The 144,179-nt window shown below is 41.3% G+C and overlaps 4 protein-coding genes across 6 annotated transcripts; 1 reads left to right on the top strand and 3 right to left on the bottom strand.

The window, feature by feature from the left end:
* Positions 1-1,190: 1,190 nt before the first annotated feature.
* Fam110c (family with sequence similarity 110 member C) lies at positions 1,191-6,704 on the bottom strand. The gene is made up of 2 exons (XM_041630389.1): positions 4,452-6,704; positions 1,191-1,325 (listed from the first exon to the last, which is right to left on the bottom strand). Exon 1 carries the CDS (start codon positions 5,446-5,448, stop codon positions 4,468-4,470), a length of 981 nt encoding a protein of 326 aa, XP_041486323.1. The 5' UTR covers positions 5,449-6,704; the 3' UTR covers positions 1,191-1,325; positions 4,452-4,467.
* A 40,481-nt stretch (positions 6,705-47,185) lies between these two features.
* Positions 47,186-85,019, bottom strand: Sh3yl1 (SH3 and SYLF domain containing 1). Of its 2 annotated transcripts, none has more exons than XM_041630332.1 (10): positions 84,568-85,019; positions 75,246-75,356; positions 74,071-74,184; positions 71,992-72,056; positions 65,843-65,955; positions 63,413-63,541; positions 61,659-61,821; positions 60,933-61,008; positions 48,405-48,461; positions 47,186-47,534 (listed from the first exon to the last, which is right to left on the bottom strand). In XM_041630332.1, coding segments are annotated over exons 1-10 (1,020 nt in total). In that variant the 5' UTR covers positions 84,569-85,019; the 3' UTR covers positions 47,186-47,343. The 2 variants fall into 2 exon arrangements, with proteins under 2 accessions (XP_041486266.1, XP_041486265.1); XM_041630331.1 differs by lacking the exon at positions 84,568-85,019 and adding an exon at positions 76,402-76,501.
* Positions 85,020-85,214: 195 nt separating this feature from the next.
* On the top strand, positions 85,215-98,671 carry Acp1 (acid phosphatase 1). 2 transcript variants are annotated; one of them, XM_041630326.1, is made up of 6 exons: positions 85,215-85,321; positions 90,445-90,518; positions 90,756-90,869; positions 96,180-96,241; positions 97,465-97,570; positions 97,706-98,671. In XM_041630326.1, exons 1-6 carry the CDS (start codon positions 85,279-85,281, stop codon positions 97,781-97,783), a joined length of 477 nt encoding a protein of 158 aa, XP_041486260.1. In that variant the 5' UTR covers positions 85,215-85,278; the 3' UTR covers positions 97,784-98,671. The 2 variants fall into 2 exon arrangements, with proteins under 2 accessions (XP_041486260.1, XP_041486259.1); XM_041630325.1 differs by lacking the exon at positions 90,756-90,869 and adding an exon at positions 90,604-90,717.
* Positions 98,672-99,823: 1,152 nt separating this feature from the next.
* On the bottom strand, positions 99,824-109,168 carry Alkal2 (ALK and LTK ligand 2). Its single transcript, XM_041630327.1, has 5 exons — positions 108,452-109,168; positions 106,517-106,570; positions 106,355-106,435; positions 103,433-103,498; positions 99,824-100,308 (listed from the first exon to the last, which is right to left on the bottom strand). The coding sequence occupies exons 1-4, from the start codon at positions 108,702-108,704 to the stop codon at positions 103,434-103,436; spliced, it is 453 nt and encodes a 150-aa protein (XP_041486261.1). The 5' UTR covers positions 108,705-109,168; the 3' UTR covers positions 99,824-100,308; position 103,433.
* Between the last annotated feature and the right edge of the window lie 35,011 nt (positions 109,169-144,179).

Genomic DNA, 144,179 nt, shown 5'->3' with positions numbered 1-144,179 from the left:
GGTCTTAGCCAAATTTGGTTGCCCCAAAATTACAAATGAGACTTTGGATGATTGTCCAGGTAGCCAGCTGTATCTGTCATTTCTCACACCTTTTGGAAGTTGTTTGCTTACACCATTGCTTACTCAGGTATACTATTTTCCTTCTCATGTCTTTGATGGAGTAGAAGACTAAATAGTCATAGCTACTTTCCTTTCATAACTTGGCTAAGACATTTTAGTACAAGATTTAGACTCATCAGGATAGGACAGCTATTGAAATAATATCTGTCATTTGCTCATTACCTTAGACTGAACATGTAGCTTGTGTTTCTTGCTTGAGGCTGTTCATGTGGGTTGTAGTTCTATTTTTGTGTATATATTTTAGCCTTTTCTTTTTTCTGAACAATACTTGATATTTGTTCTTATTGTATATAGTTTTGTATTGGGTTTAGAACTCTCTTATTTAGACAAAAGGGGGAGGTGTTGTGGAAATTAATTCAGCCAATAGCCTCTTGGGTATTGGCCCATTAGGGTATGGTCTGAGGTACCATAAACACAGACAGGAAACATGCTTGCTTTCCCTTGGTTGGTGGTGAGAGTTTGGCTCATAGCTTCCAGTGTCCACAGAGGCTCTCTATCTTTATTGTGAGTTTTTTTTCCAAATAAGTAAATACTTGTTATCTTATATTCCAGGCTCTTATGGGCCTCCCTAATTACACATACATTGAACAAGTGCAAAGAGGAACCCCACTTTTTTTTTTTTTGCATGCTCTCTAGTCTTATGAATCTCCCAATGGGTGTTTTTATATATTTATGGCCAAGAAGAAAGTGGCATTAACAAAATGAACCATGAAGCCTTAAAGTGATTTTAAATGTGCTCTTCAAATCATTACAAAAGACTGTCGGTTTTATAGTATAGGAAACCAATGTAAGTGCCAAGTGATTGTGTCAGCCACAGCACTTAATTGAATGCCTCTTTGTGCTTACATAACTTTAAGTAGCATAAATTAGTTGAAAGGAGTATACTACCGCATCCATGCTTGATTTCATACTTTCTTCTTTTCTTTGAAAGCATCTATTTACATATTATCAAAACACATTGCAGAAACTGTCAGTACATCAGACAAAAAAAAAGTCTTGAAAATATTCTCCAACAGCTATCATTTCTTCAGCTGCCTTTTGGGATGTACAAGGAGGCTGCCTCTCACAGCTACTAATATCTTCCAGCCCATCTTCACCGCAGCACTTCACCATAGCTAATATACAAGCCTGGTCAACAGAACCAAACACATGGCTCAGGAGTCCATTCAATCTAAGGGTCCCTTCATCATAGAAAAGTTTGCTTCCTGTGGAGAAAACAGAAATGAACCATGAGTCACATCTCATCTGCTATAAAACATACGACAGAATATGGCCTCTCCTTTCTTTGGTTTTATAATAGTTCTATTATTTCAATACATCTTTCTTGTGCTTTAAATTTTGAAAAAAAAATAGGTATGTTAAAGGGAGCTTTGATCTGGGTTCTTTGATAGAAAACTATCTCTCTCTACAAGCCTTTTCCTGGAATTTTGAAATTTCTCTTTTCTTTCAACAACTCATACAGTGGAATACTGACAAAACCTTCCACCTAGGAATACTGGCCTAGGGCTAGGCAACAAAACCAAAAACAAGGTAGGCTGTCTGATAGAACACTTGAGGCAAACAGATTCCATCTTTTCCAAAGACTAGCATCTCCACTAGGACCAGGTGCTGACCAGGAAGCAGAGAAGGATGGCCTTAGCATCTTTTGGTCACTTGTTTGCTTACCCTCTGTTCCTGGAGACACTGTCGAGCTCCCAGTGCACACCAAGAAGGGAACTGTGTACCTGTCTTCCAAATTTCAGATACAGTTAGGACTTCTACAGGTACTCTTTCTTTCCAAGAAGAAATGGGAAGGTAGCTGTCAATATCTGATTTTTTTAATCCAAAAATCAAGCCATGTTTATCCCTAGCTACCCAAGGACAAATTATTTCTTTTATTTGAATATTAAAACCAGCAATTTGTGTATTTTATTTTTTAAGAAGTCAGAAAAACCTACATTTCTTCAGGTAATAACTTGATTAATTGATGCATAGGATTATAATTGAAAATTGAAGGTGTAAAGTCAATTCTCGTGATTTATACTCTGGGAAACATTACGAAAATTGTCCATGTGTGACCGTCCGTCTACTCACATGTCCCTAGGGGTGGTGTGAAAATTCTATGATTTGTATGCAGTTATGCTATTTTTAATTTTGACCAGCAAATGTTTTTATTCCGCTGGGTAAGAAACTTATAAACTTATGCTTTAATTCCTAGAAGGATATTTTATTACAAATTATAGGTCTCTGTCTACTAAGTGAACAAAACACTCATTAACATAAGTGGTTCTCGACCTTCCTATTGCTTCGACCCTTTAATGCAGTTCTTCAGGTGTGGTGACCCCCAACCACAAAAGTATTTTCCTTGCTACTTCAGAACTCTTAATTTTTCTGTTATGAATAGTAATATAAATATCTGTGTTTTCCGATGGTCTTTGTTGACATCTGTGCTAGGGTTGTTAGAGCTCCAAGGGGTCTACAACCCTTGGGTTGAGAACCACTGTTATAAATGGCATTTAGTCTTTTACTTCTAAATCCCACCTTTGATCATCTCAGATACTCTGTAATTTTCCTGCAATCCTATTTCAACACAAAAGTAAGCTAGAAGAAAAACTAGAACCACAGATGCATACTTTGCTCTCAGCTTTGGTGTTAGCCACCTGGTCGGAGTAGGTGAATGGAGCTGTGGGCTCAAACAAACACCAGCTCAAGGAGCTAGAGAAGGCCCAGCAATGTCATTTCACCATCCCAAGGTACCAGATATCTCTGCAGTGCTTATATAGCACAGGCTGCTTTGCGCTAATCTTTTAATAGATGAAGTTAATGGAGCAAATTTAATGTGATGATGCCAAAACCATCCGGAAGTCTTGAGAAAATAGGGGTGAGTATCCTCTAGGTTTTACTTTAGCTTATTGGTATGGCATCTTGTTACCCCAATATTATTTACACCCTAAGTTTATCTTATGGCAATTTATGTTTTCTTATGTCTCCTTCAAATAGGCAATTTTTTCTCCCCTGTGCACCACTCTCAGAACAACACCAACAACAAATGTAGATTATTGGCTACACAGAAAATATAACACCAAAGAGGAACAACCTTTCTCTGTCTCCTTTCCTTTTGTAGATGAATATAAGTCAGCTCTAGCGTGTGTGCCAGTGAGATGGGCTGAGCCCTTCGCTGTTTCTTCTCTCTCCATATCTACTCATCCACTACCCCCTCTATGTCTCAGTGCTCAGAGCTGCACCATGGTACCCTTGCCACCGCCCACACGGCTCAGATTCAAAGACAATTTCGTGAAAATACAAACGGATGCAACATTTTCTGTTATTTTATTGTTATTCTTTGAATACCTTCCTTGGGGACTTGAACTAGTGTAATATGCAAATCTTCAATAAATTATAATGAAGAACTTAAGTTTGAGTCTTCTGAAATCAAGAAAAAATAATTCACATTTCCATACGATCTATCTGTATAAAGACCACTCAACAGCTGGTTCATAAACACAGGTTGGCTGAATATAAGCATCTAAGTGTCTGCCCCCGTGGAATTTCATATTCTAATAAGGTGTCTTTAGTTAGTATTCATCTCAGGGACAGAAAATGTGATTTTTAAAAATTTTCACAGTAACTTGCTCTCAAAGGCAGAATGAAAAAAAAACCTGCTGAAATGTTTAAATGCCTTGTTCGCAACAATACTCCTTTAAAGGTGTCTTTTCCTTCCTACTCCCAAGGTATATTCGAAACAAATGAAAAGAAGGAGGTGTGCAACCTTAGCGCCTTTGCATAGGCCGAGGACAGAGAAGTGTGTGGTTACTTCCTAGACTGGGAGGTGCTTACTGTCTGTATTATCATCTCTGGCAAAACAAGCAAGCAAGCAAACAAAAAACAACACAACAGAAACCAAAACAAAACATAGTTTTCTTGCTAAAGGAGTACCAAGATCTCAAAACCTCAAAGCCTAGGATGGGGGTGGGGGATCCCCAGCGGCTTGCTGGAAGTGGGATATCTGGGCTTAAGAGGAGCTGAGAATGCCCCTTAGACACCAGAAAGGCCCACCAGGAGTTTGGCTGGGTGCAGAACTACCTAAGCCTCAGAGTTTACTTTCAAAACAGGAGTTAATGGGAGCGTGAGACTGCCGGTTGGACCATTTAGTACTTCTGCCTTCTACCATCTACACTGCAATAAACCAGCAGGGAGAGCGTTAACTGAGTGACCTTTCCAGATACTCAAATTCAACACCAGAAGGGCAAATGCAAGCCTTCTTACTGTAGGCTCTGTTTTCTAACCAGGAGCTGTGATTGGCCGGCACCCAGTTTAGTCAACACATATAAACACACCCCCCACCCTCTAACCTGGATCAAACGTCAATCAGGCAGGTCCCTGCAACCTCTGACTGGGGGTTTCTTTGGCCTTCTTGCAGGTAAACAGCCACTTTATGATACGGGCGTTCCTTTCTACTACAGAGGTGGTGCTGGGCATCTGCTCCATGAGCTCCTCTTCTTGCAGCCCGTCCTCGCTGTGCCTGGAGAAGCTACTATCAGAAGTAGCCATGCTCACGCTCCGCACTTTGAATGTAACACAGTCGGACCCAGCAGAGAAGTTCTCTCTCCCAAGAGCCTCCACCACTTCAGGTTCCAGGCCGCAATAAAGGAAGAAGTTGTCGGGTTCGGCCCTGGCTATCGAGTAGCGGGAGCTGAGATCTGACTGAGAGCGCTGCAATCCTCTACGACGCGACACCCGTAGCTCCCCTGCGGAGGGTGCAACTGGAACCTCGGAAGCCACCTTCAAAGGCACACCTGGGGACTCCATGGCCACTACAGGGATGGGAGGTGATAACGGAGAGGCTGGACTAGTGGCTACCGCCTGATCGGACTTGGTCCAAGTGGCCTCTGATTCCTTCGTCTTGGCCTCACCTGACACCACGGTCGTCTCAGGGGCCACTGGTATTTTGTCCTTGGGAGACCCCTGGGAAAACTTCTTCACCGTCCCAACTCTGGAACCGTCTGTTCCTGGCCCTCGGACGAATTCGCATTTCTGTCGGTAGATGACCAACGAATCAGGTCTCAGCGGCTTCCGAGGGATAACCCTGCGGGCTACGGGAGCTGGAGGAACAGCCGAAGGAACTGGGTTGCGGTGCTGCACCCCTGCGGCCTCAGGGACCCTGCCCTCGGAGACAGAAGCCTGGCTGGATCCCGGCGTGCTCCGAATGTACTTGGCGCGGTCGGCCGCCAGTCTCTCCACCGCGCTCTTGCGCGCTGGCAAAGCCGTGTGAGTGTCCTCCGCCGCCCTGGGGTCCCGGAGAGGGGGTCGCATTCTGGCAAGTGCGTCCACGGCCGACAGGGCTCGCATTCTTGCAGGACCCGAACCCACCAAGCTGCCGTCCAGTAGAGACCACTCCTGTTCCGGCGCCAGTCTGTCCGAGTCAGTTCCGAAGTCCGCAAGGGGTGGGGAAACACGCCCCAAGGCCCCTCCGCCCAGATCCGGAGTTGGGGCGAGCCGAGCCAGAAGGGCCGGGAAAGGTGAATCACTCCCGGCTCCAGATCGCTCCTCCCACGCAGACGCCGGGCCTCCTACACCTGGCGTCCCCGCCCCGTGACCCGCTGCAAGGTGTCCCCGCCCCCTCACCTTTCTGTTTCCTGAGTCCCATCCCTGCTACCTTATCCCTAGGTTCTTCTGTCAGGTGTCCCCTCTCTTCTCTTGTTCTCCTACCTATTGTTCCCCCATCTTCCCTAATTCCAGGAATACCCCAACTCCTTATCTCCCACCACTGCTTCCAAACATTCTCCTCTGTCCCTTCCCCCGCCTTTCTCTTGGAGAGTGGAACAGAGAATGACCGCTAGCGACTGCTCAGTGCCAGGTAACTGAGGTTTCCTTCCAGTTCCAAAGTCCTTGAGGTCTTTCCTTGTTGGGAGTTCTCAATTCCAGAGATTAAGGTGAGGGGGAAAAAAAGCCCATCCCCACTCCCCATCCCTCCCCCAATACAGAAACCATCCATATCCTTGTATAGCCTCGGCTTTCCCTGGAACTTGCTCTGTAGACCATGCTCTCCTCGAACTTATATAAACCCACCTGCCTCTGCTTCCCAAGTCCTAGGATTAAAGGTGTACTCCACCATCTGTCCTTTTAATTTTTAAAATGATCTCATCATGTTTGGAAATTTTCTGATTTCTATAACTTCAGTACACTATTTGAAATAAATAGGATACGAAAGAAAAAAAAAACACTTTCCAGGTCAAAATTAGTAGGTGCTGGAAAAAAAATCAAGAGTCACCTTAGACTTGGCTTCAATCCAGAAGTCATTGTCTCGTACTTCAAGTCTCGTTGCTTTTTGAGAAAACCCCTAACACCTTCAAGAATCAGTCCTGCTTGTGCTAATCCAGGCAGTGAGAAAACACCGGGTTCCCTGGGCAAGGAAGATCAAAATAAGAATGCTGAGAGCTTAAGAAAATAGTTTCAAAATTCCATCTTTCAAAAAGTTGGACAGAAGACAAAAACTATCTGCCAGACAAGTGAAGGGTACGTTATCTCCTGTGTGGAGGCCAGTTTCAGGTCTTGCTGAAACTGTCTCAAATTGCAGCTAAACGCTCTGGACATACAATTGCAGGATTTAGTCCAGCTCTTGCTGGATTTAGTCCAGCTGAGCTGTGCGTCACTGCAGCAGGGGGGCACAGACACCTTCCTAAAGAAGAGAGGATGGCTGCAAGTATGTTTAGTGAGCCCGAGAGAAGAGCCACATGGAGACCCAAGTCGGCTGACAATCAGGTTGTCTACATAGCCTAGATGGAAACGCAATCCTTTTCTTCTTGGCTGGAAAAAAAAAAGGGAGGGTACTCAGTAACTTATGGAGGTGGGTAGAGAGAAATAGAGAAACTGTGAGACAGAACACAGAGAGAGTGTGAGAAAGGTCATGCTTTCTCCAACAGAATCAAGGAAGCCCAATATCTAGCTTTTTTTTCTGCCCACATGGCCAGATACTACACAGCAAGTCTAGTGTCTGTGTCAGAGGAAGCAGCCCTCACGTTTGAGGGGAGTGAATCCTTCTTGCTCACAGCAGCAGCAGTTATGACGAACTATAAACACGTGTGCCTTCGATATGTCTGAACTTGACCTCACCGTCACTAATCATTTAGTTTGGGGAAGGCAGCCAACTTCTTCTCTTGGGTTTTTGTTTTTTAATCTGCTGATTCTGTTCTCGTAATTTGCAGTGTCCATTCTGATTCAGAATGAGAAGTACGATATAGCAGGTCACGGCTTGGTCTCTACTCCTTAAGAAACTGTAACAAAGGACCCTGTGCCTCTGGTTGTGTAAGTAAAGCTCACTGTGTTTACCTGATAGCTTTCCAATTAGTAAGATGGCTTACATAAAATTCTTTGCATTGGGCACAGAGCAAGTTTTCAATCAATGTTAAAATAGTTTTTATTGTTTCTATAATAATGGTTATGAGTTAGTCAGCTATTTTCCTTTCCAATATTGTTACTGAATTTACGTAAACTTGAACACATTCAAAATAGTAACCCTTCCTAGACTATTCTTTTGGTTTTTTTGTTTGTTTGTTTTGTTTTTTTGAGACAGAGTTTCTCTATAGCGTTGGAGCCTGTCCTGGAACTAGCTCTTGTAGACCAGGCTGGCCTCAAACTCACAGAGATCCGCCTGCCTCTGTCTCCCAAGTGCTGGAATTAAAGGCATGCACCACCACCACCTGGCACTCTAGCATTGTTTTTAATATATTGTTATTAGACAAAAAATATATCTTAATATAATTTACTGGAAAATTGGATCTTGGGTTATCCTTCACGAATTGTCTAAGCAGACTCTTATTGCTCAGCTGGGAGTATCAACTTTGAACCCATTTCTTTCCTGGTATCCACCTCAAAAGACCTGGTTCAAAGAAAACAAGGGTTAATGCTCTCATAACTGCTTTCATGGCTTATCCTAGAGTGGCGTGGAGGACAGGTGTGTAGTCACTGTAGACAAAATGCTAGATCGGCCATGCATGCAGCTTCAGGAGGCAGGCCAGATAAGGCATGACACATCATTAGTGGGAGATTTTGCAACCATTTACTGTTAGCTTCCTCCAACCCTAAGTTTTTGGAAATTCCCATGGTATAAGAAAAATTTAAATATTACAGATTTAGAAGCATGCTTAATCATGTGTCTTAGCACTCTCGGGGCACGGCTGCCTGTAAGCCATTAGAATAAGTCGCATGTATAAGTCTGTAAGTTATGTTCCTCTAGAGAACCCTGGCTAACACACCGGGTCTCAAGAAATTAAGAATAAAAGTGAGACAGGAAATAACTGAACAAACAAAAAGACAGAAGTGAATTAAGAAACTGAGGACATTGGAGATAATATAAATCAAATAGACCTCCACAGAACATGATGCTCAAACACTGAGTACACATTCTTCTCTGCAGGTCATAGAATTTTATCTAAAAATCTAAAAATTATCATATTTTAGGACTCAAAGCAAGTCTCAACTTAGAAATAATATCTTATACTTCATTTGACCACAATGAAATAAAGCTAGATGTCAGAGACAAGGGTGCCCACTGGATGTATGTGTGTGGACTTGAATAAATCTGGTAAATCATTACTCAGTTAAAAGTTAAAGCACAGAGTATTTTGTTTTTGATGTTTAAAGGCATTTAAAATAATACCAATGGGTGTAAGTGCGCATATACAAATGTGAGGAGCTGTATAAAACTATGACGTAGCACTGCAAATGAACCAGAGTTACGCTGTCTCGGGAGAAGAAGAATGAAGTGAAAGCTTCAATTTCACTTGCCCTGTTTACTTCCAGGAAACGACATGTTAGGGAAAGGAGGGAAACAAGTCACCGACCCCATAACAAGACTTTCATGCAAAATAATTTATTAGTTTCCTTTTCCTGTGAAAATGGAAGTTGATTCAGTACTGCCATTGTGAAACTATGAGGCATGAAACAGAATGTTACGTACGAAAATCAACTGGGGCTGAGGCTGCAAGCAGTGTTTCATCTTGAAAAGACTGGAGATGGAGTCACCCTGGTACAGAATACACCAGAGACAGGGGCGCCCATGGGAAACAGACTGGTAGATGAACAGGAAGTTGGCTACAGAAAAGATAAAATAGAAACTGTTTGAAAATTTAAAGCTTAAAATTAATTGGCTCCATACTAAGAGGAGCCTTGAATACCATGATTAGGAATTAATTTGTAATTTGACAAAACAGTGCTCACTTTTAAAGATTCTAAAAATATGAATTACAGGGATTCCTAATTTCATAAAACAAATACTAACAGGTGTAAAAGAACAGATTATTTTCAACACAGTGAAAGTAAATGATAGTGGGCAACTTCAATATTCCACTTCCACAACTGACAGGTTATTTGGACAAAAAATAAATTATCATATTTTAGGACACAAAGCAAGTCTCTACTTACACTTCACTTGACCACAATGAAATAAAGCTAGATGTCAACAGCCATAGGAAATACAGAATGCCTAAACTCATGGAGAATAACACACTATTGAATGACTGTGGGTCAGATTAAGCCCAGAAAAAAATGAAAAAAAAGAACAATGTTATATAAATGAAGACAAAGCATATTATAATCTGTGCAATGTAATGAAGGTTGTCCTAAGAGGAACATTTATAGCACTAAATGCCTTACAAAAAAAACCCTACAGGATTTCAAATAAATGAATTAATGATATATCCTAAGTCAGTTCTCAGCCTGCAGGTAGCAAACCTTTTTTTTGGGGGGGGGGTCACATATCAGATATTCTAAATATTGGATATTTACATTATGATTAATAACAGTAACAAAATTACAGTTAAGATGTAACAATGAAGTAATTTTATGGTCTGGAGTCACCACAAGATGAAGAACTCTATTAAAGTGTCACAGCATTAGGAAGGTTGCATTGTTGGTTTGACAATTCTTGGTTTACCTCTTAAAAGGTTGGTTGATCTGAGTGCCAAGAAATGGGCCTTAGAAAAACTTATTAAAATAGATCATAGAGATATTCAGATCCAGACAGAGGAATTTGATAGAGAACCAATTTCAGCATTGCATTAGAAGGTTAGAGAGAAACAGCCTAAGGTTTTCAAACAAGTAACTTTAATATATCCAGTCTTCGTACAGGAACAACTGCCAAATGATAGATATCCCCAAAGCTGTGCAAGAGTTAAATGGACTTCTGTGGAAATGTGAAAATGTTAGATTTAAGGAGATTCAAGGAAGTGGTAGTCTCATGTGACATGCATTTACCCTTTGTGAAGCAGATGTTAAACTTGTGGTCAACTTGTAATAGAATTACCCTAAAGACTGGAGAGAGATGGTTACAGCAGTTTTGGAGCCTGTTTCTCAATTACAATGGAGGACCTGGTGGAAAGATGAGGCAAAGACATTGAACAATGAAGTAGAGCTAGAGGTATAGAAATACCCCACGACCAACTTCTTGGAGAAAGAGATTATGCTGATATACAAAGGCAGTCTCAATATGATGACCATGCCCTGGATTTATGCCACGCAGAAGCTTTCAATGCATGGGACAGAACTGGAAATGTAGGAAAGAAAATTGAGGCATTTACTAAATTTATACAGGAACCAAGAAAACCTTCACAGATTTCTTACAAAAATTGACTTCAGCAGTAAAGAGAATGATGCCAGATTCAGAAGGTAGACAAATAATATTTGAATCTCTGACTTTTGAAAATGCTAATGAACATTGCAAATGGTTAATTAGGCATCTAAAGGAAAGATCAACACTCCTGAAGGATTGGATCAGAGATACAATTAATATTGAATCTCATGACCATGGTGATGCTTGGATAGGAGAGGTGATTTCCAGAGGTTTCAAGGAAAATCGAAATGTCAGGTTGTAAGTGGAGGTTTCTCTCCTGCCCACTAGTTTTCAAATAACCACTCTGAGCTTAATATTAATTACAGACTGTTGTGTAATATGATGTGGGGAGGTAATTTGTCAATCTGTTGTTTCATTGGTTAATCAATAAAGAAAACTGCTTGGCTTGATAGGTCAGAAAAGTAGGTAGGTGAAATAGACATAACAGAATGCTGGGAAGAAGGGAAGTCAGCCAGATGCCATGCCGCTCCTCTCCAGGGCAGACGCGATGAAGCTCTGATCCAAGATGGACGTAGGCTCGAATTTTCCCGGTAAGGTGCTACAGGCATTAATAGATATGGGTTAATTAAGATGTGAGAGTTAGTCAGTAAGAGGCTAGAGCTAATGGGCCAAGCATTGTTTAAATGAATACAATTTGTGTGTTGTTATTTAGGGGCATAAGCTAGCCAGGCAGCTGGGAGCCGGGTGGCAGAATGCAGCCCACAGCTCCTTCTACAGTGATGTTTTACTCTTTGTTTCTTTGAGGGTCGCACCACCCAGCTCCCAAATAAATCACACACATGGAAGCTTGTTATTACTTATGAATGCCTTCCTTGGTTTAAAGTGTTGCTAGCCAGCATTTCTTAACTTAAATTATCCCATTTGCCCTTTGCCTCTGGGATTTTTCCTTTCCTTCTTCCTCCATGGCTGGCTAAGTGATTAGGTGGCTGGCTCCCGAGGTCCTCCCCTCCTTGTTCTCTTGCTGCTCCTCTTTCTCATTTCTCCTTCTATTTATATCCTCTGCTCACCAGCCCCACCCATCCTTGCTCCTGCCTCACTATTGGCCGTTGAGCTCTTTATTAGGACTATCAGGTGTTTTAGATAGAGAAAGAATCACAGCTTTGTGGAGGTAAACAAATGCAGCATCAACAAAAGTCACTCACGTTAAAATCATATTCCCCAACATTAAGCATTTCAATTGTAGTAAACAAGGTCACCTAAAAAGGGATTGTAGACAGGGCATTTCTAGAAAGAATATTTTTTTCTAAGCATAATCCAAACAGAATACAAATCAACAACAAATATCCCAAAGCAAGAGAATTCAATTTATAGAGAAAACTAACTGGATCTATTCTCATATTGTATGGGAAACACCAATATCTGGAGCCCACATTCTATACTGGTACAAATAAATCAGGAAAAGCAGCAATTTTAATTTTACAATTTAATTTTACAAATCAGAAAATTTAAGTAAAATGCCTCAAAGTCCGTATGACTTTGTCTAAAAGTCAGATTTATACGCTATATATGGTATTAATGGATCTTCATGGAACCTGCAATATGCAAAAATAGTTGTTTTGCATATTGAAACTGCTGAATTTGTATCCATTTGATGTATGATGTCATTTAATCCTGCTGTTTCTCTGCCAATGCTCTATCAGACAGCTTTCATTAGGAAACCAAGCTTCCATTGAGAAACGAGCTGCTATTCTTATGAGTTTTCCTTTATATGTGGTTTGTGTGTGCTCTCTTGTAGCTTTATACTTTCTTTGTTCTCTATACTTAAGTGTTTTAACTATTGTATGCTGTGTGGAATTTCTTTCCTGGTCTTGTCTATTTGGTATTCTGTGTACTTTTTGTATCTGTGTGGTTATGTCTTTCCTTAGTTTGAAGGAAATTCCTCTATGATATTGTTGAAGACCTGGTCCATGCCATCGACCTGGGATTCTTCTCCCTAGTCTATTTCTATACCTGGAAGATTTGGTCTTTACATGCTGACCCACATTTTCTCTATGTTTCTTTCCTGCACTTTAAAATGTTTCTACATTCTTTGCTTATTTCATCTCTTTCCTCTACTTTACCTTGGAGTTTGATAGTCCATATTCTGCTTGATTTATTCTACTTGTAAGGCTTTCCCTTGAGTTTTCTAGTTGTATTATTGGTTTTTTTAGTTCTGCCTTTATTTCCACTTGAGTCCTATTCAACACTTGCAGTTTTTTTTTAATTGAATTCCATGTTGAAATGCTGGATTGCCATTCTCATTTCCATCAGTCTTATGTTCATGTTCTTGGCCATCATCAATGTATTTTTTAAATTAATTCTCTTTAAATTTCTTTGTGTCTTCTTCAAACTCTTTGAATTCTTTGATGAAGCTTCATCTGAAGTTTGTGGTTATTCTCTTAAATTCTGTGTGCTGTGGTGCATTGAGGTCAGTGGTTCTTAATCTGTGGGCCATGACCCCTTGGGGTTGAATGATGAATGACCCTTCCACAGGAGTTACCTAAGACCGTTGGAAAACACAGCTGTTTACATTACAATTCATAACAGCAGCAAAAATACAGTTATAAGGCAGTAACAAAAATAATTTTATGCTTAGGGATCACTACAACATGAGGAACTGTATTAAAGGCTCGCAGCATTAGGAAGGTTGAGGATCACTGGTCTCATTGGTGAACATTTCTGTAGGATTGATAAATGTGGGAATCGCTAAGCATCCTGCCATCTTTCCTGGCATTTCTAATGAGCAGGTCCATCCGTTCTCCTGTTACTAGTATTTCAAAAAATCTAAAGTGCAAAATCATTATGTACTCATCAAACAAAATAATGTATTAGGAGTTTTCAGCCTTAGCACCTTGAAAATATCCATACACTCTAAGGCAGCTTGGAACGCAAACACAAAGCAGTGTGGCTTTTCCTTTCTTTCTGAGTAAGTGAAAATGTGCACTGACAGGTAGCTTCTAAGTGGGAGTACCAAAACAAAATAGAAGGTAACAAGATTTGTGACACTGCAATTTAGAAACAAGGAGAAATATGGTCAAAGACCAAAGTGACTAGGCTTTATCGACTTCTGAATGAACACAGGACTTCACAGGTATTGCAGACAAAGGACAAAGTTGGTACAACTGCAACACTCGATGCTCAGTCCCGTTCTTAATCTCCAGTGCTCCCTTTGCTTAACATGGTGAGTTTGGGGTTTTCTCTACCAACTCTCCCACATTTAACTATTATCAACTTTCGTGGAGGCTCCTTTAACCTTTAAATTAGGGAAAAACTTAATCTGCCAAAGAAAAGGGTTATTTAAATTTTTTCCAGATTTTTTTTTTAAAATGTAAAACTGAAAACAGTATGCCTTTTTGTTTCCTTGACTCTCTGAGTAGATAGGCCATGTCACACGGTACAAGATAAACTAACCAAGTGTGGCATTCCCAGCCCAACAAGGAGGGCCAGCTTGTTCATCCCGGTCATTCAGCTAGCTTAGCCCCAAAATAACCACACAGAAACTGTATTAATTAAATCACACTGCTTGGCCCATTATCTCTAGTTTCTTATTGGCTAATTCTTACATCTTAATTTAACCCATTTCTATTAATCTGTGTATCGCCACACGGCAGTGGCTTACTGTCTAAGTTTTGGCAGCATGTCTTACTCTGGCGTCAGATCCATGGCATCTCTGACTCTGCTTTCTTCCTCCCAGAATTCAGTTCTGTTTTTTCCGCCTACCTATATTCTGCCCTATCAACAGGCCAGGGCAGTTTCTTTATTCATTAACCAATGAAAGCTGCACATGAACAGATGTACCTTCCACACCACTTGTCCACAGCATCAAGGTCAACACTTCTCCTTGTTCATAAGACATGCTCCTGCTCCAAGAATACTTGGTGAAGAGTTAGCACATATAATCTGTCAAATTCCTATCAGCACCTTCTACATGTCAAATAATAACTGGTAAGTATTCCATATCCACAAATGAAGAAACAGGCTGAGCAGAATGAGATTAGAGATAGTTACATTGCCCAGGTTAAAACAGATTTCTCTTTTCCAGACTGTGCTGGCTGTTCACTGCTTTCCTCCTGCTTTTCTGGGACCCTGTTTGAGAAAGGAGTTTTATTTTCTAAATTCTTGGTTCTTTGTAAATAAAATGAAAAACTGTATTGTCCTCCGTCCCCACCTCAATTTAAGCCCCCATCTCCACTTTTACCATTTCCCATGTTATGAACTCTTCATTCTAAATTGAAATGTTTAGACAGATATTTTCCATGAAATTTAGATTCCATGGGAATGGATTGCTGGATTTATCTCCTGCCCTGACTCTATTTATACTGGAATCATTGTTCCACTTTAGCAGAGAGCTTGGATGCTTTAAAACTAACCCCATGAACTGCAATTTTATAGGTGCCAAGGACACTTTAATCCTTCCCCTGAAAAGGGCTAAACAGAGAAAGTTTAGGCCTCCAAAGAAGCGAGCATTACTTTGTCCACACACAGATCTGGAGTGTTTATAGCTCATGTTTAGTCTTTTGGCATTGCGCAAGTGGTCCTGAGTCCCAGTTCTGCCATTTGATCTTCAGCCCTCTCCACCTTTTTTCTTTTTTTCTTTCTCTCTCTCCTTTCCTCTCTCTCTTTCCCCTCCTTTTCTCCTCCTTCCTCCCTCCCTTTCTTTCTTCTTTTTTTTTGAGACAGAGTATCCCAAGCTACTCAATGTAGGCCAAGATAATCATCTGATCCTCCTGTCTCCACACAGTTTAATGATGCCAGGGATGGAACCTAGGACTACGTGTGTGATAGGCAAGCATTCTACCAATGTAGAAGGGTCCCTAGTCCATGTTTTTCCTCCTCAATTTTATGTTTCAGATACTAAGGTAATACTATTGCCCATGAAATGGGGTTTCTAAGAGGATGTACCAGATGAGTTGTAGCCATTGAATGAGCAATGCCTTTGTACTGATTTTGGTCTTTTGTCAAAATATTTCTATAGTAAATAAAAATAGACAACTGAAAACTTACAAACACTGTAAGATCATATCTCATTTAGTACTGAAAGTAAAGTGCCCCCCAAAATTAAACTATCAAATTCATATTTGCCATGTAGGTTATTCTTGACCACTGCAGGAAATTTTATAGAAAAGTTGTTCATCTTGTTTAATCTGTGTTTGGGCCTATGGGTAGTTCTTGCTCTTTCTCATCAACTATTAAAGCTTCGAATAAACATTGGTCAATGAGACAAAAGAGAAACAAACGGATGAAAAATGAATAAAATGAAGAAGGAAAAAAGGGGGGGAAGAATGAGAGAAGGGAACAAGTGAGAGGTAAGAAATACTTAATTTAATTAACCTAACATTTTAGTTCTGGGAACATATTTCTTTCACAGTCATTTGTTTTTGTTAGCACAGTTTGTAGTACAAGCTGGAAATCTGTACACTCACCATAAGCTGCATATTGTTTAATTTTCTTAGCCAGGCATTTTCATGATACTGACATTTTTATGGTCTTATATAGTTAGTGATCTTAACCATCTGGTTATCATTTCTAGAATACCTGTGAACTTTGTGCTTGGTTACATGATAGGTCATATGACATTTTGAGTTTTGTTTTCTTTGCTTTTGATGAACACTCACAGAAAGATAGTGTAAACTTTTCACAGTGAAGGTTACTTATGAACAGACAAAAACCAAAGTTAGCTGTGCCAAGATAAAACACTAACAGGAGTTCTAATGATTCTGGAAAAGGATAGAGGGGATGTGTGTTTGAAAGTTGGTTCTGCACAAGTGTAAGGGCCCACACTTTAAGGTAATGACCTACAGACTGATGTCTGACTTACCTAAATATTAAGATTTTCCGTTTTAATTCATCTTGACTTTAGGATTAGTTTGACACTTTTAAAGAAGCAAAATCTGTCATTTTTATTATTCCCTGAAATCAAATCTAATATGCTATAAAAACCATGACTACCTAGTATACTGGGCCCAATCCCTTTTCATTTCTATGTTAAAACCCCCAGCTGGGCTAAACATTAAAAACATAGAATTAAGAGATAATTAAAATGAATTCCTCTAATTATGAACATTTTCATATTGTTGACTGTTATAGTTTAGAGGGATATAGGGATAAAACATCTACCTATATAGTTTTTAAAGATTTTCAACTTGTGTTTAATAAATAGCATTTTGTGAGCATAGGAATATGATGTATTTATGAGATAGTATTGTTGAAAGAGATGTTGTGTTAAAATGCAGAAATAAATATAAAATTTAGTTGATGCTAACATTTTGGAAAATGCTGTTTTTGTTTTAAAAACATGTTCATAGCAAAGTGTTGAGTCAAATAAACAATATATAAGATATCATGTCATCTCATTTTCAGTTTATTCACGAAATTTGGAACAAATATGTCAGAATATGGGAGGGCATAGGCATGTAATGGTGCTTTGTGTATTTTTATATTTTATGAGATATTTTATCTTTAAAATAGAAGAATCAAATTCATTCTCAGTTTGAAGTGTTTATGGTTGGGGCCACTATGTATGCTTCATGCCCAACATGGATGCCCTCTGGGGCTTCCAGTGCAGTGTTCATCTGCTTATTATCTTTTATAAATAAACATACAATCTTGATTGCTCTGAGTGTAATGTCATATATTTGTATAAATTACTCTAATTTGGCTCAATACCTATTTTTAAGCTAATCATCATACTTTAGTCTTGACAAAATGCAGACAAATAGGGTTTATGCATACTCCTGAGGTAGAAACAATGAAACCAGCCAAAGATGTTATTTTAGATAGATGAGATATCATGTACATTAAACAGAATAAAAATAAAGTATACCAACATCAATGACAATTAATATTCTACTTGCTGAATTCTTACTGGATGCCAAATAGTTAAATGACCCAAACAAAATAATATCTAAATGAAAATGGCTTGCCTTTTGTCTTGGCCTATTTTTGGGAGCTCGACCTGGATGAAAAAAGATCATGACCACTCAGTACAATCCTACCCAGAGTTTGCTTAACTAAGAAATTGTAAGAAATAAATAAGGAAGAAACACAAACAACCACAGTCTGAAACAAAAATAGTGACTCCCTATTTGATAACATTTCTAAAGCATCAATAAAATTACTTCCTGAAGCCTGCAGCCAACCTTACACAAATCCTACACTTTCTGCCTTATAGCTCAATTTCCATATGAACCCTAGTCCTTAATAAAAGTGTGTTAGTGCTGTTCTTAGTGCTTAGTTTTCTCTGCCTAGAGAGGGTGAACAAATCCTTAGCCATACTGGTAAAAGTATTTGCTTCCTGTGACCATGGCCTCAGTTTCTACCTACCATATTTGGTGACCTATATTATCAACTCACATCACTGGAGGCCATGGCCACTGCCAGGTGCTCATCAAGACAACAGTAAGTTAAAATCTTGTGGGTATCTCTTGGGTGAAGAGAAAGCTTCTCTTGGTTGCAGACAGTCTGTGTTTACCTTTTCACTTGGCAAAAATTAGGTCTGCCTACTTACCCAATTACTCTACAGATTATACTTTTCAAAACCTCCTGTGGTTAAGTGTTGAAATAAGGAGCGGCGGGCTGCATCCCCGGCACCCAGCCGCCCCCACGGCTAGCTTTACCCGAAATAATTACACGGAAACTGTATTCTTTTAAACACCGCTTGGCCCATTTCTATCTAGCCTCTTCTAGGCTAGCTCTCGCACCTGGACTAGCCCATTTCTAATAATCTGCTGTAGCCCACGAGCTGGCTTACCAGGAATGATCTTAACCTGCCTCTGTCTGGAGTGTGAGAATCATGGCGACTCTTGATTCAGCTTCTTTCTCCCAGCCTTCTGTCCTGTTTACTCCTCCCACCTATGTTTTAACCTATGGGGGCCAAGCAGTTTCTTTATTGCTTAACCAATGAAATCAACAGATTGATATATGACACTCCCACATCAGTTAAGGCTCTTGCACCCCCTCTCCCTTCCAGTAGATATCCCAAAGAGTGGGGACGCCCCTCTTTGGTCTGCTTTCATTAGCTATGGCTCACATCTTTCTTCTGGTTGTTCCCTCTTTTACTTATTTTCATCTGGCCTTTCTTTCCTCCGAATTGTCTTTTTCCTTCTTATAGATTCAGATTATGGGCAACACTCAACCAACTGACACCTCCCTAGGACTTCCCTTTGTGATGTTTCCTAAATGACCTCAAGTCTGTCTTACTGGAGAGAGAGAGAGAGAGAGAGAGAGAGAGAGAGAGAGAGAGAGAACACACTTGGTGCTCTATGACAACATGACCTAGCTCTTATATACATTAGACAGGTCTGTCTTATTGGAGAGAGAAAGAGAGAGGTTCACTCCAAATGCCTGGTGCTCTATAACAACATGACCTAGCCCTCACATGCATTAGACAAACAGCAGGTTTAGAAATGACCCTCATTCACAATAGTCTCTTCAAACTTGATCTCTATCTCTATGTCTTGGCAGATGTTCTAAAGTTCCTTATATTTTACCTGTCACTTAGACATCCTTGATTTCTGTTCAGTGTGTCCTCCCTCCCCTTCGGCTGCATCTGACTCCAACTCTGACATTGATAGTGATGATCAAGTGGATTCTTACCATTCCACGCTTGATCCCCCTCTTCAGCCTCCTCTATATTTCCTCTCCACTCTCCATCTCCTCAGCCACAAGATGCAAGCTCCTTCAACACACATATCCACTCTGGAAGACCCTTCTAAGCAACCGATTCTGTTAATCAACGGTCTTTCTGATAAATAGCTGTAACAGAGATCATTGTCCACATTGGATTCTTTCTTTAAAATGAAACAAAATTGGATTCCTTCTTTACCCAAAGTCTACAAATTACAAACAAATCTGAATTACTAGCCTTACCTTGACAACCTGAAGACATATTCATGACCTGTCTTTCTCCACAGAATGGTCTTGAGTATGACTTAAAGCAAGAGAATATTGACGGGAAGCAAAATTTGCACCAGTATAGTAAAGGATCAATTCACTCTCTCTGGCAATGGGTACATTATGGCATTGGAGATACTGCTGTCCCTAAGGTAGATCCACAATGGAACTACCACCCACTTTTCTGTGACTGAAATAAAAGATATTATATACTGTCTTCTCTTATAGAAGGAATAAAAAAGCTGTCTCTAAAATTATCAATAAGATACATCACTTGCAGACTCTAACAAAACTTTGCTCTTAGAGACTTTTCAGAAATGTACAGGACTCCACTAACGGCAAATCCATCTTGGCCATGTTCTTTACTTCCCAGGCTCCTCCTGATATCAGATATAAATGAGAGCAACTACACAAGGCCCGTACACATCACAGAAGACTTAGAAGACTTTAGTCTTCTAAACAGACTTAGCCTTTAATTGAAAGAAAAAATGTTTTGTATGTGACAGCTACTATCAGCAAGATATATCTATTTTCCTTTTATTCTTCTTTCTTCATCTACTACAAAGTTTGTTTTTACTGACTCTTAGTTAATGACATTAAATACTTAGCACTAAAAATAAAGAGAAAAAGAAATTTTGTAGCTGGGCACTGGTGGCCCACACCTTTAATCCCAGCACTCAGGAGGTAGAGGCAAGATGATCTCTGTGAGTTCGAGGACAGCCTGGTCTATAGAGTAAGTTCCAGGACAGCCAGGACTGTTTCACAGAGAAACCCTTTCTTGAAAAACCGAGAGAGAGAGAGAGAGAGAGAGAGAGAGAGAGAGAGAAGAAGAAGAAGAAGAAGAAGAAGAAGAAGAAGAAGAAGAAGAGGAGGAGAAGGAGGAGAAGGAGAGGAGAGAGGAGGGAAAGGTGGGGAGAGAGAGGAGAGAGGAGAGGGAGAGAGAGGAGAGAGAAAGAAAGAAAAAGAGCGAGAGGAGAGCAGAGAGATTTTTGTGAAACAGTTACTCAAATGTGTAACAATGCAATGAGAAAACTTAATGTGAGAGTCTCTTAGACCGTCATCTCTGAACAGAGACTGGAATTGGTTAAGTCACGTGAATGATCTAGAATTGCTAGATTGAAGAGTTTTTGGGGAAAGTACTTACTAAAACATGTGAGACAACTCAAAGGAATGTGTGGGTGTAAACAGCACAATGCTGACCTCGCTGACCACTAGCGTCTCTGAATGGTACAATGTTGACCTAGCTGACCGCTAGCGTCTCTGAATGGTACAATGCTGACCTAGCTGACTGCTAGCCTCTATGAATCGTACAGCATTTTTCACATTGTTGAGAGAAAAAGAAAGGTTTATTCCTGTATGGCCTTCTGATACCACAGATCTTGTCATCTAAATAATAAAGTTTGGTGTTGTGGTGTTTTTATTTAGCATTCGTATTCTCCTTATTTCCAAAATCTAATGTCAAGATTGTTATATCATCTCAGAGCAAATCTTTCCTGAAGACAAAGCTATTAAAATTCACCGCTCAGCAAAGCTGACTTTAAAATAAATATCTTTTTAAAATTTAAAATTGATTTTTTTTAAATATACAGTATATGCTGACCATGGTTTCTTCTTCTGCATATCCTTCCAGGTCCTCCCTACCTCTCTACCATCCAACTTCAAATATTCTTATTATCCTTCTTTAGAAAACAAATAAAAATTAAAAACAAAAAAAACCATAAGGTACATACACATCTACACTTTAAAAACACAGACCTGGAAACCATAATATAGAAGCAAAGGGCCAGTAAGATTTAGAAAAAATGCCCAAGCCAAGCAATAGGATACAAAAACAAACAAACAAAAAATACTATTGTGTTTATTTTGTGTTGGCCATCTACAGTTGGGCATGGGGCCTACTCTTAAGTATGGGTTGTATATCTAGTGAGACTCTATTGGAGAAAAAGAAATTTTTCCTCTCAAGCAGTAGTCAATTAGAGATAGCTTCTCCATTAGGAAGAGGAGATTGAGTCCATTCCCCTGTCTCAGCACTGGGACTCCATCTGGCTTTGGCCTGTGCAGGCCCTGTGCATGCTCCCATAGTTTCTGTGAATTCGTCTGTATGTCGTTCCTGATGTATCTGGAAGATACCTTGCTGTTATTCATCCCCTCTGGATCTTACAGCCTTACTGCCTCCTCTTCTGCATAGAGCCTGGGGTCCCCAGGAGGAGGGTTTGCTGAAGATGCTCTATTTAGGACTGAGCTTTCCAAAGCCTCTCACTCTCTGTATATTCTCCTGTTGTGGGTCTCTGTACCAGTTCTCATCTACTGTGGGAGGAAGCTTCTCTGATGGCTCAATGGGACACTGGCCTACGGGTATAACAATGTAATTGTGAGTGCTTTTATTGCTGTGTGCCTTTAGCAGAGCAATGGAATTTAGTGTTTTTTTAGGCATGTGGCCTATCTGATCTTAAATTCTTGGCCACCTGAACAGTGTTACACATGGAACTCTGAGGCTAACTTTAGGAAGACTATGGAGACTAAAGTCAGGTGAGACCTGGAGGAAACATCTATCATATTGCTTGATGATAGTGTGTGACTTCTGCCTGCTCCTGATGGCTGTGGCTAATGTTCTATGATGGCACTATTCTAAATCTTAGTATCCAATTTTTTGGAATTCCCGAATATCTAGAATCCAGTAAATGATGTCACTTTTCTCTCATGGTAATCTAGGGGCTTGGGAAAGCCTAAAAGATATGTGGATCCTGCCATTAATCGCCCCTTCCCAGGCTCTAAAAATAGGAAACTGGGCTAAACCATGACAAGAAATTCGGGATGAGGAGAACTTGAGGGAATGGAATAGTCGAGAAGGAGGAAGGAAAGAGATGAGAGCAAGGAAAGAGTTATGTTGGTCGAGGGAGCCTTTATAGGGTATAGCAAGAAACATGACTAGAGAAATTCCCAGGAATCCACAAGGATGGCCCCAGCTATGACCCTAAGCAATAGAGGAGAGGAGGCCTGATCTTGACTTGCCCTGCAGTCAGATTGATGATTATGTTAAATATCACCAAGACCATAATGGCTACACCCACTGAAACAGTTTACCTGAGCTAATGGGAGCTCACCAACTCCAGCTGGACTGGGAAGGAACATGCATAGAACCAAACTAGTCCCTTGGAATGTGGTTGACATTTGCATGACTGGGGCAGACTGTCAGTGTCACCAGAATTTATCCCTACTGCATGTACTGGCTTTTGAGGAACATATTCTCTTTAGACGGATACCTTGCTCAGCCTAGATATAGTAGAAAGGGCCTTGGACCTTCCACAAGGCAATGTGCTTTACCCTCTCTGAGGATTGGATGGGGGTGAGGCAGGAGGGTGTGTGGAGGGGATGGTAGGAGGAGAGAGAGTAGGAACTTGGATTGGTACATATAATGAAAAAAAGATGGTTTGTTTTCTTTTTAAAAAACAATAAAAAGAGTCCGGTAATGAGGGCAGATGAGACACCAAGGACAATGGCACGGGGTTTTGATCCTACTTAATGTGCTGGCTTTGTGGGAGCCTAGCCAGTTTGGATGTTCACCTTCCTAGATATGGACGGAGGGGGGAGGACCTAGGACTTACCACAGGGCAGGGAACCAGGACTGCTCTGTGGACTGGAGAGGGAGGGGGAGAGGAGTGAGGGGAGGGGGAGAAGGGTGGGAGGAGGGGGAGGGAAATGGGAGGCTGGGAGGAGGTGGAAACTTGTTTTTTGTTTATGTTTTTTTCTTCTTTCCTCAATAAAAAAATATTTAAAAAAAAAATAAAAAAAGGAAAAAGAAAAGAAATTCTTTTAAGAACTTACACCAGGGTAATGGCTTTCAACGACCCAAGTTTTAGCAATTGGTTCTAATAAAAACAGAATTACTACTAAAATAAGATTAATATTCTTGCAGTTTATCTTTTGGAGTTCAGTGCAGAAAGCTCCAAGAATGCAGGGTTTGAGTAAACAGAATTGATAGTAGGTCAAATAAATTGTATGATAATCTGGGTGGTTCTGCAGCTTTATTCTGCCATCATGTGGCCCCAAGTGGAATATTCTCTGAAGAACTACATTTTTTAACAAAAGTAGCATTCTAGTACTCCTATGACGATCTGCCTGTGTGCAGTAGATGCCAGACAGCACCATCAACCTCGAGAAAGCATCACAACTTTTAACATGTGTATCTGTGAAATGCGCCTGTGACCAAGACTGCCTGATGGCATCAGAACACTTGCCAAAATAGACAGACATCTATGAAAGTGGAAACAGTATCTTTTTCGACGCACCATAAGCAGTTCCCTAGAAGGAAGATGAAAACATGTGAGCACAAAACTGTGCCTCTATTCGGTCTCCGTTTAGAGTTCTTCCATTAGCAGCATTTGGCAAATCATCTCACTTCCTTCCCCACTGCTGTGAAGAGGGCTGGGGCCTACACGCCACTTCCCTGCTTGTATTTCAAATTTCTTTACAACTCTGTGTCTTGCTCGGTACCCTGGACTTGATCTTTAACAAGTATCTGAACCTTAGGAGACTAGTTAGGTGTCTGCGAAAGAACCCTGTAGTCATTTCCCACTCCTGCTGAAGGCAGGAGTTAGACCCACACCAGGAAGTCAGCATGGGGTCCTGACAACGCCACAGGTTTCTGCTATTGCATTGACTGTTGCTTGGTGATAACCACTTGAAACCGTAGTTGAAGACATTCTGGTTTCTAGAGAACGCACAGAAGTCATCAGCCAACAATGCGCTCTGCCTATACTTCCTGCCTGGCTACTGGCCAATCAGCATTTTATTAAACCAATACAAGTGACAAATCTTTACAGTGTACAAAAGCATTATCTTACAGCATAAGATGCAATTGTAGAATGCCTAGGTCTCCTTAAGCAATTGTCTGATACTTACAAACCATAAAATATACCATCAAATTTTGAGTGTGCCATGCAGAAGAGACTGGATGACCTTGGTGTGAGATGGTTGTTCAGCTGTAACATCAGAAGCAAGCGTTACTCATGGGTGGGGGAGGTAAGATTGTAGTTCTTTAAAACTATTAACTGCTTTTCAAAAGGCAGTATTAAGAGAATGAAAATAAGATACAGACTGTGAGAAAATATTTTGAAGGTATGTCAGATTAAGGATGCTGTCCTAGGTAGGGTTACAATTGCTATGATAAAGCACCATGACCAAAAACAATTTGGAAAGGGAAGGATGGATTTAGCTAACCCTTTCATATCACTGTTTATCACTGGAGGAAGTTAGGACAGGAACCTGGAGGGAGGAGCTGATGGATAGGCTATGAAGGGGTGTTCCTTACTGTCTTGCTCCTTATGGCTTGCTCAGCTTGCTTTTGTAAAGAACCAGGACCACTACCCACCATAGGCTGTATCTTCCCTAACAATCATTGATTAAGAAAATACTCTAACGTTTGCCTACAGCACAATAGTATGGAGGCATGACTTACATCAAGTTGACATAAAATTAGCCTTATCAAATGCATATAGAATAAAATCAAAATACAATGAATGAAAGAATTAATAAAATATTTTAAATAGAGAAAGAAAGAGAGACAGACACCTCCAGTGTTCTGCATTAAAGTGAGAGGAACTTCTGTGACCTTCAGGACTTTTTAAGATTCAAATATGCCTACAGAAAGAAGTCACTATGACATTCTTATCTATTAACATCATGGTGCAGATAATGATTATACACATTATTAAACAAAAGCTCACCCCCACCAAGCCAATGCCTTTTTAGAGATGAGTGAGCTTACTATATTAAGGACCCCAATAATGTATTCAAGAGTAGAAAAAGACCACAGTCATATGTATTTAACATCTATACTGAAATTGTCTCAAATAATTTTGTAACCTCCTCTCTCAATAACCACAGAAGTGTGCAACATAGCTAATTTATTAATTTCCTGCCTTGAGTCTGCATACAAGCTCACCTAAAAAGCAGCTTGGGATTCTGCCACCAGAGGGTGCTGGGAGAATGTTGGGGAAACATGAAACTAACAAGATATGTGAGATCTTTTGAGCTTTTCAGATAAAATATAATAAAACATGTCCTATGCTTTTCTAGTGTGAAAAATAACATTAAAACAGCACAATGTGTTTGGGACAAGCTGAAGATATTTTTTTCTCCCGTCACTGCAGGAAACCCAGGGTTCTGATGCCTTAACGTGCTTAGTGGGACTGCTTTGGCTGAATCATTAGTGTTTACTTAGCATGTTCAAGGTCCTAGCCCCATTCCAAGAACTGTGAAATGAGAATGATGATTATTATGATAATGACAATAGTATTGTGAACATGAATGATCCCAAAAGTTCGACGTACTATTTATTTCTAAATTCTTAAGCTTATGATTCTACTTTTAGTTAAAAAAACAAACAAACCGTGACTACAACAAAAAGAAACCCCAAACTTTCTAAGTCAAAGAGAAAATACTGAAGTCTCACTCAGGCTATTTCTTTCCTTTCCCAACAACCTTTCTATTTTATGGTTGTTAGCAGGTAAATGATTGACAGCAGTGGAAGGTGTCTTGGTATTCAGACAACATCAAGGGACTTCCCACAGCCTACAAAGATGCAGCACAAGATTGTGCCTGTAGGACTTGACTTGCCATTCAGAAAGCTTTGGACAGGTATCTGAAACCGAGGAATACATCAAAATCTGCTTGTGGGATTTTGAATTCTCATGCCCTATCTTGCCTACCACATAACCTGCCCCACTCATTAGATGAGTCGATAGGAGATTCATAGTCAGAGCTTGCCTCTGGATAAATGAAATGTTCCAGAACAAGGTATAACTAATTAGTATCCGAGAAACTGACCTTCAGTGCAAGACCACTAGAGGACCCTTACTATGAGCTTCACATCTGCTCGCCTTATTAGATCACTCAACTACTGGCAAGAACGACAAGCTTGGAAGAGAGCTGCCACCAAATGAAAGACCAATACAGAAAAGCAGATACAATTAGACATCAAATCTAACACACTATCCACATGAGAAACAAGTAAACCTTATATCGTCACTCAGAGTACTGCCTGGTGTTTCAAACTTACAAATACATCACCTTGATATGTTCTTAATCATTAGGATTAACTATCAGATAGTCACATATTCAAATATCAGTGATTTGCATGTTTAACCTTTTATTTTAGTGAAAATAGAACAGAGTTGATTCAAAACCTGGCCAACACCCAAGGAAGAAACAAGGAGTGAAACAGTTTACAGAAACATACTAATGGAAGATAAATCATTTTGCTGAAGTTTGACAGTTACGAAACACAATCTCCATTGCCTAAGAGAATCTGGAGATGGAGCTTTGGGGGAGACTCAAGACAGAAGTAAGGGGACAAGAGCAGAACAAAGGATGACATATGAACAAATGAAAGAAGGGACAAGTTAAATAGAAAGCCAGATGCCATGGGGTTAGCACTGTGTGAACTAATGGAATCACAGAGCATCACGTCAAGAGACTCTCAAGCTGACCAAGGGAATGTCCATGACATCGATTCCAAGAAGGATAAACTTGAAATCTACACGTGAGCAATCAAACCCAGTCTTGGAAGCAGCATCCCAGGAATCTATACAAAGGTCCATGCTAAGACACTGAAACTTATTTATACTCACATATAGGTAGGAATGGGTTTGCCTGAAATTTATTTATAGTCACATGAAGAGGGGAAGGAACTGGTTTTTCTTTTCTCATTTATTTCTGGGGACTAAATGTGTAATTTTTCTCCCGAATGTACACATGGACACATGTGCATGTACACAGCCACACATTCACATACACACTTTGCTGTACATTCATTCATACACACAAGTGATGGACAAAGAGGCAGTCTGCTAGCCGGAGGAATGTGGAACATGGGTGGTCATGGGCTCTGGCATCTGTACTTGTTATCTGAGACTCACCATATGCTGTGGACTCTCCTCGATCTTCTGAGGATGAAAGGACACTTTGGACTCAAGTTCAAATGGTTTCTTGTTTGTTTGTTTGTTTGTTTGTACACGGCTCCCAGGAAATGAGAGAACAGTCGTGTGACAGAAAGGGTGGGCATGATAGGGTAGGTGCCTGAAAGAAGCGTTCATGTATTCCAATTTCCACAACAAATAAATATGCATACGGGGATTAAGGTCACTGAAAACCAGAAAATGCAACTGAGGCATAACTCCCCTTAATAAGCGTTTACTGCATCTGGAGAAGCCTATACCAGACATCCTCTTTTGAAAACATCAAAGAAACACAAATCACCTTTGCCCTGTTCATGCAGCTTCATTTAAACATCCATGAAGTCCTCACTCCCTCCTCCTTTCCAGTCAGTCTTCTGTTCAAACAGTAGTTACCTCCTGCAGAGAGCCAACCTGGGGTTGTCTTCCAGTACCGTCTTGTCTAATTCTGGTTGACTGCAGGACTTTTCTTGATGGTCTCTTCTATCTCCCAAACATGTTAATTCTTCCTTCTCATGGCCAATATTGACGCCTCAAGAGGCTAGGCTCTGGGCCACCGGCTAGGGTAAAGCTCCTATTTTTGTGTGTCCCATGCTTGCCACTATGGTGCCCCATGTCCTAGCTACAAGAACTGTGATCTGACTTTCAGCCAGTAGCCTAATAGCTTCAGCTTGTCACTCAGAATTCCAGGAGCTCTTCTGCCTTTCAAGTTATCTGTTTTGGTATATATAAAAAAAGAAGTCCAAACACAATGGCCCCTGCTGAGAAAGAACTCTGAAGAATTCTTGAACATTGTGATACTAGGGATCACTAATGTTGGTTTGAATATAAACTCCTTTGTAGCTAATGCTTCTGCAAGGCTAGAAACACATGGCAGCAACCCTACCTGGAAAGACTGTGAATATAATATCTTGTGTTCTTAGCTGTCTATGTCTCTCTTTGGAAATGACCCAAGCCCTTTCTGCATGGCCTGAAGCTAGGGGAACAAGAAGGTTCCAAGGACAGCTGAGAGACGCACCAATCAGTACCTGAAAGGTATAGAAATACCAGTACCAGGAATGAGGTTTGCTACATGAAGTTGACTTTATCAACACCTCACACTAAGCAGATCTCAGCCTACGCCACAGTTGATACTGCTTCGAAATTTCTGGTTTTGGAGTTCTTTGAGGAAACAGGAACGAGTAACTTGCCTGCAGGTGTGATCACCGGAAAGCCAGTCTTACAAATCTCTGTGTCACCGCTACACGCTTAAAACTGTGTTTAGAGTTTATAGATTTTTGCTAGATTTTGTTTTATGAGAACTATATACCGAAAATTTTTAATTAAAGATTTTTAATGTTGAGTGAAAGTTCACTAGCTTGATCTGTAACATATATACATACAAAATTTTGTTTGTCATAAAATTTATTCTCTTTATAAACAAGCTTCTTATATAAATTCAAAATTGTTATCTGTATTGTCTCTTATAACAAGAGTCACATCATCAATTTTGAGAGGACATCCTGTGCCATGTCTTAGAGTTTCTATTGCTGTGAAGAGACACCAAGACCACTGCAACTCTTATAAAGGGAAACATTTAATCAGGGTGGCTTGCGTACAGTTCGGAGGTTTAGTCCATTATCACCAAGGTGGAAAGCAAGGTAGCCACAGGCAGATATGATGCTGGAAAAGTAGCTGAGAGTTCTACATCTTGACTTGCTTGCTACAGAAAGTGGTCTGAGACACTGCACGTGACTTGAACATATATGAGACCTCCAAGCCGGTCCCCACAGTGGCACACTTCCTCCAACAAGGCCACACCCACTCCAACCAGGCCACACCTCCTAATAGCGCCACTCCCTTTGGGGGCCTTTTTTTCCAAACCACCACAGGCCATAAATGGTTATTTAGTTACTTTCTGATTATTTAGAGGAAATAGGGTGGTGGCATGTGGTGTACCTGTGAAGTGCTGAGGAGCTCCCACTCCTGAAAGATCTTTCTAGAGAGGATGGTGCACTTGTTCTTACTTGTGGTAAATGTAACATTGCAAGAGTGGCTGTCACAAACTGGCCTGGGCTTGTTCCTGCCTGCTTATTTAATAGAGGCAACTGTCTTGTTGCCCACAGAGGAGCCCTTAAATTTGTCAGTCTACAGATGCTGAGTCCTGCCTCCAGTCATGCTACGTACGGAGCCTTGACAGCGTTTTCAGAAAACAGCTCTGTAAAGAGTCCAATGTTAGTTTAGTCTTGAGGTCGAAGCACCTAGCTGAGCTCTACATGGGTTCCCAAAGTCAGAAACTGTTCCAACTGACTAAGCCTCAGGGCAACTTTCTGTCCCATTTGGAAAAAAAAAATGCATACTATTCCCCAGGTTCTTGTTTTTAAACAAGGGAAGTGCCAAGGGAAGAGGTGACCTGTACTCTCAATGGATGTGTTAATGGTTCAGGAGAAATAGTATGTGCACACATAAAGATGTCTAGAGACAAAGAATGAAAGCTTTCAACAACTGGTAGGAAGGGGGAGTTCTCTGAGCATGTATTTTTTTTTCCAAGACAGGGTTTCTCTGTGTAGCTTTGGAGCCTGTCCTGGAACTAGCTCTTTCACACCAGGCTGGCCTTGAACTCACAGAGATCTGCCTGCCTCTGCCTCCCACGTGCTGGGATTAAAGGTGTGCACCACCACCACCCAGCTCTATGAGCAAGCATTTAAATTTACATCTGGGTTATAAGGACAAATGAAAGGGGAATGATTAAAGCTGATAAAGTTGAGATTACTACATATACATAAACCAAGAAAGATATGAAAACAAAGTCACATTTTTCTTGATTAAATGTGACCGTGTGACCACATGTAGCATTTTGGAATAGGCCTGAAGTGCCGAGTTGGAAAGTGCACTGCCATTGTCTCCCCCTGTGTAGTACCCATCAAGGGTCGTGCTTGAGTTAAACACAAAAGCGAAATCACAGAAGCCTAAAGCAATGAGCAAACTTATTTTGCTGAATACATCTAGCAATTTTAGTTTGAAAAAAATCTGAAAAATCCCTCAGCCTTGATGAGGTATTAGGGTGTGGCCAGGGCACTTGCCTCCTCCTGACAAACAGATCCGTGCACTCTCAGTCCTGAACATGGCCACAGTGTCTTCCCTACCCACGGTCTCATCCTCAGCCCCCACCAGCCATAGATCTACAATGTTTCATATAAAACTGCACCTGTTACCATTCCCGAAATGCACAGGAACTGTTTACATCATACTAGGTATAATAAAGAACACAGAGATTCAATTGTTTGGGGAGATGTATACAGGTCTGTGTAAAGGCTTCTATATCCTCCCAGGGGCTGAAATACCTGAGGGCTTTGAAATTAATGGGCTATACATGTCATGTGGCAAATATTTATTCCTACTGGTGTTGGACAAATGTGCACAAATTGTTAAAAGAGCAAGTTGGTAGGTTTTGTATAACAAGATTTATGTAACTTTGACTTAATGTATCAGAAACTTTCCTTGGAAAAGCATGCTTTGAGGAAGACATAAGCACAGAGGTGCAGATGATAGTGCCCCGCATTCAAAGGCAAGGATGGCATTCAGCTACAGCCTGAAGTGAATTAGGACATGGAGAGGAATACTTTTTAAGACATTCATAAATTACTGCAGTTCAAAAGGGAATACATGTAGATGGTAAGGCAGTATGATAGCTCCCTCGGCAGACCCTGAACCACTAATTGCAGAAAAGAGTGTATGAGTTGGAGGGTAGCTGGTCTTGCTGCAGACAGCACATCTGCAGACAGAACCAGTGTGCCCGGTATGGCCCCTGTCTGTATCTTGTTCTCCACTATATTGAGAACTGCGCTGAAGCCCCTGTACCTTCCAGGGCTTTCTGCCTGGTGTCCAGCTTCCGCAGAGCTCTGTGAAGACTTGGGATCCATGATGAGTTGACTGGTGCTCAAGACTCCCAGCCACTTCTTCAGTTCTTCTCACCTTCCCAGGCTCAGGACAACTATAAATAGACCATGGTATTCACGAACTATAAATTCCTCTCGGAGACTTTATTTCTCTTCCCAAAACATCTGACTTCTAATGTTTTCTAGCTTTGGGGGAACGCGGAGAAAGAGAGATGTTTATTTTAGATTTTTTAAACCTTCTAATTTTACATGCTCTTGGCCCTTCTCTTGTGTGTACAGACATTTTCCCCATAACCAATAATACCCATGAGCTGAAGGGGAAAGTTGATTTGAAAAAAAAAATCAGGAAATCTAGAAGATACTTTGTTTCTTTCTAGATGATAGCCTCTGTTACAGAAAGCAAGATAGAAATTATTTCTATTGACTGTCCCTGTGGATGTTTGCATAGGCTTCATTGGCGTGGGGGGAGAAGGAAGGGTTCATGGATAGAACATGCCAGAGTCTGTTCCTGTCATGGTACGGTATCAGCAAGTTACTCATGGGTAAGGAGATAGCTAACAACAGGAGGAGCTGGAAGGAGAATCCAGGTCCTATGGAGAGGTACATGGTAAAGGTGTGAACAGCATTCCTAACCCGTGTTTTCACTCCGTGTAATACCTATTCTGAATGTATAGATATTGTATAGAACTTTAAAGATACTCTGATGGAATGATATTAATGTTGAAATAACTCTGAATAATTATATATATATATATATTTTTTTTTTTTTCGGTGTGGTCAACCCTTTACTTCATAGCTGTGAGGTCCTGCAACCAAACACAAGTCACATTCAAACATCATCAGGGAAATTTTATATATTTTACTAACATTCTGTGCCTTGTAAAAACATTTCTGTGTATTTCCTACACATCTCTTTATTCTGCATTTATATATGTATAAATGTATATATATAGTTTTCCCTTATTTAATCAATATTTAAGAAAATATACCAAGACATTTATTTCACATCTATTGCATGCATTTTAGTGCATGTCATATAATTAGCATTTTATTTTCTATTACACTACATAATAAAGTGTGACTATACATGACAAACTCATGTCTATTATTATATATTTGACTTATTGTTACTGAAACTACCAAGCTTTTATTGCTTTTCTCCTTAGGTTACTTTCTTGCGGTACATTTCCATGGGTCCATGGCACAGATTTTCCTAAGGCTGACTCAAAACATTCATTTCCACAGCACAAGAGCTGCCTGGTGCTGGCACTTGGTACCGGGCGTCCCAAGTAGACTCTGCCTGGTGCTCTTACGACTGGTTCCTCCACTTCTCCCTTACTCAGAGGGCTGTTGTCAGGACGGATGACTCTGAATCATATTCTAGAGATCTCTCCCCTTGCATGATACCAGACACAAGGGTGTTCACCAACTCTTATTTTATTACACTCTGTTTTTCCCCAACCCTTCTGTTCAACCCATTGTACAACCCAGGCCAGGACCCGGGTCTTTTGTCTTCTCTTCATTAAGGCTATCAATTATGTGTGTATATATTTTCTAAACCTGCTTTCCTGGGCTATTGACCAGGGTCTTGGGACAAATATGGCAGAATGAGAACATTGCAGAACAGCACCAGAAGAAGCTCCCATAGTTGAAACCAAGCATTCGGTAATCACTCTGTTCAGTCCTTTGTGACAGGGAATTTCCACAGCACTCAGCCTGGTCTTTTCCCAGGGTCAGTCTTCCTCGTCTGTCCTGCCCTCTCAGCTCTCAGTCCCTCAGAGCTTCACATTCCCAAGAGAAACATTGTAAGACTTGAAACCGCCTTTTGATCAACAAGGCAGTGCTCAGTCCAAACCCATCTCCAAAATCATCCCCAAGGATGGTTTGCATCTGCTTTCGCCTTTGCACACCTAACATTACTGACCAAGTGTTGGCTAGCCACAGAGATCTTGGGTTTGGGAAGTTTCTAGGAGTGATTTTCTAGTCTGTTTCCCCAGAATTCAGAGAGAGCGATAGTCTGAAGAGGCCTGCATACATCTCTGGTATTGTCACCATCCTCTTCTGGACAGAGTAGATGTTCTAGCAGCTAAGAATGCTTGTTAGATAAGTAATGGAACCTGAATTCAAGTCCCCATTGTCCATGTAAAAAGCTGTGTATGGCTACACAAGAAGACTTTAACCCCAGTGCTGTTGGGACTCGGGTATCTGGGGTTTACTGGCAGTCAGCCTAGCTCCAGCTTCAGTGAGAGACCTTACCTTGAGAGAATAAACAGTGATGTAACGTTGGTGTTCTTCCCTGGCCTCCACGTGTACACAGGTGGGGACATACCATGCACTTATGCACATCCCACACACATACACTACACATGCATAAATCCTTCTGAGGGAATAGATTTACAAAAGGCATTTCATTTCCTGCCAGGAACACCAAGGCCACAAGAAAGAGACAGCGCCCTCAGATAGTAAAATGCCTTCCTCATTCACACTAAAAGACCACTATATTCTTTCTACTTATATAATTACAAACTTTATAATGTTTTTATTTCTACAGTGGATGCCACATTGAGCTATACTGTAGTGTACTCTCATTGAACAAGGCTCTTAGGTACAACCTTCCAGTACTGTCTTTTTTATACTGTTTTTCAAGCTCTTCACCATAATTATAACCTTCTTAGAGGCACAGAAGAGAGATCTCTGCTACTTTGGGAAAGATAATGAATAAAGCAGAGTGGATGAAAACACTACTCATACCTACTTTTACACTTTACAAGTATTTTTTACTTATGCTCATTTGCTGTGCTGTAGCTGTGATAAAAATATGACTAAAACAGCTTGGGTGAAAATAATTTATTTAATCATACAGTTTATAGTACATTGTCAAGAAAAGCCAAGAACCTGGAGGCAAGAACTGGAGGAAAAATTGCAGAGAAACGTGGCACACTGCATTGCTTTCCATGGCTCACTTGGCTTGTCATTTTTTTCTTGTCTTTCTTTTTTTGAGACAGAGTTCCTCTGTGTAGCCCTAACTGTCCTGGAACTTGCTTTGTAGAACAGGCTAGCCTCAAACTAGTGATCCACCTGTCCTTGACTCCCAAGTTCTGGAATTAAAAGAGCGTGCCAACCTGCCTGACTCAGCTTACTCTCTTAAACACCTCAGGACTACCTGCCAAAGGATGACACAGTTCAAGTAGTCTGGGCCCTTCCACATCAAGGATTAATTTAAAAAGATGCCCAACAGACTTGTCCACGTGCCCATCTGATAGAGAAAATTCCTTAACTGAGGGTCCTTTATTCCAAGTTACTCCAGTCTGTGTCAAGTTGACAAGGCCTAACCACACATGATATCAGTATCAATGAAATAAAACATGATATAGAATTTCACATAAAGAAAAGTCTTACTATGCAAACCAGTGCTTTGTCACCATGTCACTTGTACTTTCTCTGCTGGTCTCTGTGCACAGTTTCACACGGTTCTCTCAGGCTGTAACGGAGTTCATGTGGTACACTATGAGTTTTTCTAAACATTTGTCATAAGTAGGGTTCTTCTTCCATTATTACAGTCATGGTTTCTGTCATATTTTCAGAGATTTTGAACACTGCTAAACCTGCTAACATGTTTGGTGAAGACTGTTGTACCTTGATGGGGGACAGAAATTCTGTGTTATTGTGGGGGTTCATGCTGTCACCCTCGTGGGAAAAAGTTGCTGATATTTCTGTTTTATATACTTTGATATTAATTAGATTATTAAAATGATTCCTACTATCCTGAGTCTTGAACGTCTGCTGTGGTCACAAACTCTTGACGCTCACATGGGTCAGTGCTCCTGAACTCACCCCAAGCTCTGTGTCCCCACAGGGTAAAATCTACCTTGAGCTTATCCTGTGTCACTTTCAGGTAACACATGGAATTAAGAAAATAAATTCAAGTGAACTCTGCTTTCTTGGAAGAATGAGTCGCAGTAGAACACCCGGGGTCTGCTGAGGGTAATATTTGTCTCCATTTGCGCTCATTATGGGGGAGGCAGATGACACAATCACTTTAGAATAACTAGGGGAAAGGCAGAAATCAATAGGGACGAATTTATGCTGTCAGTCAAGCGATCCTTTCTGAGTTCCTCAGACAGGCACCTAGATCCATTCCTATCATTCTGATGCACTAATTTGGCTCTCAATTTCTCTGCATGAATGCAAGCTAGAGACTTGCTTCCCCTGGGTTGAGCAATGTGGACTCATTTAGTGAGTAGTGTGGCACCTTCAGGGGAGCAAGACATACTTGGTACCCTTTTATCACTAAAATATATTCTTGAAGAGATAGAAAGGATGAAAGATTGTATTTCTGAAAACTTAGGGATAATAGAGGCACACTGAATACCTCAGAGATGGGCAGAAACGTACAACAAAGAGACTTGAAGAAGCACTGAGGAATGACAGAAATCAGATGACCTTCAATCGGATTCCTTAGTAAGTCATCCCAGAATACCAATACCAAATGCTTCATCTTGCATCACCTTCCTAAGCTCAGAAAAGGGACAGCATGTGGGTGGCTTGCTTCACACTAACACTATCAGAATCAGATATGGTTCCACTCGGCTCCTCAGTAAATCTGCACAATGTTGTAAGGAGAGGCCACTTGTTTGTCCTGGCTGCCCGGCTAGTTTACACCCAAAATAACCACACAGAAACTGTATTAATTAAAACACTGCTTGGCCATTAGCTCTAACTTCTTATTTGCTAACTCTTACATATTAGTTTAACCCATCTCCATTAATCTGTGTATTGCCACAAGCTGTGGCTTACTGGAGATTCTAACCGGCGTCTGTCTCAGGCAGATCCATGGCTTCTCTCTCTCTGCCCTTCTTTCCAGCATTTAGTTCTGTCTTCTCCACCTACCTAAGTTCTGCCCTATCAGGTCCAAAGAGTTTCTTTATTCATTAACCAATGAAAGCAACACATGAACAGAAGAACTCCCTACACCAGCACATGAACACGATGTTGGCCTTTTTAATTCTCTGCGGTGTTTACAGATCCTTGAATGACATTTAACATACAGTAGCTCCTCAACCAACATTTGTGATGGAATGCGTAGATAGTGGAGTATCTACGTTTCTATCTACATAGATAGTCATGGAACCTAATAAGCTCTTGAATTAAACTCTAGTGGTATCACTAAATATATGGATATAGCACTTTAGCACAGGCATTATCAAACTTTCATTTGCCAACTTGGCATGCATTCAGTCAAATGCCACTGATGTACTTATAACCTCTCAGTTAGCAGGTCAAGCCCTGAGAATATAAGGATACTGCTTGCCTTTCAAGAAGCCCATTGCTAGCCGGGCGGTGGTGGGGCACACCTTTAATCCCAGCACTCTGGAGGCAGAGGCAGGCGGATCTCTGTGAGTTTGAGGCCAGCCTGGTCTACAGAGCTAGTTCCAGGACAGGCTCCAAAGCCACAGAGAAACCCTGTCTTGAAAAAAACCAAAAAAAAAAAAAAAACAAAAACAAAAAAGAAGAAGCCCATTGCTGCAGTGGCTGCTGCTGGTGGTGAGATACACAGACAGGACTGGAGACAGAAGATACAGTATTCATTAGACACAGGTCTATAGCAGAGCAGCTCTAAAGGGCAAAGCTCATGATCAGAGACTTACATGAGACCCAAAAGGTGTCCAGAGATCACTGAGATGTCAGGCCCTAGACAAAGAGTCCTCCTGTAGGGCACTCTGTGTCACATGATGTAGACATCTGGGATTTACACTCTAGAAAGTTCCAGAGAAATAGATAGTGTTGGCTTCGCTTTTAGGTAGAGCCTTAGCTATTAGCTTTATTTGGCAACAGGCAGTAAAGGGAAGATGGCTTATTCTCCACCTCCTCGGAGGTCCATAACGTTTCCAAATAGTGCCACCAGCTGGGGACCAAGTGTGCAAATGCAACGCCTATGGGGGCATTTCATATTCAAAACATGACACAGATGAAATTTGGGATCCAGGTTTGCAGAAATTTCTGGTCATGAAGTAGTGTGAGTGCATTGTGTCTTTGTCCACTCAGGAAAAAGGGTCACTTAAGATGGATTTCTTTTTATTTACAGGTTGTGTTGAAGTGTGGAAGCTTTCTAGGGAGAAACATTCAACATTGGAGCACACAAGTATGAAAATTGCAAAGATCACTCCAAGAGTTCAGCAAACCTCCTTATAGTCTCCCTCCCTCCTTCCTCTCTACCCTCTGTTGAGTTTGTTGGCCCCAATAGAATTTATGCTGAAGACAGTCTGGTTTCACACTGTGGTATTTGGATCATTGTATAATAATATAAATAAACATATCAAAACATGTGGAAGAGCCACACACCACACTGGGTAGTGGCCTAGTCAAAGATTAACCAAGCATCGCCATAAAACCCAGGGTCTGCCAAAGCTCAGGTTGGATACCGTTGAATGGCATTGGCTGAGTATCTTGAGAGGGCACAAGAAGGGGCCTTCAAGGAGTACAGGAATCCTGGGGAGGATACTGGCTGGGAAACTTGGAAGATACACTTGGCTGCCTTGGAGGGTGTTATGGCTAGCTTAAAAGAGCACTGGTCAGTACCTTTGAAAGGTAATGGTCAGATATCTGAGAATAGCACTGGTCAGAAGTCTCTGGAGGGTATTATTGGGTACCATGGAAGAGTACTGGCTAGAAACTTACCAGAGTATTACTGGTCCGTGGGTCTGATAGTAATTTTTTACTTCTTGTCAGTGCCAAATTGTTGACAAAAATGACTCTTATAGCCAGCCAGGCTAGCATAAGGACTCTTACAGAGTTTGAATTAGAGTGGTCCAGATAGGCTCATATGCTTGAATGTCTGGTCCTCAGGTAATGGGACCGTGTGAGAAGGATTGGAGTATGAACTTGATGGGGTATGTATGACCTTGTAGGAGAAGGAGTGTCACTAGGAGTGGGCTTTGAGGTTTCAAAAGTCCACACCACAGTCAATCTCTCTCTCTCTCTCTCTCTCTCTCTCTCTCTCTCTCTCTCTCTGCCTGAAGTCAGGATATAAAGCTCTCACCTCCCATGCTCCCTGCTATGATGTTAATCTAGCCCTCTAAAATTGTAAGCAAGTTCTCAATTAAATGTTTGCTTTTATAAGGCATGCCTTAGTCATATTGTCTCTTCACAGCAATAGAACAGCACTAAGACAGGGTATTTTTATGTATTTTAAAACATAATCATATCATATCCTTCCATTCTCTTTCCTTTCTCCAACTCCTTTCATGGGCAAACTCCTCAAATTCCTGGTCTCCTTGTCTTTGTTATGTAGGTACATATAAATGTATAAATACAACCTGATGAAACCATTAAGTGTTGCTTGCATGTACATGTTTTTCAGGGATGATCCCTTGGTATTGAATAGCCAATTAGGGGCTGCTCCCTGGAAGATTACCCCTGCTCTTGTTATCTGCATGGGGAAATTCTTAAATCTGTGTATTAACCCATTTTCAATTACTCTTCTGAACACCTAGAGAATTTTACCTACAATGCTTATTTACTATTGTGATGTCTTGGTGGTCTAATAGTGCTTTATCTGCCTGATTATTTTTATACTAAACAACTTGAACCCTCTCTCAGGAGCTCCCGTGCGTTCTATTGTTTACTTGCTAATGTAATGTAACAGTAATGCACGTCTCTTCTACATTACAATAGGATATTTTCATTATTTGTTTTCTCATTCTGGCATGGTCAGTTCACTTTCTGTCTTTAAACATCTTTCATATTTATCGTCTGTTTACTTACACAGAATAATTTCTTTTTTTTTTATTTTGATTTTCGAGACAGGGTTTCTCTGGAACTAGCTCTTGTAGACCAGGCTGGCCTCAAACTCACAGAGAACCACCTGCCTCTGCCTCCTGAGTGCTGGGATTAAAGGCGGCTACACAGAATAATTTCTTCAGACCTACGTCTGACATGAGTTTAAGGGACACACCAAATTTTGATCTTAAGTATTGTAGCATTCACTTATGAGTGTCCCATTTAGAGATGATCAGTTTTAAACATGCTTTTCTTTTTTATGGTTTATAACTTTGTTTAATCATAATCCTTTTGCAAGTTATTTCAACTTAAATTTCCCCCTGTTCAACTCAACTGAAAGCATGAAAAAAATTAAGTTTAGAAGTAAGTAAGTAAGAAAGGGAATTTGGGGAGGATGGAAAAAGGAGGATGGGAACTTGCTATATCAGGACGGGAATGCTTGGCATGTAGTAGAATTTTCATCATTTCAGAAGGATTTTCTATCAAGAGTGTGTCTGGGAAGGTTATGAGTAATAACTCAGTGGTACAAAGATAACAGGATCAAAAATAGGCAGCAGCTCCCGAAGACTCCCTGAAAAATGAGACTGTGAGTAAAAGAGCAGGCTTCTCCTTTATCTCTCTGCTACAAACCTAATGTTGTTCAAATGTGGTATTTGGCATGAGAACCTTGGTTAGAAAATAATGCTCACAGGGTGTCTTAGTTAGGATTTCTGTTACTGGGAAGAGACATTATGACCAAAGCAACCTTAAAAATAAAAAAAAAAAAACATTAAATTACAGTGGCTTACATTTTCAGAGGTTTAGTCCATTATCATTATGGTATGACATGGTGGTGTGCAGGCAGATATGATATTGGAGAAGTAGCTGAGTGTCCTACATCTTGGCTTGCAGACAAAAAGGAAGCAATTCCAGTGTCACACAGAGGTAAGCTTGAGCAAAAGAGACTTCAGAACATGCACCCACAATGACACACTTCCTCCAACAAGGCCACACCTCCTAATAGTGCCACTCATTTTGGAGGTCATTTTCTTTCAAACCACCACACAGGGTATCTTCGCTTCTTTTCTATTGTTGTGGTAAGACACAATGACCTCTGTGAATACCATTAAAAACAACAATAACACTGAATTTTACAGTGAAAACCAGTTTATTTAAGTTGGATGTGAGCCAAGAGGACAGTATAGACTAAAGGAATACATCCACAGATTATTTCTGAAGTAGAACATAAGAAGACTTCTCCTAACTCAGTAACGTGACAAACAATTCAACCATAAAATGGGTCAAATTTGAGCATACATTCCTCAAAGAAGGTGTTTGAAGAAGAGTTAATTTGGCAGCCCAACAGGAGATGCCTCAGCAGCATAGTGGGTCATGATGACAGCAGTGCCCTCCAGAAATTATCTGACCACTGGCACTTCATCCTCATCCATGTCTGCACCTGGAGGAACAACCATCTGAGCTTTGGGACCAAAGGCACCTGGAGGAACGATCACTGAAGGCTCTGCCCTGCTTACACTTGGAGGAGTGCTGGATGGAGCCACATTTTCCAGCTACATCAGCTGGAGGAAATGTGACCCCCCTGAAACACAGGTTCCACCTGTTCCTATTGGAGGAAGAGATGGGTAGACCACAGGGCAAGAACACACTCAACAACATAAAGAGCAAAATGACACCACCACAAACTAGTGGTTTGGCAACAGCAAGACCTAAACATTCTAATGCAGATGAAGCAGAAGAAAATGACCTTAAAAATAAATATATGAAGATGATTGAGGCCCTTAAAAAGAAATGAAAAATTCTCTTAAAGAAGTGGAGAAAAAGAAAAACAAAAAATTCAAAGAAGGGGCTGGAGAGATGGCTCATAGACTGCTCTTCCAGAGGTCGTGAGTTCAATTCCCAGCAACCACATGGTGGCTCACAGCCATCTATAATGAGACTTGGTGCCCCCCTTCTGGCTTGCAAGCACACATGGAAGGAATGTTGTACATATAATAAATAAATAAATATTTTTAAAAAATTTAAAGAAACAGAGAAATCTAAAATGGCTGAAAGACACTTTAGGAAATGTTCAACATCCTTATTCATCTGAGAAATGCAAACCAAAACAACTCTGAGATTCCATCTTATACCTGTAAGAATGGCCAAGATCAAAAACACTGATGACAACTTATGCTGGAGAGGTTGTGGGGAAAAGGGAACACTCCTGCATTGCTGGTGCGAATGGAAGCTGGTACAGCCCCTTTAGATGTCAATGTGGCGATTTCTCAGAAAATTAGGAAAGAACCTTCCTCAAGACCCAGCAATACCACTTTGGGGTATATATCCAAAGGATGCTCAATCGTGCCACAAGGATCCGTGTTCAACTATGTTCATAGCCACATTGTTCGTCATAGCCAGAACCTGGAAACAACCTAAATGCCCTTGACCGAAGAATGGATATGGAAGATGTAGTACATTTACACAATGGAGTACAACACAGCAGAAAAAATAATGACATCTTGAATTTTGCAGGCAAATGGATGGAGCTAGAAAAAACATCATTTTGAGTTAGGTAACCCAAACACTGAAAGACAAATATCACATGTACTCACTCATAAGTAGTTTTTAAACATAAAGCAAAGAAAACCAGCCAAGAAATCACAATCCCAGAGAACCTAGACAACAAAGATGACCCTAAGAGAGACATACATAATCTAATCTACATGGGTAGTAGAAAAAGACAAGATCTTCGGAGTAAATTGGGAGAGGGTTGAAGGAGAGGGGAAAGGCAGGGAGGGGAGCAGAGAAAAATGTACATAAAAATCAATAAAAAAAAAACAAGAAAATTTGCAGGCAAACAGCTGGAACTAGAAGAAAAGCATACTGAGTGAGGTAACCCAGACCCAGAAAGACAAATATAATATGTACTCAGTCATAAGTGGTTATTAGACATAAAGCAAAGGATAACTAGCCTATAACTCCAGAAACCTAGACAACAAGAAGGACCCTAAGAGAGATATACAGGGATTTGCCACGCAAGGAGAAAAAAATAAGCTCACTTGAGTAAACTGGGAGTTTGAAGGGGCAGTGGGGAAGGTAGACGGGGAGAGGAGAGGAAGGTAGAGAATGGGGAAAATGTATAGCTCAATAAAAAATTATATAAAAAAACCCACAATGACTGGAAGCAGCTTAGGGGGAAAAAGGTTTATTTTAATTTACAGCTCATATTATGAAGGGAAGTAAGGACAGAAACTCAAAGCAGGAACCTGGAAGCAGGAACTGAAGCAGAAACCATGGAAGAATGCCACTTACTGGTTCGTTCTCCATTGCTGGCTCAGCCTGCTTTCTTATACCATCTAAGACCACTTGCCCAGTGGTAACACAACACAGAGTGGTAGGCTGGAGCCTCCCACATCAATCATTAATGAAGAAAAAGTCTCCAGAGTCTTGCTTACTGGTAAGCCTGGTGGGGGCGCAATTTCTCAGCAGAAGTTTCCTCTTCTCAAATGGCTAGCGTGTGTCAAGTGGTCAAAAACCAAAGCAAAACACACTGCAAAATAAAACTAATCAGAGCACGGGATCTTCACCTTTTATCTTGTTCTTATTTTACCAACAATTCTACTTTCCGTATGCCTTTTTGAGCACTACATCTAAAATTATGACCTCCTCTGAAGGAAACGCTAAGACATTTTCCAGACTACTAGGCTTTAGGTCTGAAGCCAGGGCCTTTCTCTTAGAAACCCAAGGACTCCAGAATTCCAGTCTGGTAGATCAGGTTTCATTTCAGTGACAGCTGTCCTGCCTGACACTCTTGCACGAGACCACCATGAGGTGTTTATGCTCTGCACTGAAAAGCAGGGCTAATTCTGCACAGACCAAGAGAAATGTCTGTAGGATGTGTACTTGATGACACACAGGTGTCCAGACTAAGAGAAATATCTGTAGGACATGTAATTGATGCCACACAGGTGGCCATAGGAGCTGAGCCCTGGGTCCTAAGTCTGGCCTCTGTTTCCATTTGTGTCTGCTGGGAGAAGGGGCAGCACCTTAGAGGATAAGGCTATAACCATTTCTAGGGAGCTCTAACACCCTTCTAGACAGCAACGACTTGGGACCCGCAGACCTAATAAAGGATCTATGTGTCTCCTTAGTATGATAGATTCATGTCCTGTGGGTTGACAGAGCTACAGCTGCTGTGACTCTCTGGTGCTCTGGCCTTCGCCAGCATGTATGTCCTTATCAGGAAGGCAATGGGTACCACACTGCCCATCACCCTTGGCTAGCTATGTAGCTGAAGTTGGTGCTCCCTGGACAGTGGCTTTGTCTCCTCTCTCCCTCTCCCGGGATCACAGCAGTAAAAACAGATCTATATTTGTTTGCTAGGGCTTATTAAACATATTTCTAAGTGTAAAGAACTTTTCTTATTAAAAAGTGTACATTTACAGCTGATGTCTCCTGTACAGACTGGACAGATGCAGCCCTGTTATCAGTTGAATGTATGGTTTCTTTTTAAATATATACTTTTAAAGTGTGATTAAATGACCTATTTCTACTGTTTCACTCTCTGACTTTTCTTTATTTCAGTAATATGTAATATATTTGCAAATTATTAATTAACCCCCAAATTTAACAGATATGCTTTGGTATGTTTATCACTGAGCGGATAACTGTACCAACTTCACTGAGCTCATTTAGTAACCAGGTTCCTAAGGTAAATCCCAGAGCTACTATCTAAGCTTGGGAGAGTCTGTCTGGTTGGCATTCATTAGCTAATTCTTGGCAGAAGACTGTATAAATTAAAGTCAACAGTTTGAAACATAACATAAGCTATTTTAAATTATTTGGTGGCATACAGTTGGGGAATGAATACCCTTTGGCACTAAAATGAATAGTCGGCACAGTTCCTAAAGTTATAGGCCAATTAGAGTTCTTTCACACTTTTCAAGGACCAAGCATAAAAATCAAACAAGCGTTCATGAGATTATAGCAAAAGCTTTAACAATTGCATAGTTCCACTTGCTGATTCTGCCAGCAGGATTTAGCCTAAGAATCTTTTCATTCCTTCCTATGAGCATAAGCATGGAAGTTGGCCCCAGACTCTGTACCTGCCTCAGAGCCTCTGCCAGTGCCAACTCAGGCGATTGCCCACTGGGGCTCTGCTTGGGTTGCCCATGGTGACTCAGGAAACTGCTGAGTCACCCACATCATGGCCTCATGCATTCAGAACTCTGAGCCAACGTTATACCTTTTTCCTAAATAAGTACTTTGTCTTCTATTCCTTTCTATTTCTGACAAACGTTGAGCACAGGTGTAGCCTCAACAAATCTCCCTGTTTTTAATCATGAGCTACATAGGAAATGTTTCCAGATTCTAGTACTGACTTCAGATCTTTCCACGTCATTACAAACCCACAACTCTCCTTGGATGTGTCTGGTGGGATCCCTAAAATAACATGGGAAAAAAGAAAAACCTCATCTTCCTTTGGCCTCTTTTCTAGTTTTACCAAGCTTACCCCTCTTCTCCCTGTGATGACTTACTCTGTATGGAGCACAAACCTTATTTGCTGGGTAGATCCTGCTTTCTTGACTTCCATCTGTTTATGACCACAGCCAACTTATTGATGGCCTTTTTTTAAAAAAAATATTTATTTATTATGTATACAATATTCTGTCTGTGTGTATGCCCGAAGGCCAGAAGAGGGCACCAGACCCCATTACGGATGGTTGTGAGCCACCATGTGGTTGCTGGGAATTGAACTCAGGACCTTTGGAAGAGCAGGCAACACTCTTAACCTCTGAGCCATCTCTCCAGCCCCTATTGATGGCCTTTTATCCTGCAAACCATTCTGTTAACATACAAACCTCTAAACCATCTATCTGGACCATGTTCACAGGCTTTGTTTCTCATTGCCCATCTATAGTTGTAGGACGAAGGCATTCCCCTGTCATAAAAATACAGATATACAGAATGAAAACCCCCTCCATGGGTCTCTGCACTCCTAGGTGCAACAATCCTTCCTTCCGCTTTCACAGTCTCTCTAGCTAAAATACTCTGTTTCTTCTGCTTAGAAAATCTTTTCAGAGATCCAGTATATTCTAATTTTACCTAAACGTTCTTTCTAAACATCTATTTTAGTTGAAAAGTAAAGTTGATGTCTTAATATCATGTCTGAGAAAATGTAAACATTGTGGCATAATTAAATCTACTTACAGTATACATCATGGGGTGAAAAGACTTAAAATCGACTGCCTGTGACAGGACACATCATCACCAAGTACAGTCAGTCACCACGTTGTACAAGACATCTGAATCCTTTAGAGTTCGCTCACTCCTTGAGTCTTTAGGCCACATACTCCATGCATGGGCCTCCCAAGCCACCTTTGATGGAGCTACACCTGCTTCTATGTGCTACCAATAACCTTCTTTATAGTATTTCTCAGTGTCTAAGCATACTGCAGCTCCTTAGCTTTGACTTAGGACTTCATTGTTCTTTTTCTTTAGTAGGTTAGCTTCATTCAGTTTTTCTTCAACAAAATAGGTGGTCTGAAAATACCTGTGGACCAGCCCTCGGGTTTATCTGTCCATATGTTCACTTGACCTGTTAGAGAGAGTACAAACACCCCTGTAGCTTTGAGAGACCGCTCCCCAGACAACACAAATCTTTCGGGATCTGGGTTTCTCAGACAGGGCTCAGCAGATGGGACAGTGGTCTGGCACTCTGCACCCTGAGAGGGTTGGGCAGGTGTCTGAGAAGAACGCACTCAGAGGATGAACTCTAGGAGGAAGACAGGGCTGAGAGAATCAGCATTAGAAGGCATCCTGAACACTGTGCTGTGTCTGTGCCAGGGAGCTGCCTCAGCATCTGAACACACAGGAAGCGCAAAATAAGGCTTCTTTGCATGTAGTGTGTCTTAGTTATATGGACATTCCATAGGAAAGTAGAAAAGGCAGAGCTCTTTGTCATATAAGGGAATGAAACATTAGTTGCTAAGGTTTAATGATTTCTTTACACGATCAACACTGTTCTAAGCATTTTATGTAATCATGAAAAGTGGGGAAACTGAGGCATAGAGGTTGGGTAAATTGTTTAAGATCAGTCATGAGGCTTACAAGTTAACCACAATATGTAAGTCCTTGTACAGGGCAAATGCTTCCAGCGCTATGCAAGGTGATTTGGTCTTGCTCACTTCAGAGGAGAAAAGGAAGTGATCCATTTTCTGCCAGCTATACAACATCATGATGATACTCATCCTCTAAAGACAGGTTAACAGGGGAGGAGTAAATGAAACATATTTGATTATCATTTTACTGGACATCTTTTATGGGAATCTCCAGACTGATTTATACTTAGGTTCCGTGAAGAATGGTCAGCTGTGCATAACTGCGCTGGCAAAGGGCCACCACCTGATGACATTCCTCGCCTGTGCCTCGTGTGGGTCTTATGATTTAGTAGGCAAAGCACATTAGAGAATTTCTTTATAGTTAGTTCCAAGACGGAAAGACAGAGGACTAGGGGATGGTTATGGTTTCTAAGCATGAAGATCTGCTTGGAGAAAAAGAAGTTCTAGTTTCTAAGATATTTCGTGGGGCACAGAAAGCCAAGTTTCTATGGTTTGTCTTGGAAGACAATGGAAAGCAAAACATTGGCAGGGTGGGAAACAGATACAGACTTTCTTCCCGAGGCTCTGAGGCCCCTCTACTCCATGGGAGCCTCCTATTCTTTAAGTTCACAAGCTTGTTTAATTACTAAAACCTTGTTAAATGAAAAGAACAAACCTCTACCCTACCTAGATGTCCAGAGGTTGACCCATGTTCATAGAAAGGTGAGCAGTGCTCCCCAGCCATGCTTGGTTTGCACTAAAACCGTGGTAGTGAGGAATTAGAATACTCAAGGGTAAGCAGGCTCTGATGAGCATGAAAGACATGACCATAAAAATCGCTGATGACAACTGTAGAATGGTTTATGTGATTTATACAAAGAGCTTAGCGACAAGTTAATTTAACCATTTATTTATATGTAGAGAAAAATCTTCTATAACTGGATAAAACATTGGCAGAGCAAAGAAGTGTTTAAAGATTAATGCAAATAAATGAATCCTGTCCATGTAGAAATATTTCTGAGCAATTATCAAATAACAAAATAGCATGAACCTTAATTCATAGTTACATAGTTGGCTGGAAAAATTCCAGTTTGGCCTCGAAGTTTTCCTTCCCACCAGTCAAAATGTGAGTCAGTCTTTGATATAACTGTGATTCTGTCTCCGGCTTGAAAATTCAAATCTCCTGGCTGTTGCCCCTCAAAAGAGTAGAGTGCTGTCACCTCTATTGGCTGATTTAAATTGCCTAGAACAAGAAAATGACGTTGGGCTGTAAGTATGTTAGGAAAGCAGCTGAAGTATGGGTTGTAAAGATAGAAACTGAGCAGTTAGGATTTAATTTTGGGTTTTCTAACGGGTGTCAGAACCCACACTGCAGAATCTCAGTGAGGTTCACATAACAGACTTAGAATCTTCTCCTTTCTAAGATGGAAGACAGAGATAGAGCCCAAGGATCTACATGATAGAAGGAGATTGACTACTGCAAGCTGTCTGCTGGCTTCCATGAGTGCGTTGCTTATGTGCACTGACTTAGACCAGAACCATGGCCATGGGGATCACAGCAGGAAGCATGAGCCAGGAAGAGCTAAAAGGTTCACCAAAAAAGACACTGAAAATACTTTCATGTATATGATAATATTTAACATTTTGATTACCTGCTTTTTTGACAATATTACTTATCCTCACACAAAATGGCCAATTCGTCAATAGTTTATAAACTCAGTAACACATAATTTGATGACTTGAGTGGCAAAAGTTTAGGGCACTAAATTAATGACTGTTTCATCTTTGGCCTCAATGTGTGTTCGATTCATTTTTTTTTAAGTGCTTAATCCTTTCAAGAAAAAATTTCTAGGGAGTATTTAAGAAAAACAAGTTGAGAAATATTTTTACTAGAAAATCATGGGTTGCAAATGGCAATGCTGGTTCCTGCAGTCTCCACTGGCCTCTCAAGGCCTTCCAGAGAACAAAGACATATGACTTGTCACTAAAGAATATCTACAATTTAGAGTCTTGAACATTTTCCTAGAATTTTCCATAACCCATCAAATTAACTGGAAATTTTGTGATTGTAGGGTGCTTACAAACCATTTTTAAGCAATACAGTTTTACTTACCAGTTTTCTCACGATAGCTAGAAAGCTCAGGATATAGTTTATATTCATTTCTATTACCTGTTAAAATAAAAATAAATAGGGGAAGATTTAAAAGCTTATTATAGTATATAAAACACACAAAGCCATCAAATCCTGACCTTGCTAAAGGTTTAAACGATTGGGCCAGGCAGTAAGCTGAGGGATGCCTAAACACCCCCACAAAAGGCTATGGACAAGGCAAAGTAGCTGAAGGGCCTGATACTGACCCATACACATCTCTTCCAGAAGCAACCATAGAACACTTTAGCAAGAAAGGTTGTAGCCCCACAGAGGATGTCCAAACATTTGTTTTTGTTTAACCCTTAAGATAATTTCAGACATCCCTCAGACGAGCCACTGTACAGCTTCTCCTAGATATCTGAAGATTAGGATGGATGTAAACAGTCACATGAGGTATGCTGACAACACATTATAATACCAATTATTTAAATTAAATAATCGCATTAATCCTTTTGAATTACAGACTATAAACCACAGTGATCTGAATCTCACTATGGTTGATTAAAGAGAATCAATCGGCCTTTCCTAGTAGAGGGAATGTACAGCACCCGCTTTCAACCTTTAAACAATATTTCCATGCTCTCAGCTGGGCTGGCTCTGAGGAATTCCTCCATGAACTAGAGGCCTGGAAACTGTGTCTCATAAACCACTTCTCTTCATAGGCTCCTGAAGCCTCATGCACTCTGAGGACACAGGCACACCGTGGAGTTCATAGAAAAGGAAGGTGATATAGGTATCCCAGGAGAACCTACTTGAAGAAACTGACTAGAAAAAACTTTGGGTAGATTACCACATATTAGGTAAACATATACCAACTAAGGTTTCCTCAACTCTGAAATGGAAACCATGATTCTACTGTATCAGGACAGAAATCTAAATGAGAAGACAAACCCAAAATTTTACTGAATGACATGAAATAACATCTGTACAAATAGAAAGCATAGACAGGGGCAGAAAAAAAAAAAGTCCCACAGCGTATTCTAGCTAAACACTAAGTATAAAGAACAAAAAAGGTACTGAAAGCTGCAAGAGACAAACCATAAGTCACATATACAGGAAACCCCATGAAAATAACAGTTAATTTTTCAAACTTTAAGATTTTAAAAGCCAGAACCTGGCTAAAAGACTGTGGATCCCAACCTAGACTACTATATCCTGCAAAACTATTTACCACACTTCAAAAGAGAAAGAAAATCATTTCATGATATAAACAGACTAAAAGAATTAATGTCCACCAGAGAATATAAAATGGGAAGCAATATCTTGGGTTAAGAGAAGAATAAGTATAGCCAGGACACTAGAGAAAGAAAACAAATGAAGCTAAAATTCCTGAGATACAAAACAGGGCTAAGTAGACAAACAGGGAAAATCAGAAACAGTAACATGAGAGCAACAAACACACACCTTTCAACAGTAACTTTACACACTAACTGCCTCAACTTCCCAATCAAAAGACACAAGTTAGTGAATAGATTAAGGGAGAAAACCCATTGGTCTGTGTATAAGAAACTCATCTTACCTTCAAAGATAGGTACTGCCTTAAAGAGAAAAGATTGAAGACACAATGCCAAGCAAATGGGGTCAGGAAGCAAGTAGGGGGCCACTATCCTAATCTCTGACAGAATAAACTCTAAACAAATTAATTAGAAGAGAAAAACTACACTTCATTCTAATCTGGGCATAATTAACTCAGAAGACATTGCCATCCTAAAATAAACAAGTAAACACACACACACACACACGCACACTTAAATTCTGGCATATCCAGTTTCATAAAGCATAAATGGTGGAATTAAAAACACAGATTAACTCCAACTCATTAATAGTAGCTGATAGCAATACCAAATTTTTTTAAAAAACAAAACAAAACAAGCCATCTGGACAAACAATAAGCAGAGAAACATCAGAATTAATATTACCAAATATCAAACGGACTTAACAGAGATGTACAGGATATTCAACCTAAACACCAAAAAATATACTTTCTGTTTAGCAGTGCATGAAGGCTTCTTTAAAGTAGACAGTTACTGGGACATAAAACAAATCTTAAATTAAAAAAAAAATAAAATAACACCCTATATCCTACCTGACCACTAGACAATAAACCTTAAAAACAACAGCAAACAAACATTCAATAAATACACAAACTAATGGGAATTAAATTGCACATTACTTAATGATAAATGCAGTCAAAGACAAAAATAAGAAAGAAAATTTAAAAATCCTGGAACTAAATAAAAATGAAAACACAACACAAAAAAATGCCTCCAGAACACATTAAAAGCAGTTCCAAGCCTATGAACTTCAATACCGATCAGTGTGGCAAGATAAATGTCTTAGTGGTAACAACAGCTGTCTAATTGGACTTGAGATCTACTGAATAAGAAGAAATTCATGGCTGGCATTGTAAACCAAGTAGCTCGTGAGGATATAGACCTCAGGGGAGAACCTACTACTGTCACTTTACTAAATGAGTATAATCCCTAACTGCATTCTAAATACTTATCCTTATGCCCACAGACAAGTATCGTTCTCATTCTTCATCAAAGAAGCTTGTTTTCACTGTAGAAGACCACAATAGAAATCCATAATTTGTCCAAATGCAGAGAAAAAGGAACTGTGGTATGCTTAGCACTTAATGACATATTTACAATACATCTCCTGCCCCTAAGACTCAGACAGCACTGTGGAAGAGGTGGAAAGATTGCAAGAGCCAGGATACCAAGATATCTGCTGCAAGATTGCCTTCTAAATATTATAGGGAAGCCATACCCACAAAATCTCAAAAATATGGCTGTTTAAAAAAAAAAAAGACCAGAAAAATGATAACACCAGTAGAAATGCCAATTTAGATGGGGAAAATGACATGGGGCTCCACCTCTATCTAAAGAGCTATAGACAATTAGTGGGTGTTGAAGGAGAATTAGTCTTCCACAGAGATAAGCAGCCTAAGCAGGTTTCATTTCCATATTCATTTGCATATATAAAAATAATGATGAAAGAATAAGGACTCATAAACTTGAAAGGGATTGGGGCAAGGAGGAAATAAAGAGGGGGTAATTATGTGATTATATCTTAATTAAAATTTTAAGACAATAAACAATAAAAAACAAAAGCAGCTCTAAGAGGAAAATTTATAGCTCTACGCACCTACATTAAAGTATCAGAAAAAATTAAAATAGATTATTCAAGAATTTGGAGAAGCAAGAATAAACCAAACCCAAACACAACAGATAACAAGAAATTGCTATGAAATAATCCTCTTTTACACTGTAAAGATTTGTCACTAAAATTTGGCTTAATAAAATGCAGATTGGCCAGTAGCAAAGCAGGAAGTATAGATGGGATAATGAAACTAAAGATGATAGGAAGGAGAAGGGTAGAATCAGAGGAGTTGCCAGTCATACACAGAAGGAGCAGAAGATGAACATGCCATGCTAATAATGGTACCACCACATGGCAGAGCTTCAATAAAGAATATGGGCTAACTGAAAATATAAGAGCTAGTTAGTAATAAGCCTGAGATATTGGCTGAGCATTTATAAATGATATTAAGCCTTTGTGTCAGTTATTTGGGAGCAAGTGGTCAGGACAGAAAGCCTCTTGTCCCAACGTGGGACAAGAATTTCCACAAAGAACCTGAGAAAGCTTTAAAAAATAAAAAAGGATGTTAGACACACAAGAATGGAATCAAGCAAAGCTTGTTAGCAGCAGAATTTTCTTGGGTGAGCTTTGTTTGCTGGTGGCAAGCAGAGGCATGGCTCCTTTAAGAGACACCTTCCTGACTCAGTGTTGGTAGCAAAAACCATGAGGGTCTTTTAAGAGGGCATGTTACAAACTTGAATGAAGTTTATGAGCAGTGGGTGACATGCTACTCTATGGTGGCATGGATCCAGAAACTCACCAGAGTTGAGATGGCTCCCACTGGTACTGCTGCCACGAAGCTAAGCTCTTACAAACCAAAGAATGGGGCTTAGCAGTTTAAAGACTCATGTGGTTATACATTAAAGAGAGATTCAGAAAAAAAAACAAAAAACAAAAAGCCTCTAAATGGGCTTCAGTGTGTTTAAAAATATACACAGACTTGGGAGAGAAAAGAAAAAGAATAAAGAACATTCTTAAATAGGAACTCAGGACCACGAGGGGTGCACCCACACACTAAGACAATGGGGATGTTCTATTGGGATCTCACCAAGGCCAGCTGGCCTAGGTCTGAAAAAGCATGGGATAAATCCGGACTAGCTGAACATAGCAGACAATGAGGAATACTGAGAATTCAAGAACAATTGCAGTGGGTTTTTGATCCTACTGCACGTACTGGCTTTGTGGGAGCCTAGGCAGTTTGGATGCTCACCTTACGAGACCTGGATAGAGGTGGGCAGTCCTTGGGCTTCCCACAGGTCAGGGAACCCTGACTGCTCTTCGAGCAGATGAGGGAGGGGGACTTGATCGGGGGAGGGGGAGGGAAATGGGAAGCGGTTGCGGGGACGAGGCAGAAATCCTTAATAAATAAATAAATTTAAATAAAAAAAATATAATAAGACACAAAAGACAGGAAATACACAAAGAGTCTGGATTATGTATGTTGTGTTGTTTATAAATTTTTCGCCTGCTGAGAGACCTTACTATATTAAACAAATCTATATATTTTAAAAAATCTTGATGTCAAAACTTAAGTCAAAAGATATGTTACTTTGGGAAAGAGGTTCTGATTTTATTTCCACAGGAAATGAGAAGCTCTAGATTTACTTTGAGTTATGAAAATTCAGGTTTGACCAAGAAAGACGCCCCCAAAATTTCCAATCAGAACAAATGGCCCACATGATTTAACGTTTCAGAGTGCTTCTGTTGTAGTTTCCTCTGAGTTCTTCATCCAGAACAGCTTCAAGGTGTCTAGTTGAGATGACCCAGCCTCATGGTATTATCCAGTCAGGACTTGACCATAATCCTAAATATTCTTAGGGTCCCCCAAAGATTACCACTGTCCCCAATCAACAGTTAGTAGTCTAGAGAACTATGCCCACATTTCCAAAGGTAAATTATGAATGTTTGTAATCATTTAAGGTGGTTGGTTACAAGTTATTATTGGTAATAGTCAGAAAAAAAGCTGAACAAAGAAAATTAAATTCAGGAATCTTGTATTAAAACGATGGGGGGTATGACATAGGAATGATGAAATAAAATGGTAGATTATTGAACCTATTTTAATCCAAAAACCAACTATTAATCTACTAATATTTGGCATGGGTATAGATTTTAGCTTATTGATACAAATTTAAAGTTATTTTTGCTATACTGTATGTATATTTCTACTCTTGTTTAAGGTATTATGTTTATGCAGCTCATTTAAAAATGTAATATACAATTTAAAAATACAGACTCACAGTCATCTATAACAGTCAAACTCATAATCATGTTAAGTATGTTTTCATGGTTACACACAGAGATAATTAGATAGATGGTCTTCAAATACTTCAAAGGCCTACAGGATATAGATTTAATATATTTAATAACCTAAGGTTTTTCATGACAGTGAGACACATCTGCTCCTGGTCAATAGCCTGGCAGGAAGTATAAATGGGGTGACTAAACTCAGGATAATGGAGAAGAGCAGAGTCAGAGGAATTGCCAACAAGATGTAGAGAGAGCAGAAGATGAACACGCCATGCTAATAAAGGTACCGCCACATGGCAGAACATAAATAAGGAATATAGGTTAACTTAAAATGTAAGAGCTAGTTAGTAATAAACCTGAGCTATTGGTTGAGCATTTGTAAATAATATTAAGCCTTTATGTCAGTTATTTGGAAGAAAGCAGTTGAGGCAGAAAGCCTCTGTTTAAAAGAAATATTAAAAACCAAAGCATAAGCCAGGCAGTAGTGACCTACTCCTTTAATTTTCACAGTCAGGTACTGTGGGATAATGCTCTTATACACTGTAAAGATTTTTCACTCATATTGGCTTAATAAAATGCTGATTGGCCAATAACCAGGCAGGCAGTATAGGCAGGGCAACCAGACTAGGAGAATTCTGAGAAGAGGAAAGGCAGAGAGACACAGTAGTCAGCCAGGCACAGAGGAAGATGAAAATTTCTCATTGATAAAAGGTACCAAGCCATATGGCTAAACATAGATAAGAATTATGAGTTAATTTAAGTTGTAAGAGCTAGTTAATAAGAAGCCTGAACTAATAGGACAAATCGTTTATAATTCATATAAGCCTCTGTGTGTTTCTTTGGGACTGAAAGCTATAGGACCAGGCGGGATAGAAACTTCCATCTATATTGGGGGTGTGTGTGCAGAGGCAGGCAGATCTGTGTGTTCAAGGCTAGCCTGGTCTACAAAGTGAGTTCCAGCACAGATGGGGCTACACAGAGAAACCCTGTCTCAAAACTCCAAACCAAACCAACCAAACAAAAACAACAACAAAATAAAACCAGAGTATAAATAAATGAAACAGAAACGAAGAACATAATACAAAGAATCAATAAATCTAAGATTGACTCTTTGAGAAGATAAATATGATTGACGAGCCCTAGTTCCAATTAATCAAAAGGAAGAGATAACCCAAATTAATAAAATCAGAGATGAACAGTGAAGTGTTACCATAGACATTAGAGAAATTCAGATTATATGGAAATACTCTAAAAATCCAGAATTCATTAAGTTAGAAAAATTTAAAAATGGACAAATGCTGATGCCGTGTTAAAGGAGCAGCAGGTGTCAGCCCAGCAGGAGGTGAATCCCCATGTGTGAGTCTTAAATAGACTATGCCCTGAGACCTCTTGCTTCTGCTGTGCCTTTACATGTTTGCTGCTGCAGCTGTTACATTTCTCTGGCATCTGACATGGCTGAATGGGTGTGAAGAGACCCTCACTGCTTGTAATGCAGTGTGCTTATCTCATGGAAATATTCTACCGGGCGTTTTTACCTGTGGGTTATTATGAAGACGATTTATTTTTAAGCTATACAGTCTAATCAATAATAACAGTTTATATAGAGTTTTGATGCTAAAAAATAAAACAAGGAAGTGCCACACAGCTAGAGCACACGAGTTTCTATCGAGGAGCTGTATAGACTATGGCTCAGGTTAATGGTTAAGACAAATAACTGAGTCTCAGTAGCCCAGCTTGTTTAAATTCTGTTAACCCTAATGTTCACAGGTTTCAGAGGACATCATAGCTGAAACAAAGCTTTGAAAATAACTTAAAGTTGGACTAGATGTTTTTGTCAAATATCTTTGAGGTGAAAAACCTAAAAAGACAATCTAAAATGTCTTTTAGAAAGGCACATAGTTGAAAGAGGAAATTGTTAAGGTCAGGGAACAAACACAAAGCAACCCACTATTACTAACAGATGTACTTTGCTGGTGATCAAGGGTGATGATTAATTTCTTATACCCATTTTTACCCTCAATCTCCCGATATAAAAAACTATTGATGAGTGGGTATGTACCATAAAGATTTGAAGTAGAGCTGACTGATTCTTTTTACATTGGTGATTTAAGATTCCTTCTATGATTACCTCTCAAGATAAGTAATAGAGTGATTGGCCCTTTCTTTGTAATGGCAAAAGGCAGCTTGCCAGTAAAAGAATATCTTGCTTGACTACACACTGTTAATCTTTAACAAGTTGCTTGGGCATGAATATTTGTGGGTTCTTGAGATAATTTGTTTTTTTGCTTGTGATATGTAAAAATTTTAGTTATGTAAGGGATAGGTAAAACATGCTTTTTTTTTTTAAAACTTGTATTCATTGTAATCATTTACCTGAAAAACAAAATGTAACCACACTGTAATTTTTATGTTGCCTGACAGATTTTGCTGGGGTATATAAGGTGTAAGGGAAAGAATAAAGATACAGTTAAAACGAGTTAGAAGGAAAACATCAAAAAATGAGAGTATTAAATGAGTTAGAAGGAAAACATCAAGAATGAGAGAAGGAAATCACCATAAGAATAAAGAATAGATAACCAAAAGAAGAATAAAGACAGTGTCTGAAGGAAACCATCAAGAGAGTATGTGAGTGTCTTTCCCTTAACCCTCCCAGATAAAGCAGTCTTAGTATGCACCGCCTCTGTGGATGCTCTTTGAGCCTTGCTCTGCTGAGGATTCATCCAAACCACCTAAACTAAACCAAGAAGAGATCAACATCCTAAACAAACACATAGCAAATAAGGAGCCCAAAATACTAATGAAAAGCCTTTTGCTTGTGGGGGGAAAAAAGCTCAGGCCAGATGGATTCACAACAGAAGTCTATCAGACTTTCAAAAAATATCTATAACCAATACTTCTTAAATTGTTCAAGACAACAGAAACAGACGAGCACTTCCAAACTCCTTCTGTAAAGCAAGTATTACTATGATACTCAAACTAAATAAAGATACAGCACCAAAGAAGATGATAGGCCAATATACCTGATGAACATAAACTCAAAAATTCTCAATAAAATAATTATAAAACAATTACAGGGTTATATAAAACAAGATCATCCACAACAATCAAGTTAGCTTTACCCCTGAGATACTGGAATAGTTCAATATATATAAGTCAATAAATGTTATAAATCATACAAATGTACTTAAAGACAAAAAGAATCACAGTATCATCTCAAAAATAGGACCTTGACATAAAACATCATGCCTTCACAACAAAAGTACTAAAAAATAGTAGACCAGGAAGGTACATACCTGAACCTAAATAAGGTTATATATGACAAACCCATAGCCAACATCATCCAAATGAAGAAAAACTTGAAGCAACCTCATTAAAATTAGGAATGAGACAGGTCTGTCCACTATCCCCACTTCTTTTCAATATAGCAATCGGAACCTAGCTAGAGCAATAAGACAAGAAAAGGAAAGGAAAGTGATTCAAATGAAAAAAAATAAGTCAAATTATTCCTATTTATAGATGATTTGATATTTTACATTAAGAGATCACCAAAATTCCACCAGAAAACTTCTAGAAAAAAAACACTTTCCACAAACTGGCAAGATACAAAGTCAGTTTCCTTTTTAGATACCAGCAACAAACATCCTGAGAAGATCATTTAAACACTCCTATTAACAATAGCCCTAACACACACACACACACACACACACACACACACACACACCAAAAAAGAAGGAAGAAAAGAAAAAAGACTATCAAAAGATGGCTCAGTGGTTAAGAAAACTGCCTGCTATTCCAGAGAACTTGAATTTGGTTCCCAGTATGCACGTGACAGCTCACAACTGCCTATTAACGCCCATCCCAGGGATCTAACACCCTCTTCTGGTCTCTATGTGTACTGCACACATCTGATACACACATACACATGCAGACAAGACACCAATACAAATAAGATGAAAATAATTAAAATATCTAGGAATAAACCTAATCAAGAAGGTAAAAGACCTCCTACAATGAAAACTTTAAATCTCAAGAAAGAAATAGATGAACACATTATGTGCTGGAAAGACCTTTGTACTCACAGACTGGCAGGATTAATACTGATAAAATAATGACCACCCTACCAGAAGCAATTTAGAGATTCAATGCAATCAAATTACATTCTTCACAGAAATATAAAAAAAAAGTCCTAAAGTTCATATGGAGCCACAAAAGACCCTGGATAGCCAGAGAAATCTTGATAAAAAAGAAGAGAGGTTCAAGCTATATTAGCCAGATTTCAAGCTATATTATAGAGATAAAGTAATAAAAACAGTATGGTACCAGGGAAAAGGACAACATGTAAGTCAATGGAACTAAATAGAATTTGTGCGTACATAATTATGATTATCTAGCATTTGACAAAGATGCCAAAAAATATACACTGGAAAAAAAGACAGTTTCTCTTACAAACACTGCAGTGAAAACTGGATGCCCGCATGCAGAAAAATGCAATTTGATTAGTGTCTATGATACTGCACCAAAATCAACTTTAAATGCATCAGAGACCTCAATGTGAATCTTGAAACGCTAAGACTGATAGAAGAAAACATAGGCAGAACCTACAAGATAAATGTGTAAAAAAGGGATTCTTGAATGGGACTACATTTATCCAGAAACCAAGGTCATCGATGGACAAATAGGACCTCATGAAACTAAAGTATATCTGTGCGGCAAAGGAAACAATCATGAGAAAGTCTAAGGAGTGGAGAGACTAGACGGTTAATATCCAGAATACATAAAGAACTCAAAAAAAAATAAAGGTAACAAACCACCCAATTAAAAAGTGGGCCAAGGATCAGAACAAAAAGTCTTCAAAAGAAGAAAAAGAATGGACAAACGGTAAAGAAATATCTTTAAATGTTTAACACCCCCCCCCCTTTTTTTTGTTTTGTTTTTTGTTTTTTGTTTTTTCGAGACAGGGTTTCTCTGTGGTTTTGGAGCCTGTCCTGGAACTAGCTCTTGTAGACCAGGCTGGTCTCGAACTCACAGAGATCCGCCTGCCTCTGCCTCCCGAGTGCTGGGATTAAAGGCGTGCGCCACCACCGCCCGGCTCCCCCCTTTTTTTTTTGAGATGGGGTTTCTGTGTAACTTTTGAGCCTGTCGTGGAATTCGCACTGTAGACGAGGCTGGCCTTAAACTCACAGACATCCACCCGCCTCTGCTTCCTGGGTGCTGGGATTAAAGGTGTGCGCCACCACCACCTGACTCAACATTCTTAATAATTAGAAAAGGCAAATAAAAACTACTTTCATATTTCATCTTACTCTCGACAGAATGGCCAAGATCAAGAAATGTAAATAACTGACACCAAAGGCTAGAGAAGATGTGGAAAGGGAGAACCCTTGTTCACTGCTGGCAGAATTACAAACTGATACAGCCACTATGGAAATCAGTGTGGAGACGTCGCAGAAGCTAAAAGCAGAGCTACCATGAGCCAGCGACATTACTCTTTGGCATATGTCTGGGAAAGAAGTGAAACTATGAAATTTGCAAGGAAACAGATGAAACAAGAAAACATGGCACTGAATGAGGCAACCCACACCCAGAAAGACGATCGCCACATGGTTCCCTTTACTTGTGACTTAGGATGTCAGCACATATCCTGGAGAGACCCGCCCTCAGACCAGAAAAGTAAAGAGGGACAGTGGGGCACAGGAGAAAGAGCACTGCAGAGGGAGGCAGCAGGCCAAGGGCACTGTGAGGGGGGCATGGGAAAATGGGCTTGGGGAAAGAAGGTAATGCAGAGAAGACAGAAGGAAGGTACTTAGCACTAAGGATGCTTGAAAAAGCCATAGGGAAACATATACTCTCATGGGTACATACAAACACACATACACGAAATATACATATTTGTAGTTTAAATGAAGTTACATCACTTGGGGTGAAAATGATCCCTTCAAGAGCCAACTATAGACTTGCTACCATCACCCAATGCTAGGCATGGGAATCCTCTCTTCCATCTGTTGGTTAGGGGAGCCCAAGAGTCTCCAATAACATTACATTACAGCTATTATGCCCTTTGTTGTCTCCCAGAACTTCAAGGTAAGATCCTACTGCTGAAAACACCACTTTGGACATGGCTTGGTGGAACTGAGCTGGAATCAACCTGGTACCTTCTTCCCTGAGGAATACTGGAAGCTCCTAGGCAAGCTGCCAAGGGAGAAAAGCAATAAGTCCTACCTGTCTATAAAGTCTATGAACTCAAACAAGGACCACCCTGGTAAGATATTCCCTGTGGTGCAATAGCTGAGTTTTACAGCTAGTGGCAACGGACAGCCATCAAACTGGATTTAAGCCTTGCTAAGTATATATACAAACAGAAAACTAAAAAGGAAGAGGTTATAAATTTGAAAAGGAGTTGGAAAAACACAGGCGGAATTAGAGAGATGAGAAGGGGTGGAAATGACATAAAGACAGTGCTCGTATATGAAAGCCTTAAAAAAATCTTTTAAAATTACAACGGATACAACAAGAAGAAACCTGAATGGTTATAAAATCTAATTTCACCTAGCTTAAAAACACTTCATGGAGACCCTGTACTCCTAGCAATATACAGCAAAATAAATTAGACATTTAAAGATTCTTTTATCTTTATTTTATCTATATTAATGGCTTGCCTGTGTGTATGTGAACTACACATGGGCATTGTCTGCAGACACCTGAAGAGGGTGCCCCATGCCACAGAACTAGAGCTACAGTTGGTTCGGAACCACCAAGCGGGTCTTAGGAGTGGAGATGAGGGTCCTCTACATAAGCACCAAGTGCTATTAACTGCTGAGTTATTTCTTAAGCCGTATATGATTTTCAAAGTTTCAATATAAATTTCATTGTAGATTTAAGACAATATCCTATGAATGAGAGAAGTCATCACAAATTACAGCAGAAACTCAAATATGAAGCTCTATGTTATGACGTAGAAAAAGCTGAACATTGACTTTTCTCTTAAATGCTCATAGTTCTTCAATTTGATATTGAAATATAACAATAGTACTCATTTTCTTAATATGTAAAGATTGCTAAACTACTGTTATATTTAAGCTGCAGTAAAGTACTTACTCTGGGGGCCATTTGGCTGGACGGGAGCTAGGGATTGCTGTGGTCTTGATGATGGTTTTGGAGGTAATTCCTTAGCCTGGAAGACACATGAAGAAATACACAAAGTTTTAAAAATCTGTTTTTATTTATGAGAATAGGATGATTTTTGCCTCTAGCCTGTTTACTGAGCAGGTTTCATCCTCTCTGTTTATTATCTGGGCTCCCAGAAACTCATGTGTATAGACAGGACTGGACGAGAGACTTGGCTGGGGGTTCATCCAGTTTGTACTTGCACTTGAGACCCCTTCCCTTTGACATTCGTGCGTGGTCTAGTACACGATTGCACTTAAGCCTACTCCTCCTTGGACATCTGTGTGTGGTCTCCAGGGGCTGCAAGTCCAGTGATATGGGAACAGTCAGCAGAGAAAGTGGTGATAACTTCAACTCTATACTTCACTTTCACTCTGCACAACAGGGCTCAAGTGGAGACCAAGGGAAGAGAGGTCCAGCTGGTATTGGTTCTCTAACATTACCAGACTTCATCTTAAGAGACATGTGATTATAGAAGACAAACTATTCTTAAAATATGTACAATGTCAAAACTTTGGGGCATTTTTGAGGACTTTACATAAAGAAATCATAAAGGAAGCTCAGTATACCAATGGGAGCTTGATATCAGAGATCGTGGGTCCTAAGACTGAAATGCCTTAAGCTCATGGAGACAGACAGGAAGCCTTTCGACAGTACCTTCTTCTGCTCCCGCGCTGCCTTCCTCAGATTGATGCGCTGCCCTTCGTTTTCATACTTCTCAGTAAAGGAATTGAGGATTTCATAAAGATCTTCGGCTTGAGCAGGCTGTGGAACATCTCCAAACAAAATGTCGTAAGCTCGAATGTCCTGACAGTAAAATCTAGTAAACACAAAATTAAGAACATGTCTGTAACATATACAGACGTGCTTTGGGGGTAAATATAGGACATTGACATAAATGGGTAATTACTCTTATGAAATCCGTCAGATACCACAAGACTTACCCCGTTTCTAATCCTTAGATACACCCCAAACCCACTTTCTAAATCAACGAACATAAATATTGATATATACTTTTCTCCATAAAAGAACATGCCAACTAACACCTAACACACACATTTATAAGGAAATACATAAAGTACACATATTTTCATAAGATTTATCTTCATGCTTTTCTACAAAATAATTACTATACATGGCTTTATGATTTCTTTAAAATGCTTGCTTTTTCAAAATTAAAAATCTGCCTTGCAAGTTTTAAAGACTTGCAGTTCTTTAAAGGGATTATGGGAGGCAGTTTACCTAGGATTTAGCTGAGCTTTAGAAAGAAGACTGCCAAACACCTACGATGACGAGTTCCTAAAAGCATTTTCAAGTTCATGAAAGTGGACAGACACATCACTCTTGCTTCTATAAGATAAAGATTTTTGCAAACCTTCATTTCCGTCATTCAGACTAGCTCTGATTTATATGTAGGATAGCAGTATGATATTTTACTCTTAGAAAAACTGGTGTGGGAATTCACTCCTTCATTGCAATATTAGTCCTACTGACAGGGCCCTGTGGGTCACCAGGATACTGGCTCCCTTAAGCGTGTGATTCTGGTATTGCTGGTGTGATTTCTCAGATCCACTGGAGGAAAAACTATCCAGACACAAGATTAAAGAAGCTCTGAGACAACAAAAAATAGTTTAAAAATCAAATTGGGTTTTGAATCAAAATTTGTTTCTATTTTGTATGGAAGAAGACAAACCCACAGTCTGGTGATAGGAATACTCCTTCATAGCGAGGCACTTCTAACAAATCCACAAGACTATCTGCTGTGCTCACTATAAGGCTTGGTAATGTCATACTGTTTCCTAGTTGAATTTTCCCGGCCATCAATTTATGTGCTTATTATAATGTCAAGGCCCTCTCCTCTGCAAAAAACTAAAACAATATAGCTACAATAAATACATGTCATGACTGTAATCTTATTTGGCAAAAGAACACTAAGGAGGAACCGGGGGTAGTTGAAAATATTAGTACGAAAAATGTAATGTTTTGCTTGTTTTTTCTCTCTGTTTTATTTTCACAAGCATATACTACTTTTTGACTTATTTTATTATATTTTATGTATTTGCCTGTGTATCTCTGTGTACCACATGCTCATTGGTGCCCTCAAAGGTAAGAAAATGGGATTTATTCCTTGGAACTGGAATTATAGTTGATGATTATGAACCACCACGTGGGTGCTGGAAACCAAACCTAGGTCCTCTGTAAGAGCAACAAGTGCTCTTAACTGCTGTGCCATCTCCCCAGTCCCAAGAAATAATAATTTCATGTTTAAAATTTTAAATAAAGGCCTTGCTGCATTTAAATTATTATGTAAGTGTACTCATAAACTCCTAAACTACGACAAATTTTGAATTATTATCTCCTCATCACACACTTTAAAAAAAATCAGTCAAAGTCACTCGGCATGAACTTACTTCCGATTAGTCTCTTTCCTTTCAATCAAACAGCTTCCTTCCAGGGAGATGCCAGCAAAGAGGCCCCGGGATTTGCAGTAAGTGAAGACAGCTGCAGAGCTCCTCAAGGCCACATTTCCTTCCAGGTTCCTACAACAGAGGGCACACCAGGATGACTGCTCACCACTCAGGGTCTGTGTTCTCAGGCCATGGACCAGGATGACTGCTCATCACTTGGCCATGGGGTCTGTCTTCCTAGGCCATGGACCAGGATGACTGCTCATCACTCAGGGTCTGTGTTCTCAGGCGATGGACCAGGATGACTGCTCATCACTTGGCCACGGGGTCTGTCTTCCTAGGCCATGGACCAGGATGACTGCTCATCACTCAGCCACGGGGTCTGTCTTCCTAGGCCATGGTTTTCTTTGTCTAGAGCTTTCAGGCGGCTTGAAGAGAAGGCAGTTGTGGAAGAGCGTATCACATAAAACAGCTGTAGAAGGGCTGGTGGCCTGGTGGGATTGCACTAGAGAGAGACATTTGGGAGCTACCCCTCTCAACCAGAGAAACGCATCTCAAGAGCACTGAGAGTAAGGATTCTTCTTCCGTAGAACATTTTCAGATGGTTTATTGTTTAACTTCCATAAACAGGTAGCAATTCTAAATCTCTAGCCTGATATACCCAAGAGATGCCCTATCATATGACAAACGCATCTGTTCAACTATGTTCATAGCAGCATTATTTGTAATAGCCAGAACCTGGAAACAACCTAGATGTCCTTCAATGGAAGAATGGATGAAGAAAGTGTGGAATATATACACATTAGAGTACTACGCTGCGGTAAAAAAACAATGACTTCTTGAATTTTGCATGCAAATGGATAAAAATAGAAAACACTATCCTGAGTGAGGTAACCCAGACCCAAAAAGATGAACATGGGATGTACTCACTCATAATTGGTTTCTAGCCATAAATAAAGGTCACGGAGTCAATAATTGGTGATCCTAAAGAAGCTAAATAAGAAGGTGAACCCAAAGAAAAACATATAGTTATCCTCCTGGCTATGGGAAGTAGACAAAATTGCCAGGCAAAAAATTGGGATCTTGGGGGTGGGGTGGGATGGGGGTATGGGGAGATGGGGAGAGAAAAGTGAGAAGGGGAGGATGGGGAGAACTTGAGGAAACAGGAGGATTGGGATAAAGGAAGGTTGGATAGGGGAGCAGGGAAGCACAAATCTTAGTTAAGGGAGCCACCTCAGGGTTGGCAAGAGACTTGAACCTAGAGTGGCTCCCAGGAGCCCAAGGCGATGTCCCCAGTTAGTTCCTTGGGCAGCTGAGGATAGGGAACCTGAAATGACCCTATCCTATAGCAATACTGACGAATATCTTGCATATCACCATAGAACCTTTATCTGGTGATGGATGGAGATAGAGACAGAGACCCACACTGGAGCACTGGACTGAGCTCCCAAGGTACCAATGAGGAGCAGAAGGAGGGAGAACATGAACAAGGAAGTCAGGACCACGAGGGGTGCACCCACCCACTGAGACAGTGGGGCTGATCTATTGGGAGCTCACAAGGCCAGTTGGACTGTGACTGAAAAAGCATGGGATAAAACCGGACTCTCTGAACATGGCAAACAATGAGGGCTGATGAGAAGCCAAGGACAATGGCATGGGGTTGTGATCCTACTTCATGTTCTGGCTTTGTGGGAGCCTAGCCAGTTTGGATGTTCACCTTCCTAGACATGGACGGAGTGGGGAGGACCTTGGACTTTCCACAGGGCAGGGAACCCTGACTGCTCTTTGGACTGGAGAGGGAGGGGGAGAGGAGTGGGGGGAGGGGGAGAAGGGTGGGAGGAGGGGGAGGGAAATGGGAGGCTGGGAGGAGGCGGAAACTTTTTTTTTCTTTTTCTCAATAAAAAATTTAAAAAAAAAAAAGAAATCCTACTTCTTTGTAACACAAATGGGGGCCTGCTTATTGTTGGGGTTTTTGTCCTACCTGATACCCCACAAATGTTTAGCCCCAAAGAAAATCACACTTAGGTCTCCATAAATTATAAGCTGATTGGCCCATTAGCTCTAGCCTCTCACTGGCTAACTCTCACATCTTGATTAACCCATTTTTCTGATCTTTGTTAGCCATGTGGCTCAGTACCTTTTTCAGTGTGGCAGATCACATCCTGCTGCTTCGGTGATCTAGGCAGGAGTGGGGGGGAAATCAACTTCTTCCTCCTTCCCAGAATTCTCCTGTTCTCATTGCATCATTTCTACTTCCTGTTTGGTTTTCCCACCTAGACTTCCTGCCTGGCCAATCAATGTTTATTTAAAACATTATTGACAGAATACAGACAATTCTCCCACACCACTTCTTCATTTCCATTCAAATTTCTTCTTAATATGCCCCAAACTGTGACTTTTTAAGTCTTTAGAGTTTGGAATCTATTTACTCACCTGCCCAGGGGCCCGACTGCTACAGTAAAGTTCCCTCCGAGAGTCAGGTTTCCACCCTTTGCAAAGGCTTCTACTGCTCTGTCATAATTCAGAATTATCACCAAATCCGACACCTGAAATATAGAAACTTGCTCATTTATAAATAGCGATTCTGCCCGATGTAGTGGTGTCCACCTTTAATCCTAGCACTTGGGACACACAGGCAGGTCTATCTCCATGTGTTTAAGGCCATTCTGGTCTGCAAATCAAATTCCAGGCTGCTCGCAAGTCTACTATCTCAGCAAACAAAGAGCAGCTCCCCCCACTAATAAAATTTAGCCAGACCTAAATATTGCATAATGTATGCATTGATTTAAACTCAGCTATACCATTTGTAATGTAAACTTTCAATGTAGATGGAAAGCCAGATACGAAGGGATACCATTACTTTGAACAGATAAGGCCAGAAGCCAGCCTTGTACAGGTAATAATGGCAATGACCTGTGTGCCATTCAGCCCTCCTGACAACAGGCAATACAGCTGAGACATTAGCAGTTGCTCTATCTGCAAACTGTCACAGCAATAACCAGAACAGATCAAGACGGTGAAGACAGAATGTGCTTTGATCTCAAAATAAACTTCTACAAAAATCTAGTCTCATAGGATGCAGACAGGGGACTTCATGTCGGACTTCATTCTGAGATGATTTCTGCCCTAACTCTGTGAGTAGCTGCACACTTAACCACCCCGACACTGCATGTTAGGTGTTTGAATGGTATCAGCTGACTTCCATTAGTAATGCTTAAGGCAGTAACTTATTTCTTCTCTAAATGAGAATAGAAACTAGAATAAGGTTCAAGTGACTGGTTAGGCCAATACAATATAGAGTTTGTTTTTCAAATTCATAATGGCCATAGGAAGTCCAAAGTTAGACAAGAAAAGGAGTATCACCCATAATGTGTGAGGCCTCACTGGAGACCACAGTGCTGATTCCCAGTTTTCCTCCACCTTAGGGTGATACATTAGGTGGTGTATTGATTTGATTTGCTACCCTGAAGTCTTAGCACAGAACCTACGTCACCCAACTGTCAGGAGGATCAGATAACCACATCATCTGTATCTGTAAAATTGAAGACACAGTGACAGGAACTAAGAAACTGGGCTCAAAATGGGAACTCTGGGTATGAACTCCACTAAATGATGCCAATGAATGTGCAAGCCTATGTTCTTCTCTGTAATGCTGGCGTGTCCACATAGCCATCCTCCACTGTCTGAGGAAAAGAAATTATTTGTAAGGCCTATATGGCCACAAAACAGTGAAACACCAAAGCCAAGCAGATCCTATAAGATACCTTGACTTGTATAGTTTTTTAAATTTTTATAAATGTTTTCCAATCAATGTTTCATTCCATGTACAGAAAAATCTTTTTTTCCCCCTCCTCCCACCCTTCTCCCCCTCAGAAAAATCTTAGCATCAGAAATATTCATGATATAAGAAGGTTCTTGATACATGCAAACGTCTTCTCAACTCTTGCCAATTGTTAGGTCCAAAATCCCCCTTCCCCACCCTCAATAAGGGTACCACTGTCCTAAACAGAAGGACTTTGCCCAGGTAAACAGAATGATGAAAGCCTAAAGGTGGGGTTTCTGTTAACAGAAAAGCAGATCTTCTAAAGCCTACCCTTAACCCTTGAACAGCTTCCCTTAACCTCCCACAAAGGTCAACTACATTGGTCAAGAGCACCTAGTCTACCCAGACAGCCTGTATCAACCTGCTGACTGCCAGACAAAATATGCTTGCATTTCCAGCATTTTTCTCATCTCTCTGACCCCCTACCCCAGATAGGGTCTTGGCAGTTTGATCCCGAATAACTCTTTTTGCACATGGAGCATCACTTACACCAACCACTCTTCTTCTTTGACACATGGACAACTTCTGAGAATGGCAGTGTTAAATGACAGAATGGTTTATTGTTTCTTTATTGTGGCTTGTTTGCTTGCTACAGAGTCTCACTCTGCAGCCAATGCTGGCCTTGAATTTACAATCTTCCTGCCTTGGTCTCCTGAATGCTGGGATTACAGGCCTGTCCATTATACCTCATTTCCTTGTACAAATTTAAGCACTTCCTACAGAAATTAGATAACCGTGTATCACAGGCGTGTGGAGATAACAACCTTTCATTGTTTGGTACATTCACACTCAAAAAATGTGCATTTCTTTCCAGAAATGCTATACTATTTGCTGTGCACTGTCTAATGTAAGTGTTACATCTCTGAGGGAAAAGGTTTCCCCAACAGAACTGTTTCAGTTCTGAGAAAAAGGCATCTGGCAGTATGGTGCCAAGAAATATCACAAAGTCACGCCACACAACAAGTCTCACAGAAGAGACTTATTGGGAAAGACATAAAAGGGTGGCAGTCTCTGATCCAGAAAGCAGGGGCAGGGAACTGAGCAGGAGGTAGGCTAATATAGGGTTTCTTGGAGGAGGCGTTTTCCAGGGTGGAGATTTCCACAGTGGGATTGGTGGGTTTTCAAGGTCAGGGACTGGGGAGTTTTGGTGGCTTTTCAAACCTGGAAGCAAGTGTGGACTTTTTACCTCACACTTAGAACAGCTCAGGACAGTTAAGAAAGGTAAAGCAGCTCTTGGAGTCTACTTAGGAAAAAGTCAATCTGCTTGGTATTTGGTGTCTTTGCAGTAAGAGTAGGCTGAGCCTGTGTCCTTTTTGTGATGCCACTAGTGTAACAGTCAACAGTCAAGGGCACATATGTCGATAGCTGAAAATAAAAGCAGAAAAGTCTTCCTGAGGAAGGCTGAGCAGCGGAGCAACACTGAGATAGTAGAAGACAGCACTGGAGAATCTGATAAAAGTTTGAATGTTTCATATAAAAATTTAATTTAAAAGATACAAGTTTTTCAATTAAATAAGTCCTTAAACATAAGAGCTAAAAAATGACAGTAAAATTTGAGGGATATGTTCTATGGTGTCCTTTCTCTAAACTACTGTTGTGAAATCACATGGGACCTGTGTCAGTTCCCTGGGTTGCTAAGGAGGTCTTCCCATAATCTCAAGTCTGGCTCAGGGGTGACCCTTGACAACTGGCAGCTAGTCCCAACTGTGAGCACTGGTAAGAAGCCCGGGGTACTCCTCCTTTGGCTCCTGTCGTGTAACATTGAAGCATTCCTTCCTGCCATAAGCTCCTTAAACAGGAAGGCAAACAACTCAAAGTAGCTTCAGGAAGTCCCTGAAACTAACTAGATTCACTAGGCTCCTCCCTGAAAGAGTAAGTAACAAAAACTTAAAAGTCTGCCTCAAATGGGAGGAAGATGAGTAGCAAAGAAGACTCTTGGAGGAGAAAAGCTGCTGTGAGGGCTAAAGTTATGTTTTATGTTTTAATTACTATGCTTAAGAGATCTAGAAAACAAAAAAGGCTTCTAACCTATAAGTTCTACTTGCCCGAAAACAGATAACTTTCCGGAATGCTGGGGGTTGTTCATGTAATACAAGCCATGTATATTCACATCAGTAAACAAGGTTGGCTCTCCCAGCTGCACACAATGTGCTTGATTACATGTAGGTGGAAGGTACACAGACAAGAAGACAGAGGCGAGAAGTACGTAGCCTTGCGGGCTTTACCTCTATAAGCCTCTGTTTAAATGCAATTTAGGGCCACTCTCTGGGAATCCCAGGTATGAACCTGGCCAGTGTCTACTTTCCTGGCCAGTATTTAATAAACCCTGCTTCAAATTTGGCTCAAAAATTGTGGTAGTGGTCTTATTCTCAACTGGTGGGATTGTTACTGCAAAGAAGACTCTTGAGATCATCTAGAAAAAAGCTAAAACCAAAAGAGCTGTCTTGAGGAGGTTTGGACCAACTGAGGCACCTGCACAGGGCACCCTCCAGCCTGGTGAGCTGTTTACAGGCTGCAGTGTGCTGCAGGTCCGCAGCTTTGTGAGCTGGCACCCATGCTGGGGTGGACTTTGATGACGCACCTGTCTCTGAGTCATTTCTGCTCCTGTAATAACCCTCACCCATGTTACTGGAAATAACCGCAATAAAACTCACTGGTTCACCAAGCTGGACTTTGGTGCTGTCTGTGTTTTGGTCTGTTGTGGGTTCCCTATTTGGAGTGAGTAGATGTGTATAGCATCTTCCCAAGAAAAGTTGTCACACAGCACTCCACACTCACACCTCACAGAAGACACATTGTCTTTTCTTCCCATTCTCCCTCACCCGCCACCCCCGCCCCCTTGGCTCGGTCTGGAAGCTATGCAACTTCCCTCTGGTGTTGTTATTTCAGGAATTCATACGTTTCTCACACCTAATTCTGAGGCATGGCTGTTCTCACCACACAAATCAGATATAGGGACTGTCTCACATCGTCCAGTCGTCACTAAGAAGCTCTGTTCTTGGGTGTTTGAAGACTAAACTCTGAGCTCTGACAATAAAGGCCCAGTAATAGTCCCTCTGTAAAAGACTGAGTTGGCCGGTGCCCCTACCACTATCAAACACCTATGACAAAAATACAGTAGTTTGTAGTGAGAGCTCTGTCAGTCAGATTATTCTAAGACAGGCTGAAGGCAGTGTCATTTTTTAGTGCTTTGGACTTTACTGTCATTTTCCTATAAAGAAAATGTTAAATGTACTGAACACAAATCATGGCATTATCTCCTTACATACTGACTTTCAAAACTGTTACTTCTTGGAACAGATTACCCATTAGGAAAACCGGGAGGGAATATTGTAATCACTGAATAAATGTGTTGATGATGTGCTGTCTGGTCCTGTCCACCCCCACCCCCAGCTCTTTTAGGCATTGGCATTTCCAAGCTTGCTTCTTCTGAGATAATCCTTTTTACCTTCTTGGGACTCCTCTATCCTAACCCTGTGGTCGGCCTTTGTTATTACCGCACCAAACCGGGATAATCTTATCAATTATAAGTACACATCAAACCAAGGAAAAAGAACAACTTGATGACATCATTTCCCAAATTCCTTTGGATACCTAGGTTTCATGGTGTTCTGTTTAATGTTTTAATAGCTACTATAAGTTTTTAAAAGGACAAAAGGGAAAAAAAATTAGAGGTTTGACTGAAAAAGGAGCCAAGATCTCCAAGTCTCGTAGACTCATTATATTATCAGTAACTTGATGTCTTTGTATGATGGGGAATACTTATTAAGGTTTCATGTTGTCTGCCCCCATCTGCAGACAAACACAAACTGGCTACAGATATGTAGGTAACTGTGTTTCATTTTATAGAGATTAAATATCTTTTGGGTACTGATAATACTGAAAAAAATGTCATATGCTTAGCTCACTGAAAAGCTGTTTCTGGAGAGAGGTTTTGGTTCACCCACTTCAGACCCAAGCATGTTTGTCTCAAAGTTTCTTCCAGAGATTCTGTTCTGGGTCAGGTTGGCCCCTTGACTCTGTGACAGGGAAGAGAACAGAACAGCCCAAGAAAAAGGCACTGTATGCTTAAGAACAGCTAAGAATTAAACTACTTTCAGATCAAGGTCACCATTATTGATCTCAAGACATACAGGTGCCTATAATAATGGGATGCATATACATGGAAAGGACAAAAGGAACTCTCGTCTAAAGCCTTTCAAAAACCTCCAGCATCGCAGTCAGCTAAATTCTCTTGGGTGCTATAAACATCAATTTATCCCAGATGCTGTAGAAATCATAAAAACTACCTTATATTTTCTCTGAGGTTTACTTGGAAACTTACAAATCCTAATGGTTTATCTGTATGTACACAGGCAATATTAAGGAAGAGGGGTAGTGACATCAGGACTGGAAGTCTAGGTAGCTGATCTACAGAAAGGAAACTACCAAGAGAAGGCACTGGGGGCCACAGCTGCTGGGAACACCACCTCCAAGGTTCCAAAGTGCTGTACATGGTGCAGATAAAACCCAGAAAAGCAGAACTCAAAGGCTTTGTGTTTATGTTGACTTGAATATATACAACAGTTTATAGAGAAGACCAAAGACAGACAAGTTCATAGGATGGGAGGGACAGAGAGAAGAGGAGCGGAGAGGGAGAGGGAGGCAACCTTCCACAGGTGTCAGAAGCAAAGTAAGGGCACAAAGAAGCCTTAGTTCCATTGTGCTGTATTTGGGCAGCCTTTGGGGATCGTGACAATGGTGTTGACAGCCCACTTACCTCTATTCCTATTTCAAATCCTCCACCAAGGCCAGCAATCCCAATGGCTGAAGGTGCAGACCATTCTGACAAAAACAGATAAAAACATTGTAACATAAAACATCTGTCATATGAAGAAAAATATTTTTTCAAAGGCTCATACATCTTGTACTTTAAAATCTTTTAAAACTTAAAGGTTTTTTAAAAAAGATATTAAGTATTAATCAAGATTGTCATAGTCACAAATTCATGTGTCACATGCTTTTCCTAATAAATCACATTAAACTAAATTGTGACCCTAGTATGCACTTAACATATACAATATCTGATAATTTACTACTATCAATATTTTTAAAACTTAACTGCTGAGCACAATTGTATCATAGACAGAAGTGATCAAGAGTCAAGAGTTTGTCTCAATCACTACCAGAGATGGGTCACACAACTCTACTGTGTGGCCGTGACTACTGGTTTCAGCTCCTCTGTGCACAAGAAGTTTCCTTTATAACTGTAAACTAAGCACAGAAATTCGACTTGGAATTTTAGGATTGGTGTGTACTTACTTTTTTCCTGTAAAGAAACAAATCTAGAAAAACAATTTTTATTTTGGTATTGAGAGTGTTTATAAATGACACTTCTTCTGTGCTGACCTTCCTTTGCAAGGGAGCACATCCTAGGCAAGCATTAATTATGGATACATGTAGAATTAACCTGCCAGTGTTTGAAGAGTTTTGATTATAGGATCCAGTTCCTGAAACTCCCAAAGCTGCTTTCCACGCCTATGCTGAGAAATGCCTACCTTCCAGACCTCTTCTCTGGGATCAGGAACTTGCCTGCCTTATTGGGGCAGCCTTTCAGCTAGTCTCTGCAGGTGTATAGCAGCTGTTCTGGAAGATGGGGCAAAGAAATTTCGCTTCTGAAAATAATAGATAAACGGAGTGCGGTTGGGAGCAGGGGTGGCGAGGTTGGTAGAGGCAGACCCTCACTTTTCAGCGACTAAGCTGTCTTGGCAGTGGATAGCAGACAAATCTGCAGAGCCGTCCTGTGGAGACTAGTCCTCCTCTAACAGGAACCCTCTCGGAAGGTGCCAAATCTGTGTTTGGTGTCACTGCTGAGACGTCTACCCTTGAGCATTTGGGAAATATGTCAAAAAAAAAAAAAGAGCTTCATATTTTCCAATTTTTAAATATTTAAGATTTTATTATTTTAAAATGTGACAATTAAAAAAAAAACAAATTAACTGAAGTGGTTAAGGCCTTTTATTAAAGAGCCAGCAAAAGCAAAGTGGCTGTTGGCCACAGCACTGGAGTTACGATGAACCCTAAAACCCAAGGCCACCCTGAGCTTCGAAAATAGCTACGACTGTTGGAAGAGAACCCCACTGTCTCTGCAGAAACAATGCCTCCAACCCAGGGACATGTTTACCAATACCTGCGCTTACACCTGAAGGTATAATTGACTGCTGTTAAAACAGTTACTGATAGAACAATGTGTTCCCTTACATGAGGAGCAGCACAGGTTGAGCTGAAAGGCACCTTCGTTGGTTCTGACATGTAACTAAGTGTATATATCTATATCTATAGATAGATAGATAGATAGATAGATAGATATATCACAAGCATTGGTTCTTAGGATTCTTAGCAAATGCATTTCGGATTTGTCTCTGACAAATCAAACAACAGCTTTTAGCCTAGAAAGCAATGTTATAAGATGGTTCTGCTGGGAGGAGAGGGGTAGTTCTTCAAACGTCACTGTCTTCCAGAGAAGCAAAGTGGTTTACAGATTACTTTCATAAACAGAAGAAACTGGCTTTCCCACAAAATTGAGGAGCAAGAACTCACATTCAACAAGAAAAATGTGTGTAGTATGTTCAAGGGAGTGTTCCATGGAAAGCCTACAAAATGTGATGGAACATAGTCAGATACACCTTGAGTACCACCTAGTAATAATCATAGGCTAGCTTTTCTGCTTGCTTCCTGACATGCACTACACGTTTCAAGAAGAAGCATATGGCGGATTCGCAGGACATGCTCTCTGTGAGAGCATCCTCAACAGATGCAGAGCACAGAAGATTGAAAGTCTCCACCAGTACCAACTTACTTCCATCTGGAAGACGCGCCAGGACAATCCCACTGCCTCCCCTGGCTGTCACCAGGAATCCAGCTTTAATCACAGACAACACTGCAAGTCCTTTTGCTTTTGCAATCACGTGGGCTGCAAACAAACAAAATAGCAATGACTGAGGGGCCGCTGGCAACTGAGCTTTGATATTAGAGCTATATAACTGAATTTTTTTTTTTCGGTTGTTGGAGACAGGGTTTCTCTGTGGCTTTGGAGCCTGTCCTAGAGCTAGTTCTTCTAGACCAGGCTGGCCTCGAACTCAGAGATCTGCCTGCCTCTGCCTCCCGAGTGCTGGGATTAAAGGCGTGCGCCACCACTGCCCAGCTAAATTCATTATTAATAAGAAATTTTGGATTTGACAACAAAATTAAATGATTCGTTGTTCCAAAAGGTTTTCCCTTTAAACTCATGATCTGTTTGAACTACTACTTTATACTGAAACTCTAATTCTCCTTACAATACCAGTTTGTTCCCATTTCAGAGTTCACTTAAAATGAGAGCTATAACTGCAGGTATCCACCAAAGCCACAGCATCACCCGTATTCACTCTGCTTAGTGGCAAGGGGAGATCTGAGTTTGGTGAGCGACATCAGCACATGTGTGGACATAGGAGTTAAAGCCGCACCCTCAGCACCTGCTATGTATCATTTCAGAGTTAACGCTGCTGTTGATGATGGCTTTGGACAAAAATAACAGCGTCACTCAGGAGAACAGGAAGCCATTTATGGAATTCATCAGAAGTACAGACCAAATTCTCTTTGGTGCCTTTTGCTTACACACATAAAAGATATTGCTATTGTAAATACAATTTCCCTATTTGTGAAAAAAAAATTATGAAGTGCTTTAAAAAGCTTAAATCATAGAAATTTACCTGAGAGGTTAACTAGTAGTTTTGAAAGTCTGTTTGTAAATTCCCCCCAAATTGAATGTTAAAAAGCTGAAGGGAGCAGAGACTCCAGGGTTTAGGCTGGCACCTCGAAGCAAAGTGAGGGAGGATTTTTCTGTTGACTGGCACTTTGCCTACCGGAAGAGCACAGTGCTGTCCCTCTGAGGGCTGAGATGAGGGTGGTCTAAATGTCTGCTTGTTTTCGTAGGACAGCTATGGAGAGATGCTAAGCAATGTGGAAGACAAGCATATTTAGAAATTTACCTACCAGGAATAATCTTATCAGGTCCATTTCTGGAAGTTATTTCTGTGAATTCTCTTAATATCTTGGCTGCCTTCTTTGCTTCTGATTTCAGATTAGAAGGTATAGGGTTATTCACTGAAAGATAAAAAATAATACTGCAGTAGGGGAAAAAATTTAAGTCCGAATGTATTTCAGCTTCATTCTTCTCTCATATGATTAAGTATTTAAAGTGCAAAAGTTACCAAAGAGAATGACTTCGAGGCCTCATTTATTGTTTAGCTCATCTCTGTTTCCTTAAGTTGTGAAACCTTGCAGATGCTAACACTAAACACTCAAACTCTCACCAATTATGGAAGTATCGAATCTTGGGATCCTAGATGAACGCTGACTAGCCTTTTCTTCTTACTAAGTATCTTCTCCTCATAATTACATTGCCTTAGTGTTAATAAAAAATTGAATTTGAGGATGAGCAAAAGATACACTTCACAATTGTCTTTAATAGATATAAAATTTGATACAGTTTGGCTTTTCTTATCAGAAATTTTGGAGATGGTTGGCTGTCACAAGTAAAACACAGAAATTGAGTTAGTATGTCCAGGAATATATTCCTGCTCTTATACAACATTTTATATTCCCAGTGCAGATGTGTTTTTGTCATAATAGGATGCATGCAACTCTTGAACTCCATAGCATGGTGGAGAAGGTAGGCTGTAGTGGTATTGTTTGTGTTTTCACAAATAAAGCTTGCCTGAACATCAGAGTGCAGAGGTGTGCCACTAGAGGCTAGGTGGTGGTGGCACACACCTTTAATCGCAGTTCTTGGGAGTCCCACACCTTTAATCCCAGCACTAGGGAGGTGGAGACAGGAAGGAATATGGCTGGGCAGAGAGAGGAATATAACGAGGGAAAAGGCAAGAGCTTAGGGCAGTCTGAGGTTTGGTGGAGACAGAGGAAGTCTGGAGATGTGGTCTGAGGACAGGATCTCCCCTTTGGTCTGGGCAATAGAGGTAAAAAAAATGCTCTAGTGACTGATGCTCTGCCCCTCAGATTTTTAGCACTAACCCCATATCTGACTCTGGGTTTTTATTATTAATACTAATTAGAATTGGTGCTAGAGTGGACCATTCTCTTGTCTCTGGATGAGCAAACATAAGCATGGACAAAGTCCAGGTGAGCTCACCAGCAGTGGTCCTCATCTGATTGTCTGTGGTCATCACGTATTTCAGATGGGAAACGTTGAGGACATCCATACCACCATTTCACCTGGTGATGGAAACACACTAAAAACAGAAGGAATGACCAAGTAATACAGGGGAGGGAAAGACTCTCATTTAGCAAAGTATAGAGCTGTCAAATTAAACAGTATGGATGCACTTTGGCAGCTGGTGTGTTTGAAATATGTAATTTATTTTAAAAGTGGGAACTGAAATAGAGCCATGGCAGAGTCTTGCTTGTTTTCCTTGGAAGCTAACAATTTGCTTCTTTGTGGCCCAACACAGGAGCATCAGTAAGGATAAAGTTATGGGAAACTCCATCCCCATGGTACTTTTGGGTGGAGAAGTACATCCTCAGTTTACGAAAGCAAAATGAACTGTATATCCTGTGTGCTGTACTCCTTTTCCATCTCAACAGTATGCATGGCATTCTGCATTTTATTACCTAGTTTTATTTCAGAGTATTTAAATATTGCTTCTCAAATTTACCTGTCTTGTTGATGAAGTTCATACAATAGTCCCATCTCCTTTAAACACTTCTAGTTTGCCCATCTGTAGCATCAAACTGATTTCTCTCTATCAGTTTTGTCTGTATTTGAATTTCACATAAGTGAAAGTCACAAGAGTCCAACCTTTCCTAACTACCTTATTTGATACACCATAAAATAAGTGGGAATCATATATTGGGCAGAGATCAGAGATTCATCTTTTTGTCTCCTGCCAGGCTGTATTCTTACATGTGAGAACATAATTTAGTCCTCCATATTTTCTGAAACAGTTATGTTGTTTCCAGCTTGGGGCTAATCCAAACTAAACTGCTATATATATATATTCCTATGATGGTCTGTTGTGCAGAAATGCTTTATTGCTTTTGGGGGCCAATTATATTCACACTACCAAACCACGACCAGTGTGTGAAGGCCAATCGGATTAAAGCTGAAGCAGTGCTTCTTTTACAAAGTGTGTTAAGAATTGAAATGGTATCTTGGTGGATTTTCCCTTTGATGAGTATGTAGTGTCCTTTCCCATCTCTTTTGATTAGGTTTGAAGTCCATTTTATCAGATACTAAGATGCTTTTATTAGCTTGCTTCCTAGGTCCATTTGCTTGGAATAACTTTTCCATCCTTTTACCCTGAGGTGATATCTATCCTTGTTAAGATTTGCTTCTTGGATGCAGAAGAAAAATGGATCCTGTTTTACTGCCCATTTTGTTAGTCCAAGTCTTCTCATAGGGGAATTAAGAGCGTTGATGTTGAGAGATAACAAAGATCAGATTATTGATTCCTGTTTGTTTGTTTATTTATTTATCTGTGTGTGTGTGTGTGTGCATGCTTCCATTTCTTGATTTTACTGTTTTGAAATTCTTTATTTCCTGCATTTTCTTGGGTACCGTTAACCTATTTAGGTTTGAGTTTTCCTTTTAGCATTTTATGTAGGGCTGGATTTGTAGATAAATATTGCTTAAGTTTGGCTTCATCATGGAATATCTTATTTTCTCCAAAGTTTTCTGGTTATAGTAGTCTGGGCTGACATCTATGGTCTCTTAGAGTCTGCAGGACACCTGTCCAGGCCCTTCTGGCTTATAAAAGTTTTCATTGAGAAGGAAAGTGTAATTCTAATAGGTCTGCCTTTATATTACTTAGTCTTTTTTTTTCAGCTTTTAATATTCTTTCTTCATTCTGTACATTTACCGTTTTGATTATTATGTGCTGAGGGGGCTTTTTTTTTCTGGTCCAGGATATATGGTGTTCAGTATGCTTCTTGTATCTTTACAGGCATCTCCTTCTTTAGGTTAGGAATATTTTCTTCTATGATTTTGTTGAGAATATTTTCTGGCTCTTTGAGCTAGGTTTCTTCTCCTTTTTGTATCCCTATTAATTCTTTCATCATGTCTCAGATTTTCTGGATGTTTTGTTTCCAGAATTTTTTAGATTTAACATTTCCTTTGACCAATGTATCCATTTCTTCTATCGTGTCTTCAGTGCCTGAGATTCTCTCTGCTATCTCTTGGATTATGTTGGTGAAATCTGCTTCTGTGGTTCCTGCTTGAGTTTCTAAATTTTTCATTTCCAGATTCCCCTCAGTTTTAGGTTTTCTTTACTGATTCTAGTTCCACTTTCAGGTGTAAGTAGAGGTTTCTCTCCTGCCTGCTAATTCCTGAAGAGCCATTCTGAGGCTTAATGTTAATTACAAATTGCTTGACCTATTAGCTCAGGCTTATTATTAACTAGCTCTTACAACTTAAATGAACCCATTTCTATTATTTCATATTTTTCCACAAGGCTCATGGCTTGTTACCTCACATCTCACTTCTCCAGGTGGCTGCTGGCATTTCCCCACTCCACCTTCTTTCTCCTTCTATCCCTGCTTAGATTTCCAGCCTGGCTCTATTCTGCCTGGCTACTAGTCAAATCAGCTTCTATATTAACCAGTGGTAAGAAAACATATTCACAGCAGACAGAGCGGCATCCCACATCATTCAGGCCTTGAACAGTTTTATTCATCTCCTTCCATGGTTTGTTTTCATAAATTTTGTTAAGGGATTTATTCATTTCATCTTTAAGGATCTCTATCATATTCATAAAGGTTGTGCCTCAGCTATGTTGGAATACTCAGGGCCTGCCATGGCAGGGTTGCTAATCTCTAGTGGAGACATATTCTCTGGCCATTATTGTGTTTTTACAGGGGCAAATAAGCATCTGGGATTGGGAAGACTGTAATTCAAGGTGCTGATATCTGTCCTCTTCTTTGTTGGATGGGGGCTTTGCTCCTTGGTTTTTGTTTCCTCTCTGTTTCTTAGCAGAGAGTATAGTGGCTATGAAATTTTTCTTGGGTCCTAATAGGTGTGGCCACTGGGGTTCTAGATAAACTGTGTTTCTGAGTATTGGGAGCTGACACTTAGGAATGGGGATGGACTGGGTGAGTAGATGAGGGGGTCAACAGAAAGGCAGAAAGCAGGGTGTTCCACCAGGATCTGTTTAGTCATCTGGGAATGGGGACAGAGTGAGGAGAAGCAATAGCAGACGGTCTGGTACAGGGCTGAGGATAAGACTGGGGATTGGCTTTAAAGGAAGCGGTGAAGATCTGTTCTTAGTCCGCTTGCTTCCCTGGTCATAGTGGCCTGCAGGTTCCCAGAGAAGGACTTTTGAGGTTGGGGGTTGGGGCAAAGCAATGGGTGTGTGTGTGGGGGGGGAGTTTGGAGGGGAAGATCTGTGTGAGCCATTGGAGATGAGGACAGTGGGGAAGGGAGGCTGCAGCAGGTATTTTCCTGCAGAGTCAGGGATGAGACTGAGAGATTGTATTTGGAGGAGCAGAGGGAAAGGAGAAGATTCGCAGTTAGCCTACCTGGTACCCTGGTCAGAGTGCTTATTTCTATTTGTTATGGTTCTGTTAAAAAAAACATATTGCCCATTTAAAAATGTGTATTGTCTTGTTTTTGTAAATTATCCTTACATATAATGAATATCTAACACCCAAATATAAATATGTATTTGTGTATATAAACACATACATACCTCGAATATTTATCAAAATGATTCGTCTGACCATTTTTTCAGTGGCATCATCTTAAACCACAGGGCATCATTTCCTATAATACACTTAAAATTTCCTCCTCTATTTTTGCTTCTCCAATTCCAGATCTATTTGTTTATCTGACTTTTTTCCCAAATGTGTCACTGAGGGTTTGGTCCTTTTCTCTCAGCCCATACCACCCCTTGTCTCTTTCTGCATGTGCTGATATTCCTTCAAGTTCACAATCTTATTTTTCTTTCAGATATGCCCTTTAAGCAACAATGAACTCTTTCCTCAAAATGCTATGCCTTCAGCTTCAATTATTCTGCTTGCTTCTCTCCTCTGCATGTCTTTCCTGGTGACATTCATGCCATCTTTTGAGTCCTTGAGCTCATTGGACATCCCTGCCTGTATCTGCATCATCAATGTCATTTCAAGTCCACCTTGACTGCCTTCTCCAGGTTCCAGGTTCCATCTTCCTGTTCAGTCACTTCTAGTAGTTTGATGAGTGCTAGACACCCTGACAGTGGTAATTTATGAACGGAAGGTTATGCTTTGCTCTAAGTTCCTTCGTGCTGGGTGGCTGGATAGCTTCAGGCTCTGCCATGTCCTGGCTGACTTCCTTCTGAAACAGTGTTTGATTCCATTTTGAATGCATGAGCCAGGACGACACTTCAGTAACACATCTGAACATGTAGATACCATTAACTTCCCAGAACCAACAACAAGGCAGACTGATAAACTATTCGTGCAAAGTAAGAAGTACTGTCTATGAGCTGACCGGCGTAGATTGGGAACACGTGGAGGAAACACATTAAAGCAGCTCAGAAAAGCAGGCTCCTGACCTCAAGAATGCATCAGACCAATAAAGGATTCAACACCCTCGTCTGGATAACATAAAAGCTGAGGCGTCTAATACCAGTAACGCCCATTGTCCTGTCTGTCTGGGTGTGGGTGTGAGTTCACGCGGAGTCGTTGAAACTCAGAGACCCCTTGAGAATGAATTTAGCCTTTAGCGGTCACAGGGGTCTCCAGTCTTAGTGGACTGAAGACAAGATCACTCTCCTAAATCGGGTACCCCCAGAGGCTATTGTTGAATGAATTCCCACAACAACCCATGATACAGCAGAATCCAGCTGCTTATTATCTGACCATTTGGTGAACACACACAGGAAAGACGGGTGAAAATCTCCTGTTTCCAGAGCTTCAGCTTAGCACATTCGCTTCTATGGGAGTTCCAATCAAGCCTCCTAGCTGTCAGTTCCCAACTTAAACAGACCTGCACCGTGGAGACAAGCCTTGGACTGACCTCTGCCTTGAACCTGCTAAGCTCTGTGTATCTCTAGATGCTCTTCAAATACATTGGTTAACACGCTAGTTAGTTTTAACTTTCAACTTGACACAACCTAGAATCACTTGGGAAGACAGTGTTAAAGAGGAATTATCTAGATCAGGGCACGTCTGAGGGGAACTGTCTTAACTAAGCTATTATGGGTGGCACTATTCCCCAGGTGGAGGCTCCTGAACAGTAAGAGAGGAGAAAGCTATGGGAAAATAAGTCAGCAAGATTTCATGCATTTGTTTTGCTCTCCTCTTGACTACAGATCCGATGTGGCCAACTGCTTCAACCACTGTGACTTCTCTGCTACAACAGATTGCAACATGGAATTGTAAGCAGAAAAGAGACTTTTTCTCCCCTAAGATGTCTTGCATCAGGGTGGGTTGCTTTAGGATATATCTGGTTCCAGGGAGGGCTTCAGCAAGTCAGCTGAATTACAAAAGTACCTGGGATTCTGTGAAATTTTCTGTAAGATCATATTGCCTGATCAGTTACAGGCAGTAAATTCCTATCAGAAAGAACATGTGTGAACTGAAAGTTTGGATAGAGATCCTAGTTCCTGTACTCAGCTTCAAATCTTGAGCCTCTCACGTTTCCGTTTTGTTGTAATGACAACAGAGCATGGTTATGGACATCCTGTCAATGGTTCTGCTGAATGACTGCAATATCTACTCAACTTCACATCACAATCGGGATCTGAATACCCAGAAAAGCAGCTCAGTTCCAAAGCCAAGCAAACTATAAGGTTTTTGTTTCTGAAGAGAAAAGTGAATACAGAATTTCAAGCCAAGAAAGTAAATTTATTTCAGAAGCAACTAAAATATTAGAATATTTTTGAATTTTCAAATTTCAAATGATTGATACATTAAGGAGACTTTTTAAAAGTTGGGAGGAGCTGGGCGGTGGTGGCGCATGCCTTTAATCCCAGCACTTGGGAGGCAGAGGCAGGCAGACCTGGTCTACAAGAACTAGTTCCAGGACAGGAACCAAAAAAAGCTACGGAGAAACCCTGTCTCGAAAATCCAAAAATAAAAAAATAAAATAAAAAAATAAAAATAAACGTTGGGAGGAAAATTTTGCTTTGTTAACCTTATAGCTTCAGTGAACTTAAGATCTGGAAGTCATTTTACATACTGACAATTTATTAATAACTCAGGCTAGGGGCCAAAAAATGTCATTCATATCTTACTCTGAATAAATTTCCATTGGAGTAACAAAGCTGATCACTACTTCTAAACTAGAACCAGGGTCAAGACAAAAAACCCGGAGATCAAGGTCCACTCCTTCTTTTCCTATTAGAGTATAAGATCATAAATTAATAGCACCAACAACCAACTCTCAAAAAACATCAACGCTCTCACACAAATAAAAACAAATATCAACAGAATATAAAAACAGTCCATATAGGAAAGGGATATCTAGAAGTGGCTTTCTAAATTTTCATTCTGTATTAATCCATGTCTTAAAATTTTAATTTGCAAGGGTAATTTGCTAAGCTGATAAAAATCAGACAAGAAACCAAAGGACTAAGAGCACAACGAGGTTTATATAGTATTCAGAAAAGTTGATAAAACAGTCCTAAAAACAAGTCAAATATCTCAAGAGACTCTGAAGGGCTGCCTTTCTTGCGGAGCATAGCTTTAAAACACTGATGTTGACATCTTCCACCTTTGTTTCTAGATCAATGCAATCTTTCCGAGGCTTGAGTTTTAACTGCCTATTTTGTCTTAAGGACACCAAGTTTGTCAAATCAGTAATTCAGAACCTCTGTTCCTGGTCAGACCATGAACCTCCTTCAGTAAATTTTACTGCTTTTCCCTCTCCCGTACCTGGCTGTGGATGGGAATAGAGCTGGGAGCAACAGACAGAGAATCTTTGCCTTCTACCTGCTGCCCAGAGAAATTCAGGGACTTGTTGACTTAGGGCAGGATCATAGATACATGCTTATCTGTCATTTGTAAAAAATGGAAAAAAATTAATTTGTTTTAGACCTTAAACAAGAATCCTATCATTTCCCACCACATTTGCAAATCAGTGAACAGACGAGGACCTATGGCTCTTAGTACTCACAGTATGCAAACTTTACCTTTAACTACTATCAGCTTTTTATTTTGAAACACTAAATACTTATTTTTTTAATAGGGAGAAATCAGAAAATAAAAATAAGAAGAATAAATGTATCAAAGTTTTTTTTTAACTTTTATAAAGTCAAAAAAGTCGAAGAGTAGTATTGACTCATTTCACAGAAACTGAACAGAGAGACCCAATAACAATTTCTCCTTAATTAAGATGCCATAGACATGATGGAAGTTACTACTTACTCCACTTGAACCTCCAACAGAGCAATTTACAAACCGCCAGATGCTACTATGGCATTTCAATAACAGGCCGCAGAGTAGAATAAAACAGCACCTTAAAACCAGCCCTGCTAGTCTCTACACTTTGTGTGCAGCTTTACTGACTCAGTAATCAAAACATTTCCTCATAGCTCATGGAAGTACCTGAGCCACAGAACCTGTTCGCTTGATAAACACAGAGCAGGGCAGGGCATTCCTGTGGATGAAGGTGGTTTCTCAAATTTTTCTTCCCTGCTCTGCCTTAGCGGGGCAGTGGGTAGCATTTGTTGAAGTGAAGACGGCACATTTCACAGTTGAGATAACTGCTCAGAGCTCGAAAAAGGAACGTACAGGCATTACACTCAAAGGCGCAGCACCCGGGGCACTCTCCACCCCAACCCCCTTATCAGGGCGTTGCAGAACCAGTGGCCCTGTAGGAAAGACCTGAGACTTCTTCTGGAAGCCCCAAACCCGTGTGAGACCCTTGCCTGAGGGAATATCCCTTCCCAGAGACCCCGTTTTCACAAAAGCCCTACACAAATTTCGGTTCTGCATCGAAGGGGCAGCTCTTCCTTCCCATTTGTGTCACGTACACAGGATGCCGTTTCTCAAAACAATTTGAAACCCGAAGGTGGTAAAATATCAGCTACTAGAGAAATAACAAAATGAAAATCAGTCTTCAAAACTGGAAATGCAGGAGGCGTTGTTCGGTAAAGGGGCTGACAACGACTGTGGTTCATTCACAGTCAACCAAAACCTTCACGACCGAGAGTGTAGGAACTAATCTTGAGTTCTGAGGATTTGCCAAAGGATCCGTGGAGTGTGAACTTGGTGCGTGCGCACAGACAACCCAGGGACTTGCCTGCTTCATTGCCTTTCACAAAGCCCTTTGTAAGAGTGACCACAGTATCGACTTGCCCCAGCCGCTCAGACCCGTACTCACTGATGCCCGCCGCTCCGCACGACGCCGGAGCTCCTCACAGCAGCCCAGGAAGAGGAAGGGTTCTCCTCGGCCAGCCTATCCCGCAGGACCCGCCCAATGGGCACACACCTGACCCAGGTGAGGGAGTAGGTGTACGCTCTGCTGCTGCCAATGCGATCCCAGTCCTAGAACCTTGCTCAGAACGTAGCCCAATCGCGTCCACCTGCCTCATTCCTCTGGCACCTTCTAAACCACCCCCTCTTTTTAATCGGGAGAACCCACTGCTTGCGCAGCGGCGCCGCCTTGGGTCGGTGGTCCAACGGGGGGAGGAGGGGTCCCTTGCCGGAAGGGCGGTACCTCCGAGCAAAGGAGCGCCGCCCAGGGAGGGTCCGCAAACCACTCTGCTAGAGCTCATTGGCCGCCCTGGCATGTACTAATCCGCCCTGCACAACACCGTGCCATTGACCTTCTCTGCGTTCACTCCGCCCCCTGTCCCTAGGCGTGGGACCACAACCCAGCCCAGATAAAACTCCAGACCCTGGGGCTGGCCCCGCCCACCAACCCAGCCCCGCCCACCAACACGCCCACAAAACCACGCCCACATCCCTGGCCCCGCCTCCGGAGGCGCGCCGACGTCGGGCGCGGACTGCGCAGGTTTTCCAGCAGAATCCTTGCGGTGCGCATGCGCTACGTCCTTACGCCGTCTCTGGGCGCCAGGGTCTGCACGGGAAGATGGCAGAGGTTGGGTCCAAGTCGGTGTTGTTCGTGTGTCTCGGTAAGAGCGCGCCGACTCGACAGTTTTCTTTTTTGGGACCCTGAGGTGCTGCCTGGTGTCAAGTTCTGAACGATCACTCTGGGTGGAGGGAAGCAGAGGCCGGAGGCCATGACTGGGTCCGCGCCTAAGAGCACATTCATTTGCATGATTTTTTCCATCCCCATCCCCCACCTTCCCGTGCTCCTCTGAACCTCAGATCGGTGCAGTTGTGCCCCATATTATGCCCCTGCTCTCCTTCCTGCCATTCCCAAGCCCATGTTACCCTCCCAGATGTCCTTCCTCCACAAACCTTGGTCCTGATCCTGCCTCTTCCAAGCCCTTGGCTCCTCCTCCCTGAAGTCTGTCTTCCTTCGGTCCCTTGCTCTGTAAGTTACTTTTCTTATCTCAGTGATAAAATATTTAACCAAAACAATTTAAGGGAGACCAGGTCTGTTTTGCCTCCGTTTGACTCCGAGCTTGCGGTGAGGCAAAGCAGTGAGGTCGTCAGGTGGGCAGAGCCTGAGTTAGAGACTACTCCACGTGGACTGGACGTGGAGGGGGAAAGGAGGACGAACTGTAGCCCCGAGAGCATGCACCCAGTGATGTACTTTCTTCTGGTGGGCCCCACGTTACTTTCCATCGCTCCCCTGTAGTTCCATCATACTGTGGTTATGACCTACTGAGAGTTGTGTTCTCTCATCAGTCAAGGTAACTATGAAGATCGGTGGAGATAAATCGTCAATCTTGCCCTTCCCTCACGCTCTTATCCGTCACCTAACTTCTCCAAACCCTCTCACCTGCCAACTGCTCCGGGTGGCTTTGTCTCTCTAGTGTGACTCTCTAAGCTGGCCCCTATGTTGATGGCCGGAGTTTTTGGTTCCCCTTCATTGAAGGTGATTCTCGGCTGCAGGAAGAACATTCTGACAGGAGTGTCTCAAGCAGGTTTGCTTCGTGTCATCCTTGGGCCGCAGTTGCTTTGCTTCTCAGCCGGTGGTCTGTCTGTTCTTTAGGTCTCTCAGAAACCTTGGTGTCCAATCCCTGGGGCAATCACTCACTTCTGCTACATGAAAAATAAAGTGTGTGTTTTTTTTTTAAATAATCTTTCAAATACCTTCCAACTCAGAATTTTTATTCTCAGAATTTCCACGCTGATTTTTCTTTCCGTAATACATGATTACTTCTTTTTCCAGAGTTCTTACCTCATGGCCTCCACCCTGAGGGGAAAGGCCTATGTTGCCAACAGTCCAGTTATTGAAGTCCTTGGCCCATTGCTTTTCCTACAGAGTAGCACACCTCATCTTTAAGATAGAAGTAGGCCAAGACTTTTCCTGTCTACCGCTGTCTCTGTCACCCACCTGTGGGGACTACCTTTATGAAACTGTTGTTGACCTGCTCTGAAGGTGGTTCCTGTGCCTTGATTGTGTGGTTTTGCTTGGAAAGCCTCGTATTTTAAAAGTCAAAATCAAAGACTCCTGTCTTTTCTTCCCTAGACCACTGGTCTCTTCCTTTTACCTCCTGTAGAGATATTTTATCCTACATATTTCATTTTTATTTGACAGCCTGTAGAGTTCCTAGCAGGAGTTATCTTTCTTGTGAATAACAGCTTATTCTTCCATTTTTAGTACAGTGTAGTGTGGTATTTGCAAGGTATCTGTACTAGGTAATTTCTTTGAACAGGAAAAAGTACAGTTTGGCCCCTGTTGTTGATAGTGGGCATTAAAGTTTTTATTGAAGGCTGGTTTCTTTCAGTATCTATTAGTATCCCATTGCTCTGTTTCTGCTTATTATAGTTGACCATCTTGGCATGTTGCACACACTTTTAAAAGGAAGTACATGCTTGCACATGTTTGTCTTCAGTATAGTTCAGCATTTTGTTTTTACCACTGGGGATGTATCCAGTGGTCCACACTGCAGGGGAAGCCTCAGCCTCCTTTCTGAAGCCTGTATTCTGTCAACTATGATCATCGAGGCCTTTGTTCAGCTGGTGGGAAGTGTTCAGTAAATGTAGAAACAGAGTGGGGACAGGGTGTAGTTTGTCATCAGGACTCACCTGACAGTGGCCAGTGAGCAGAGACCTGAAGGTGGCCAGGAGGCCTGTCTGTTCTGGCCCATCAGACAGAACATGTGATTTTCAGGTGAGAGCTGTGGCCAGCGGAATCATGGTACCTGGGTTTGGAGGCCAGGCAGCTTTTCTCAGTCAAGATCTCTTTGCCCACAGGGACCAAACTTAGATCCTTCAGATCCTTCTAAATACACGGAGAGAAGTGACGTCTTTAGGTCTGGCATCTGCATGCTCTGTAAGGAGCCAGAGTGGATCCTTAAGCTTTGTGTGGTGAAGAGTCGCATAGCCGTAGGTGGCCCCTGAGCAATCAAGCTTGGTTATGTTCAGTAGATCTTGTTCATGGACTTGATACAATTTTCACATAGCACAAGATCTTCTGCATTTGTATTTTTTTAAATGACTTAACACTAAAAACTTCGTTAACCATGTGGACTATTTGCGAAAATGGTAGGCCATGAACTGTCATTTCTGGGCCCCTATTTGGAGTGCAGATTATGGGAGGCTATGGGGTTCCTTGGAGTGAGATAATCCATGGGAGGTTCAGAACAGATATGGGGAGGGGTATAGTTTATTCATCTGCAGTGTGGAGATAAGACTGCAGGAGATCCTGGGTGAAGCAGGGATGCCCTTAGTCAGATGTGTGCTAGTCAGGTGGGAATTGCTAGTCCAGGAAAATTTGAGGGTGGTCCAAACGCATTGTACCCAGAGCCCATGACGAGCGCGGCGAAAACTGCTGTGTTAGAGATGCAAACGTTTCATTCCTTCAGAACCTTTCTTTGGGCTCCTTGAAGATGAGGTGGCAATGTACAGAATCATCAGCAGTTTGTCAGGGCTGGGGCTGCTGGTTAAGAAGAGCTTCTTGTTTTATCAAGATTATGGTAGGAGCTTTTGCTCTCTTCAACTGGTCAAGATTGGACAAAAACATAAGGGCTCAGCTCTAGCCACTATTGTTGGAAGAGACCTGAGGAAATGTTTAAGTTCCAGAACTTGTAAAAGGTAAACTCTGTGACTTTGTGTTTTTCTTATACCCAGTGTACTGGCTTTTAGTGTATATATGTATATTATTGTTTATTCATTTTTGATGGGATAAGAGACCTAACATAGGATCTTGTATGTGCTAGGCAACATATCAACTGTGTATCTTTTAATAGCATTAATTTTAATAACACAAATTGGGAAGCTACAGGCAGGTTATTAGCATTGGGAGTTGCGTTTATTGATCTTATAGGGTGTATGATTTGTAGTCTCTGTAGAAGTAGGATACTTTTCATCCATTCTTACGTATCTTATTTTAAGTAATAGCATCGGAAGTATGAGTGAATATACTAAAATGATGAAATGGCTCAGATTTTTACATTGTAGAGAAACAAAACTGTTACTTCGCAGTTAATGTCATATTTTTTATAGAGAGATGGAGACATCTTTCATTTTATCTTTACATGCTGAGATATTACACATCAGCTAGTTCTAAAGTTTCAAAATAATGACAGGGGTCCATCACTATTGGCTATAAAAAGTATATTTAATTTGTATTTTAATAAAAAAAAAGTTTGCCTGAAGAACAGAGAGTAAAATAGCCACATTGATCAGCCATACAGATCAGGCAGTGGTGGCACACTCCTTTAATCTAATTAGTAGTCACGATCGTTTCCATAGTAACCGGGTGGTTGTGGTACTCGCCTTTAATCCCAGCACTAGAGAGGAATAGAAGAGGGGTTCTGAGGATTCCTAGGGGCAGGATCGCCGTTTTTGGATTGAGGTAGAGGTCAGAGGCAGTGACTAGCTGCCTTGCTTTTCTGGTCTTCAATATCTGTCTCTGGGTTTGTATTAATTGTGTCACACCTGGATATGTGGTGATCTGCTTAAAGCCTTTTGGTGGGGAAACAGTACTGAGGGAGAGCTTTATGAAAAAAATCAGGGCTAGGGAGATCTTAGCTGGAGGGACCTGGGTTTCATTCCAGAAACCTATGTTTAAATAAAAGAAAAACAAAACAAAAAACTGTACATGGTAACATCCTTTCGTAACCCCATACTGGATAGGCAGAGCCTGTTGGGTCTCTGATCCTCTTGGCCAGCAAGCCTCTCCTACTAAGGTTGCTCTAAATCAATAAGAAACCCTGTTGACTCAAGAAGGAGGAGTGGATGGGAAGGGAGGTACACGGGAAAGGAGGTAGGGGAGTGGAAGGAGAGGAGGGAGGGGCAACTAAAATAAATGAATAAAAAAAGTTAATTAGATAAATAAAAGAAATAAAGAAACTGTGTCTCAGAAAATGAAGTGGACAACTTCTGGGGAACACCTGACAACCCCCATCATCTGCACACTTGCCCGAGCACCCAAACATAAACAGAAAAAAAATCAAACGAATTAGGATGTAAAAAGGAAAACCTTCCCAAGCAGGACTCTGGAGAAAGAGTGAGATTCAGACAAACCTCACTGGGCTCCTGCGGGTCCCCCTGCATGTGTCTCATTAGGAAGAGGGGCTCTGGCCAGTCACAACTATCCGTCCTCAGACTTTGTCATCCAGTTATACACACTAACGTTAACAGATGGGAATTGGGTCAGTTCTGTCAGACTCTGGCCCTTCAGAAAGTTTCCATGTCAAATGAAATTAATTAAGTCTGCATCTTTTCCTCTTATAAGCTTGCCTTACTAGAGTGGTCTGGGCTGATGAAAGGGAGGGTGAGGGAATGTAGGAATCCCACTTGCCTTAGACTATTTCCCTTTGGCATTTTCATGGAATCTCACTGAGTGTCTCTGCTTCCATCTTGAGCTCTTCTGAACTTTCCACCTTGCAGGAAGAAACTATATCTTTAACAGCTCTCTATCCAGGGGCCTACCATAGTGCTACATAGTACCACATAGTTTGATCGGCTCTCTCTGCGAGCCTACCATAGTGCTACATAGTACTACATAGCTTGATCAACTGTTCTGCCAGGGAATGCTGTACTCTTTCCCAACCTTAAATGCAGCTACTGGGCATCCACGTTAGGAGTCGTTCACCTGTTCTGTGGGCCAGGTATTGATATCTACCTTTCTGCCACAACTAACAACCCCTGTATGTCTTCTCCCTCTTTTTTCAAGGTAACATTTGCCGGTCACCCATTGCAGAAGCAGTTTTCAGGAAACTGGTAACTGATGAGAATGTTTCAGCTAATGTGAGTACTATCCAGTAGCGTATGGCGGCCAGGCTGGACCCTTCTGGGTGGCCAGGTGCCAGAGCATCTTTTTTCTCTCCTGCAGTGGAGGATAGACAGTGCGGCTACATCCACCTATGAAGTGGGGAACCCCCCTGACTATCGTGGGCAGAACTGCATGAGACAACATGGCATCCCCATGAATCACACTGCACGGCAGGTACCGTACTGGAACTTGACATATGTTTTGTGTTACAGTGGGCCATTGACAGCAGCGCTGTTTCCGACTGGAACGTGGGCCGGCCCCCAGACCCAAGAGCTGTCAGCTGCCTAAGAAATCATGGCATTAGCACAGCCCATAAGGCAAGACAGGTAGAAAAGATCTTGTTTAATTTCTACTAAATTGAGAGACTGACCTCCCTATGTGTTGCTGGATATATTTGAACTAGCTTGCTACCTGTGTAGTTCTGAATGGTCAGTGACCTTGGGTAACTTGTTAAAGTACAAATAAATGGCAGAAAATACAGTAAGGTAATGTTGACCCTGAGTCAGACCTGAGTTGGGGGTCTTTATTCTGTTACCTTGTGCAAACTTCCCTAGAGATCCTTTCTGCTTATGTTACCAGTTTATTGGTACAGCAGGTACACTGTATGTGTGTACACACACACACACACACACACATCTTTTCTGCTTTGAAGTACCTTAAAAATATAGGAGAACTCTGGTGTTGTTATGAACACTTAATAGTTGTCTTGAAGACTATGGAAATAACAAGTTCTTCAGTTACAGATGAAGAGCTGACGGCTGTATTTCTGTGAGTTCTTCATGTAAATCGGGTAGTGCATGGCCCTTCTTAGTGCAGTTCTCATCAGGCAGAGAGTGGAAGACCTTGTATCATTTGTTCACTTGAAGCACTTTAGGCTCTTGCATACAGGCCAGTCTGCCCGTCTAGGGAATGTGGCCGGTCAAAACCGTAAGACATGCTGCCTCTTCATTCTCTCAGTAGGCCACAAAAGCAAATGGAATAGTTTAAATTCATAAATTAAAATTAAGGCAAAGACAGATGCTCCCTTGAGGGTAGTTTTAATAATTAGCTATAAGTAGGATTTCCATGGAATCTTTTTGTGTTTTTCTTTTCACTTTATTTTTAAGAAAAAGTTCTCAACCATTGTTTTCGACTTTTAGTTCCAAAACATTAGTAAAGACTGTTTTGTAGGTCAATATCACATTTTTTCGCTTATGCTTATAGGTTCTTTACTAATCGCTGTGCTTTATGTAAATAAATGACTATTCTAGTACAGTTCTTAAGTTTTAGTTCTCTAAACTGTCAGCCTCAATTTACTGGATGGCATCTTGTTAGAATGCTAGTTCTTTTTAGCTCAGTGGTAACGTCTTGGGTTGCATGGTGAGCTGTGGAGAACTGCCCTTGTTCAAGCACTGCTTTCCTTATGACTTTGAGGTTACGTGCCTGCTTCTTCCCTCTCATTCAGAGCTCACCCCAAAGTTTCCTTCTGCTTTTTAACCCTGTAGGAAGTGATACATTTGCATTTCCTTTTGTCCCCTCAGGGTGTTACTCTGTACCCTGACAAGCCTCACTTCAGGGAGTCCTGATTTATCTTCCCCAGTGCAGGGATTGCACCATATCCCTGGCACAGAGGTGGAGTCCACGGATTTACAGTATCTTCGTGCTGCTGCTGAGTGTAACAGCAGTGTGTCCTGGTCAGTGTTAGGCGCTTTCTTGTTCTGCCTGTCCTCCCTCTGCTGGGCGTGTGGAGCTTCTTTGTGGGACTGCTATGGGCAGCGCCGCAGGGGTCTGGTGGGTTTGTACCTAGTGTCTACACCACTGCAGATGGATGAGCGTGAGTGCAGAGGCTGAGTGCAGGGGTCTGGTGGGTTTGTACCTAGTCTCTGTCCCGTAACCTCAATACACTGGGAACGCTTTCTTATCTTTACAAGTTTATAAAAAAATGACAATATCTCTACTTTAGAAAAATTGATCTGATCAATTGTTTTTGCTGTTCCTTTGGTTTGAAATTACCCATCTTCTTTCTGGCTGCTTGTTTTTCTTCTGGTCTAGAGTTAAGCAGCTTTGCTGTGGGGAGACCAAAATATGCTTTTTTGAATTGTGACTTGATTTTTTTAAAATTCTGGGAAATGGCAGTCTCTTGTTTTACCATATTTTCCTTTTTTCTAAGAGACAACTTTTATGTACATTAAACATAAAATCTTTATGTTCTTTTCTCTGGTTTCTATCCTGTTACTTTATTTGGATTATGAGATTCCCTGCTAACTTGTTTTCTGCTTTAAGCATTTTGCTATTTCCAAAGTCCATAGAAGTATTTACGGAGTTATTGGTGTCTGTCATCTTATTAACAAAATCCATAGAAGTATTTATAGAGTTGTTGGTGTCTGTTATTTTATTAGCGGCTGTTTTAAGTTTTACTTGATCTTTTCTGGTGAAACTTAGCCTCTTACAGTTTTTGAACATCATCCTGTTACTATTATTTTATAATTTATTCTTGATCATTTAATCTGCGCATAATGTATTTGCCCCTGTTCACTTATCTATTTTCCTATTATCTCCTTCTCACGTCGTTGAATTCTTCCTTCCCAACATTCCTCCCTCCTGCGTGTGTGTGTGTGTGTGTTCATCCCACTGAGTTTAATTAGGGTTGTCTTTGTGCCTGTGGTATGGGGTTATTTACTTGATAGTGGGTAGCTTACCATTGACTGCACTACTTAAGAAAAATTACCTCCTCAGCTGGGGTCAGGCCTCATGTGCTCCTACCCCATCCTTGCCAGGGCCTTGATGGGCTCTATACTGTGCAGTAGCGAAAGCTGCCATGAGCTCGCAGTGTTGTGAACATACTGTCATTTTCTGAGCCTGCTCTCTTTTTACCGTTTTTGGAATATTGAGAATTGAGTACCTTAGGTACGCATGCCTGTATGCAAATGGTCTGCCACTGAGATGCATCCCCAGCATTGTTGACTTTTTAGTTTGATGGTCTCACTGTGTAGCCAGGGTTGCCCGTGATCACGATCTTCCTGCTTCCCCAGTCACAAACAAGCAGCTGAAATCACAGGCCTGTCAGGTCTGTTTTCTGCTCTCTGCTGGGCACTGTTGCAGGTGGTGTGTAAACAATCGTAGTGCCTTTGTTGTCAGGATGCAGGGAGATAAGTGTCTCGGTCGAATTGGAAGCTTCTGGTAATGGTACTCGGCTCCTTCTGCTGGGCCTGAGGTGTGGCGTGGACAGCACCCTCTGGGGTGGGACAGCTCGGAGCATTGAATGTTGGTCTTTTCTTTACTGAGTCCACACAACTTCTCATTGGCCTGCTGGGCTTTCTGCCCTGGTAGTGGAGGACTTGGTCAGGCCACAAGGGACAGCCTCTACCAGCTCTCGTTTTGTGGCCCTGCTCTTCTGAGGCTGTTCCCGGTTTCTTCTCCATTTTCCCAGACTGACAACTAGGCAGTTGGGGCCCTGCTTTTCCACCGTGGCTTTGGCCCGAGTCTCCACTCTCACGGCGCCTTCTGGGCATTGACGGTACTGACCTCTCCGCCCTGGCTGTTGTGCATGCTTCCTTAGTTGTGCTCTCGTGTCCAACAGCTATATTCACCGTGGTCCACAGGTCCTTTGGAAACACTCCTCAACTGCACATGACTTTACCTTGGATGGCATAACCTAATAGAACCCAGTGCAGAAGCTGATGAGAGAGTCTGCCTGCCGGACAGTGCAGGCCCTGGACTGAAAACTAAGATGCCTGTGGGCTAGGGCGATGTCTTCCTCAGCACCCATGCTAGGCAGATCATAACTCTAGCTCTGGGGAGCAGATGCCTTCTAGTTTCTATTAGCACCTGCACACAGGTGCTTACCTCCACATAGACAGACAGACAGACAGACACACACACACAAATAAACAAATTGAAAAAAAATCTTAAGAAAAAAGCCATAGTTCTGGCTTTTTAATGTTTTAAAAAATACTTATTTTTGTTTTATGTGTTTTCTGAGTGTTTTGCCTGAAAGTTTGTGTACCCCATTTGTGTAGTGCTTGCAGAGGCTAGAGGAGGGTGTCAGAGGCATTGAAACTTGAAGGACACAGTGGTGAGACACCATGTGGTTGTTGGAAACTGAACCTGGGCCCCTGCAATAGCAACAAGTGCTTTTCACCACTGAGTTTTTCTTTAGTCCTGAATTTGTATTTTTTAACTAAGAAAAAAATTTTGTTTTACTTTTACCAATAATAAAACCCCTATAAATGGGTTGTTTGCAAAAATAATTTTGTTTTACTTTTAACAATGATAAAACCCCTGTAAATGGGCTGTCTGGACATGGGCTTGAATGCCTTGAGAGTTAAAGAACTCTTGGACTAATGACTTGAGAGTTAAAAAGCCCTTGGGAGAGCTCTGGGTAGGGTCCAGTCAGCGCTCTCTGGGACCAGCAGGTAAGGTCCATGCATGGGAACTCACCTGGAGGTGATGTGTCATCTGTGGCTGTGTTTCCGCCACGCTGCTGTAGTGAGCCAGGTCTTCTTAGGAACATGCTCATGACCTTGAGGAAGAATCTTATTCGGTGTGGGTTTTCTAATTCTGTTTGGTAATGGGGTTGGTGTCAGATGCCATGTCCTGTGTGAGTGCATGCGGAAATGCTTTACTGTGCATTCTTCCTGAGATGAGGTTCTAGCTGCTCTTCTTCCTCCGTTATTTTAAAATCCAAACATCTAGTGTAGTTTCACACCATAAATTGTTAAGCGTTAACCATTTTTTAAAGGACAAATTAATTGCAGTAAGTTCAAAATTGATGCTAAGATTTCTCATAACTTGAAAAAAATAACATTTTATATAATAGTATTTGCTTAATATCTTTGAAATAAGTTGTAGTCTTGGGGATATTAAAATAATACAGCCCTTTGTAATTATTTAAATGCTATGCTAAAAGTTAATAGAAGTGTATACTAAAAGCTAAAACTTTATATTTTTAATAGAGTAACATGCAGGTGACCATTTTATTATTGTTTGGCTATAGTCATTGTTCCTTTTACCCAGGTGCTTTCCAGATAGTCAAAATCTAGAAGATAAATTTCTTCAACTATATTTAAGAGAACTTAAATGTCTTAAACGTTATGGTGCAGAAAAAAGTACATCTGATGAAGTCCTAGAGGGATCCCTTCCATGTTAAGTCATGGATTCTTGTCCCTGGTGGAGCTGCTACCCGCTGAAAACCAGTTCCTCTCCCTCTTCTGAGGCTTGTATCTCCTCTCCCTGGCTTGGTATTCAGGAGACTCTATTGTCCTTCATGGATGACGGATGCCCACCAGAGTCTGGAATGTGTGACCGAGGCCCCAGATAATCAGAGGAGTGACAGAAGGAGCGGTGGAGGCGATTGCGGGAAGTCGCTTCCGTGTGTCCACAGAATTCCATTTCTTTACTGAGGGACCAGTCAACTTTATGTTCACACTTCATATTTTCTAATTATTTCAAAGAACCGTCTACAAAATTATTTTTCAATATAGATTTGGAAATACAGTATTTTACTTAAAAATATCCTAAATTGCTTGTTTTGTTAAATTTTTAGTTAATGACTGAACATGTAATTTAGTTCATGAGTTAACATGTAATTACACGTTTTTTTCCCAATTACTGTTTTGTATGTATGTAATCACTGTGTTTTGGCTTCTTAATTGTAGATTACAAAAGAAGACTTTGCCACATTCGATTATATCCTATGTATGGATGAAAGCAATCTGAGGTAATCTTACATATATTTGGTTTTTTGAGGCAGGGGTTCTCTGTGTAGCCCTGTCTGTTTTGGAACTCACAGCCACCTCTGTCTCCTGCAGCCTGGGATTAAAGGTGAGCGCCACCACACCTGCCCATTTTACAAGGCAATCATATGTTAAACAGTGTTTCTGTCTGCCTTCCATTCTTATCATAGGCCCAGCAAGTCGTACAAAACGATTTTCTGTTGTCTTACAGTTTTTAATGTACAAGGTTGATTGTAATTTACAGAATTTTCCAGAAAGCCAAGAATATCAGAGGGTAGGGTGTGTTTGTCTCAGAGATCTGTTTACAAATAAAGAGAAAATCCAGCTACTGCCATGAACGAGCTTGGAGGCCAGCTGGTTTGGGGCTAGAGGTAGAGGTGGCGCATTGATTTGCGCTGATTCTGTTAGCTGCTGGAACAGATGCGGAGTATCTTGTATCTTATTTCCTGTGAGTGTAGCGCTCTAGAGTAACTATGAGAGGACAGACTTCACTGGGTTTGTAATTTTCGTTAATTAACACTGATGGGCTAAGCTGGTAAGTAGCAGTGGCTGCTCTGTAATGCTGATGTGGCCTGCAGGGCCACACCCCTCATTAGTAAATTCCCTTTATTGCCCAGAAGAAGTCAAGGAACGCAGGACTTAGGGTACTCCCCTGCAGGACTTAGGGTACTCCCCTATGTTTCACGAGACAGGTGGGTGGGCATAGAAGGGCCTAAAACCATAGCTGCCGCCCCGTGGCCCCCATGCCTTCCACTAAACTGTTTGTTCCAGCCATAGCTGCACCTGGCTCACTCACCTGCCTCGCACTCAGCCCCACTTGCTCCTGTCTTCATTTGACCTGAACGTAGTTTATACTGCATGCTGTCCCTTTGTCTTGGAATGCGGTATACATTGTTTTGTTTTGTTTTTTGAGTTCTTTCCTGGCATTTTATGTGTCTGAAATGGTATCATTTTTATTGTATCAAAATACATTTCAAAATCAAAAGAAAAGCTAATAATTGTGTGACTTAAAGATGCCCGTTTGGGACTGAGAGTCAGTGCTTTGGCGTCAGCCGCAGGAGCCCACAGGCCTGCAGAGTGCTCGGTTTCATTTCTCATCAGGTTGCACTGATGTATCTTGATAGGACATTTCATAAACCCGAGCAGATGTCCCTGTTTAACTTAAAACCATAGATCAGAAATCTAAGTTCATGTTTCGATTTTACAGAGATTTGAATAGAAAAAGTAATCAAGTTAAAAACTGCAAAGCTAAAATTGAGCTACTTGGGAGCTATGATCCACAGAAACAACTCATTATTGAAGATCCCTATTATGTAAGTACATTTCAGGTTTGGGGCCACTGTTCTGATGGGCAGGATGTATTCTGTAGTATTAAATGACAGGTTTGGGTCTTCTGAGGACAGTGTTACCATAAACCATTGTTGGTTATTCTTTTTCTGTCCTTGCAGGGCAATGACTCTGACTTCGAAGTGGTGTACCAGCAATGCCTCAGGTGCTGCAAGGCTTTCCTGGAGAAGACTCACTAGGTGGTCCTGCCACCACCATTGAGCAGCTCACTCACCAGAGCCGTGCCCAAGGGTGGTGCCAGTCCTTAGCCCTGTGCCCCACCTGTCTCTTCAGCTGACTTTACTGTTTATCTTTAAAACATCTGTAGGTCGAAATTAGGTGTATGTTCAGAAAGGTAAAAATATTTGAGTAAGACAGTGTGAGGTGTGGCTAAGTATTCTTAGACTAACTGAACCTTTCCTCTCACCTTGTCCTAATTAGAAAATAGTGGAACAAGGAAATACAGAACAAACTAGAGCCCAATAAAGTAAGAATGACCTACAAGGTCTGGGTCGGCCTCTGAGCCCAGCCAGCCTGGGTGGTCTGGTCTTACTAAAGTGTGCGCATGGCCAGCACCCATTGGTGCCATTCGCTTGCCTTATACCTCTCTATCCTAGACTCTTGTGACAATAATTCCATCCATACCAGCCTTCCACTTAACACTGGAAGATTTAAACTCAGACACACTGAAGACAAACTGGATGTGGTGATACAGGCCTGCACTCCCAGCAGGCCGACCTGGGCTGCACACTGACGATGGGAGCAACAGATGTAGGAAATTAGCAGTGTTACTCTTATTTGGTTTTTGTCCAGTGTTTTGTTGTCCTGTTTGAGCCACTTTGCCTCTTAATGCAAAGGGGGTGTGTGCTTAAATAGTGGTCTGTCTGTAGTGTCCCTCCATCAGCGTTGTAGAGAGTTACCGGCAAGCATAAGTCATTCTAGTGCAGTGCAGGACAGTGACCTCAGATTCATGGCTGTATATCGGAAAAGAATGTGAGGTAAACTGGGAAGTTAACAAATACACCTGGAGTAGAGATAATGGTGTCTGCCTGCTTTTTTTATTGACAAATGAAAAAAGTATATTTAAAGCGTTGCCTCCATGTGCCTTTTTATTTGGTCTGATATTAAGTTTAGGTACTTATTCTCAATATTAGAAAGTAAAGTAATGGAAAATATAAGCACATTGCTGTGACACTTGGTGATGTATGCTCAGTTAAGAGATTCCAAGAACTATCCTTACCTGTGGGCCTTCTGGCATCGTAACTGAGTAGGTGTAACTGTCTGTTATAGCCTGATGTAGCTGGTTTACCTCTCGTCACCTCCAATCCTGGAGAATTTCTAGTGAGAAAAGATGTCCCAATATTTGAAAGGACACAGAGACCTGTATATCTGCTGGGTTATCTGCTGGGCCGTACCCTACCCTCTCAAAGGAGGAAGATGAAACACTTGACCCTCTAGAAGACAGCAACTATCCCAATACCCTTGTCTCAGACAGAGGTCATGATGTCGTCGCAGAGACAGACACTTCGCTAATTATCTTTGGTCATAGTTTTCATGAAGTTAAAAACTAGGAAGGCGAACGGCAAGTAGCCGGCCACAATAAGGAAGTAGATGAAGTCACAATCTGTCCATCCTAGCTTGGTAGTTGTTCAGGATCTTACATTTCTCTTTTGTGTTATAAAATCCTGTTGTTTTCTTGATTTTTTACATGTCTATCTCAGATGCGGATCCTTGGAATGTGGTATTTTTGTGGCTATTTGGTCCCACACAGCACCGTGTGTTTATAAGAGCTCTTGAACAGAGAAACTTATCTTTCTAAATTAAGTCAAATTAATTTTATTTAAAATATAGCCATTAAAATTTGGAACTGTTGTTAGGGTTCTTAGTTTGACATTCTCTTACAATCATGTAGGAGGTCATGAATATGAATTACTTGGAGTATTTATTGATGACTAAGTGAGACCAAGTAATCAGGAGTCTGTCATTTAGTACTAGTGGCACCTCTGCATACATACATATGTATGTGTGTATACATACTGAACAATAATATTGTTACAGAAGAGTCACTCTGATACATACATATGTATGTGTGTATACATACTGAACAATAACACTGTTACAGAAGAGTCACTCTGAAGACTGTTCATTATACCAAACACTGGATTTATTTCTTTGTACTTATTCACAGTATTTACACATTGTACAATACCTGGAATGTACTTTTACAGAGGACAGATGGGACTGGCCTGGGCATATCCACAGACTGATATGCCGCTCTTCAAAACAAGTGAGGTTTTTTTGGTTTTCATTAAAATTTTTCATGCAGTTCCAAACTCTAGTTTGGGAGTTTAATTGTAGAAGTAATACAAAATGTCAAATCATACTGTATACTCTATGAAAATACAGTTTAATGTTCTGCCTATGTTTCTAAAGAAATACTTGAGGTTCCACCTAATCTTTAAATGGAAATACCTCCTTTTATAGCATGAAACATCAAATGTGGAGTGTTCTCTGTTCTTACAGTCTAAGAGTGGCAAATCTCACTGACAGATACACTGATTTGCTGAATGTGTATTTGTAAACTGTCAGTGACATAGAAAATGCAAAGGAATTATGGAAGAATGCAAAAATAAATCTCTGTCCACAGGAAATGGGCATGAAGATGTTCTGTTCTCTGTTGGTTTCCAAGGCACTTTTCAAGGTTCCCGGGGTTGCTCCTCTGCAGCTGAAAACAATGACATGTGATTTCACACAGCCATTCACTCCTCACTGCCAACCCCAGAGGACCAGTGAGTCCAGCAATAGAACCCATTCATAAAGGAGTCTGCGTTTCTCTGTTCAGAGTCTAGGTCCTTCCCCGACTCCCACCTGGGAAACAACGTAATTCTTTAGTTGCCTTGTGTTCGCTACCTAAGGGTGAAAGCCACCATGCACATGGGTGAAGAAATACTTGCTCAGGTTAACTGCAGTTCTTGGTCTTAACGTGTATGATAGAGTTTCTTGGATATTCAGCCAACAGATTTGCAATGTGTGTCACTTCCAGGAAGGAGTTTGCTTGCCTGACACCCATTTGTTCACAAAGTAAAGCCATTATCTCATCAAAGCCCTTTCTAGCACCCCTTGTTAAAATACCTGTTTGAGTTCTAAAGGAAAGGTAACATCAAGGTTACTGGGCCATATTCAGGTTAAACTAGGTACTTAGGTGCTTCGTACTCAAGTCTATACTTTAAAAAGTATCGCAGAATTCAGGCTTTTCATTTAACTGACCTGTAGATTCAACAATAGGTGTATGTGTGACTTAGAATATGCTTTCTCTGCTCTGAGGGCAGTTACTGAGTTTCCCAAGGAAACCTCTTGAATTTGAGCATTGCTTGTCTTCTAGGACTTGTAAAACCTACCCCTAAGTCTTTTGGCAAGGGCAGGGACAGGAATCTAGACCAGTCGTCTTGAAGAAAGAAGACGGGAACTGGACTGATCAGAAGGCTACTGTGAACCAGTGTGCTCACAGTTTTCTCTGTTGTGAGATATGATGCTTGTTCCGGCCCGTTTATACTGGTGACCACTAGATACAGGTTTGCTATCAATTTAAACCCTTCTGATTTCAAAGAGTTTAATCTTTAAAAAATAAAACTTTTAAACTTGTTGGTAGAGATAGTAGTGTTCTGAACTGCTCCCCGCATTTTGGACAAACTGAACCTTACTCATTTTGGACAAGTGACTGTTGAAGAAGGCAGCCTTTGGTGCAAATGTTTGTGAATTTTCCTACCCTGTACTGTGTTGCAGTTTCCTGTCAAGTTCCTGTTGGATAACACAACCCATGTAGCGGAGGGCAGTGTGTGATTACTGCGGCTGCTCCGTGCCATGTCTTCGGCATGCCTCACCCTTTCCTGGCTGTTTTCTGTAATCTGTATCGGGGCAATCACGGATGTGCTGCGGATACCTGGTAGACAGATCAGGTAGAGCTGGCGCATGAATGCAGTGGACTGATGGCGGATTAGCTTTTTGGGGAAACTGAATCCTGTGCAGGAGCAGTCAGCCCTCAGGATGCTAGGTGGTACCAAAGGCAAGGAAGTTCTCAGTGGATAGGTGGACATTCTCTGCATGCTCCTGAGTAAATGGAAATACTTGCCAAAGGACATAATGGAGCTGACATTTTCATCTCCCCAGCACCACTATACATGTGTGTCATGTATGTATGTATGTATGAATGTATATGTATGTATATATCTGTGTGCTGTAAATGTAGTGGTTAAACAAATTGAAAATGTTGGAAAGAAGGCATGTACTTCTGAGCTTTGAGTGGCATAAACACACTTGTTTTGTCCAGGAAGAGTCAGCGTGCCTGTGCAAACCCCACTGTTTCTCTTCACTATTAGTAGAGAGCCTCTTATTTTTAGTGGTTCTTGGTCCTGATATATCAACCCAGATTGTGAGGATTTGTGCCAACACTGTGGGGCTGCTGTGTCCTGGCCCTACTGACCCAGCCAGGTCCAAGGTTTACCTCTGCATGATGCTGCTGTTGTACTGAGCATGTCTGTATAGAAAAGACAGCTGTTCTCATTCATTCTTAGGAGACAAACTAGAACACCTACTAAAATAAACGCAGCATCCACTTGTTATTTGTATTTTCTGAACAGCAGGCATGGTTTCTGGAAACAGCCATTTGCATTCAGGAAGTAGGTCTTATTTGTGGTGTGAATCCCCACATAATAATACCTGACACACTCATGACACAGAAATACAGAACTGGTTAAAGTTATGTCAGTCTTGGAAGAATGAGTACTGTAGAATCTGTGTTGGGAAGTAGAGCCATTTCCCCCTATACATTGTTAGCAACAGAGATGAGAGCATCCAGAGGCCAGCGTACAGTTACAACCTCATACTGCATTTACATTGCTTCCACTGGGCATTAGGGGTGAGCACTCATGGAAACATTTATGTTAGCTATATTAGTTTTTTGCTATAATGATAAGACTCCAAGCCTTCACCAGGTACATAACATTTATGTGACTGTAGTTAGTAACAAATAGTATAGTCTAACTTAAAATTTGCATTACTTTACCAAGGTGCAAAAAAAATGCACATTTGACACATTTTGTGTGTTTGTGTGTGTTATATACATATGTGTATGCAGATGCGCATGCTCATGTATGCACACAGAAGTCAGGGAAGGATTTTGAGTGTCCTGTCATGTAACACTCTACCTTAGTCCTTTAAGTAGGGGCCTCTCAGACTGGTGCTAAGGTGACCCTCCTGTCTGGCCACTGGGATTACAGGTGTCTGTTGCCACGTCTGGCACTTGACATGGCTATAGGGATTTGAACTCGGGGTCATATGCTTGCAAGTGCTCTTCCTCTGAGAGCTATGCCCCACCCACACGCTTCAGTGTTTGAATGTGGTGTTTCTATGGGCTAACATGCAGTGTAATGCCGGGCAGCAGGGAACCACAGTCCTAGCCTGCCACATTCTTATGTTGCTTGTTAAATAAATTCTGAAGGGGAGTTTGTGTTCATAAATGTCAGTGAATTAGTACAATCTAGAAGTCAACAGCAATGGGTTGAAACATGTGTCCTGATTTAAACTGTAGTAATCAGTCAGCTATGGGCTATGTAAGAGCCAGTAACAATGTCCACTGTAGATAGCCAGCAGGGGGAGCCTTCTACTCATGGCCAATGTTTTGAGATAAATTGGTTGTCTCTTGCTCAGAGCCAGGCTACTGTAGTGAAAGAATGCTTGAATCTAAGTGTGTGTGTGTGTGTGTGTGTGTGTGTGTGTGTGTGTGTGTTTTATGACTGACGTGGGATTCTGACACTTGTGTGGTCACCTCGATTGTCTGTCTGGGAGCTTACCTTATCTCTCCATGCACATGGGACTGACAGCCAGCCGTGTAAGCAGCCTGGCACATCTTTTATAGTCTGCAGTGAAAACAAACCATGGACTCCTGTCAGTTTCCTGCACAATATTAAAATTAAGCATAGGCTGACTTTTTGCAAGTATATAAAGTGTTCTAACCACCATTTTTAAAAAAATATTCTGAAGTCCCTAGAAGCAATAGAGTTTGTTACTTGAAATTGTGAGCTCTAAGTTGCTTACTTACTTCAGGGGGAAATTGGCATTACAAGCAGAAATCAGATAAGGGCTACAGAGACGACAGACACAGCATCCTCGGAAGTGTGGCTGACAGAGTCACGGAAATGCCCCTACTGTTGCTTCTAGTGAGATAGGCTCTTAACATGCCTTTGTGTGAACTCTCTTGCAGACTGCATGCAGACAAAGTCTCCACCTGAGATGAGGCTTACAGACTTTTGCCATGATATTAAAAAGAAAGAGGGTCAAAAGGAGCAAGGCAGACTGGATCCAGTTAGGAGGCTATGCGAGAAACAGAGGCAGGAGGATAAGAAGTTCAATACTAGCCTGGGCTATGGAATGAATTTGAGGCCACCTTGAGCAACTTAACAAGAACAATGTCCCAAAAAAGTAAAAAAATAAGAGATGGAGGTGGGTATAGCTCACTGATAAGTGCCTGGGGGAGGCTCTAGACTCAATTATCAATGATGAAGAAAAAGATGAATAAAAAAAATTAAAAGCAGGTTTTCAAGCGTAGGCTGGAAAAGAAAAGTAATATTTCAAGCAAAGCCTGGTGTTCACAGTTGCTCCCTGTGACCCCACAGTTCATTCTTCTGCGCCGTCAAAACCATAGAGGGAGTTCAGTTCCCACAGCTCTAGCAGAGTCTCCTCAGGACAAAATTCTGTGAAAAGCTTCAGTAATTTATGGTCCGCTAAAGTTTATTTCTCAGAATTAGCAAAACTCCTCCAAAGGGGAGGCTTTCATCCTCGATGGAGAACCAAATGAGTGACAAATATTCACACGGTCCCCACAAGTCAGCTTCTACATGTGTGTTAGGCTCAGAGAGGGAAAACAGCCTAACCTGCTCATGATTGGTCACCTAGACTTGTGCTTTATTGCTCCTCCACAGTTTTTGAAATGTAGTTTTCCTGAATAGATTCTGTACCAGGGTGGAGTGGATTTTGAGCTCAGGAGTGAGCGAACAAACTGTACATGCTTCCATTTGTAATCTGCTCAGAGACTCCAGTGTTCCCATCTCACTCAGTCCAAGTCCCCAGCAATGCTCCTCCACCAGTGATGGACATGGAAAGCAGAGCACATTCTGCTTATCAGGAATAAGAGAGCTTTGGTTCTTCCCTCCACCAAGTTCTGGCTGCCCAGGAAGGCTGGGCTCTATGGTCCATATCAACTCTAGCACCCCAGGACTTCTGCGAGTTTCTGAACATCCTAAAGCATCCTAGAAGAGCTATCATTCTTTTCTTTATGGAAAAAGACATGGGTGTAACTAATTGTCTCAAAGCACAAATGTGTCAACATTCCACTTCTGGGGACACAGCTTAAGCTGTGACCTGAGTCATTCTATGTTATCACCCAAGGATGCAGCAATGTGGAGCATGACAACATGGGAGAAGCCTGAAGAGAATTTGCAGGGTGGAGCATGAGGCTTGAGCCTGGACTTTTGATATCTCCAGCACAAGCAATTTAAATTCTGTCTCCTAATCTCTAAGTGAATGGGTTGGAATGCTAGGTCATGCTCAAATTTAGAATCTAGAATCATGTTATTGTATTGTATGATACATTTATTACAAAATAGATTCACACTTAAACAATAAAAAGATTCTGAGTCCCCAAGAAGCAAGGTAGTAATTCTCAAACAGAAGATAGCTTCATTGCACAAGAAAGCAGGGGAGATAAGGATGCAAGGGGTCCACATGGCATGTTCACATGAAAAACCAGCTTCTACAGGAAGCATGTTTGCTCATCTTGGGCTACAGGCCTGACCATGTCTGGAACATGCTAGTAAGACCACCTTGCTGGGTCAAGACCCACGGATATGATGCCATGAACCTACCTAGCAATGTCCCTCATACAGAAGCAGTCTGTAAATGACGGGCATCATTTTTTCAGAGAAGCTCTGCTGCCTAAACAGAGAAATTCCTACTCCATGTCTGTGTCAAGCAGGGAAGGCTACTTCAGTCTCTTTAGCCTCTCTCAAAGCAGCCAGGCAGATCCTGGTGTGTCTGGATGGCTTCCCCCCTGTGAAAATCATCTCATTTTTTAAAAAAATGGTTTTATGAAGAGTGCAAGGAGTCATTTTGGAGAAGTGAAATATACTGCAGCAGATAAACAGATGAATCATGTTGAAAATGAAAAGAAATGGAAAAGGCAGACGTATGAGGAATGGGCCAATGGACGAGCCCTGTGTCTCTGAGCTGAAGGGGGACAGCCAGAAGAGCAGCTTTTAGAAGAGCAAATCAAATTCTTGAGTGATGAGGGTTTTATTACTAATGGAAAGAAAACAGCACTGGTCAGAGCAGTGGGGATGGTCAAACTATGTTTGATGGGAAAACTGCAGGCCAACCAGACTGTTTTGTACCCCAACACTCTGACCACCGGTAGACACCTGAGCATCTCTCACCTAGCCTGTGTGGTGGCCAATAAACTAGAATATGGATTCTGAGCCAGAATTCATAACACAATGGGAATGTGAGTGAAAGGAAGGGTTTGGACGGGCTATCACGGGGTAAATACTTTCCAATGGTACTGGTTGTTGCAGAGTTGAAACCATCTGCTCCAATGTCTAGGCACCCTGCCCCAATCCAGTCAGGCAGGGACACGCAGGCCCCCGCACCTGTCAAAAGGCAGAGCTGCTGCCCTGCAAAGGAACAGTGGAGCGCCATTTGCCTGCTGGATGCTCACTTACATGCAGGGATGGTGCAGTCTCGCGTGTTGTGGTAAAGTCTGTGAAAGTGCTTGCTGCACTTCGGACTGAAATAAAGAGGACCTGGAACACAGAGGAAGAAAGTCACGAAGACTCAGGGCAAAAAAGGAGCAGGGAGGGCAGAGGAGTGAAGGGAACACACACCTGTGAGATGTTTCAGAAACTTGTCCTTCATCCTTAGATCTCGAGGAACAATCTCTACGAGGAGTGAGAAATCGTATTACTCGAACAAAGCACCTACTAAGTGTGATGCTAAGTAAGCAGGGGGGAAGCTTTTGAGAACGGCATCATCCACACTACAGTGCCCTGGATAAAACAGGAGAACACTGGCTAGCTGCACATCCTACCATGTGGACGCTTAGATCAGGACATGATTTTTGTCAAGCAGTATTAACTACTCATAAAGCTCCAACATTACCAGTCTGTTCTCCCTGGATATGACAAGAGTCACAGGCCCTAAAATTATAGGATTGGAAAAAAAAATGATTTCGGGTAGGTTCCAATGGATGAATCACTTGTATGCAACTTTAAAGAACTTTGAAATCAAATTCCGCAGAATTTAAAAATTCTAGAAACAAGCCTGAACCTTTAAAACAAAACAAAAATTATGTTTTTGAACACTAGACATTATAGGTAATTTTTTAATGGTCAAATTTCTTTACAATTATCTGATAGTGAGGCTGGTATGAACATCTGGAAATGTACATCACCTTGGTTTATAAGGCAAAGAAGGGCCCCTAAGGAAAGGGTTTTTTTACACACCAATTCATTGTCCTTGGCACCTGGTCCCCAGCGATGGTTCCCTGTTTGTTTGTTTCCCCCCGAGTTTGGCTATTCTTTTTGCTTTGTTTTCAGACTCTGAAACCATTTTCTAAGTCTCTATCACACATGAGGCCAATAACTTCTCTATGATTGTGTAATGTCACGTTTTATTTTACCAGAAATATTGTTCTCCTCTTTCCTAATAGCTGAAGGGAGACCCTGACACTGAGTCCTTTTTGAGGGAGGTGGAGACTACTCCCTAAGGCCTTTCTTCATGTACTCCTTCCTTGAGTCAGTTCACACAAAAGTGACCCCATCATATTTGACCTAATTGTGTCATGAAAGCATTAAAAGCTTGCATGCTTCCCTGAGAAGTTCCCATGGGCCACTCTGGGAAGCGCTCCACCAGGGAAGCTCTGGCCATTTTCCCTCTGCTGGAGATGATGGGCTGGAAAGAGCAGAGTGTCCTGAACTGGGCACCAGCACATTTTAGCAGGGGATTGGGATTGTTATTGTAGAGACTCTCACACATGCTCTTGTTTCTGCCAGTTTCCTTTTTCTTGAGAAACAATCAAAACAAAACACACACAAAAAAGTCCCTCAGTTAAAAAAAATTAAATTGATTCATCTTTAAAACTGTGTTTCTAAAAAATAATTCTGTTTAAGGAAATACTAATACAACGTGACTTTCGGATATGGAAGGTAGCCCTTTCGTCCACACTGCCAAGACCCACTTTTTGCTCCTCAGTTCACATTGTGGCTAGAACTCTTCCAGGACCCACAATGACAGGACCTCCCTCTTTCTTTTTTCTTCCGGTCTACACTGCTGGACTCTCAGGCATCCTTGGTTTCTCGGGTCCATCTTGCCAAGACTCTCTTTCTCTCAGTCTCTGTCTATCAGGTCTGCGTTGCCAGGACCTCATCCCTTCAAGTCCCCTTGCTCCACCTTGTTCAATCACTCTCTACCAAAGCACTCAGCCGTCACCCACTCTGCCCTCTCTGGTCTATACTGCTAAGATACTCACTTTCAGGTTCTTGTAGTCTCCATTGCCTGTATCCTCATCCACCCCCCACCCCACTGACCCATATGGTCACAGCTCAATCTCACTAACTTTCTGTCCCTTGTGGTCTAACCTGGTCCTCAGACTCACAGGGTTGGGGCTCCCTTTTCCACACTCTTTCTATCCTCATAGATCTACACTGCCAGACACTCACCACTTTCTGCCTTTCAAATCTACGATGCCAGAACCCTCCCTTACTTTATTTCGTATTATGGTCTACACTGCTGAGCTCATGTCTACACTGAGTAACACTCACCCACTCTCTGCTCCTCTGGGTCTGCCCCATAATCCGTGGCCTCCCTGCGGCCCAGGGCAAAGTCGGTCTCGCCAAGGAGCTGCAGCCTCTTGTTGTCTCCAGTGTGGAATTTCTTCAGCTCCTGGACCAGCTCAACAAGCAACCTCAGCAGTGTCTGCCGGTCTGCAGGCCCCCGGGGCTGCGCGCGTCCCCGGTCCCCCACCATGCTCAGCAGCAACAGCACAAGGAGCAGCGGGCGCCCTGACACGCGCATGGCCCCGGTGGCCTGCGTTGCGGGTCTTGGGACCCGCCGCCCCACCAGCCGGAGTCCAAGTTTCCCGCACGCGGAGACCGCGCCGCCGCACAACTTTCTTTCACCGCGGGAACCGCGCGCGGGGGCTTGGACACTTCTCCAAGATCGGAGGCCACAGGTGCAGCCCGGGATCGGGTCTGGAGCTGCGGAGCAGGAGGGCCACCCTGGACTGGAGAGGCAAGGGCACCTGCCAGCTGTGGGTGCCGCACTGCCCTCGGGCACCTGCGCCGACACAGTGGGTCCCACGTTGCCCTCGGGCACCCGAGCCCACCCCGTAGGTTCCACGCCTGCCGCGCTCCTCGGTCCCCCCAGTTCCGACACTACTTCAGGAGCTCCAGCTCCACTTGTCCAGCGCAGGGACACAGGACGCACGGCTCCTACGGGGACAGCGCAGACCCTGCTGCTCCGAGTCCCGCTGTCCTCGGGCGCTTCTTATTCCCGCGACCGCCGACGTCAGGCGGGTCCCCCGGGTTCCGAGCGCCGCTTTAATTAGAACCACGGAGCGCTGCGCCGGGGCGCGGATATTCGTCAGGCCCCTCCGCCTCTCGCTCTCTCATCCCCTCCCCCGTCCCCTCCGGGCCCAGTCTTCAGTCTCCGCCCCTCCCTCACGTCTCCACCCGCGTCTGGTCTCCCCCTCTCTCGTCCTTCCTCTGCCTCTCCTGTCTCCCTCTCCCGCAGTCTGTTTCCCTCCGTTCCTGTCACAAGTGACAGGATGAGCAGAAATGCATTTACCGGGAACTGGAATGTGTTTCTGTCTAAATGTAGATCTTGGGCTATTTAAAAGGAGCTGCTTGATTGCCTCGACATTGAGTGTCATCTAGAGTCTGGACTTTTCCAAGGAGGGTTCTGCCTGACACCGGCAGGTTTCAGGGTCTGAGGAAGACGTTGGGAGCGCCTTGCACTTGGAGGGACCCAAACAGCCTGCGAAGGTCCTTGGAGTAGGGACACTGCTGGACCACGGGTCGGCCCCAGAGCTCTTGCCACTCAAGCTGCATCTTTAAGAAAGTTTGCTCTTTTGGATATAGCCAGGCACATTTGCAAGGGCACAGCAATTTACTTGCTTGATTTTTTTTTCTTGTGATAAGTATTACCAACTGCACAGTTTCCCATTTCGTTGGTGCTTTCTGGGCAGGAGCTGGACGTCCTCCAAGTCAGCGATCAAATCGGGAAAGGTGTTCTTAGAACAACATCAGAAAGGGAGAAGGCAAGCATTAAAAGCCCTGCTCTTTAACCTGCTGTTGCGAAGATCCAGTGCTTTGCAAGCGCTCACCTGCTTTGGCCAGGGGTGAGGAAGGGATCACTCTGTGCCAAGCTCCTGTTCTGCAGGGATCCTGACGCTCTAATTCTGTCTCCTCTTTCCTCCACCTTCTCCTTCCCTCACTGAATCTGTTGCTCTAGAAGATCAGGTGCCTGATAGAGTGGGATGAGTAGCTATGGGGGACCCTAAATTGTGGCCCCTTGGGTGGTGTGTCCATCTTTAAAAAGAAGCGCTTTGATTTCCCAGTATGTGGTATTTAGTTATAGTTTCCCCAGTGCGTTTAGTTGGGCTGCATGCAATATAGCTGAAGTGCATAGGTTCCTCCTGAAATTTATGCAAGACAAAGTAAAATTTTACGAGCAACAGATCTTAAGCAGATAAGAGGAGACATTTCTTTCTTTCCTCTCTCCGTGTATAGAGGGATATAAAGTTCCTCTGGTAACAGCTTTCCTCCGCCGCAGGTCAGCATCCGCCTAGTACTTCGCTATCTGCAGATCTCTGCACCACTGATCACAAGGCAATGGAAACTCACAAAGCGTCTAGGTTATTGTGATTATATTTCGTTTAATCACATCTATTTTAGACTTACCTAGACCTGTTTAAAACAGAGTTTCACAGAATCAAAGGCTTCAATTTTAAAGACAAAACAAAGCAAAACAACAACGGAGCAGAATCCACCCCTTCAAACCCCACTAGCGCAGCAAGCCTTGTCAGTGATGAATATTATCCTTTTGTCTTTTCCTGGTTGTCAGCGAGAAAAATGGGTTCCTTGTGGGAACCTTCTTATCACCCAACTGTATTGTGCCTAACTCAGTGTACAGCATAGCTAAATGCACAAACAAAGAGAAAATGTGTGTTTGGTTGGTTCTTGGACAAGAAATATGATAGACAAAGCTCAGATAAGTCACATGTTTGTTCAGCCTTGCAAAGTTCTATGTAAAATGTCTCCAAGTATCCATTCATACAATATGAACATTTCCAGCTTTAGACATTTACTTGAAAGATTGTATTAATTATTAGTGTTTGCTCAACTTTCATACTATATTTTTAGGATGAATTCTGTGGAGTCCTCTGCTTTCCAGAATTGTGTATGTTTTTAGTTTCTCAGTAGCCAAAGCTGATCACAGGACGATACATGCAAGTTCACAAGGACCTTGAAGGTAGATACTGGAATATTGCTTGGTCACTCCAATTCTTTTTACATGAAGTGAGCCTTAGTGGTTGTCCCTAATCTAAAACCATATAATTATGTGATGTTATAAAACTTCAACAACAAAACCAACTTCTCACAAAAAGCTGGAGGTAATGCACCCAAAGTCATTTTTAGCTTACAATCTATGGGGGGAATAAAAGTTATTAAAGTGAAATAATTTCTTCCTTTACTAAATGAGCAACTGCTACTGTCAAGGATTTCATAAACTAGAAAGAGAAAATTAGCAAGAAACTATATTCTAGGTTGTCTTAGTTTACTATTCTATTGCCATCATAAAGACCATGATTAAAAGCAACTTGGGGAAAAAGAGTTTATTTAGCTTATACATCCCTAGTCACAGTCAACTGAGGGAAACCAAGGCAGGAACTCAAGACAGAAATCAGGAGGCAGGAAATGAAGCAGAGGCCACAGAGGAGTGCTGCTTACTGTCCTGCTCTCTATGACTTGTTCAGCCTTGTAGGCAGAAGTTTCTTTCCCACCATCCAGTTCCCAAATAGCTCACACAGGGACTCAATATTAATTATAAATGCTTTGCCAATAGCTCAGGCTTATTGCTAGCTAACTCTTATATTTTCAGTTAACCCATATTTTTAATCTACACTTTGCTACATGGCTTGGTACCTTTTCTCAGTAGAGCATGTCCATCTTGCTTCTCTCTGCATTTGCTTGAGACTCCTGATTCTGCCCCTCTTCATCCCAGCAATCTCAGTTTGGCTCTTTTGCCTAACCTTATCCTGCCAAGCTATTGACCAGTCAGCTTCTTTATTAAATCAAGCATAGCAACATATGTTCCCACAGTGTAAAGGAAAATTCTTTTTTTTTTTTTGATTTTTCGAGACAGGGTTTCTCCGTAGCTTTTGGTTCCTGTCCTGGAACTAGCTCTTGTAGACCAGGCTGGCCTCAAACTCACAGAGATCCGCCTGCCTCTGCCTCCCTAGTGCTGGGATTAAAGGCGTGCGCCACCACCGCCCGGCTAAAGGAAAATTCTATACAGCCTGTTTTTTTTTTTTTTTTTTTTTTTTTTTTTTTTTTTTTTTAATAAAGCTCAGGACCACCTGCCCAGACAGGCTGTAAAGGAAAATTCTATACAGCCTGTTTTTTTTTTTTTAAATAAAGCTCAGGACCACCTGCCCAGGAGTGACACTATCCCCAATGGACTGACCCCTTCCATATTAATCATAAATCAAAAGAGTTGCATTCAGAATTGCCTACAGACAATCTGAAAAGGGTGTTTTCTCAATTGAGGGGGTCTCTTTCCTGGATAACTCTTAAGTTGTGTCAAGCTGACAAAAAAAATTCAACCAACTCATAGGTCTATTGGGAGGATTGTTTCTTTTGATAGATTTGAGCTAATTTACTTGTGGAGAAAATTACAATATATGATGGAAAGTAAACAATAAAGAGGTAAAAGTAGTATATAATTCTGCCTTTACTTATATCTATTTCAAGAGACAGGAAAAATATTTTTTAAAATGACAAACAATGTAAATTAAGCTCCAGCATTTAAAAAATGACTTTGCCTGGTCTGTGAAAAGTGCATATTTAATTTTAGATGAATTTTTCTCCCTTGAAACCAAGGATTCTCAAACTGTAGGGAGAGTGTCTCCAAAACCTTGGTGTCTTGCACTTCGGACTCCTTAACCTGCCATTTTACTATGGCAGCAATGGAAATAACTTTGTATGTACACACTAATCTTCAACATCAAAAACCCATCTGTGGTATTAAGGAACATTTGAATAGTTAAAGTGGTCTATAAAAATACCTGAACCAAATGGCTCAGGAATAACAACCTATTAAGAATTTCATCTAAATTCTGCAGAAGGTAAAAGAAAAAAAACCCTGATTAAAAAATAACACATACAGTGAAGTAGTGGAAGGCAGAGACTGGAAAGTGCTACCTAATCCCAGATATCAAACCCCAAAGGGTTTTTTTTTTATAATTAACTACTTTGACAGAGTAGTTACATAGTAGCAACCTCATACATGCTACCTATTCTTCTTATCTACTCTCATTAAGAAGAATATCAGGTTTAGTACTCAGGCCCCCCTTCTCTGGGAGATTGTCTCTCTCCCTTGGCTCCTGGATTTGGGCCTGAGTGGAAATGAAGGGGATGAGTAGAATTTCAGAAGAGCCAGGCCTGTTGTTGGTCCTTTAAACATAGAGACCTAGGGCTACTCTTTCACCACAGGTAGGATTAAATTCAATAGGAATAAAAGGGATTTTGTTAGGACCACTCCCGCCCCATCTCTGAAACCTTAAGCAGCCAAGGAGGAAACCATTACCAAGCCCTATCCAAGTTTAGAAACAGTACCCTTTGGAAACAACGGGGAGGAGTAAACGCTAACTGAGTAACACTCAGATCGGAGATTGTGGGCTTGGCTTTTACTACAGGAGCTGCCTCCTCCATTAGCTGAAGTGAACATATCTGTAGTAAGGACAGAAACGGGGTCCTGCACACTAACAATAAGCTTTGCCCTATACTGCAGCCAGTCTGAGAGTTCAGAATTCATGGTCTCTTGTCTAGTGCATTTTCTTTGAAAAATATGTCTTTTTTTATGTACATGAGTATTTTGCCTGTGTGTGTAGTGCACCATGGGCAGTTTAGAATTCTACTCATTTTAATCATGAAGATTTGCTTATTTTCACACTCTCCTTCCTTCCCGCTCCTTGCTTTTTTATTGACTGGCATCCTAGTCTAATCTTGTCTCTGATCTCTCGCTGACCTCTGCAAGCCAGGTGGGGCTCCCTTGCACTCTGTGTCTCTCCTATCACAGAGCTCAAGTCTCCCCTGCTTTGTTTGCTTTTCCTGGCATGCCCTTAGCTTTTTTTTCTTTTGTGGATGGTGTATGCACATGTCCATGTATGCACACAGAGCATGCACTTGTGTGCACATGTACCTGTGTGCACATGGAGGCTAAAGGACAATGTCACATGTCTTTCTCTATCAATTTTCCCCCTATTTCCCTGGTGCAGGGTCCCTCACTGAACATAGAGTCAGCCGGCAGTCAAAAAGTCCCACTGAGCCTCCTGTCTTTGCCTCTTATCATGCTGGAAGGATAGGAATACGTGACTATGCTTAACTTTTCATTGTAGGTTCTGGGCATTTGAATTCAGGTTGTCATGCTTATGTAATAGTTCCATTGCCCACTGAGTTATTTCCCAGCCCCACTAAAAGTTGTTTTTGGTATCTTTCACTCAACTATTATTCTTTCAACCTGAGAGTACTTGAGCCTTATATAACACGTGTTTAGTTCTTAATCTAAAAATGATTAAGTGTGTTATTGCTATATATTTTTTTCTGAAAGATACAAATAATTACAAAAACAAATATTTCTTGGGCACTATCAGACAGCTTATTATTACTAGACAAAAATGGAGATAATGAAGTTATAAAGAGAAAGTTTTAGCGTGACTTTTGGATAAGTAGTTGGAGAGCACAGCATAGCGGGAGCACCTAAAAGAATCCTGTGGCAGAGCAAAATGGGTCATCTCTGGGGTAGGAGCACAGGGAGATGAAAGGGCTGATGTCCCTCTGTTCCTCTCAAGGACACACTCTTAATGACCCAAGACCTACCCCTCAGTTTCATCTTTCAAAGAAATCACCATTCTCCAATAGTCCCAAGACGTATAGCCATGATCTTTATGGAATGTCTAAGATCTAAATTGTAGCAAATTATGTGCACCCATGGTTCCCAAAGTTTCACAACCATCTCACAAATGAACAATCTGTTTGGTCTCTGTAGAAATTTCCCTTCAAGACTGAAGACAACTCAGCTGTTAGCCCCCATAAAAGTGAAAGAGAAGCCATGCCCTCCTGATGCGCAATATCGTAAAAGGCACAGAGTAATCACCTACTACCCGAAGGGAGGAATAAGGAGCAGGATGGAACAAGCTGCAAATGAGACCAAAGCCCAGAAAGCCAAACATTAAATCCCCCAACTCCACATGGGCTCGGGGTAGTGTGACCTCACTCAGGTGCCTATGTGTTGCATTCCCCAGCCCCACTCCGTTCAACTCTACTTTGCCCCTGTAGCTTGCTTTAGCAGATACTCAACCTTCCAGGCATCTCTAACTTCCCGGGGTCTCTGTTATAAATTTCATTCTTACATCTCCACAGTTCACCATGTGAGGAAGCCCATATAATGCCTGACCTCAGGCTTTCCTTGGAAATCTCAGCGAAAACTACGACCATGACTCTCGCACCCTGTGTGCCTGAAAAATAGGTGCCATGGAGGTAACACCAAAGGCTGACACCAGATGAGCTGGACGTGAGATCTCTTCAACAACAGTTGCAATGGTTTTTACTGCCTGGACACAACTGTCCAGACACAATGGGCATGTAGGGTATCCTAATTCTCTTATGAAAAGGTTCTACCTCCTAAACCCTTTTGAATTTCTGTATTTCCCTGTCTATGGTGGTTGAAGTCTTGCTGACTCCTGAGATATACTCAGCACATTTTCCTAGTATACAGGTGGAAAACTTTTGATTTTCTTTTCTTTCTTTCTTTCTTTCTTTCTTCTTCTTCTTCTTCTTCTTCTTCTTCTTCTTCTTCTTCTTATCTCTCTCTCTCTCTCTCTCTCTCTCTCTCTCTCTCTCTCTCTCTTGCTTTCTCTCTCTGGTTTTTCAAGACAAGGTTTCTCTGTGTAACAGCCCTGGATGTTTTGGAACTCATTCTGTAGACCAGAGTGGCCTCGAACTCACAGAGATCCACCTGCTTATGCCTCCTGAGTGCTGAGATTAAAGGCGTGTGTCACCAATGCCCTGCTTGACTTAATTTTCTTTGGTGTTAGAAAGAAAACTCTTCTACTGTGTCCCTTTTCTCATAAAACTGTGATGAGATTTGCCCTGTCCCTTGTGGCTTCTGATTCTCACTATTAATTTGGCTAAAAGTGTCAGCCTCAGGGTCACGAATGCCGAGAAAGCTTGAATTTTCTCCTAGCAGATAACTGAGTCCCTTACATGTAAGGCCGGCCTTCCACAAACCCTCAAGACAGGGACAGAATTCAACCGAATTCTTTGCCATATGACTTCCAAATATCTTCATTGCCTTGAGAACCCTCACCTATTTAACCTTTCCTGTCTGCATCCCTGTTATCGTAACCATCTTTTGGGTCCATGTATGCTTCGGAAACTCACTCATTTCTTTTAGGACTTTATTTGTAGCATGTCCTTACTACTTTATAATTTCCCTGAGTGTCTGTTGTAATGTCTCCTCTTTCATCTCTAATTATATATAATTCAGCACTTCTCTTTCTTCTGGTTATTTTTAACCAAAGGTTGGTCAATCTTGTTAATTGTTCCAAAGAACCAAAACTCTTCATTGATTCTTTGTATTCCCAAAAACTCTTATTAAGTTCTACTTACAGCATTCAACATCATCAGATAGAGTCAAGTATCCATTTTCTAGGCATCCCTCAGTCCATCAAGTTTACAACCAAGATTAATAATCATAAGCACATGTGCCATGAAAACCAGTATTGCCAAAATATGAAGATAATTTGAAATAGACCATTTCCTTTGAAGTCATGCAATCACACAGCAAAGACTGAGGAACTATATTTTAATAAAAGTTCTTGTGTTTTATTTGAACTGCTTTCGAAATCCTTGTAGGAAAAAGGATATTCAATATTCTCTGTGATAGCAGGGAATTATTTATATTAGCATGGAGGTCAGATAGAGGAAACTACATAATAAAGCTCCTAATGTCAGGCCTGAGACCTCAGAGTTATAGAAATATGAGTTGAAAAGGCAGAAAGGGAGTCAGTAGGAAAGAGAGGGAGGATACGTTTTACATCAGCATTTATAGTATAAGAGGCCATGCCCAAAGGGACTGGTAACTTAAAGGCTACTGGCTGAAGGAATTCCTACAGCATGTAGCAATAAGTAAGTAGAAGTAATTTTTAACACTGGATATGGAGTTTTTACAAGGGCTGTTATTCTCTTGGGAGTTTATGAGTGTAACATTTCCGTCATATCCAGCAGACACTATCTCAGAGAGTTATTTCCAGTTCGTAGGCTCTCACAGTCTTTCTGCCCCCTCTTCCACAATCTTCCCTGAGCTGTAGGTGCAGGGGTTGGGTTGTAAAAGTCCATTTGGCAATAGGCACTTGTTCTCTGCATTTTAGCCAGGTGTGGATCTCTGTAATAAGCCTCTGTCTGCTGCAAAAAGAAACTCCTTTGATGAGGGGTAAGAACATATCTATAGTTATAAGATCTATCTGTATTTATTCTTATAACTAAATTATCTATAGTTAGAAGAATAAATCTACTGACTTCACTGTCTCTGCTTTGATATTGGGTCTGGATTCCTTAGTTAGGCTGTTACATGGCCAATACAATGAAGTGTAGAGAGAAGCAATACTTGATATTGATTGATGTAGTTTTATAGGTTTTTCCTATCAAATCATGAAGATGAAACAGTTTCCAAGGGACCAATTTTGCTAAAATTAATCTATAGGTTCTACTTAAAATGATTAACAACTTCTCTTACTACTGATGATTGTGTTCTTGCCCAGTATTGATGAAGATTTCTAAAGACAAATTTCATATAATTTTCATCTAGTATGAAGAAATTCTGTTTTTTTCCCTAGCAGGTTGAACCCGGAGAGTTATGGAAAATAATGAAAAAACTTATAGCCATTCCAAAGCTATAACCTATACGAAGTCAGTGTTTTTCTGTAATTTCTCTGTATACGAAGTGAAAGCTCTTTACGTGTTTGACATTTATTTGAACTCATATGATTAGTTCATTTGTAAAAGAATAGTTCCTCATGTTGAGTGGGCAATTATAATTTCGTTCATCTTTTCGAATATACGGCTGTTGAGAAACTGCTGTATTAAATGTCAGTGTCAACTCTATCAAGTTTAGGGACATTTAGACACAGAGGAAAGACAAAATAAGCTGTCAGTTTGGAACCTATGACATTCCACTGAGATGACGGCCAGCTCCACACAATGCTGTTTTGCTGAGCTGGCTTTGAGGATATGCCTGCAATTACCTATACGTATCCCTGGGAGTACTGGTGAATTTTAAGCTGGCATGGATTTAAATGTGCTAAGGATGTTTGTTATTTAAAGAACCCATGGGTAACTCACTTTTAAAGTAAATAAGCATTTAATTAGGGAAGTTGCTATCTTCTTTTCCTTTTTAAAGGAACCTATAGAAATTGTATGTCACTTTGTAGAAATGGACTTCTAAAACAAGTTGTGGGTATTTGAGAATTATTTTTATTTCACATTTTTATTTTACGTCCTCTATTATACAATGTCATAGATATTCAGATTTAAGATTTGTTCCTGACTGACAAGAACAGAGATGTTCTGTTTAGTACCATTGGCTCTGCTTTTCCAAATCTCCTCTAGAAAGAGCAAACTTCAACTGAACCTAGGCTTTGAGAAAAATGAGCTCCTTGGTTACACAGGGAGAATTCTTATAATTGACACCATGTCCTATCCATTTCTTGGGGTCAAGAACAGAGTTTTATGCTGTATGCTTTCTTTCTCATACATGCATTTTTTTTTCAAAAGTACTAACATACTGGAAAGAACAAATAAGCGGGTTTCTAACAGGGCTCCACCAACACGTGCCTGCCTGAAGATTTTTTTTTGTTAAAACTTCTCATTTCTCCAGAATTCTCTTGAAGTTTGGGTGTTCCTGATGTTGGAGATGAGAATGAGAGTCTCAGGATTAGCAGGTTAGGAATGAAATCTTTGCCTTGATTAGACTCCCTTCGTGAACTGAACTTTGGTTTCAATAATGCTTTCGTGATTTTAGGTATATTAAAGGCAGAAGACTTATTTAGGTCATTTAAAATAAGTCAGACTACTCTGAAAAAAGAAAATGGTCATTGGTTCTGGTTATGGTAAAGATTTAGCTCCTTCACTGGAATGAGCTCCCATGGTCCAAGTGAGCAGAAGGAGGGAGAACATGAGCAAGGAAGTCAGGACTGCAAGGGGTGCACCCACCCACTGAGACGGTGAGGCTGATCTAAGGAGCTCACCAAAGCAAGCTGGACTGGAACTGATGGAACGTATGATCAAACCGGACTCTCTGAACGTGTTGGACAAGGAGGGCTGATTGAGAAGCCAAGGACAATGGCACTGGGTTTTGATCCTACTGCATGTAGTGACTTTGTGGGAGCCTAGTCTGTTTGGATGCTCACCTTCCTAGACCTGGATGGAGGGGGGAGGACCTTGGACTTTCCACAGGGCAGGGAGTCCTGACTACTCTTTGGACTGGAGAGAGAGGGAGAGAGGGATGGGGGAAGGGGAGGGAAATAGGAGGAGGGGAAGAGGTGGAAATTTTTAAGTAAAAATAAATCAAAACAAGAAAAGAAAAAAAAATTTAGCTCCTTGACCACTCACCAACTCTATTACCTGTTATTGCCAAATGTAATGTTTTTCTCTTCCTTGGTTTTCTAATGCCCTATTGAGGATTTTATATTATATACAACTCATTTACATTTAATTGAGTCAATATTAGCCATATGCATTTCCTTCCTCCTCCCATCTGCATCTCTTTTTCATATTTTTATTTTTAAGGCTGAAAATTAATGCATTCTGTTCAAACCACGGAATCTGTAGTTTAGGCAATAAATGATCTTAAAGTTAGAAATAAATGATATCGCTATGGCTTTTGTGACAAGCAACAGAAAACTCAAAAGTGATTTATAGTTACACATAAAATACTTATGTGTGCTATAGACTCACATATACATGGTGTCCAGAGGTGAGAGCCCCTAAAACTACCCTTGCCAACCTGTGGATCACAGATTCAAAGATTGGACAGAATATGTGCTTTCCCCACCTTGATGTAGAAAGTCTTGATTCTTAGCCAACAGTCTCTGGTAGGTACCACAGAGTCTGCAGCAGGGTGCTTCTAGTTTTGTGAGTAATTGAGATGGACTCCAGGCTTACTGGATAGAAAGGAGAGGCTCTTGCAGTCTGACTGAGCAGATGGGAAAAGAGAATGGGTAAATTGGAGAGTTTCTATCTTTGCTTTGCTTAAATGAACAGGGGCATTGAAGGTTGAGTGTCTAGGACACTCGGTTCAGTGCTGATTCCACCAATTGGTATTGTGTAATGTGAGTCTTCAAATATGTTGTCAACAACATAAATGTTTTCTTAAATATATTTAATATTTTTTCTTTTCCCCCGTCTTCTCTTTTTCCTTTCTTCCCTCTCCCCCTCCTCACTTGCTGTTACCAAGGAAATCAGGGTTTTCTGGAATTTGAGTTTTCCTAATAAAAGAGCTCATAAACATACTTGCAAGGAAGGAAGCTCAACAATTTTATTAAGAGTTTGAGAAACAAACAAAAATAAACAAACAAAAAAGACATAATGCTGTAAATTTATGCATCTTCCAGGAGGAGGGAGAAAGAGAGAAAGTCATGGCTTTAAAATTTGGCATAGAAATCAGAAACAGAGTGAGGAAACCCTGGATCTCAAAAAAAAAAAGTGTTTAGGGTTTGGTCAGTATCTGTAAAAGGGATGGACACACTTAGTCCTGGCTGCAGAACTGAGTTCAGAGGGTACCAAGTTCTAGGCTCTAGAGAGTTTATTAAGAATGGAAAAGCACTTCTGAGAGTGAGAAACAATTAGGGGAAAGAACAGACAACATCAGGCCTTAAAGGTGTATGTTATCTATTGTACATTTGTATAGCATCTGCCTGTAATGCGTGTTTCTGGGAATTTTTCTGTCTCCTATACAAGGCTTGAGTGAAGGAGGACTTCCACTCCGTCTCTATAAACTGCCTTCTTTCATAGGGAAATCTTGCTTTTCAGTCTCCAGGTCTTACTCTTCTGCCATGCTTGGTCCCCGTTTTCGTAGTTTCCTCCTTCTGATATAGGTGGCCCAAGCTGGCCTTAAATTGTTGATCCTCTTATCTCTCCACCCCCTCTTGAAAACCATGCTTATGAGCAGGAACCACATTACTTAGTTCCTGGTTGTTTTGATCCAAAGTGACCCAGTTTTTCAGGGTAACTGCTATTGAATAAGGGTAAATATATAGTGATTCAATGGGCCATCAACTATAAGGTCATCAACTATGAGGCCATCAACTACGAGGCCATAAACTATGAGGTCATCAACTGTGAGGTCATCAACTGTAGGCCATCAACTGTGAAGTCATCAACTGTGAGGCCATCAACTATGAGGTCATCAACTATGAGGTCATCAACTGTGAGGTCATCAACTATGAGGTCATCAACTGTGAGGTCATCAACTGTGAGGTCATCAACTGTAGGCCATCAACTGTAGGCCATCAACTGTGAAGTCATCAACTGTGAGGCCATCAACTATGAGGTCATCAACTATGAGGTCATCAACTGTGAGGTCATCAACTATGAGGTGCCTTATGTGATGTGTAAGATGCTCTGCTTTCCCAAAGATGTTACAATGATAATCTGTCGGTTTGTGGCTCTGTTAAGTGAAACAAATCCATATTAGGGTTTGATTCTTTGGATAACCATGAGACTTCAATCTGTAGATTTTACAGCAAGTTCTTCCTCCATTGTATTGCTTTTCATTCCTTACATCCACCTATCAGTATGTATAATTATTTATTGTGTTGTCTCTGTAGCTAACAATAAAATGTACTTAAGAGAGAACACGATAAGATACAATATTTCTCTTCCATCTTGGCAGATAACATCAGTTAAGGGAAAAATATGGTTTAACTTAGGAGAAACAGTTTGAATTATATAGACTAAGTCAAGCACCTCACCTCTTGTCTCCTATATTCAGAAAGTATCTCCTGGGAGCTTGAGGCATACCTTGTCATTATCTTCTCATTTCTACCCTTTCATGTTTGCCAAACATGAACTTCTAAATACCTCATAATTTTTTTAAGTAAACAGAATTTATTTATCCTGTCAAAGGATTTCATACTTATCTAAAGATCAGTATTCTCTTTGTCAGTATGACTTAAGATGGATAGGAATTCACATTGGAGGAGACTGACCATTAATTGATAAGCACGTGCAAGATTCATCTTGAAGATTAAATCCCCTCTGTCAGTGACTTCAGAGAGCATTCAGATTAGAAAGCTAGAAAGTGTGTAATCACTTGCAGTAATAATTGATTTGATGTAGCTCTTTGTGTGTGACAGGCTGACAGAGTTCTTTGGAAATATGACTACAGTGCTTTATGGCCAATAGTCTCCAAAGGCATTTTGTTCTCAGCTGGAACTGACCCTCATGCAGACAGCGAAAGAACATGTTTTCTTACAGGTGGATTAGACGCCACAAGTGTTAGCCTTAAGAATTGATCAGCTATGTGATATCAAAAGTATAATTATTAACTTATTAATAAGAAGTCTTAACTTTTAAAAAAATCTCAGTGTAAACAACAGTATCTCACTCTCTAGGTCCTCTACACTGTGCAAATCCCCAGCCCCTCCCCCACCTTCCTTAGCTTCTCTAGCCAGCTGCAGCAGGCAAGCTTCTTATATATAGGCTGCTCCAACACTCCCACCCCACCAATCAGACCCTGCAAGCTACAAGTGCTACTCTGTCCCCAAATCCCCATCCACCCCTGAAACCTCAGAAAAACTCTGAAACACAAGCTGCAACTACACAGAGAGGACCAAGAGAGGAACCCTGAAGCACAGCCTGCGGCAGCAGAGAGTGAGCAAAAAGAGCAGTAAACCAAAAGAACAGACCAAGAGAGCAGGCCAGGGGAGCGAGCCAAGAGAGACCTCAGTGGCTCCCTGAGACACAGACAGTGACAGTACAGAGCAGATCAAGAACACTTCCCAAAGACACAGACAGCCACTGTAAGGATTGGACCAAGAGGCAAAGACACTGCCGGCACCAACTGAAAGAAGAGATGGGTAGGCAACAATGTAAGAATTCATTCAACAACCTAAAAAGCAGCATGGTAACACCAAAATCTAGTGGTAATACAACAGGAAGACTTGATCATACTAACACAGAAGAAGCAGAAGAAAATGATCTTAAACGTAACTTTATGAGGAGAACTTTAAAGAGGAAATGAAGTTTTTCTTTAAAAAAATGGGAGGAAAACACAAAAAAACAATGGAAGAAATCAATAAATCTTTCAAAGAAAACAAAAAAAAATCAAAAAGGTGAAGCAAACAGTTCAAGACTTGAAGACTGAAATAGAGGAAACAAAGAAAACACAAACCGAGGGAATTCTGGATATGAAAAATCTGGGTAAATGAATGAGAACTACAGAGGCAAGGATACCCAACAGAATACAAGAGAGGAAAGAGAGAAAATCTGGGTTTGAAGATACTATAGAGGAAATAGATTTATCAGTCAAAGAAAACATTAAATCCAACAAATTCTTAAGAGAAAACATATAGGAAATCTGGGACACTATGAAAAGACCAAACCTAAGAATAATAGGGATAGAAGAAGGAGACAAACTCCAGCTCAAAGGCACAAAAAAATATATTCAACAAAATCATAGAAGAAAACTTTCCTGACCTAAAGAAGGATAGCCCTATGAAGATACAAGAAATTTACAGAACAACTAATAGATAGGAAAAAAAGTCCCCTCAATATATAATATTCAAAATTCAAAACATACAGAATAAAAAAGAATATTAAAAGCTGCAAAAGAAAAAGGTCAAGTAACACTTAAAAGCAGACCTATCAGAATTACACCTGACTTCTCAATGGGAACCATGAAAGCCAGAAGGTCCTGGACAGATGTGCTGCAGACACTAAGAGACCACGGATGCAAGCCCAGACCCCCCCCCCCAAAAAAAAGCTTTAAATCACCATCAATGGAGAAAACAAGATATTCCATGACAAAACCAGATTTAAACAATACCTATCCACAAATTCAGCCGTACAGAAAGTACTAGAAGGAAAACTCCAATCCAAGGAAGCTAACTGCACCCGTGAAAATAGAGGCAACAGATAACCTCACACCAGCAAACCCCAAAGAAGGGAAACACACAAACACTACCATCAATAATAACAGGAATTAACAATCACTTGTCATTAATGTCTCTTAGTATCAATGGACTCAGTTCACCTATAAAAAGACGCAGGCTAAGAAAGTGGATACAAAAGCAGGATCCATCCTTCTGCTGCATAGGAGAAACACACCTCAACCTCAAAGACAGACACTACCTCAAAGTAAAGAATTGGGAAAAGGTTTTAGAATCAAATGGACCTAAGAAACAAGAGGGTGTAGCTATCTTAATATCTAACAAAATAGAATTTAAACTAAAGTCAATCAGATGAGATGGAGAAGGACACTTTATACTCATCACAGGAACAATCCATCAAGATGAAGTCTCAGTTCTGAACATCTATGCCCCAAATATGTGTAACAAGAGCATCCACATATGTGTAAAAAAATCACTAAAGCTTAAATTGCACATCAAATTTGACACACTAATAGTAGGAGACTTCAACATCCCACTCTCTCCAATGGTCAGGTCAACCAGACAGAAACTTAATGGAGAAATAAGAGAACTAACAGATGTCATGACTCAAATGGACTTAACAGACATCTACAGAACATTATACCCAAACACAAAAGAATATAAGTACTTCTCAACACCTCATGGAATCTTCTCTAAAATTGATCACATACTCAGTAACAAAGAAAACCTCAACAGATATAAAAAAGGTTGGAACATCCCATGCTTTTTCAGACCTAGGCCAGCTGGCCTTGGTGAGTTCCCAATAGAACATCCCCATTGTCTTAGTGTGTGGGTGCACCCCTCGTGGTCCTGAGTTCCTTGCTCGTGCTCCGTCTCCTTCTGCTCCTGATTTGGACCTTGAGATTTCTGTCCGGTGCTCCCATGTGGGTCTCTGTCTCTGTCTCCTTTCATCGCCTGATGAAGGTTAATATTCATGAGGATGCCTAAGCATGGGATAAATCCGGACTAGCTGAACATAGCGGACAATGAGGAATACTGAGAATTCAAGAACAATTGCAGTGGGTTTTTGATCCTACTGCACGTACTGGCTTTGTGGGAGCCTAGGCAGTTTGGATGCTCACCTTACGAGACCTGGATAGAGGTGGGCAGTCCTTGGGCTTCCCACAGGTCAGGGAACCCTGATTGCTCTTCGAGCAGATGAGGGAGGGGGACTTGATCGGGGGAGGGGGAGGGAAATGGGAAGCGGTTGCGGGGACGAGGCAGAAATCCTTAATAAATAAATAAATTTAAAAAATAAAAAAAAGGTTGGAATAACCCCCTATGTCTTATCAGATCACCATGGTTTAAAGTTAGAATTCAAACCATAACACTAATTGCAGAAAGCCTATAAACTCATGAAAATTGAACAGTGCTCAAATGAACCACCAAGGTCATTTGGGTCAAGGAAGAAAGAAAGAAAGAAACAAAAGAAAGAAAGAAAGAAAGAAATAAATTAAAGAATTCCTAGAATTCAACAAAAATGAAGGCACAACATACCCAAACCTATGGGACACTATGAAAGCAGTGCTAGAAGGAAAGTTCATAGAACTAAGTGCCAACATTTAAAAAATGGAGAAAGTTCACACTAGTAACTTAACAGCACACCTGAAAGCTTTAGAACAAAAAGAAGCAGACTCACCCAAGAGGAGTAGAAAACAGGAGATAATCAAATTAAGGGCAGAAATCAATAAAATACAAACAAAGAAAATAATACAAAGAATCAATCAAACAAAAGCTGATTTTTTGAGAAAACCAACAAGATAGAGACCTTTATCCAAACTAGTCAAAAGGCCAAGAGAAAACATTCAAATTAACAAAAGCAGAAATGAAAAGGAGGACATAACAACACACATTGAGCAAATCCAGAGACTCATTTGGTCATACTACAAAAACCTGTACTCCATAACATTGGAAAATGTAAAATAAATAGACAATTGTCTGGATAGGTACCACATACCAAAATTAAATCAAGACAAGGTGAACAATTTAAATAGACCTAGAATCTGCAAGGATATAGAAGAAGTTATCAAAAGTCTCCCAACCAAAACAAGCCCAGGACCAGATGGTTTCAGTGCAGAATTCTACCATAACTTTAAAGAAGAGTTAATACCTATACTCCTCAAAGTGTTCCATAACACAGAAACAGAAGGAACATTGTCGAGCTCTTTTTATGATGCTACAGTACCCTGATAGTGAAGCCACACAAAGACTCAACCAAGAAAGAGAATTACAGACCAGTCTTACTCATGAATATAGATGCAAAACACTCAATAAAATACTGGCATACTGAATCCACCATGATCCATCAGAAAAATCATCCACCATGATCAAGTAGGCTTCATCCCAGAGATACAGGGCTGGTTCAACATGCGAAAATCTGTCAATGTAATTTACCGTAAATCAACTGAAAGAAATAAACCATATAATCATCTCACTAGATGCTGAAAAAGCACTGAACAAATCTAACACCCAATCCATGATAAAGGTCTTAGAGAGATCAGAGATACAAGGAACATAGCTAAACATAATAAAAGCAACATACAGCAAACTGACAGCCACCATCAAATTAGATGGAAAGAAACTAAAAGTGATTCCACTAAAATCAGGAACAAGACAAGGCTGTTAATTCTCTCCATATCTATTCAACATTGTTCTTGAAGTTCTGGCTAGAGCAATACAACAACAAAAGGAGATCAAGGGGATTCAAATTGGAAAGGAAGAAGTCAAACTTTTGCTATTTACAGATAATAGGATAGTGTACATAAGTGACCACAAAAATTCTACCAGGGAACTAATACAGCTAATAAATACCTTCAGTAATGTGGCAGGAAATAAGATCAACTCAAAAAAATCAGTAGCCCTCCAGTAAACAAATGATAAAGAAGCTTAGAAAGAAATCAGAGAAACATCCTCCTTAACAATAGTCTCAAATAACATAAAATATCTTGGGGTAACACTAACAAAACAAGTGAAAGACCTGTTCAACAAAATATTAAGTCTTTGAAGAATGAAATTGAAGAAGATACCAGAAAATGGAAAGCTCTCCCATGCTCTAGGATATTTAGGATCAACATAATAAAAATGGCAATCCTACCAAAAGCAATCTATAGATTTGATGTAATCCTCATAAAAATCCCAACAAAATTCTTCCACAAACCTTGAAAGAAAAACAATCAATTTCATGTGGAAAAACAAAACCCCAAAACAATAGCCAAAAGGATAGCCAAAACAATTCTGTGCAATAAAAGAACTTCCAGAGACATCACCATCCCTGACACTGAGCTCTATTACAGAGCTACAGTAATGAAAACAGCTTGGTATTGGCATAAAAACAGAGAGGTTGACGAATGGAATTGAATTGAAGACCTGGATATTAATCCACACACCTTTGAACAACTGATTCTGAACAAAGAAGCTAAAACTATACAAAGGAAAAAAAGAAAGCATCTTCAACAAATGGTGCTGGGATAAGTGGATGTCGACATGTAGAGGAATGAAAATAGATCCATATCTATCCCCATGCACAAAACTCAAGTCCAAATGGTTTAAAGACCCCAATATAAATTCAACAACACTGATTCTGATAGAAGAGAAAATGGAAAGTAGCCTTTAATGCATGGGCACAGGAGACCATTTTTTAATATAACACCAGTAGCACAGATACTGAGAGCAATAATAAATATATGGAACCTCTTGAAACTGAGAAGCTTCTCTAAAGCAAAGGACACAGTCAATAAGTCAAAAAGGCAGCCTACTCAATGGGAAAAAATCTTCACCAACCTCACATCAGACAAAGGACTCATCTCCAAAATACATGAAGAAGTCAAGAAATTTGACATTAAAATTCCAAAAAATCCAATTAAAAAAAGCGGCACAGAACTAAACCGAGAATTCTCAACAAAAGAATTTCAAATAGCTAAAAGACACTTCAGTCAATGTTCAACATCATTGGCCATCAGGGAAATGCAAATAAAAATGACTCTGAGATGCCATCTTACACCAGTCAGAATTGCTAAGTCAAAAACATCAATGCTAGTTTATGCTAGAGAGGATGTGGAGTAAGGGGAACACTCATCAATTGCTGGTGGAAATGCAAACTTGTGCAACCACTCTGGAAATCAGTATGATAGTTTCTTACAAAATTGGGTATCAACCTACCTCAGGATGCAGCAATACCAATCTTAGTCATATACCCACAGGATGCTCAATCATACTACAACATATTATAGGCTCAATTTATTCAGCCATGTTCATAGCAGAATTATTTATAATAACCAGAGCCAGGAAACAACCTAGATGTCCCTCAACAAAAGAATGTATAAAGACAATGTAGTACATTACACAATGGAGTACAACTCAGAGGTAAAAACAATGACATCTTGAAATTTGCATGCAAATTTATGGAACTAGAGAAAAACAACCTGAGTGAGGTAACCCAGACCCAGAATGATGAACATAGTATGTACTCACTCATAAATGGATACTAGCTGTAAAGCAAAGGATAACGAGCCTATAGTCCTTGACTACTTAGAGAAACTAAGCAACAAAGTAAACCCTAAGAAAAACTTACATAGATCCACCTGGAAAGTGAAAATAGACCAGATCGCCTGACAAAATTGGGAGCACGAGGGTGGGGGAAGAGGGAGGAGTAGGGGAGAAGGGGAGAGAGAAGAAGAACTTGAGGGAATGGGATGGTCGAGATGGTGGGAGGACAGAGATGGGAGAAAGGAGAGAGATATCTTGATTGAAGGAATCATTATGGGGCTGATAAGAGACCTGGTACTGAAGAGATTCCTGGGAGTCCACAAGGATGACCTTGACTAAGATCCGAAGCAATAGAGGAGAGGGTGCCTGAACTGGCCTTGCCCTGTAATCAGATTGATGAATATCGTAAATGTCACCATAGAACCTTCATCCAGCGGTAGATGGAAACAGAGGCAGAGACCTGCAGCGGAGCACAAGGCTGAGCTCCCAAGTCCAGTTGAAGGGTGGTAGGAATGAGAATATGAGCAAAGAGGTCAAGACCACAATAAGTACACCACACCCACTGGAACAGTTTACCTGAGCTAATGGGAGCTCACCAACTCCAGCTGGACAGGGAAGGAACCAGCATAGAACCCAACTAGACCCTCTGACTGTGGGTGACAGTTGTATGGCTGGGGCAGACTGTGGGGCCACTGGCAGTAGCTCCAGGATTTATCCCTACTGCTTGTACTAGCTTATTGGTAACCCATTCTCTTTGGTTGGATACCTTGCTCAGCCTAGATATGGTAGGGAGGGTCCTTCTCCAAAGCAATGAATGAACTTTACCCTCTTTAAGGATTGGATGGGGGCTTGGGTGCGGAGGAAGGTGGAGGCAGTTGGAGGAGGGGAGGGAGAAGGAACTGGGATTGGGATGAAAAAGAGAGTTTGTTTTCTTTTTTTAAAAAATAAAAAATAAACATTAAAAAGCAGTGTCATGAATACATTTGATGACATATCTAAAACTAGTTCTCCCATCTTCCAGCGTGACTCACTTTACTGAAATCAAAGAGCCCTAACAGCACACAAGTTGTTCTAGTTTCATCTTAGATAGCTCCATTTTAATACAGATCAGCTACAAAATACTGGACAGACATGTAAAGCTGTATTGGGATGGAGGACAACCAGGGCAGGCTCAGAGATTTTAAGCAAAGCTTTTGTAAAGTTTTAGGACAACAAAGAATTAGGAATGCATGACATTCTAAGAATTCAGGAGACCAAAAGGAATTGATCAAAAAGAAGTGAAATGAATTTTTGGAGGGACATAGAATGGGAGATATATGCGAACACGTGCTTATGCTATGTTCACCACTGTGTAAGGTAGACTAACATATATGCACAGCATTTACACAAGAGACTCTTATTTCATGGCCTGGCTTATGCTGCCTGGTGATGAATGTGTCTTAGTTTCCATCTGGACTCTACATAGGGCAACATGATGCTCCAGTGGACAGCAGAATACAAACTTTCTGCTGGTGAAGATTTGCAATTGTATTCAGACGAAAAAGCAATAGGAACTGTGTGATTATAGCACAAATGAACAATTGTGGGAGAGACCAAAGGAAACAGAAGTAATAAAAAGTCAAATAAAACAATGCATTTCTGTTTATGTAGAGAGGGTCTTTGAGGGATCACTCACTTCTACACTCTTCTCTGTAGGTTTGAGTCTGGGTTCAGCTTTGAACAGAACCTGGGTGCTGGTCCACAATAGGCCCATCCTCCAGCATCAACAGAGGCAGTAGGGAGTGTCAAGAAATGCACAGTGGATCTCTAACTTCATTGGTTCCTCAGCTTGGTGGTACCTAAGGTTGCATCTGGTTCTTCCTAGAAACTTCCTACTGCCTCTGCTGCTACTGGGTTTTCCTCTGAAACTGAAAACCCACTAAGTCTTTGGCAGCCCAGGTAACTAGGAAGTCACCAGCCACTGCAGCCAGGCCTCTTGCCCTCTTGTTCTTTGTAGTGGAATGGACTCCATCTAGTGCTGGGGTGGGTTCCTCTGGATTGTATACCTGAGCCATTTATGAGAAATTGCTCTGTTTTTGCATTCAATCCTAAGTTTGCTCATTTAATATTTAGATCACCCTTTTTTCCATGGGCTCTATGCTTTCATAGTGAAAAGTAGGGAAAGAGGAAAAGAAAAGTTTAAAATTTATTTATTTATTTTTCTTTCTTTTTTACCTATAAAAGTATAGGCCTCAGGCATCCTCCTGAATATTAACCTTCATCAGGCAATGAAAGGAGACAGAGACAGAGACCCACATTGGAGCACCGGACTGAAATCTCAAGGTCCAAATCAGGAGCAGAAGGAGAGAGAGCACGAGCAAGGAACCGCAAGGGGTGCACCCACACACTGAGACAATGGGGATGTTCTACCGAGAACTCACCAAGGCCAGCAGGCCTGGGTCTGAAAAAGCATGGAATAAAACCGGACTTGCTGAACATAGTGGACAATGAGGACTACTGAGAACTCAAGAACAATGGCAATGGGTTTTTGATTCTACTGCACGTACTGGCTTTGGGGGAGCCTAGGCAGTTTGGATGCTCACCTTACTAGACCTGGGTGGTCCTTGGACTTTCCACAAATCAGGGAACCCTGATTGCTCTTCCGGCTGATGAGGGAGGGGAACTTGATCGGGGGAGGGGGAGGAAAATGGGAGGCGGTGGCGGGGAGGAGGCAGAAATCTTTAATAAATAAATAAATATAAAAAGAAGTATAGGCCTCTAACGCCCTGTGTCATGAGTCTTATTATGTTTTTCTTCAATGCAGTGTGACCTGTGTGGGCCAGAATGTGGCCAGAATGCAGTTACCTGGTGAGCATCAGGAAAGACGACAAAGGCCTCATCCACCTTGAGAAGAGCCTGGGTGCTGATCCAGCACATGTGTCGTGTAGTTCCTCCCAGGGTATCACAGGTCCTCAAAGCTGCAAGCAGATGCATAGCCCTGTGGGTGGGTGTGGCCACAGGGTCCTGTGACTCTGAATGGCATAGGTGAAGTTCACAGTCAGAAATCTCACTTAGTTTTCTTTGTAGACTACAGACTTGCAGAATGGCAAGAATAGGTCTGTTTTGCTTTTGACAGACTGCCTCATTTATCTAGATGATTAAAATATAGTGACATTCGGTAAGTATTTTGAGTGTTTGAATCAATATCATTTTTAAATATATTTTTTAAAACAATCTTTTTTCAGTTTACATGCCTATCCCAGTTCTTCCTCCCTCCCTTCCTCCCGCTCCTCTCACCTTTCTCCTACCCCATCCCCATCCACACCTCAGAGAGGGTAAGGCTTCCCATGAAGAGTCAACAAAGTCAAGGCAGGACCAAGGCTCTCCCCTCTGCATTTAGGCTGAGCAAAGTATCCCTCCAAAAAGAAAGGGCACCAAAAAAGTCAGCTCAAGCACCAGGGATAAATCCTAGTCCCACTGCCAGTGGCCCCAAAGACTGCCCCAGTCACACCACTGTCACCCACATTTACAGGACCTGGTTTGGTTCTATGCAGGTTCCCCCACCATCAGTCTGGAGTCAGTGAGCTCCCACTAGCTCAGGTCAGCTGTTTCTGTGGGTATCCCCATCATGTTCTTGACCCCTTTGCTCATATTCTTGCTCCTCCCTCTCTTCAACTGGTCTCATTTTGTTTAATTAACTAAGAGTGAAATTTTTAAGCAAGTCAGCAGAGAATATTTTCCATTAGTAAGTTTTAATTATCTTCAAATCAAAGCTGCTAACCAAGTTGATATTGAAGACTGTCTCCATAGAATGCTTTCCGAACAGGGCTACGAGGTTATCAAAGAGATTATTTTGAAGGCCTAATTGGTTGAAATGATTCTAGGAGGAAGATCTTCTTTGATTGAGACCACCAGCAAACGGCAGCCAAAGACTAGCTTACATGCCCAGAGTTTACATTTGCAGTAGAGAACCAGAAATGTTTCTTGCATGAATACTTTATAATGTTTAAAATCTAAATTATGGAATCTGCTCGTAATGGTATTTTTGACTCACCGATGAAGGGATATTAATAGGATAGAAATGGGGGCTGTGGAAGGAGTTGGTGGCTTTAACCACCCACTTTGGTCTGAGAGCATCACAGGAAAATTACATATTGAATGCACTGAAGAAACTGCATCACCAGTCATGGGCCAAGTGAGCTGGAAAGACAGGGAGAAAATTTCGTTTAAATCCCAGAATGATAACAAATAAATTAGCTCACCTGAGCCACATCAGCAAAGAAGGAAGTAGGACCTGGAGCTCTGGGCAGTGTGGAGAAATAGGATTGGAAGAGTTTGCCATGCTGAATAGGCTACCTGCAACAAGATAGCTCTTTCTGTGTTTTGAGTCATGGCTATCCCATGGCAGGAGCTTGAGCCCTAGCTTCTGGCTCAGTAAGAATTTGAAGGGTCCTTTTGGCTATGCTTTGTGCATATTCTGTGCATTTATCATGAACCATCACCCACCTAAGCAAATGCTGTTTCTCGTTGTCAGCTAAATAACTTTGTTGTACAGACAGACCTGTCAACCCACACGAGAGGAGACGATGATTGTGATATAAAAAAAAAAAAAACCATCTGTTGCTATCAGCTCTCTTGTATCAGGGGCTCTGAAAAGTGTGTGTGGCTGTGCCAATGGGGTTACAGCCTATAGTTTCTGTTTACGGACATTCACCTGTCCTGGCTTGGCATCTCACTTCTGCATAAAGGGTACAACATCAGGAAAGCTAAAGACATCTCACTAAGGCCCCGATGCTAGGTTTTGGAGGTTGTTTCTATGATAACCCTGCTTATGTCTTTGTGCCAGCGCCCAGGGGCCTGTTTGTGGTGTCTCCATCGTGTCTCTTTATTATAAAGATTGCCTGTGGAAGGGTTGTTGAGTCAGAGACAAAGATTAGCATCTAAGTCCTTATGCATTTCAGGAGATGTAGCTGTCATTTGGGCAGAAGAGTTTTCCTATCTTTGTTGAAGAAAATTGTTCTTGGCTGGTTACCCTTTAGGATTCATGCTTCCCATTGCCTCACAACTTCTCAGCTTTGCTTTCTAGAGATAAACTCTCACATTTAGTAATGTATACATTTGAAATCCAAGTCATGGTTGTGGTTGTGATAATGTGAGACGGGAAGGCTAAGAAACGCAATTTTTTAAATATTCTTTTCGGAGGAGAGAAACAACCAGATGCTTTCAGAATCTGGTGTATGTGTTGTGGGGGGGGGGGAGTCTTATTTCAAGAAGCAAAAAATAAGTAAAAAAATTCATTTCTTGTCTTTGTAAAGTGAACTCCCCAGTCTCAGTGCATGGCACATATGCTCCCCGCAATGCTTCAGTGTGAATTGTCAAGTGTCTGTGGCCAGATAGAAAGGACAGGCTGGCCAGGGTCTGGCTCCCTTATATGTACATGTTTAATGAACACTGATTAGATGAGCTTCATGCCATACAACATTATGTCTATAATGCAAGACATCTGTTGAATGTGTGCATGGACAAGGAAGCTGCAGGCTCACGCGTTTTTTGCTCATTGGCACCAAACACAGGACAAAGCAAACAGATCCTCATCAGAGGTGCTTGTATCTTGTACTCTTCTTGCTTGTGCCCTTTCTGGTTCCCAAATAAAGGCAGAATTCCATAATCATGTGGCATAGCAGCCCACTGGCCACTTCTCTGGACCCTGGCCAAATATCTCATGCACCAACAGCACTAGAATTTTTCATTCTCCCCTGGTGGCTTAGCAAGTGACAAGAAAAGTACCCAGATGTAAACAGCACCATCAGCCAGCAGGAAGACTGGAAGGGGGCCAGCCAGGCCCTCCCAGACAACTCTGTGTGGTGTGAGGGACCTGGCACAATCCGGTCCCTTACTGTCCAGGCCAGCACGACTGATACTGTTCATGTTAATTATGAGAAGCCCGAGCAGATGAGGGAGGGGGAATTGATCGGGGGAGGGGGAGGGAAATGGGAAGCGGTTGTGGGGACGAGGCAGAAATCCTTAATAAATAAATAAATTTAAAAATTATGAGAAGCCCGTTAAGATGTGAGATTTCACTTTAGATTGAACTTGACACTTCAAACACCCTGACAAAGTTGTTTCCCAAGGGTGTCAAGCAAGGGACTGAGCTATTAATCAAAGGTAGGCCAGGCTGTCACACCTACTTTGCTTTGAAGTTCTCATGCACATGAAGAAGCGGAGCTGAGGAGAAAACAAGACTTTCAAAAAGGGTTGTTCCTCCTTGAATTGGGCAAGGTGGGTATGGCACCTTGGACATTTGTTGGAGTTAAGTCAGCAAGCATGTGCTGACTTAGAAGAGGCTAAGGCAATGGGATATATATATATATATATATATATATATATATGTTTGTGTATATATGTATGTATGATTGTATATATATATCAGAAAGAAAAATATATACAAAATTTTAATAATACAAATATTAATGTATTATTACTTGTATGAATTGCTAAGCAATGTAAACAAGAGAATTTTGAGTTTTATATTCATAGATTTGTACCTTCTTTGCTTTAAAACAAATAATAGCTGTTTCTTAAATTCAGTATTTCTTACAATTTAGTTTGATTATATTATCCGCTACTACCCAAACTCTTCCTATACTTACCCTCTCCACTGTTACCTCCCTATACATCCAAGTTTGAGTTCCCCTCCCCCAGGGACACTTTGTGTTGCTCAAGTACTCACCTCACTTGTGGGGAATCTGTGTCTGTGTGTTTTGCTGTGTGTGTGTGTGTTTCTCTGTGTGTGTGCTCTGCTGTGTGTCTGTGCGCTCTTCTGTATGTGTGTGTGTCTGTGTGCTCTGCTGTGTGTCTGTGTGTCTGTGCGCTCTGCTGTGTGTCTGTCTGTGTGCTCTGCTGTGTGTCTGTGTGTCTGTGCGCTCTGCTGTGTGTCTGTGTGTCTGTGCACTCTACTGTGTGTCTGTGTGTCTGTGTGCTCTGCTGTGTGTCTGTGTGTGTGTGTGCTCTGCTGTGTGTCTGTGTGTGTGTGCTCTGCTGTGTGTCTGTGTGTGTGTGCGCTCTGCTGTGTGTCTGTGTGTGTGTGCTCTGCTGTGTGTCTGTGTGTGTGTGTGCTCTGCTGTGTGTCTGTGTGTGTGCTCTGCTGTGTGTGTGTGTGTGTGTGCTCTGCTGTGTGTCTGTGTGTGTGTGTGCTCTGCTGTGTGTCTGTGTGTGTGTGCTCTGCTGTGTGTCTGTGTGTCTGTGCACTCTACTGTGTGTCTGTGTGTCTGTGCACTCTACTGTGTGTCTGTGTGTCTGTGCGCTCTGCTGTGTGTCTGTGTGTGTGTGCTCTGCTGTGTGTCTGTGTGTGTGTGCTCTGCTGTGTGTCTGTGTGTGTCTGTGTGTGTGTGTGCTCTGCTGTGTGTCTGTGTGTGTGTGCTCTGCTGTGTGTCTGTGTGTGTGCGCTCTGCTGTGTGTCTGTGTGTGTGTGTGCTCTGCTGTGTGTGTGTGTGTGTGTGTGCTCTGCTGTGTGTGTGTGTGTGCTCTGCTGTGTGTCTGTGTGTGTGTGCTCTGCTGTGTGTGTGTGTGTGCTCTGCTGTGTGTGTGTGTGTGTGTGCTCTGCTGTGTGTCTGTGTGTGTGTGCGCTCTGCTGTGTGTCTGTGTGTGTGTGCTCTGCTGTGTGTCTGTGTGTGTGTGTGCTCTGCTGTGTGTCTGTGTGTGTGCGCTCTGCTGTGTGTCTGTGTGTGTGTGTGCTCTGCTGTGTGTGTGTGTGCGCTCTGCTGTGTGTCTGTGTGTGTGTGCTCTGCTGTGTGTCTGTGTGTGTGTGTGCTCTGCTGTGTGTCTGTGTGTGTGTGCTCTGCTGTGTGTCTGTGTGTCTGTGCACTCTACTGTGTGTCTGTGTGTCTGTGCACTCTACTGTGTGTCTGTGTGTCTGTGCGCTCTGCTGTGTGTCTGTGTGTGTGTGCTCTGCTGTGTGTCTGTGTGTGTGTGCTCTGCTGTGTGTCTGTGTGTGTGCGCTCTGCTGTGTGTCTGTGTGTCTGTGTGCTCTGCTGTGTGTCTGTGTGTCTGTGCACTCTACTGTGTGTCTGTGTGCTCTGCTGTGTGTCTGTGTGTGTGTGTGTGCTCTGCTGTGTGTCTGTGTGTCTGTGCGCTCTGCTGTGTGTCTGTGTGTGTGTGCTCTGCTGTGTGTCTGTGTGTGTGTGTGTGCTCTGCTGTGTGTCTGTGTGTCTGTGCACTCTACTGTGTGTGTGTGTGTCTGTGTGCTCTGCTGTGTGTCTGTGTGTGTGCTCTGCTGTGTGTCTGTGTGTCTGTGCACTCTACTGTGTGTCTGTGTGCTCTGCTGTGTGTCTGTGTGTGTGTTTCTGCTTTCCATAAAACTTGGCTGAGCACTGAAACATTTTTTCCCTATCTTTTTATTCTTTAAGTTGGTGAATAAAAGGAACCCATTTCTGAGGCCTAGATGACTTCATTATGATGTCATCTTGGGAGGGTTCTATCTGGATTTCAAGGAATTGCCTGATAGAAAGGGAAGAGATGAAGCCCCGGAGGCATCCAGAGGATGAACTTGTCTATGCTGTTTTGATTGTGGTCTGAAGCTTTGAAGAACCACTTGGCCTCTCCTCCCTTGGAGCTCTCACTTTTCAAACACAACAGATTTGGTAAAGCGCTGGTATGGTTGAGTCTTGATTGCCATCCAGTTTCATGCCTTTTAAGCCCTGTCATAGACATTTTAAAAAGTTTGTTATTTTTTGACAAGAAGAAAAATAGATTTTCCAGCCCCGGGATAATATGAATATCAATTCTTTTCCATAAGCTTGAGTTGTTCTCTCATTTCCCACTTAGAACCACATGAAGTGAAGTAGAAACAGAAATTCATTTTCTCAGTTCCTGGTCTCTTTGCTTTCTCGAGGTCTTTTTCATAACCTGAGTGCATCCCGCAGCTGCACAGCTGTCTTTGAATGTCCCTACGTTAGTGAAGCAGAGCGGACCCCTCTGTCCCTCCCTTGCCTCCGAGGCTTTTATGAGGCATGGTCCATACTGGAGTTTATGTTTTGATCACAGGCAAACTCAGTCCAGTGTTTCCACGATTGAGAATGCTATCTGCTCACTAAAGGCTCAAAGTCCTAGTGTTGGTTACCTGGATATACTCTTCTTAGAGGAGAGGTGTTGGGAAATCTGTCAGTGTTGGAAGGCCAAAGAGAGGTCAAGTCAAAACAGAAAACTGAAATGATAGCTTTGCTTTCTTTTTTTCTTAAAGTATGTATTTTAAAAATATTTTTATTGATTTTCATTGAGCTCTACGTTTTTGATAGCTTTGTTTTCATCTCCACCTTTTAAACTAGGAACATTGGAGATCCTGCATGCTGCTGATAAGAGTTATTGCTCAAACATGGGTTTGACAAACATACAAAAGGATACTATAGAAATATCAAAAAATCTCTCATTCTTATGATGCAAGTGTCGGTAGATTAACACTTGTCTTGCAGCAGAGATGAGTTATTCTCCGTTCCCAACAGCAAGGCTAATGTCTGACACAGCTGCTGAGCTCTGGGCCCCTGATTGATGGTGGCTCTGGTTCATGTGTTCTTGTGTCTCTGGCTCTTATCACAGGACTGAAGAGCCTATTATCGTCCACAGTTTACTACTGAGGCTCTGTGTGGAAGCTGACAACCTTGGTGCCTTGCGTGGCTTGGTCCTGGAAGCATGCCTCTAGAGCAGAGAGAGTAAAGAAAGGACAGGCATGTACAGAAAAGCTAGCATCAGGTGAAGTACTTTCTCAGTCACATGTCCTATTGCTGTGAAGACACTATTACCATGGTAACTCTTATAAAAGAAAGCGTTTAACTGTAGCTTGCTTATACTTTCAGAGGTTAGTCTATTATCATCATGACTGAGAGCATGGTTGCATACAGACAGACCTGGAGCTGCAGAAGCAACCAAATGTTCTACATCTCAAGCTGCAGGCAGAGAGAAAAGTGAGACACTGGGCCTGCTTTGGGCTTTTTGACACCACCAAGTCTATTGCCGGTGAGACACTTCCCTCATTGATGCTAAACCTGCTCCAAGACCAAGAGGTGCCTCTCCCTGACGACAAGGTTCAGTAGCCAGGTACAAAGAGATGGGTCTCCAAAATGTTTGGATTATATAGGAAAGGGCCTCTGGTGGAAGGGCAGCCCAGGCCCTGGGATGGAGAGTTTAAGCTAGAGGGTGAGGTATGCCAGCCATACCCTATTATAGGTAGGGACTTAGGGTGCTGAGAGAACTTGGAGGCCAGGTCTGCTTTGATATGTTAAACAGGCACTGTAGGCAGAGGCTACTCCATTGTTTCCAGGCTACCCTGACTGGAAATAACCACACAGAAGCTGTATTAATTAAATCACTGCTTGGCTTATTAGCTCTGGCTTCTTATTGGCTAGCTTTTATGTTTTGCCTAACCCATTTCTGTTAATTTGTGCTGTGGGTTTCAGACTTAACAACACGGACCTTCAGGAACTCCATTCTGTTGCAAGGAGGACGGCCACTTGTTGGTTGCCGACCACTTAGCCCTGACCCGAAATAATCACATAGAAACTGTATCAATCAAATCAGTGCTTGGCCCATTAGCTCTAGCTTCTTATTGGCTAACTCTTACAAATTAATTTAACCTATTTCTATTAATCTGTGTATCACCAAGTGTCTGTGGCCTACCAGCTAATGTTCAGGCATCTGTCTTCAGTAAGGCTACACGCATCTCTCTGACTCCATTCTATGTATAGTACCTGACGTTTCCTTGGGCTTGGAGGTGAGATTGGACTTGAGGATGGGCACAAGGAGCTCGATACAAGGCCATTGAGAATCTCAGCTTAGTACCTATCAGCAGAGCAGCAAGCCATTTGCTCTGTAGCTTTTTATTTTGGTGCATGTGAAGTAGAGGTCGGTCCAATCCTGCTAGCTTATGTACAGTCAGTCACAAAGAAACTCAGCTGCTGTGGCCTAGTTCTTCTCAGGACACTCATCTCTAAGGCTTTTTGACTAGAGATACATAGAGAGACATAGAGGAACATTCTTACGACCTAATAGAAGGACCGCCTACCCTTCTGTGGACAGTGGATAAAGTGGAAGGTTATGACATGAATGAGACCTGGGCTCTGTGGTCTGAGCCCTGAGTCTTACTAGCCTGTGAGACCTGGGCATGCTTCGCACTCCTCCATCTGTCTATCATACTGGGCAACAGGGAATGAAGTCCCTTAGTAATGAAATGTTTCAACCAGGAGCCGAGTCTTCTTTCAACTCAGCTCAGAGCATGATATTCCTCACTCAGATCAAAATCTGTTATAAGGGAAAAACTGAGAGTATATTAAGTATTCAAATGTTATTAATTTGGCAGATCAAAATGCACTGGACTTTCAGAGCTTACCACTTTGGATTCTGGATGCCCACTTTTTTATGCTTCATGGCTGGCTAGCTTGGAGTTTAATTTTCTTTTCTAGTTTATAGCAATGACCCTTCAAAATGAACTCATATGCCTTTCAATCAGAATCCTCAGGTTCTTCTTTACCAATTAGTCCTCAGTGCTTCATGGATAATAACTGGGGGAAATTTTGGTTGAACACCTTGCTTAGGTTTTACTTCTCAAACGATCCTACGTTGCTTTACGTTCGGATCAGATCTGACATAAACAAGCATTATTGTTAACCCAGAATGAATTTTGAGCAACAGAACTTCAGAGAATGAAAGAGTCTTCCAAGTCTCTAGTGATTGGTTTTTGGAGTTCCTGTGGGGGAAGGGCTAGGCGGGCGTGGGCCTCTGGTTTCTAGATGCCAGCACTAGAGTACATGGTTGTGAATCGCCTCGGTAGCTCCAGAATTGGCAGTGCTATGTGAACTTCTTGCTCCCAGGACTATGGAAATAGGTGTGGAAGGAAGTGTTTTTTGTCTTTCTCCTCCAAATTTCCTAGAGTTCACATTTGCCCACAGAAAGACTCTGTAGTTTAAGAGGAAGTGGTGGGAGATCAGGGTGTTCAGGAAAAAGAATCAACACACCTTGGAGGAGCATGTTGCTGGGATCACTTTTGACTTAAGCTAACATTGGTTTTCCTCAATGGCGTTTATTGGCCAGGGTGATTTTTATGTTTATAGGGGCTTTGCATCTTGGTACTTGTTACCTCATACAAGCTTCTAAAATAAGTGCTAACTAACTCCAACTGTCTAAGAGGACCTTGAACCCATCAAACCTTGCATCAGTACTCCAGAGCTTCCACCTATGATCATCCCCCCTAGAACCATTTTGGATGTTTGTGAACCCACAAAGATACAGATGAAACTCATTCAGTCTCTGGTTTGTTTACTTGGTGAAAGTTCTGAAGTTTCTATGGTAGCAATAATGAGCAAGACTGGATAAAGACACAGCTTTTTGTAAAAGCAAGTTGGTGAGAAAGACCTTACTGGATCCTCAACTAACATACTCTCTCTTTCCCTACATCCAGGATTTATAAACTTACATGGTTGGTAGATTCAAAATCTAGATGCCAGAAATCTTATTTTGAAGCCCCCTGACATGCCTTCTGCTAAGCCTGAAACTCTGTCTGTCAAGTCCAGTAGAAATCTTATGTGACTTGAAAGAAGAGTGATGTCCTTGTCATGTCTTCCTGGTGTTGCTTCTAAAGGTAAGGCTCAGGAACTCTTACAGAACTTGTGATCTCCAAGCTCTCATGACTCATAAGCTAACCGTATCTGCTTGTTTTTATTTAATTTTGCAAGTTTTATATAGCGCTCCCATAAATAAAACATTATGCTTTGAGAATGTGAGAGCAATGAAAACAGATGAAGGTTAGCCCAGTGCCGTGTAGAATACTCTAGATTTCAGAGATTCTTCTTAGGAACCTTGAGTTTAGGACCCAAAGAGAGACATACATAAATCTAATCTACATAGGTAGTAGAAAAAGACAAGATCTCCTGTGTAAATTGGGAGCACTGGGACCTTGGGAGAGGGTTGAAGGGGAGGGGTGAAGCAGGGATGGGAACATAGAAAAATGTAGAGCTCAATAAAAGTCAATTAAAAAAAAAAAGAAAAAATGATTAGGGTAAAAAAAAAAACCAGTGCACATTTACGGAAATGCACATTTTCTTTCCTTTTCACTCATACTGAAAAGTGCTTTTATGCAGCCCCTTTTTAGTGCCATAGACAAAAAGGATTCAGCAATTCTGTCCAGTGTTGATAGCATGTGGCCACCATGGAAAGCCCTTCTGTCCAGTCCTGGCAGAGCTCTGTCAATGACCACAAATGCACAGGACAAAAGAGAACTTGAGTTTTTGTTTTTTTTTCATCAGTGAAACATATTGATGACATGTACTTATGAGACAGCACATAGAGTTGTTACATTTGGATATTTGTGGTTTAATAACCAACACTTTTGTAAATGCTTCCCATTCTTTTTCTGGGATATTTTCTGTCTCTGCTAAGAGCAACCTGAAGAAATCTGTAAATACATACCTATTTTTATGTATTTTTATTTTAGTGTCATTAAGTTTTTACAGTAATATTGTAAACCCTTTCTGCATTTATTTGATAACAGACATGGCAGACATGGGTGAGAATCTTGGTTGTTTTGCAAAGGAGCTATCAGAATATTGGAAAACTCTCTGTATCTGAAAGAAGGGGAATAGTCAAAAGCTAATAGTAGAGGGTAAAGCAGAGGAAGAATGTATATATGTATATGTGAAGAATTTAATTATATTTGTCCTATACAGGGAACAACATTCCTCCTAGAACCCCTAGGTTACCAAGTAAAAATCCCAGGATCAGGTGTGGTTTTCTTCACATGGGGTGGTTATTGGGGGTGTCTCAGAAAAGCTCAAAACTTACAGGCCAGTGCCATTGTTCTTGGGTGTCCACTAGAACTTGATAAGACACTATTGCTACGAACATTACATGTTTCCATCACAGGACATGGAACCCTCAGGCTAATTCCAAACAGAAAACTTCTTCCCTGGGGGCTTTCATAGGATTGCAAGGCACTTTGTATTTGCAAATGAACTGTTGAGGGAGCTCATTTAGCTGTGACCCACATGGTAAGGACAAGCCTTTGGCTTCTATGCCAGATTTTTTTGTTTTGTGTTTTTTACGGGATTTGTATATGTGTGAATACATGCATCTCTCTGCATCTGTATGTGTTTCTTGTGGGTTTTTTCTTTTGACTTCCTTGTTTTGTTTGTTTGTTTTGTCCTATTCTGATTTTGTTGTTTTTATTTTATTTTATCTTATTGTCTATTGTTTTTTAGATGCTTGCTGGTTTTCTAATGACAATGAGAAAGAAAGGTGTCTATTTAGTGGGTGGGGAGGATCTGGGAGGCATTGAATGAGGGGAAACCATAATCAGAGTATATTTTATGAAAAAAACTATCTTCAGTAAAAGAATAAAAAAGAACCCCACCCTGCACATACATACATAAAGATGTGCTCATGGTAACAGCAGTGGGACAAATGTTCAGAAGGTGACCACCTGTTTTCCAAGAGGTTTTAAGACCTCGTCTACAGGAAAAATAACATTCCTGGTATGATAAATTTCACCAAGAATTTATGGCCGAGAAGCTGGTAGGCCCTGGGGTAAACCTCCTACCACCATTTTGCCAAATATCCCCTTATCTGTAGATTGGCACAGCTCTCAGATCTCATTAGAAAGGGTTCTTTGTACAATGGATGGCAGTTAACTCAAATTCACAACCAGTTTAAGTACAAAGACTAAGGGGCTGTGGAGTCCTAATCCACAAAGTGAATATCTATATTAAGGCTTGGGTACCATTATGGAAGAGGTGGTGGAAAGACCACAGAGTTCAAAGTCAGGGAGTATAGGAGCAAAAGTACCTTCTGGGCATGACAGGACCGCTAACTCATGAGCTCACAGTGGTTTTGATTGCCTTCACAAGATCAAGCCAGTCAACTTTCTAATCTGGAAAGGGAGTGGTTCCTATGCTCCCACCCATAACTGAGAAACCATTGATAGTTTCTGCGGGAAAAGTGAGAGTTAATTTTCTTTAAGGGTTTAGTCCATGGAAGGTGGACTACAGTGCTCCAGTGGACGGCCCCACAACCGTGAGTATATGGACATTACAGAGTCTACTTGGTGGTTTATAAAAAAAAATAGAGGATACAAAACTGAGGATGGTGAGGAGATAGAAAGCATATCTTGAAGAAATTAGGGAAGGAAGTGGGAGATGAATAAGATCAAGATAAACATATACATTTATTTGAAATTATCAAATAATAAAATACTGTACTAAAACAAATACATAGATATAATAAAGGAAAAACAGAATTCTCAAGGGACAATGAGGGATGATCTGAGAAGACAGATCATCTCTTGAAGATTGGCAGATACCTGAGAAGTCAACAATCTCAGACAAATTCATCTTCTAAATCATATTTAACCTTCAAGATTTAGTGAGAGTCTGACTTAACAGATTATCAGTAGATACATAACGCGGGGAAAAGTTTTAGTCAAAGAAACATTTAGACTAAATTAGAAGTGAGACAATTGGAGGAAGGCATATTGGTACAAACAATTAATTTAGCAGAAGCCAACAATTCAGTGAATCAATTAGTTTCAAACATGCAAGCGCATTACTTACTTTGCTTCA

This window comes from Microtus oregoni, unplaced genomic scaffold, assembly GCF_018167655.1.
Source record: "Microtus oregoni isolate MIOR12 unplaced genomic scaffold, Mior012 000034F_ref0000314, whole genome shotgun sequence".
In the NCBI taxonomy this organism is placed as follows: Eukaryota; Metazoa; Chordata; class Mammalia; order Rodentia; family Cricetidae; genus Microtus; species Microtus oregoni.
The sequence above is the reverse complement of the archived record's forward strand: the minus strand, read 5'-3'. Positions and strand labels throughout refer to the sequence as shown.

What these genes read in the sequence shown, in the direction of transcription:
- Acp1 (XM_041630326.1), top strand. Translation starts at nt 85,279, where the DNA reads ATGGCAGAGGTTGGGTCCAAGTCGGTGTTGTTCGTGTGTCTCG. An exon ending in ATGAGAATGTTTCAGCTAAT is followed by an intron (nt 90,519 to 90,755) that starts GTGAGTACTATC and finishes TTTGTGTTACAG; the next exon opens with TGGGCCATTGACAGCAGCGC. An exon ending in CAGCCCATAAGGCAAGACAG is followed by an intron (nt 90,870 to 96,179) that starts GTAGAAAAGATC and finishes TCTTAATTGTAG; the next exon opens with ATTACAAAAGAAGACTTTGC.
- Fam110c (XM_041630389.1), bottom strand. Translation starts at nt 5,448, where the DNA reads ATGCGAGCCCTGTCGGCCGTGGACGCACTTGCCAGAATGCGACCCCCT.
- Sh3yl1 (XM_041630331.1), bottom strand. Translation starts at nt 76,471, where the DNA reads ATGGATGTCCTCAACGTTTCCCATCTGAAATACGTGATGACCACAGAC. An exon ending in TCAGATGAGGACCACTGCTG is followed by an intron (nt 75,357 to 76,401) that starts GTGAGCTCACCT and finishes TTTATCTTTCAG; the next exon opens with TGAATAACCCTATACCTTCT. An exon ending in CAGCGCGGGAGCAGAAGAAG is followed by an intron (nt 61,009 to 61,658) that starts GTACTGTCGAAA and finishes TGTGTCTTCCAG; the next exon opens with GCTAAGGAATTACCTCCAAA.
- Alkal2 (XM_041630327.1), bottom strand. Translation starts at nt 108,704, where the DNA reads ATGCGCGTGTCAGGGCGCCCGCTGCTCCTTGTGCTGTTGCTGCTGAGC. An exon ending in GTTTCTGAAACATCTCACAG is followed by an intron (nt 106,436 to 106,516) that starts GTGTGTGTTCCC and finishes TCTGTGTTCCAG; the next exon opens with GTCCTCTTTATTTCAGTCCG. An exon ending in AGACTGCACCATCCCTGCAT is followed by an intron (nt 103,499 to 106,354) that starts GTAAGTGAGCAT and finishes TTTTCACTGCAG; the next exon opens with ACTATAAAAGATGTGCCAGG.